This window comes from Archocentrus centrarchus, chromosome 8, assembly GCF_007364275.1.
Source record: "Archocentrus centrarchus isolate MPI-CPG fArcCen1 chromosome 8, fArcCen1, whole genome shotgun sequence".
Classification (NCBI taxonomy): Eukaryota; Metazoa; Chordata; class Actinopteri; order Cichliformes; family Cichlidae; genus Archocentrus; species Archocentrus centrarchus.
In genome coordinates this window covers 28,517,142-28,661,320 of record NC_044353.1, presented here as the reverse complement: position 1 = coordinate 28,661,320, position 144,179 = coordinate 28,517,142, and the positions used below count along the sequence as shown (strand labels likewise).

Here is a 144,179-nt window from a genome sequence, read left to right as displayed (position 1 = left end):
TCATACAAGGAATTATTTTTTGCCCATCGTCATTTAAATTTGAAGACCGCCGTCTTTAAATGTAACAGTTTTAGTGCCTCACTATCATATTAAGATGAAGTAGTGACTTTGCCCTTTAAATCATATACTATATCCTAGCTAGAGTATCAATGTGAAATATGTGTGTGTTAAAACCAGACCTATTAAGTTGGGTCTAACATTTAGGTGTTGCAATAGGGAAATGACTGATTGTTGTTGTTTTTTTTAATAGTTTTTTTCTCTTCATTGTGATTCTGTGATTACAATGATGCAACAATATGAGGCAAGTTTTCTACATCTGATGGTCTTGACAGTTTGAAGCACAACAATACCATATACATCATTTCTGCAGGTCACTGTGTACTAATAGTTTACAGGCTGCATCTCAATTGCTATTGGTCCAAAGCCAACCAATTTTCAACTGATTTCCAAAGCAATTTCTTGTACTGATTGTCCTGAACCTTCATTATACATTATTAACTCTGATTTTTTCCAACAATAAAAAAAAAAAAAAAAAAAAAAAGCTGCATGCATACAAGGTTATTTTTAGTTGTCTGGCTCCATTCAGCTAATTCAATGCAGCATAATTTACATGAAAATACAAAAGGTGGAAATCCCTGCGCCTGTCTGCAGCTTTTTCTTCAGCTCTTCTTTCCTTCTGTGTGAGTCTGCGAGCTGTGAGTCATCCCTGCATCGACCACGATCTCCTCTCACAGTGCACATACAGAGACGACTATAGCCGTGAATCAGATGTGATCATGTCTTGATTGTGCTTATCTGATGCTCTCTGACAGATTAAAGATTAAAATAAAAATTCAATGATGTGATCATGTCTTCATAAAACAAAAGAAACTCTTCTTCCTCCATCCTCTTTCTCTGGGGTTAACAAACATATCCATTTCACCTGGTCCCAGTCTCTGTAATAGCAAGGTTTTGTCATTCATAGTCAAATGAAACACAGAAATCTCTAATGATGATTACTGTAATTGCTGCTCAATTTGTCTGCCTCCACCTCCCCTATCACCTCCAGTCTGCCTTCCCCCTATTCTCAATAATCTGCCATCAGCAGACTTTCCCTGAGTTTTCTCATGTAATTAGGCAGAGCAGTGTGTTATTGGTTTCCATGGTGAGTCTCTAAGATAAACATCAAAGTATGTGATAGGAGAGCAGCTTATTGATTTAGGAGATTTCAGGGTTGCTCTCATAATGTGTCCACATTTGACCTTTGACTTGTCTTTATGTTCTTTGACAACACAGCAGATTTTTGTTGAACTGAGGAGACGGTGGGTTTTTCCCCACTGCTTACTGATGATCCTGTCATCCTTCCACCCCCTCACTTCACTCGAGTCTCGAACTGCTCGAAACCTCAAAGACATGAAACACGTCCAGATTTTAAGCAGTTCCAATGTGCATTTATGGTGATGACATACACATTTCTCTCCAGATGAGGAGAAGATTGTAGGAAATGTTTGAAAATTCACGGCTGAGGTTGAAAGATTTATAGTTACAAATTGTATTTTATTTCAGTGATTCAGAATATACTGTCTAATCAAATGCAGGTCTGAGTCCGTAACAACTTTGCTTTAATCATCATTTTCTGTATGTGTGTACAATTTTATTTAGATAGAAAGATAGAACTATATATATATATATATATATATATATATATATATATATATATATATATATATATATATATATATATATATATATATATATATATATATATATATATATATATATAAAGTGCAGATATTTGGCAACATTGCTTAAATCTTGATCTAGAAACAGGAGCAGTCAGACGTCAGGCTGGCTGTAAACAGTTTGTCCAGATAAATCTCTTTATTCAGCTTGAATGTGAGCGCCCTTAAAATTCTACTGATAAACACAGACGGTGCACAAGAAAAGTTATTTAAACTGCAGAAACCACAGTTGGTCAAATCAGGAAGTTGCTTTGTAAATCGAGATGAATGTTTAGCTAATAAATTTCACTGTTCACCTTCATTTTTTTTGTTTTTTTTGTTCAAATAAGTTTGATTACACCATATCCCTCATGTTTGACTGTTATGGTTAGTGCAAGAACAGATCCTCTGTGTGCTGCTGTGATTGACTGATTCTCTTTCAGGCAGCTGATGATGCTGTGGGTTTGACAGGCACAGCAAAACCCTACAGCTGTGGATTGCGAAGTTGTCTGCCTTTTCAAACTGCTTTGCTGCTGATTAAATTAATTTTAAAATCCTTTAATTATGATTTTACACCTCTGATTGAAACCATGAATGGTCTCAGAAGCTCTGTTCACTCATCTCAAAGGAACAGTTTGTAAAAGTTCAAAAACTTAACAACTTCAAGCGCCGCCATCACAATTCTTGTTTCAGCCACCAGTGTTTACACAATTAAAATGCTGAAAAGTTCAGTGGTTGATATTTTTCAGCTCTACTTCTGCATTTAATTTGATCTATACTAAATACTGCACAATATCTCATAAGGTCTGCTTATAACTCTACCCCCTAACCCTCATAATTTAAGTTGCTATTTTTAAGCTGCTAGTAACTAAAGCAGTCAGTTAAAAGTAGTAAAGTAAAAACTCCTCAAAAATGTGGTGGGATCTAAGAATGTCTTGGTTAGTGTACAATACTCTGATCAGAGAGGATTTATTAAACAGCTGTAAACCACATCATCCTGAATACAAGAGTACAAAAGTATCTTCATTTCTCTGCGTAAATTCTCTCTTTTCTTAATGGAATTAACTTTATGAGCAGTGACAGTGTGACCGTCTCTTCGCCCAGTCTGTCAGATGTCAGATACACTTTGCAATGGAACCAGTAACAGCAGAGCTGCCACCACCTTGTCTCACAGCAAATCTCAATCGAATCATCTTCTTCTTCAGACTAGAGCTTAAAGCAGCACTTACACTATTTGAAAATTTGGGGTCCGACTCTCAGTTCATGCTAGCTTTGGCTCATCCATATTCCTGTGCAACTTGTGGCAGTTGTGAAATAGTCAAGACCTCCATTCTAGATATTATTTTTAAATCTTTTTTTCATGTTCTTGAATGTGAAGAACATTATTTTACTGTCCCTGAAGACAACTTTTCATCTTTCTATTTTGTACTGATTTATGCCCATGTACACAAAATTGATAGTTTCCACTTTAAAAAGACAAATCAATAAAGTGCATTAGGAAAACCTAATGCACTTTATTAGGAAAATACTTTCGAGTAAAATACATTGCATACAAATTTGTCATCACTAACACACACACACACACACACACACACACACACACACACACACACACACACACACACACACACACACACACACACACACACACAAAGTGACAATGTGTGTCCATGTGTTTCATGAATATTTTACATTTTGTTATGAGACTTGACCATGCTATGAATATGATAGATAATTACAGGAACTGTGTACACTGTATATATATATATATTTGTGATGAGCTAAGACATGTGGTCTGAAAATGCCACTTCATGGCATCTGTGGTTAAGTAGGAAAAGAAAGAAAAGAGAAGAAAAAAAGGATCTGTAAACATATCCATGTCTTCCATAATGTAACTGAGTGACATCTCTGTAAAGTATAGAGGATTACCGCAATCCTCAGAGAGGCCACTCTGCACTTGTTCATTGCAGCAATACGCTGCAGTCTGGTTTTCTCAAACTGATCTCTCCATGCTGCACCTCCTCTCTCTCACGCTGTCATGATGCCTTTTCATCACTTTGCCTTTGCGATTACCACCACTCTGTGGCAGGCTCATGTGGTTTCAGCCCCCTGAGAGTCCCAGGGCCTGAAGGCCCTCTCTTGTCATGTGATTTCCTGTTCTGTCTGGAGGCAATGTGGGCGTTAGGCAGAGGAATGGAAGGAAAGGGTGCAACTAGGTTAAGGCATGCAACCTGTGAGTCAGCTGTGGTTTAGGCATTGTGAAGAAAGGCTGTTAAATTGGCTGCTTCAGCTGTCTTTTTTCACACTTGTCCGCAAAACACCACCAATTCATGCCTGACCTCCACTCCCGTTGGTGCTCCCTCTCTCTACCTTTAACTCTAATGATGGGGAAACATAACTTTTGTGTAATTACCCTGACTGCATCTCCCTCATTAGACTCCTGCGGTGGAGCCTATAAACAGCTGCAGCGTGTAGCCCCCAGAGCTGCACAGTATTCACCCTGGACCTCACCCACGCATAACCTGAATACACACCACATAGCACTAAGCAAAACCAACTAAAATCCAGTCATGAAGGCAGTTTTGCAAAAACAACAAATCATACTTTAATGTTAGATTTTTAATGGGTAGTGAACCATGTTTTTTTTTTTATTACATCCAATACTCCTGACAGTACGACAGTAAGCACTTTTTCTTTCACACCACTGACAAACACGACCTTTGGTCTCAAATCAGGAAAATCTGCAGCATTTTACACAAACAGTCTAAAAATCCTTACCCATATGTGCACATCCTATTCTCTTCAAATGCTACTCACAAATAACAATGCAGAGGCATCACAAAAATCCTTGTTCATGTTCATCTAGTGATGCTCACGATTCAAGCTGTTTGTGCCATGTGACCTGCAGGCTTAGTCGGCGAGTCTTTTTGAAATCCAGCTTTGTTCAAAGCCCCTGCAGGTTCATGATCCCTTTTTTCATAATCACTTGGCATTTTGATAGTGGGGAGTCAGTGCCTTTGACCATAAGTGCAACAGACTGAATCCATTAATAAAAAGTCAATGAGCATGGTCAATAAGGCAATTTAGCCAAATACATGAATCAACAATAGCGTATTAAAGCTCTTGCCAGTAAGTGGGTCCAAGGGGATGGTGTTTTGCTGCGCTCTGTGAAAAATCTAATGCAATTATTATCAAAATAATGCCCAGTATTGACTGGTGTGAGAGGCCATGAGGTACATGGGTGGGGGTGCTCTGGGGATGACCCCTTTTCCACTTCAAGATTGATTGGGTGTGTCTGAGCAATTCCAGGCCCAGTGATTCAGTGTAGGTCTGTGTGTCAAGCTGCATCCAGGCTGGGCTCACATTATTAACTTAACCAGGATGAGGGCACTGGAAATAGCCTGCAGTGGAGTTTCATTTGGGGGACACTGCAGAAGTAAAGAGGGAAAAAAGCAGCCCTGCTAAACTCAATTTGTAATTTAATCCAGGGTGCTGCCATCGATTGAGATCAGCTTCTGCAACAGCAGCCAACCTGCAGTTGGGCAGTAGATTAAAGCATGTACCAACGTACTGTCCTCACTGTAATCATGCCCTCGCAAATAGGATTGTGAGTGAGCTTTGTCATTTTTTTTGTCTTTATATATGTCATGCAAATAATGCCCAGAATGCACACATAATTCTGGAGATTTTACACAAGAATGCAGAAAGTAAGGAAGCCTGGCATTCCCTGAAAACAGCCAACAGTCGAGGATTCTCCTAGAACAACTGCTCTATGAAAAAAATAGTTTAAAAAATGTATAATTCTTTAAACTAATTTAAACTGATGGCTGTCTTCACACATGTACTGCCTTTCTAGACAATTGATCATGTGCAAGTCTCTGACTCAGTCAGCTCAGACAATAAATGGTCTTTAAAGTCTGTGTGATATTTGATTGTACCCCTGTGAGAATAGAGGAAGTCCATATTTTATGTACTGTCCTTGCCAAAAAACCAGTAGTAAGTATTTCCATGAAAGCGTGTCTGAAAAGAACTGTCTCTCTGTATTACATACCGTGGACAACATACTGGCATTATTCTCCAAACTTTGTCTGAAGTTAATATGTGAAAACAGTTTATGTGAAGGAAGAGTGAGCCCACATAAAAAAAACAAAACAAAAAAAAACACATTTTTCTACTTACCAGTAATGTATCTAGCCATGCAGATGGTTTTGTTTGCCCACTTTAAGATATCCATCTCTAAGTCTTCTGTCGCCTCCCTGCTCAAGTGGGTGTGAATGGAATTTTTATTTATTTTTACGCAACATGAAATATACTTTATACAAAATTTTATTGTATTGTGAGTCAGAGAAGTCATAGATTTGGAATGTAAAAAAACAAATATTTGCATGGCTGGGTGTCACTAAATATATCATTTTGTCTTCTTCTTCTTCTTCTTTGCATAGGTTAATTGACTCTTTAAATTTGGAAGATATACCTGTACATCTTTTAATTTTGGTACAAAGAGTTGTCTTACCAGCTGTGTAAAAATGATGTGATCGCTATGACCTGGAGGCCTTTGTTTCTTTAAACCCCTCTAGAATGTGGTCTCTTCGGCTATACAGTACAATGTCAATGCAGGGAGGCGCTCCCCATTCACCGCGGTTGTGTTTGATCTTGGCTCAGTGTTTGAGAGACGATACCTGTGTTAACTATCAGCTGTCAACTCCAACCAGTAGCTCCCTCCACACCAGGGAGGAGGTTTACATCAGTCATGGATAAGCATTGCAGCTCCTGTGATTCCAGAAAAGCTGAGAACAGTGTTGCAAATTAGTGTAAGAGGTGGATTTGATGGATGCGTCTGTCTTGTTAGATGGGTGGTAGAAACCACTCCTTATAAAATAAACTTCACATCTGTTCTTTCTCTCACAGCATTAAGACACGCTTTTTGACAAACACAATTTGTCCAAGCAGAGTAAGTTGAACCATACGTCGGGCTGATTAGACTCACCCAAAGCACACTTTGGTTGAACTATTTGCCATATGGAGCAATGAAAGGCTTTTATATCTATTCATTCTACCACAGTTGTAAGGGTGAGAGGCAACAGGGGAAACGCACGGCGGCCTTTTTGTGGAGTAATATGCTGAATTCCCCTGCAGAACTTTTATTGGTTGCGTATTTTGCTTGGTAAATCCTATATAACGCTTGAAGTACACGGTGCTTTTGCTTTTATTATGGCACCCTCTAATCGGTTACTTAGATTTCTTTTTTCCCCCTCTTAAATTCAATGTTCTTCTCATGGGTTACATTTCATATTTCATTGCTTGGCTGGTGTGTAAATGGTACTGGATTACTGCCCGACTTACTGGAAGCTGATGCTGTCACTGACTCACACAAATGTCTTCATTTTATAAAGAAAAGTGAGATATCGAGGAAATTCTCTCATTCTGAGCACATTCTAACGGGCTTCTTCTCCCTCTCCCATGATCTTTCTCATGTCCCCACATGTAGTCCATGTATTTGGTTCAGCAGTAACACATGACTCCCAGGTTTTTATCAGTTCCATGTGTTTCATTTGTGGTTGGGGACTAGGAGGGAAAGAATTGATCCCTATAGAAACAGCTCACTTCACTTCTCTCAGACACTGCAGCCAATCAGCCTCCCTGCTGCTCCCACTCACTCCAATGATAGTATTACAAGGCTTTCAGTAATATCTCCAGGAATGCTTGAAAACACACATCCACAATACACTATTCCCCAATCTTTCCGTCACTCATGTGCAGAAGGTCATGTATGGACTAACATGAAACGGAATTTGGAAGCAGGATGATTTGCAACTTACTATCGCAATTTATTAGGATTCAATAACTTTGCATCAGGGAAAGAAAAAAAAAAAGCCATATGAGGAGCTAATGTTTTGTGAGGAGATGGCAATATTTATGGAAAAAGGCTAAATAGCCAGTGAATCCATGCATTACTGTGGTGATGTAATGGTGACCTTTGGCCTGATTTTATATGTAATTTTTATGATTATAAGCATCGTGAATTAACAGCTGCAAAAAGCAGCTTTGCTGGTAATTTACAGCATGCTGGTGATTTTTTTCCCTCCTTTTTCTAAACCTGAAAATCTGCTTCATTTCATCAGGGATCGGTGTTATTAAAGCACACATCGTCTTTTTTAAACTAGACATTTTCCTTGTGTCACCATTATATTTCCAGACAATTTAAAAAAAAATTTTGTTATATGATTTATGCTCTAGCTAATCCATCACAATCAAAAGCTGGGAAAGATGTTTTCAGCACCATCGCACGCTGTCAAGGGCAGGGGGTTGTGATTTAGAGCTTGTGGATCTGTTGCCTCTGTGAAGGGAGGAAAGGATTCGAATCGGGCCCAGTTTCGCTTTGACACGGGTCAGTGGAGAATGTGAAGGCCCTGTAGGAAGTGGAAAGATTTTGCGTTTTTTTCAAGGTTTATTTTTCTACTAGTTGGAGGGCGCGGGGGTGCTGGTTTGCAGGTTTCAATTGAACATGATGGATCAAACATCTTGGAAAATAAACATGCACTCACAGAAAGTCGCACTTTGTCATTCTCTTTTGCTTAGACTTATTCACTCCATCAGTTGTGCACATGTGAGCAAGGACACACAGAGAAACACACATTCAATTACCACCATTGCTCACCGTGCAGTAACACTTCAGTTCCTCTGACACCGACTATACTCTAAATAAACAGCCAGATGAAAGCTCAGGTCCTCGTCAGAGTTAGCCCTGCTCTAATGAGCTGACCAAAGGTAATGGGCTGCTAATGACTGCAACTTCAGTAAGTATTGGATTATTTTAAAAGGAGAAAGTTCATTTTATATGGTGTCTGATTTCTATTATAACTTATAGATAAGTTGGGTGAGAGAAGACACAAAAGATGAAGATAAACTACAACACTGCAAGAGGCAGAGATGGAATACAAAAGATGAGTTTTAAGATACTAGAAATGCTTATTTATAATAGAAAGGTACAATTATAAAGTTTCATAAAAGTCAAAACCATATCTGATTAAAATTTGGCTGATCTCCCCTTCAAGGTTCCAGGGCTGGAAGCAGGAATGCCCATCGGGGGATCATTTTGGCCTGCCCTGTATAGTCAACTTCCACAGATAACAGAGGCACACGGAAGTGCGTCTACCTGCTTCTTTACTAATAATGTTTAAATCAGAAGAAAGGCAAAGATGGTGGATGCAGTGAGTTTAAAGAAAAAAGGGCAGCTTAGTGCTAATAAATAATGCCAGTGAGGGAAAGGGCCAGTAATATACTAGCTAAACCACACTGCTTAAAATCAGGCTTTTATTACTAGTGGTGATGGTTTACATAAATGTTAGAGTAGATTTGTGTGCAGGTTTGAAGTCAGTGGCAGACACACAGGTGGGTAGTCCAGAGTTTCACAAAGAAGCAACGTTGAAGGGGAGATCAGCCAAATTTAAATCATATGTTGCTTTTTATTTTTGTGGGCTGAGCTGCAGACTTTAAATCCACATCTTGAAGGAGGAGGAGAAATAAGGGTTAAGGTCTGACTGATAAGAAATGCAATGAAATCAGACAGAGATATATTAGGTGAGATATGATATGAGGCAGGAGAGAACATTAAAGGCCATATCAGAGATGAGGGGTAAGATATGAGACACATGAGAGTGCCAGTATTTAAAAAGGTTCTGCAATTAGTATTAAGATCATAATTTTTAAAAGTAAAATCAAATTTAAAAAAAAATTCAAAGCAATCAGGCAACATTATTCATACCAACACTCAAGGTGCATCTGTCCAAAAAATGAATAAAATCGAAAACTGGAAAATGCAGTATGAGGTTAATTTCTATGTGAAGCAAACTTAAAAATCCAAACAATAAACTTAATCATTTTGATGCTAACTAACAGGGACATGACAAACGGCATTGATGTTTGAGTTTGTTAGTTTAGAATGAAATTTAATAATGTGCTAAAATGTATTCTGTAAAAGTGAGGAGGTAAAACATCAGAGACATCTTTCAGTAATGTGCTGGAATTCATTATACTCTACAGCTGCGCTTAATAAAGTGATGAATCATTGTGTATATGAAGTTTAAAGACAGTTTACATTCTGATTTGCTTGAAGTCTAATAATAACCAACCTAGTTGCAGTGTTTGGTTCTACAAAGCCTTTTATCCTTTAGTCCTTTTATTTTTCAAACGTTGTTTACCCATAAAGGTTCTGGTAAACGTGGATATATGAATATAATCACTTGTGGATTCCACTGTTGTCACTAATAGATCTCACCAGTAATAACATTGGACATAATTAGAGTCAGCTGAACTTACCCACCTTCTTTACAGGCAGATGCTCAGTGTGACAGACAGGACAAATGTGTCATTCAGTTGACACCAGCAAAATGAGAAATTCCTTATCTTGACCCCGGCAGCCTGCAAAGCCTCCACTCTAACACCTTTTCAACAATGAAAGGTACAACAAAAGATGAAGGTCATGAAACGAACCAAAACCTGCTGATGCTCTTTGATGTGTGTGTGAGGTGGTTGGACATGTGCCCATGTGCAGAGTGTCATGACTGTAATGACAGCTTGAATGATGCCGGTCTGGTCTGAATTCTTGTCAGGTGTTAGATATTACAGTTCCTCGGCTTCCCCTCAATTTTACATCTCATCTTTCTGACACGTTCAGCTAAGTCTCCAAAGTGCAGAAGACAAACTAGTGCCCACTACCCTTCCTTTCTCTTATAAAGCGAGGCCGTCGCGGCTGACACCTGCCCAGGAAGCGCTTAAAACAATTAGAACTCCCTGGAAAGCTGAAAACGCTGCCTGCCAAGAAGGGAAAGAGATATAAAAGCATAGCTCCCTTTCTTAGATTAAAAACCTTAAATTAAATCAAGTGTGCCATCACTGCGTGATGGGGAGGGCTCCTAATGGCAGGCTTCTCATTCTTTTATTTTATTAATTCCCTCTCCTTGCTCCTTGCCTCCATCTCATACTGTAACAGCCTCTCTGACTCATCTGCTGCAGTAGAGGAGGGATGGGAGGGAAAAGCACCCAAGAGTGGAGGAGAGGGGGTGGGCACAGTGCCCGCCTGAGGCGGAGTGAGTCACGACGCACCGCAGGACCTATTCATCACAGTATGGCTCTGGCACTGCCTGCACCTTGGCACTGTCTATCACAGCCAACCTGGGCAGCCATGAAAATTAGGCTGCTTTATCTCTGGGCTCTTATGCTATTGTTGCCACTCGGCTCCCACGCCTGCAGTTGAGGATGAAAGGACACAAGCACAAAACCCTAGTCAGCTGACTATTTAATATCGGGATGATGGCAGTGGCTGTCTACTCCCTGCACCGAAAGAGGATGTGTTCTTACACCTTAAATTACTCTGTCAGTGTAAATTACTTGGTCTCCAACATAATAAGACTCTTTCTTTTACCATCCTGCCAGCCATCTACTATTACTGTTTTGATCCAATTTGATATCAGGTATGGTTGTTGCACATGGACGAGTTCTTTCTGTCTTCAGCCTCACATTTGTTATTGGCAACAAAGGTGCCAACAAGCAGGTGTTTACTGTGTATTTCTCATACATACAAATGTATAGTTTTAAAATTTGATGCCATTGCATATACTTTGCCTAAAACATACAGTAGCGTTGGCTTGGTTGACAAGAATAAATGCCTCCGGATTCAACTGTGAGAGCGACACATTTTTATCTGATGCCGATGTGCCTTTTCGTGTCGAGATAGAAGTCGGAGTTAAGGGTGAAAAAAACACCTTAAATTAGCTTCGGGCATGTGGCATCAAATAATTTCTCAGAGAGGAGTCAGACCTTTTATCTTTAAAACTTTAAAAGCTTCAGTTTCACACAGTTAATCGTCTCCACCATTTGGAAATGTTGTCTAGTATGATTTCATCTTTCATGTTGAATCATTAAAACTGCATGTAATCCACAAATCAGACAAAGATCAAACAAAACAGCATACCAAGCCAGAACAAAGGGGCGTGTAGTGTGCTGTCAATCTAGATGAAATGATGGAAATTGATGAGAGAAAATACAACATGTTGCTGCACAATGAGGGTTTTAAAAAGTAAATACAAAAAAAAAATGCATTGTAAATAAATCAAAGCAGCTGTTTTATATGAAAATGGAATGTACATGTGGATTTACAGTAAATACAGCATTTGTGTATGTAGCTAACTGCTTCTGAACATTTCGTACCCACAGAGGATCTAAGAGCGCTTTAAAGAGGCTTGGGAAGCAGATGGGTCTGCTCTAAACAGCGTCCTCTAAAGCCTCAAACCCATTGGATATCAGATACTGAAGAAGAGATAGAGCTGAATGATGAGACACCAAAGGCTTGCTGTATATTTTCTTTGCACCTCAGTGTGTGAGTGCTACTCGTTAGTTAGTGAAACCACATCTGTGTTTCCATCTAAATAATGTTCTTGTAAAGAATTACGAGGAATAGTCATGAGGAATTGTTGGAAAATCAATGCTTTTTACATTTTTTTTTTCCTTTTTTCACTCCTGAGCTGGTTTGTGGGGCACTTTTCTGACTGCTGAGGGAAAATCGGCCGAGGCATGTTGACTTAATCTTACCCCTTCACCTGACGTTGGTCGTTTTGTTTATTCAAATCACATGTCGACCATATGATGTTACATTTATGTATCTGCTTTCTGTTGTCTTTGATCAAGTTGTCACCGTCAATTTTCTCAGTTTATGTCAGATGAATAATGCATCACTTTTCAATCATCGTCATTTGTTTCAGTCATCGATGCTAATTCAAGCGGGACTGGATTTGTTTCAAGACTCGTCCCTTTTTTAGCCATCAGATATCCATATTCCTGAGATATACTTTGCTCTCATTTTCTTCTTTAATGATCATTTCATGTCGGCTCAGAAATATGCTGACCATATGCTTCAACTAACTTTCAGTTTTACCCTCCCCAAAGTTTTTTACTAATCCACTCGTCACAGAAGCACACTGGGTCTCACATTGTTCGATGAACAGCGAAGCCCTCGGGCAGTTTCACTCATATAAAATTATGGACAAGACATCACACATCTCTAGGGGACTCATCACAACCCTCATAAAGATTCCCTTTACAGTTGCTGAAAAACCCTTCTGTCTTGCTTGTTTTTTCCATCATTCTTCATCTCTTTCACTGTACCGCTGCCTACACGCTCATTGTAGATGACAGGGCTGCCTACCCAATGCCACTGCATTACTCATCGCTGAAAAAATGTTAGGACCATGTTGCTTCGAGCCCCCCTCTCAGAGGAGCTCCCCTGTCTCTGAACTTAACATCCTTGAATACTACATCCTCCTTTTCACCCAGATCTCCTCTATCCTGGTGTCTGGTCCACCTCCCTCACTTTAATCTTATAAAAGTGGATTTCTGATATAGAGAGTGAGAGGGCTTTTAAGTGGATGGTATTGAGGTTGGTATAGAGTGTGTATGATGGGTGAGAGGCAGGGGGCAAACTAATGTGATGGGTAGAAGGCAGGTGGTTCCTGTAATGGCTTCTCCCTCCCCACCTCCTGCTAGCACACACCCTCCCTCCCCATCGGCCACTAATGAGTCTATATAGACACGCAGTTGTGGTGAAAATGAGAGCTGCACACAGAGAGAAGAGGTAGAGACTGCAGGTCTATTGTGTGCCACGGCACAGCCGGTCACTTACTGATATTGATTCGCATTCCAATTCATCTCAATTTGGCTCATGTGTAGTCACATCCAATTATGTTTGGTCCATCTTGAAAGCAGTTTCTTTCAGCACAGGCATCCAAAAGCAACAGTATGATAAGCTATGCAGCGCACACAGAAAAAGAAAAAAAAAACACTATGCTTGGGGACTCAAGGCTGGACACAGTGCAGAAGTGTTCGCCTTTAAATGTGTACAATCCACTTTTCTCTGTCCAAATGCCTGAAATCCCTGGGGTGAGTGTGCTATACTGTCTTTGTTATAACATCTCCATTTGAGGAGAAGATGAATGCATTCCCTTCTTAACCCCCCCAACACACACACACACACACACACTTGCTTCTATATCCCACCAGCTGAAAGCTGCTTTCTGGGTGGTAAAATAGTAAAATCTGATGCACAAACCCAGGAGACTCTGTCAGAAGGCTGTCATTTACATGTGGTTTTTACATGCTTGATGAATCATGTATACATACCGAACAGTAGTTCTGCAGATCTAGCTGCTGTTTCTTATTATGCCCAAGGATACACAGAGAAGGAGTCTCTCTATCTTAATGACAAAGCCTCTTGGAGGAAAAAAAAAGATGTGCAATGATGGAAGTCCTCCATACAATTTCACGGGTATTAAACTGGGAATAAAATAAAATAAAATAAAATAAAATAAAATAAAATAAAGCTAATAAGAGTTTTACTTTTTATTGCAGGGACTACTCTGTCTGAATACTTGACACAGCCTTTTTTGCCACTTCTTGTGTCCATATTTTGTTAATATTTTTCCTTATTTATGCAATGGAAGCATTCGTATTAGCCTTTCAACAATGCAATCTTTCTATCATAATTTTTTGCAATGAATTTTAGCCCCTTTCACCTGACCATATAATACTCTGCCAGCCTTCCAAAGAGGCTTATAATGGAAATAAGATGGGCAGAATAATGCATTTGAATACATTACTCTGTCAGTCTTGTTTTGGCTTTCACTGCAAATTTGAATTTATTGAAAGGATACCCCTAGAGATGTAACATCTTTTCTTTTTCACAAATTCACATCTATGACATGGTAAAGTGTGCAAAAACAAAAGCCAGTGTGTTGTTTGAGCTACGTTTTTCTTCTCTTGGTATATACATAATCAGCACTTAGATTATTCCAGTAATTTTTTTTTAACACTGAATTATCATTCAGACCTGCATTTTGTATTTTTCATTTTGAGGGATTTGTTCACATTTGAGATTATACCTGTCCCTGATGTAGCCTAAAGAAAACCATAAAGAATTCCTCTAGTCCATCTCAGTACTGGTTTTCACCTGCATGAAAGGGCCCGTTCCCCAACGCCTCGTTACGATTAATTTTCTTTTGTATTAAAATGTAATACAGAATGCACAAACATGTCCTTGTTAGTATTGATGTTTTGCTTTTTTCCCACATATACAGTAATGGTGTTTTTGAGCTACGTGGCATTCGATACCTTTAGGCATAAACAACATTTTGTCCTGCGCCGCTCCGGTGAGCATTCATATTGAGAACAAAGAGGTTTTGATTCAAATAATGAAAAAACCCCAACAACAAACTTAGAAATTTGGATCGACTTGAAACAACGGAAACCCTGTTCTAAATAAGCTTTTTGTCTTCTTTCTCACTTTCTCTCTCTTTTTTTCCCCATGATTTCAAAGAATGGGTGCATTCTAGTGTCTCGCTTTAGATTATTGCCAAGCAAATGTATCATTCTAAACTGTTTCAGAATACAAACCAGGGTTTAGCTCCATAATCTAATATCAGCCCTTCACGTTGGGAAATGTTGCTTCATAATTCATAGGACTGTAATTCAAAAATACAAATAAGCTCATCCTCTCCAATGGCATTAAAGAGTAAGGGGGAGACTTAAAGTCCTGACTTCAACCATATTTTATGTTTAACCTTATCAGTTTTGCATAAGTGTGGCGAATGCGCCAAGTCAGCTTCAAACTACTTCTGTATAAAACATTTTTATGATGTTAGGTTGGGAAAACTTCACAAATTATTGTACTTTTCCTGTTCAAGAAAGTCTGGGATGAATATTTCATAATTTATCTTAATCATCTGGGAGTAATATATGACACAGTTTAGAGGACCTTAGTTACTATGAACACAATGAAGGCTCCACTATCTGACAGTCTATAAAGGTTCAGTCTGAAGTCTTGTAAAGGGTGTTTTCAGAACACCTTAACATATGTGGGTCCTCTTAGAGACATGACATTCACAGGTACTTCCAGACTAACTGTAGAGGCCATTTCCAGCTTGAAGTTATGCCTGGACAGGATGATGGTGATGGGATTCTGGGAAGGGTACAGAGGTGGTAATGGACTGAACTTGCAGCTGGAACTTTGCTAAGAATTTTCCTAAGTTTAGTTTATCAAATCATAACAAGTATGAAGACGCTAACTGAAGATTAAGGAATGTTGGGACTTGCTGACGTTATTGACATATGAAGTGCAATGCAAACGTTTCTGGGCCTTCGCCTTTGAAAAAGCAAAAACCAAACTTGATTTTGGGTCTTTAAGACAGACTTCCAGCACTGCTGCTATGTTAAAACTGCTCCAGGAAGTTCCGTTTTGGTCACTTCCAAGCACACATCTGGATTGCACTCTTGGTCAATTCTGCCAAAAGTGACAAGCCTCCAACTAGAATAACATTTTGGAAGAAGACAAAGTGAGGAGCAGACCAGTGATTGATACAAGCTTTAAATAATCAACATGATGACTTTCACACTGTTCTTTAAACCAAAATCTAGTTCACATTCTACGTCACTGCATTTATATTTTTTAAATCAGTTTCTTGCTTACATATAAAAGGTTCCCCTTAATACAGTTATGCTGAATTAAAGAACATGGTGGCTTATTTTATTGCAGGTCAACATAGCAGGAAGTATGTGACATGCACTTGTGAATAGTTAAAAAAAACAAACAAAAGCATATTGATTAGATGTTGATTATTCATTTTACATCAGATCATTTTATTTTCTTAATCTAATATCTTACATATGGGTGAACTTGTTTGCTCCTCTCATTATTATTTATGTCCCCTCCATGGACTCCAGCGGACTAATGCTGCTGTTTCATCGCTCTGGATTAGTCCAATTCATCTCTACGTGAATCTACATTTGACACTGACAAATGTGTCCACGTAGACCAAACTGTATGAATCTAAGCTCTGAAGCCTGTCTTCTCTTGATGACCCTGACCCTTGACTCTTTCCTAAAAGCAATTAGCAGAAGAGTGATCTCCCTCCATGTATCAATTATGTCTTCATTAATGCACATTAAAGATATACTTCTGCATTACAGCTTTTTTTTTTTTTTAATTTTTGCTTTGTATGTGTTTGGCTCTAATAAATGATCAGAAAATCTTGTTGTTTACTTAAGCACTGTTTTTATAGAAAACATTCAGAACTGTAAATCATGACAGTGTGGCACTCTGGGAGACATTTGTTCACATTTCTAAGCATTGATTAAACTGTCGCAGGCAACATTTGCTCCTTTCAGCTTTATACTTCTGCCATTTAACAGATGACAGAACTGCAGCAGATACAGATCATAAATGAGGAACAGCAGTGTAGCACATGTGTGTCTCTCTTTATTTCTATCTCTGTATACACACGTGCAGAAGTCGATCCGGGTGTGTTTATGTGCAAATGAGACTTTTGTGTAATTTGCTTAGTCAGTACTATCATTGCTACCTCTGTCCAAACTCCATAAACATGCATGCATTGCAGAGGGATACCCACAGCGTTGATGAAATAAACATCCTACACACTAACCATCACCTTTGATTTCAGCTGCAAACACACACACAAAAGATGTTTGACACTGTTGATATGATGCTTCACCAACATTAACATGAGTGGGGGCCAGTTCAAGTGGTTCGTGGAGCATTTGCTCTCATAGATGTGACAAAGTCAAACTTCATAAACGCCCACACACACAGAGACATAAAAAAAACTGACTTACAAACACGTACAGCTCCACTGACAGCCATTCTTTACAGCCGGCTAGAGAAAAGAGGGGTATGTCATTCTGGATGGCGTCCAGGTGTGCCTCTCCCTCTTCTGTCATTACAAGCCAGGCCTGTGGGGAGGACACTTTACTAGGCTCCACTGAGTGAGCTGACCCCAAGATGAAACCGCCTCAGATCACTGCAAACAGCACACTGCTATAACTCAAAAACAGCCAGATGCACCAAACGTAACAAAGAATACATTTATTACTCTTATTGTGCTACAATATCAGGCGTTACACTACGTGCATGTACCAGTGATGACATGTTTATTTCGTCTGGCAACTTTCTTACTTTGAATGATGAATTCTGGACTATACTTTTCAACAGCTGAAGGAACAAAACTTCGGTTTGAACCACATTTTATCCAAGTACTGGTCAATATATTAAATAGTTATGCAGTTATATGAACCATGTAGAACTTCTGATCATTAATAAGAAGCTTAGTTCCCATTAAAAGAAATACACACAAACAGTATACTGCAACAGTAACAATACCTAAGAACAGAAAAACCTCTGTGTGAGCACCTTGCCCTCGCTTACATCTAGATACTGTTACTCTGTTTGCTGGTCAGGCCAGCAATCTTTGACCCATACCTGCATTTTGGTCAGCCACACTCCTATAAATCTACATGACTGAATCTTGCACAGTTGTGACACTGTCATGTTGGCTAAATCTGTGCTGCCATTCCCACTGAAAATCAGCACCTGCTCTTTGGATCGGTGCAGTTTATCCATACTGTTTTGATTTTCCAGAATCCAGTTTCTTCAACTCCCAATTACCCTTTATGGAAACTATCCAGATGTAGTTGTAAGAGTCCATGAAATTGTAAAGCTCAGTTTTCAAGCTTGCATATTTGTGGAATCCAAACATCCTTAGTGCAATTGAGACTGAAAATTCACAATCCTGTGACACTCACGCCAAGTCTATTGAAGAAGACAATTTGATATACAGTAGTCAATAGCTGCGAAATAAGTGATCCCAGAATAAAGCAAGTGGGAGCTTCTGGGATACCTGGCACTAATAAACAGGCTCCAATAAACCCAAGATGGCATCTTTGGGATGAACTGTTGGAATGAATCTCCTTTTCTGCCCTTTTATGATGTTTTGATTATGGTATAGTCAAAATGTCGTAGTCATAGCAGTAGTATTTCTCTGGATATGCGCTTGCTCGCAGGCGATGCATCAGAAAACCAAGTCGAGAAACCATTAAGCAGGCTCGAGGAAGTGGACGGGGGCCCGTCCCATGCCTATCAGACATGCTGGATGTATAATCCACTCTGATAGCCTGCGGTCCAGTCTAAATCAGTTTTCTCACTCCACCAGCAGACAGGTAAGGTTTGATTGCTTCTGGGTCCCAGGAAACAGTGTTATAACCCACAGAGTGAGCAGCAATGCAGCCCAGTAAACATAAACACTGCAGCTGGCTGGTGCTGGACTTTGTGTCTTCAAGCAATGTGATGAACTGTGAGTTTTGACTGATATCCTATTGTGCAGTTTGAGAGATAAGTACAGTGTGTAAGCCATGCAACATGTGTTCAGCCTCATATCACCTGTAATTGATTTGCAACAGCTTTGTGAGCTTTTAAGCTTATTGACAGTGAAGGATGACTTCTCCTACACACACACACACACACACACACACACACACACACACACACACACACACACACACACACACACACCATATAGTCGGTGAAGCCATATAGCAAAATTACTTGCAGCTTTTTCCTGCCCTGTTAAGTCCTCATGTGAGCAATGACATATTTCATATGAAGTGCCTCACTTACTATGTCAGCTAAGCAGTGCTTTATTAAAGGAGTTTTATTGTTCTAGTTCTGGTGAGGGAGCTGATGTTGTATAATCACGCCACAATTGCTTGGAGGAAAGCAAACAAGGCTAATGGTAATGTTGCATTCCTGCTTTGGTGACAGATACATGCATGATTAACCCTCATCATTCAGATTGCTGCTCCTGGGTGTGTTTGAAGACTAAACAGCAAGTGAATTGTGAAAGAAGTGAAATTAAACTCAAATCAAAAAGAATTCTGAGAGTAAGTGAAAATGTCATCTTCCTGCATGGGAGTCAAACCTGTTCATGCAGACTTCTCCAGCTTTTTAAATGTGAGCCCTTTTGTTGGCAAGAAATTATCCTTGAAGAGTAACTGACAAGGCACTTCAGCAGTATTAGAATGTAATCTTTAAGAGAGACCAGTGGCTCACTGAATGGGTCATCTCAGAGTAAGAAAGGAAATGCTGTCACTGATAGCTCTAAGGGCCTTGCTTAATTTCCTTGGGGGGCAGCAATACCTCAGAGCTGCTTATTTGTGTATCTGTGGCTTCAGGAGAGTTATTGTTTGTAGCCACGATCTCCTCCTTTGGGGGCTAGGCATCACTTCTACCTCCTCTTACTCATCATTTTTCATTATTATTTTTCTTGCGTATTTTAGTAGGTGTCATGGGAATAATACCAGTGATTGGTTTATTTTAAAGTTTATCTTTCTGTATATGCCTTCAGGCTATGCCATGATTAGAAACAAGCCCTAGTGACACTGACATATGGGAAGCATCAGTTCTCCAAGTTTTCACTTCCTTCCTCTGTATTTTCTCTACCATGATGAAGAACCACTGGCTATGTCTATTCTTCACTGCCCTTGCCCATTTAAAAGGTCACCTCAGGTCATTACGGGGACTGCTTCAGGCCCAGAGGCAGACATCGGACCAGTGGTAACGTAACAGGATATGGCTTACAAATGTAAAAAAGGAGCTCTACCTGTATTTGTTCTTCATCTTTACAAGGAAGGAAAGGCTCAGCGGTAATGACTTGTTTACACTGTTTGGATAGCGCTGATCCTTTGAGTCATGTAATTGGTTTCCAACTCAGTCAATCAAGGTATCAATCAGAGCACTGTGGTTAACGTAAACATATTAATTATTTTAGATTTCTGTTGTTCCGATGCCCAAAGAAAAGAGAGACAGCAACTTTGAGTGAAAAGCCATGAAGACCCTGACTGAAGGGAATGTTACTGTCATTAAAGAAGAAGTGATTAAGTTAATAAGTAGAGTAAATATCATTAACGGCAATATTGCAATGCAGAGAACAATGACTGGGCTTGGTCCTTCTTCCATGAAGGCGAGAAAAGGCAAGTTATACTAGCGTTGCTCCCAGGAGACGCTCAGTAGCGAGGTATCTGTTTCAATGAACCAGAAGACCATTTTCCCTGCTCTTTATGTGCATTTTGAATTTTTGATGCAGAGGCTGCCTCTGTTCTCTGTTGTTCGTAAAAGTAGACAGAAATTAAGTTCACATTCTTGGCTGAAAGTATCACTTGATCATTAATCAGAAAATGGATAAAGTTCTTTATTCCACTTTGAAACGATCACATCAAGGCTGCAGATTGTAGAGCCATGTCAGGGGACATAAACCATCAAAAATGTAAAGCCAAAGAACAGGCAGTGGAAATCTGTGAGCCACTTGGTGCAGACTGCAATGTCTCAACAGAAGTCAGTTGGACTGCTTTGAAACTAGAGGATGAACCCCGCTGACTTTGGTGAGCCACAGATTTTTCTTCTGAATGCAGACATTTCCATTTGTGGTTTAAACTGGCGCATCTTTACAATTTGGACTGATCTACAGGGACATTTGGTACAAAAAAAAAAGAAACAGAAACAGTAAATAGAACAGCGTGAAAAAGTTCTTTCTGTTCTGTGAGCTATTTAATGACAGAATCACAGTTTGTTTGCTATATTACAGCCACCATCCTGTCCCCTTCTCTCCATCCACTGAGGTTTAACTCAAACTCTAGCGTGCGCATATAAAAATATTAGTGTGCCTTAAATTGCACTCTGCCTCTTGCTCATTGTCACTGTTGGTGCTGCTTTTTATTTGTTTTTTGTTTATTTGTTTGTTTCACATGAGTGACAGCTGAGAGTTCATGCTGCAGCTGCCCTGGTGGTCTTTAATCCTCTAATTGCACCTTGCGCAGCCCTACTGTGCCGTTCCTCCAATTGTTAGTGGATTTGCATCCCAGTCACTGTTGCCATAGATGATAACATGTTGTGCAACAATAAAGCAAGCACTTTTCAAGCACTTTGATCTAACAAGCCGAGCTGAATGTTGCATGTCAGCGAGCTGTCAGCCCTGCTCAGTCAAAATGCTGTTCTTTATAAGGATTTTTTTTCTGAAGTGTTACACTTATCCCAGCTCCATTGGAGTTGAAAGGACACCTTATAAAGTCAGGCTAAAGATTAAGTAGCTCTTGCTTCATTACAGTGCAGAGACAGACCACTTCAGTCATTAGACAGAGTCCTGCACTACTGTAACCGCACAAAGGCTGGCTCAGCTCACACACACCTCCTAATGGCTTTCCCAGAGTGGCCCCTGGCTGGCCCAAAATCTTGTAATAAGAGGTTTAGATTTTAAAATAAAACAGACATGCCATACCTGCAGGTGGGCATATTGTTGTACAGTATCGCAGAAAAAAAAAAAATCTTAATCCCTTAGATTTAATAAGCATGTAATGTAGTACAGTGACACTAAAAGCACTGCATGGGAGTATTGGGGTAGGTCTCAAATGCTGCCCGTGAGAACATAATCCTGGTATCTATCCAGCAAACCCCTCCTGTTTTTTCACTCCCACATCCATGTCTTTCACTCCCTTCTTCTTGGTTTCCTAGATCCCAAGCATGTTCAGTTGGAAGGTTAAGAGTTCGATCTGATCCATCCACAGGGGTAGTGACATGGACGGCAGGCCTGTGCCACAGAGTGGGATTAAACTCTGTCATCACCCCTTCCTCCCCCCTAGCTTAACATACTCTATCACATTGACAGCAGGTCCCAGTCTTCCCAAACTAAAGCCAAACACATGGCAGACAGCAGAGAGACAGACAGGTAACCCCTCTTTGAAACGCAGCACATGTTCTTTTGGTTCCAAGCTGCAGAGTTCAGCTGTCTGCATCCCTACCTAAATATATTGGATTTTACTTTATTGGACTCTTTTCTAAGTCTGTGCATGGAAAGCATTGACCTCCGATCAAACTACCTCATAAATTAAATTATTCCCATCTAGATCACAAGGACATTTAAAGACCATACTAGTGTTTGACAAAGGAACTTATTAAAATCACTTATATAAAAAAGCGAAATCAAAATGTACCACAACAATGGCACGGGTCTTTTCATGTGACCCACTGGATACAAACATTTGAAAATAGGCAGCCATACTGTTCTAATCTCTTATGCCTCATGTCAGTAATTCTGTCTTTAACATATTTTCAGATGGTTCAGGATTACTGTACAGTAACTGTAGTGTGGCGCCAAAATACTGACATTTACCATGTGTACATATTGCTATTTGGATCAAAGAGACCTGAAGGTACCAAACAGCCACATGGAAATGGACTTCCATCTAAAATGAAAGCACAATGACCTGTGAAGGGTAAATTCTTTGTGCAAAATTATGCAGAAAATTACCTTTTATCTTCTTTCAGTGGGTCTTTACACAGCAGTATTTTCTGCTGTGCATCTGAAACATAGCGAGCCAACAACAAGAGTTCACCCACTAAATTTCTCCAAAGATTATTTTAGTGAAACGAGAGGCTGTTTTTGGAAAGGGTTACAGTGGAGGTGTAGGGGAAGGGAGAGGGGGTTCTGGCTGACAGCTGATTTCTCAATCACTCTTACTTCACCTCTATATTTGGTTCATAAAGTTCTTCAGTGTTTTCTTATCCCAGCCTCTAATTTTCCCACACTAAATCCAGGAAATATTCCCATTCAAAGAGGCTAAATGACTAAAAAAGATATGAGACTCAAGTCAAAGAGACTTTGGATCTAAACTGTCATAACTTCAAATCTTGAGAGAGTAGGAAAAAAATGGAAGGTTTGTTTTGGCTAGAGATCCAGCATTATAATGAGTACAGTGTGTTCAATCAGTATTGAGCCATCATGTCAATAAGTTCAGGATGGCGGGGGAAAAAAGGAGGAGAACAGAGAGAAATATTAATGTGGGAAAGAGTGGAGAGGAAAATAAAAACCAGTGCTGCTCCTTCATGCCCAAAGCTTTTACCCTACTGTTTAAATGCCATAGTGCCTTCAAAAAGCATCCACCCACAGCCTGAGCAAAGGCAATATTAGCTGTAGCCAAACATAAATGATTATCATGTGAAACACCTTGGATAAAACATTCCACTGTGAAGCGAGGCAACAACCCCATCCTGTGTGACTGGTTTTAATGAAAGTTAAAGGCCCACAGAGTTTATTCCCCAACTCTTAAAAATCTGAATCTTCAGGCCAGCAAGCATCTTGTAGCACCTTTTAAACACTGTTCAGGGTCACAAGAAAAATCAGATCCTGAAGGGAAGGGTCTCCTCTGCGGGGGTGAAGGTATGAATTTGACATGAAGCAGGTTTGGCCCTTAGCCGAGGTTTAACACAGTTGTAACCATTGGCTGCGTGTTGGTCTGTCTGCCACTTTTATAAGGCAATTATATAAACTTAGCATTTAAAAGGGAAAACAGTTGGTTTCTGCTCTGTGTTGGGCGTCTGGAAATTTCTGTGGCTTTCATAAAGTGGCTAAATGCTGAAATATTTCTCAGAAGATAGATGCTTCTGACATCATGAAATCCAATGCAGCATGCATTTTTCATTATTCATGCTGCAGAGGTGGTAGTCTTTTTTTATATGCAGCATTTGGTAACACTTTACCTGAGTAAAGACGGTAAATATCGTCTTTGTTTGACACTGATCACTTTAATGCAATAATTGGAATTAGCATCTTTACCCAAATTTTACCGAAGAGGATTTTGTTTCCTAACTTCACTTAACTCCGGATCTTGAGTGTCAAAATTTGGAGCTTTTCCTGAGAGTTCTACCATGGCCATGCCATCCAACTTGTGTGGTACACCGACTGCACACTTCCTTTGAAAAACAACCAGCAAATACATTCAGTATTACAGATCCAAAGCTGGGCAAAATGTCAAAACCAATTAGCAGTGCATAAATGCATCTGCTGAGAAATAATTGTGATTCAAACCACAACTAGAAACAAAAACAAGCCATTATTTTCTCTATAAATCCAGTGCAATATATATATATATATATATATATATATATATATATATATATATATATAGTGATTTTATTGATTGTTTTTAAGATTTTATCTGGGCAGGCACCTCTGTACTTGTCTGATCTCATTCATGTTCATACTCCTGTCAGAACATTAAGGTCTGCTAATCAGATGATCCTAAAAATTCCAAGGTCTAGACTTAAAAACAGAGGTGATCGAGCTTTTTCAGTTGTGGCGCCAAGTCTCTGGAATGCCTTGCCATCTCATATTAGATCAGCTCGGACTATTGCTACATTTAAATCTTTGCTAAAGACGTATTTTTATGGTCTGGCTTTTAATTCGAGCAAATCTTGACGTTTTGTATCTATTTAGTTATTATATTTTTGTCTGAATTTTTTGTTTGTGTGTTGATGTTTTGTATTTTATGTATTGCCTGTGAAGCACTTTGGTCCATTCTGGTTTTTAAATGTGCTATATAAATAAATTTGACATTGACATTGACATTGACATATATATATATATATATATATATATATATATATATATATATATATATATATATATATATATATATATATATATATATATATATAGACTTTCTGCTCTGACTCCTCTCCTGCTATCACTGAAATGTAACCGATTTTCACTTGCTGATACTGGCTCTGTTAGGGCAGCGTGCTCCCCTTCTCCTCCCTGCTGGAAGCACTGCTCCTATTGATCTCATTCTTTAAGTGTTACCATAAATTCCCTCCACATTAGTTTAAACTGGATAGCCTTTCGTCCACCCCATGATTCATCCAGACAGTTATCAACAAAGAACGAAGCATCCTCTGCATGCTGTCTTCTGAAACTGCTGTTCAACCCTACACTCTTGTGTTCCCCCTCCTCTTACATTACCCTCCATCAGCCACCTATACTCCTCTCACTTTCCTCTGCTTAAGTGTTATCCTTCCTGGATTCCTGCAATACAAAGAGCCTCTACAGGCAATATTGAATTTACCCCTAATATGGTTTTGATCCTTTTTATCTGCATCATTTGCTTGTTAGACAGTGGCCACACATCTAACAAACACATCTAACACTGAAATGTATTCAGTGTACTTAAAAAAAATAATTCTTCAAGAGAAACAGAACATTTATAGCAAACAAGCTCTGACAGACAAGTTTTCCATGGACCCAAAGTACCCCTCTTGGACAGGCTGTATAATGGACTACAGATGAGCTTCAGTAATCCACACACATACACAAGCTGGGTGACACTGAAGATATATTTTGCACTGTTTGTTTGTTTTTGTTTTTTTTTAACCTAGCTTGGATGCTGCATACATGTTGAACAAATGTCAATTAAGTTTTTTTCTTGTTTCCTTTCCCCCAAATCTCTCCTATTTAAACAAACACAAAATAGATTTACATTTCTGTTTGACAACACAAAGAGCAGCAAAGTCAGCAACAAACATCAGCCAAACACAGCAATCCAAATGGTGTCAGGTATCATTTCGTGCTCCTATCACATAACTGATGATTACGTAGCCCTTTGCCAGTTCTAGAGCTTCTCGGGTGTCAGTGGATCACAGAGCCCTGGTTTTAATTCCCCAGATCAGCATTTCTGAAAATTTCCTTGAATTATTTTCCTTAAGTGTTCAGAGTTCTTGAAGTGTGAAACACTGGATTCACAAATCATTCCTGGGTGAAGCCATATGTGATGGTTTAAATGTAAAGACGGGCAATACTAACGTTGGTCTGGAGCCAGGTTCTGCAGCAGAGGAGCTGTTAAAGGGATTTCTGTACTAGGCACCTGAGTGAGGGTTTCAGTCAGTATTTTTCCCAGCAGGGATTTCAGTGCCAAACTCTGGGAAGAACAATCCTTGCGGTCCGATGTTTAAAAATAAATAAATAAATAAAAAAGTCTTTGTACAGACGTCATTGTGAGACGATGTGCTTGCATGCAGCTTGTAGGTATGTTTGTTTGCATATGCAACTCGATTTTAGAGCTCAAAGCAGTAATTTAATCTTAGCCTTTCAAACACACTCCAATTTGTGCAGGACGTTTTGATTAAAAAGCTTGTGCATCAGTATGAGGAGCGTTGCCCACCTCCATGGCAGACAGTTAGCTGATTAATACCCCAGAGGCCCATTAGGTCTTCTGCACTACTTTTGGAGAGGGTGAGGAGCGAGCGGGTCAGAAATGAAAGAGGGGACGTGAACAGTGTGCTACAGTGAATCACCTCCATCCAATACACACATAAACAATAAAATGTATTGCAACACTTCTTTGTACATAAATGTAATAACAGACTTGAACACTAATGCACCTTTGTTTTTGACATTCTTGCATCACACTTCCAACATCATCACCTCCAAACGACAGTATGTAACTGCAGAGGAAGAACAGAGTCTAATCAGTATGTTTTTACCATGTCAGGTCATGGTCTACTTGACACCACACAAACCTTATCGCCAGTTAAAAACAACTCAGAGAATTGTCTGTAAGTATACTTGCAAGACACTCAAACACGAGACAATATTATATCATGTGGAATTAATTGTCTGTTTGTGTTACATGAGCTATTAGAGCAACAACAAAAGCATTCTTCTTCTTCTTCTTTTGGCTGCTCCCTTTAGGGGTCACCACAGCAGATCGTCTGCCTCCATGTCCCTAATATCCTCTTATGTCACACTAACCTTTGGCATATACTCATTCACTACATCCATGAATCTTCTCTGTGGACGTCTCCTGCCTGGCAGCTCCATATTCAGCACCCTTTGTCCAGTATATCCACTATCCCTCCTCTGCACATGTCCAAACTATTACTTTCATTATACTGGATCATTTGGAGTCGGTATGGAGTGTGGAAACTGGGGAAAGGCAGGAGTTTGGTGGTAAGAGTAGGAACTATAAATGTAGGGACTATGACTGGCAAAGAGAGAGACCTAGCTGACATGATGGGGAGAAGGAAGTATACTGTGTGTGCAGTAGATCATGTGGCTGGTTTGGACATATGCAGAGGAGGGAGTGGATATACTGGACAAAGGATTTTGAATATGGAATTGCCAGGCAGGAGGAAAAGAAGATTTGTGGGTGAAGTGAAGGAGGACACGCAGAGGGTTGGTGTGACAGAGGAGGATCTTAGGGATAGGGTGAAAAGGAGGCAGATGATCCACTGTGGCGATCCTTAAAGGGAGCAGCCAAAGGAGAAAAGAAGACAGCAAACGAATCCATTTCATTTAAACTGTTTTTTTCATGAGGTGATTTCTTTCTGTAAGACTGAAAAACAGAACAACATTCATCCAAATAAACATTCAACTGTTGGCTTCTACTAAAAATAACTTCATGAGGGTGTAACACGGGGATGGTTGTAGGTTTTTATGGAGAGTGCAACACACCAGATGACCTTGTGTCTCTAAGGCAGAGCCAGCAGCCCAGTGCTGCTGTGCCACATATCCATCTCATTTGGTCAATTAATCCAGTCTTCTGCCACTGCTTCTGCTTGCATGTATCTTTTTCATTATCTGGTTGATTTGCTTTTCAGGATCAGTGCTCAAGAGCTACTTGAATATCCTCTGAGATGGAAGAAGGAGTTTGATTCCCACTTCCAAAGTGTTGCATGTGAGGGCTTGACATCTACAGTATGGAGGATAATGAGACAGCAGGTTGACTCATGCTGCACTAATCGAGGGTTACCAGCTTCCTATGATGTGATCCAGGAATTAAATGTCAATGAGTTTTTAATCTATTTGATTCTGCATTGAGGTGTTGCTGGTTGAGGTCGCGCTGGGTGTAATGATGTGTTAAGTTCAGCGTAATGAGTTTTTAGTGGGCTGTTCTTGTACTGTTTTTCTTAGAACTACTTTTATTATTCTTCACACACACTGGAGACATTATTTCTGTCTTTATTAAGAACGCTGGAATAACTGTTTAATATGTTAGCTGCCATTCTTGGCATCATGCAAGGAGGTCAAGAAATAATCACTTCACTTGTTCCATCAAGCAGACTAAACACTCCACCATTTTTATGAACTTAATCAAGAATATGCGTCACAGAGCCGCTCCAATCCCCGTTATATCATCTAGAAGGAAGATTTTTATAGTATTTTATACACTTGGACTAAATTAAAGTTGTCGGTCTTCAGTCTGTAATTTGTAGGCGGTTTTATTGAGAAAGGCAAGGTTGGTGGTCCATTTGAAAACATAAAAGAAAGGTCTGACAGCTGCCTCAATCCACTCTGCACGCACGCGCGCACACACACACACTCAGAGTCCAGTGTCTGACCCCATTCACCAGTATCTCCATTAACCAGAGCAGCGTGATTTCATTACATGGGGTTTAATTGTATTCTCTGCATCCCAACATGGTCCAGTAGAAACTGTGGCGTGAGGGCGACTGGAGGAAACAGAAGAAGGGAATGGCTGTAGGGATACGGGGCAGGGAGGATGTCAAAGCTTTTATTCACAAGCTTTTAAAAAGCTCTCTATTCCACTCCACTGCATTTCCCCCTCCGCCGGGCTGAGAGCACGTCTGCACTGAGAAAATAACCTCCAGCCTCTGCTCCGCTTCGCAAACAGCCCACAATAACAACATGTGGATAGGTTTCTGCACTACAGGCCCAATGAGATACACCCTATTTTCCAATTTAGTGACAAAGGAGAGAGAGGTGATGGTGTTCATCAGCTCGTACTGCTTTGTGCTTTTTATTCTAATGGAGTGGAGTTAAAGATGGCTCTATGAATGTAGAGACACTTACCAAGAGCACAAGTACAAGGTATGAGAAACTGAACAAGTGAAAGTAAGGAGTTGAAAATAAAGATAAGAGGTGCAAAGGTTCTCCAAAGTTTTTTTTTAAAGGTTGTGGGCATTGTCAGCTGTTCATACAACTTCCTTTAAAAAGCTTCATCGTGTACTGTTTCTCCTGACAGCTGGTGCCTATTTACAACTACTGTGTAATGACTTTTGGCAGTTTCAAAATAAAAGCAGTGGGAGCAGGACATGGGAGAGACTTTCCATTTTGATAGAGAAGGAACAGGCCCCTCTGGGAATAAAAATTAAGGGATTCCTGGACTGGTTTGTGGTTGAATATTGACATGGTTCACTTTCTTTTTCCTCCAACTGGAGCTGAAACACCTGCTGTGACTTTCTAGAGTTCTGTTCTCATGTCAGTTCTTCCAGACACCTACTGCTGTTTCAGCTATCACAACACAGCAGAAAGTCAGGTCATGTCTGCTAATTTCATGTCAAATAAGTTTCACAAAGCACGACTTTACATCTGTGTGTGCTCATATCTATGATACCACATATTTACCCAGCGTGGGACTGCGTGTGTGCAGCAACATCTCTTAAAAGGGAAGTGTTCCATCTGTGCACATGGTATAGAGGTAAGCTAAACATCCACATGGTACTCTGCTAACTTTCCCCACTTAGCTCCTAGAGACCAGCTAGTGTCACTGTAGATACTTTTTCTTGTTTAAAATTCAGACCGCTAACCTTTGCAAAGATATGCAAAAATAGTAGTATTGCTCCAGGTCCCTGTTAAACTCCCTACCTTTGGCACGCTAATCTGTGGCACCTGGAAAACACTTTGAGACAATGTTGAACTACCTCACAAGTTAAATGATTCACACCCCTGTAAGAGGAAGAAAAAGATGAGAAACAGGTGTGACCGATAAAAAAGATTTCAAAACAGCGAGGTATGAAGGAGAGGAAAAAAGAAATAATCAAAGACTTCTTTGCAAAGTGGCAACAAATAAAGCTAATATCTGTACATCCTACAGAAACTGTTCTTTCAATTAGGCTGCTACAGTAAATACTTCTCTGTGCAGCTGTTTGTGGTATCACAAACTGTTCCCTGATCTGCGGTAAGACACGACTCTACCTCCAAACCAGTTGAAAGGCTTGTGGTTAGCCGATGGCTTTGAGTGCACCTAATACTAACCTAATGCTGTAAATGTTTTGAACCAGACTTTATGATTCGGAAACTATTCCACTGAAATTGCATCCAGGCAGGTTCAAAGTATTTTACCTTTGAAGAGCCGTGTTAGGGCTTTTACTGCACCTAATACGGTGTTAAACTAAGGCAATAATGAAACCCTTACAGATGACCATCTATTTTCACATTTCTTTTAAATACGTTATCGCTTGTAACCATAGTTGGATTAAAGACCTCCATGGGTGTAAGGAATCTACCAAACTTTTCCCAGAAGTGAAATTTATATCTGGTTTTGTGGACAGAAAGACCAAATGAGTTTGCTTTCACTTTGTTTCCACATTAGATACATAATTCAAAGTGGATGAAGTATAATTGCATCTAGACTGAGATACAGTTCTATTGCAGCCCTGTTCATTTTTAGCCCATCTTACTTTTTATTAAAAACAAAATTTTTCTACTAAGGATCCACACTACTTGTGGAAACTGCGTCACATCATAACCACTCATATGATAAAGCTGCTCCCCGTAATATAATCCTCACTGCTTAATTTACAAGTGGCTGTGACTTGATGAACAGTGTCAGTGGATGGATGAAGGTGAAGATGAGCTTGCCAAAGGCACCACGCAGAGGAGAGCATCTGCTGTCTGTAAGTTGTGAAATCCATCAGCCATAATGACAGCAGTGGACACAGAAACTTCTGAACCATGAATATTGCACGCGAGCACAACGAATGCTACGTGAACGATTGCAAAAATAACATACAGCCAACCTCTGACAACTGAGACAACAGAGGCGCCTTGAATTTTTTTTTATGAGGAGTTTATTTTAACTTTGGATTTAGACGGATTTAGACTTTGGCTTTCGATGGTTAAAATTTACTACTTCAAATCCTCAGTGACCTTTTACTGTTTTAAAACTAATGCCTGAAGCATTCTAATTATAGGCCCACAGAAATGCAAACAACTGAATGACGCCAAATTGAAAGTGCAGTTTAAATAAGTAACATTCTTAACTTTGCTATCACCAAGCTCATTACAGACAGAAATAGAGAACTCTATGCTCTACAGATGCTTTTATCCAAACCCATTAATGCACTGTTTGCATTTATATGTAATCTCACTGCAGAGAGGGCAAGCTATCTAACATTGTGATCTATCTGAGTGATGTCTTTAGGGTGGCGTTCATAATGAATGTCCACTCTCCAGGACGGCCCTGCAGGCACGAACTCAGGTCTTTGTTTTTGATCTTCCCCCGGCTGTCTGATGCATTAACTCGCTTCTTTCAGCAGATGCACTCATAGATGAGTCGCATCATTTTTCATGTTGAGCAGCAGCTCTGTGAGGCTTATTGTAAAATCTGGCCCTCCAGCTCTTGCTGCCCAATGTGACTCTTTAGTACATTAAGTCACCCATCTCCACACACATTTAATGCCAGTCAGTAACATATTACTGTTATCATGATGTTGTGCATTAGTGGGGCATTATTTTACCCTTAGCACATAATGTTGCTGTTGTTGGTGCTGAATACAAATTAAGTTTAAATGGTTGGCAGTATGAGGTGGATGGCTTTTTATTTTTTAGGCTGCTATTAAAAAGCCTCCTTGATTAAAGGTTCCTTGTTGCAGTAAGGGTGCTGTCACAGTCTGCTAGTTGGGACCAATAAAATCTATGTCAGACTGTATGTCATTGGTTTATTGCATGTCAGAATGTGTGATCAGCCTTCAGTCATTCCATGCTATGAAAAAGCAGCGAAACAAATAACAGGCTTTGGCTATAATGCTACTTCTCTGTTGTTGTGTGCATAACTGCACACACATAACTTGTGAGAATTTGATCCTCAACTTCTGATGTTTCAAAAATTTTGATGGATCATTTCATTTTGAATGAAATGTGTTCATTGGAAGTGAAGGAAGAGCACAGTGTGGCTGCATGTGTTTACTTCTGCTTGACTTCAATCCTGCTCTCACCTACAGAGCTTTTTAAAATTGTGTCTTTCTTATTCATCCGGATTTAAAAGTAAATACTCTGCTGATACTGATTTCTGCTTAACCCTACTAGAATGACTTCTTTCTGACCTTGATGACCTTGTTTGATGTAAATTCCTGCTGTGGCCCATGAAACCTATATTATTGTAGGTTTCATACTGTGTGCCAATACCACTAGTGCCATAAAGCTAACAAGCGCTCATTTAGTTACTCTCCTCACAGCACTTAGTGCAATAATTCAGTTTTAATGACTCTCACTAAGCACAATTTAACTGTACATCCCATGTACTGTGAAGAGGACCTCTGGGTATTTTAGCCGTGTACAAGGGAGAGCATCCATTTTGTCCCCACGAATCCCCACAACCACTGATTAGACACAGACACTCAGTTTGTCCAGTAGCCCTGCTTCCCTACCATCACTAAAGACAAGAACTTTCTCACAGCAATGAAGCAGTCGCTCTGCTCTGACTGTTCAGTATCCAACCAATGCTGCTTGGAGAGAGAGCATGTGAGACCAGAGAAGAAGGCAGAGGAGCAACACTGAAGTCTAATATAATACAATTTAGTAGGAGCATTTCCATAAAGAGGATAAGCGGAGCCACGTGGGCTGGCTAATGACAAGCACAGTTGGATCTGCAAATTTGCCCAATCCCTCAGCTCAGTAGAAAATGATTGTCTGGCCATCAGTTAATGCTGGTTAGGTCTGAGATGTGCCTGGATCTGTGTTTCTCCTTTAAGGTAAAAAAAAAAAAAAAGAAGAAAAAAAGAAAAACACTGAGTCTATTTATAGGTGATATTTGGTATTAAGGTATCAAAGTAACATATCCATCCAGTGCATGGTATGAGGAATGGAATTTCCAAGGAAAACACACGTCAAACACATCTGTGTTTCTGATATCATTTGCTGATAAGTTCACTGACACAAGAGTTTACCAGTTCAGTTCTAAAGTAGATTATGTGATGGCGTCATTCCATTTGGAAACCATTAGCTTTCCATCTGTTACACAGAGTTTATGTGTAAGAGGTCCCACCAAGAGTGACAAACTTTAACAGGGAATTGTAACCTAACAGATGTTCACTGACTTTGTTTATAGATCAACCTGTTCATGCAAAGCCAGCTATGCTACAGTGGAATCCATTGCACCATGTCCCTTCTTCATTAGTTCTCAAAGTGTAACAACACAAGGTTTGCCTGATCAGACCAGTTAGAGGGTCAGTGACTCTCTGCAGGTTAATATTAGGCAGTGGTTAGTCAGGGGGTCTTTAGTTTCACACAGTTTTTTCTCAAAAGTGCCTGAAGGGAAACTGAGAATGAACGGCGCTGTTTGGGGATCTGGTGACGCTTTAGGAAAACAGGGTGTAAAAATGGATGGGAAAACTAACTTGCACAGACAGATGTGTTGATAAGACCTCTGAAGGAAAGGCAATGAAGGAAACAGTAGATGAGGCAAGTGGAGTTAGAAAAAAATAATACTAGAAAAACCAGATATTAAAAATATTCTTTCTTTTGCCGTCTGCTCAGCTGCAGCTGAGTCATATTCTTTTTCATACTATCCCTTCATCCTTCCCTCTAAATTAGCAGCTGTCAGGCCCCCTTGCACTCCAGCTCTGATTGATGAACTCATCTGGGAGTTAACATGACACACTTTGTGTCAACTTTCCAGACTGCTGCACTCACACTTTTTATTGTCCTTTTTACCCAGTACCTTGAAACAGTTATTATCTTTCTGCCAAACACTGCTCATTGTTACCTGATCTGCCAAAGCCTTGACCTTTTGCCACACAGCATGTGGTGAGCAGACAAAGCCACTTAATTCTTTTGGCCAACAAGTTATAAATATTGCCAATTGTAGAAAAAAAAATCCTTTGCTAGGTTCGGTAAAGGAGGAGCCGGGACTGTGAGTCCCATTGTATCTCGACACACACACATCCTTATGGTGTTGATGAAACTGCAGAGCTCTGATTGATGACTGCACCTTCACTTTAGTGGTCTGGGGTTCATTTACAGTATGTGGGTGTCCTCTCAGTGGAACCTCCAAAGACAGAGGGGTGTGAGTGTTTTCTTTTTTGTGAAATGTTTCCACCCAGACATTTTTTTATTCTGTATATTTTCCCCCAGCAATGGATCGTGTAGCCTCCCTTTGTTTTAATCACCACTTTACCTCTCATTAAGAAGAGTCAGAAATCAGCGGTTGGGTGGCAGAGGATTTTAGGGGGAAAATAAAGCTTTTCTTTATTTTTGGCATTTTGGCATTTTGCTGACATGCCAAGTGAATTGAGAAATCCAGGATTGTTTTAGTATGGCTTTTTGGAACAATAAAAATCACTGTGGTTTGTGTGTGGGTTTTTTTTCTTTTACAGGAGTAGCAAAAGTGGGTGGATGGATGGATGGATGGATGGATGGATGGATGGATGGATGGATGGATGGATGGATGGATGGGCGGACTTTCTTTGTCATGTCAGGTGGTGTATGGCCTATGTGACTGTGAAGTAACAAACACACCAATACATATACATACACCTCAGGCTCATGGTCTACAGAAAGTGGCACCATAATTCATATGCACTTCATTTGATCTACTTCAACAAAAATAATTGTGTTTTGCCAGCTCAAGCTATTGTGATTTTTATTTCCATTCGTATGTTTGATGTATTGAGTTCTGCAATTGTTTAATGTTTACTGCTGTATTAAATATTCTGTCATGCATTCTTAATAAGCAGCAGGAGGGGCTGTTTTATTCCCCGGCTAATTAAAAAGCCACAAATATTGGTAACATACACTTTGATACTCCACATGTGGAGTTGGTCACGTGTAATTTATAGGCATCAGAAGTGTGCAAATTTTACAAGAATTTTAGAAAAAGAAAAGTCATTACAGAAATCTCTGAGAACAACGAAGCAGATGTTTAAAACTGTTACTGAAAAACATGGGGAAAAAAAGAAATTAGTGATCAATCACTTTAAAGAGCAAGCTTGTTATGACAGCTGTGAAAGCTGAAAGATTTATATTGACTTTTATTCTGAAAAGCATATTTGTTAAGTTTGATTCCACTCAGAGAAAACTGTTAGAAAATGGTCAAAGTAAGAGCCAATTATTATTTAACATAGTGAATGTATGGATAGAGATATGTGTTCTACGGTGACCGAAATTAATCAGAAAAAACTTAACAATCATTAAAATTTGGTTCAAGATTTTTCTACAGGAATCATAAAAGTCCTCTCTGCGAATCTCCACCTTGTCATGCTGAAGGAGGCAAGCTAATCCTGAGTGGGGGTTCAGACTAAGAGCAATTCAGAATTCCCTGACAATGATGATGATGATGATGATGATGATGATGATGATGAGTGAGGGACCAAGTTACTTTGCTCGGGACAGAGTTACCAGGGCCTCAACCTGGTGCCAGTCATTGGGTAGGAGCTTCAGGGCAAACACCTGGTAGCTGGGTCCAACCAAAAAGAGCTATAGGGGCCCTTCCTCATATGAGCTCATCACCTGCAGAAAGAGGTACGGTCCATTGTAGACTGGGTGGAGGTTGACAGTGGACCATGCAGCCAGATCCCCAGCTGTCAAAACTGTCCACAGGTACATGGAATGTCACCACTCTGGTGGGGGAAGAGCCTAAGCTAGTCTGTGAGGGCGAGAGATACCGGTTAGATATGGTTGGGCCGATTTAACTCATGGCTCATGCTCTTGATTCAGTCTCCTATAGAGGTGCTGGGTGTCATTCCACTCTGGAGCTGCCCTGTTGAGATGGGTGGGTATACACGTATCCCCACAGCTCAGTGCCTGTATGCTAGGGGGTTTCCCTGGTGGATGAGAGGGTCATTTTCCTGCACCTTTAGGTCAGGTGCTGGAGATTCCATTGTCTTCTGGTGGACTTCATCACTCATGTGGACAATGACAGTGAGACCTGCACAGTTTCAATTGGGGGGAACAACCTCCCCAGTCTGAACCTGCCTGGTATTCTCTTATTTCTAATCACCATTTGTCTATAACAAACACCATGTTTCAGGTTAAAGATGTTCAAAAGTGCACTTGGCATGTAGGTTGATGATGGACTTTGCTATCATCATATGTCTTGATCATTTAGATCAGGGGTCTCAAACTCCAGGCCTCCAAGGTCGGTGTCCTGCAGGTTTTAGATGTGTCTCTGCTTCAACACACCTGAGTCAAATATAGAAGTCATTAGCAGGACTCTGGAGAACTTGACTGCATACTGAGGAGGTAATCCAGCCATTTGATTCAGGTGTGTTGGATCAGGGACACATCTAAAACCTGCAGGACACTGGCCCTCGAGGCCTGGAGTTTGAAACCCCTGATTTAGACGAAGAGAGGAACTGAACTGTCAACTGATCACCACAGATGGCAGGAAAGAACACTGGACAGGCTTAACTTACTCAAATGTATAGAGTGCACCTGGAGTGTCTGGCTCACCCAAGTAGAGAAGTTCAAGACTCTCAGGGTCTTGAGGGGAGTGCAGACTTAACATTCTGGGTGAAGGGAGAGCAGAGAGCTGGGTGGGGAGTGGGGAGTGGGGAGTGTGGCGTCAATGATGTGAATGTGATGTAGATGCTGCAGTGGTCTGTCATTGTGAAGAGAGAGCTGAGCATGAAAGTGAAGATTTACCAGTCGATTTCCATTCCTATCCTCTATTGCCACCACCTGAGGGTAGTCACTGAAGAATGAGACTGTGGACACACCCAAAAATGAGCTTCCTCCACTGGGTGTCTCTGTCATAACCTAGGGAGGTTTCTGTGTTCGTCTGTGTACATGTGTGTTTGTCCTGCGGACCAAGGCGAAGGTTTCCGGTGTCTCCGCCTCTCTGGGGCTGAGACGCCGGGCGTTGCGTCACCACACTTGCAGCTGATCAAGCCATCAGGAGGTCCTTTTAAGCTGCCAGCAGACCTTCACTCCTCGCTGGATCATTGACTACCTCTAAGTTAGTGTCGGCTCCTTCCTGTGACTCTATCATGTATATTTTGTGACTTACCTGCTCTCCGTTTTCATCTCCCTCAGATCCCCGTGTTGAATCCTGCTCTCTGTTCACCACGCCATTCCACGCCGTACCCGCTGCTGGTTTTTGGACTCACCTGCTCGCTCACTCACCTGCCTGGCCCCCCCTTCTCCTTGGATTTCCTCCAGCACCTCGATCCACTCCAACCGCTCCCACCTGCCGTTTCACCCCTGTTTCCCTGGGCCTCCTTAGTTTCGCACATTTCACATTTGCACTGTAAATAAACTGCACCTTGTTATCATCAGCCACCGCCTGTGTGTCCTCTCCTTCCCTGGGTCGTGACACTCTCAGAGATAGGGTGAGGAGCTCAGTCATTCAAGAAGGCTTCAGAATAGAATTCCCACTCCTTTACATTGAAAGAAGCTAGTTGAAATAGCTTGGGCATTTAGCCCAGATGCCTCCTGGTGTTCCAGGGGAGATGTGTCAGTTATGTCCTCCTGGAAGGAGGCCCTAGGGCAGGCCCAGGACATGCTGGTGAGATTGCATCTCTTCACTGGCTTGGGACTGGCTCAATGTCACCCTGAAAGAGCTGGAGGTGGTGACAGGGGAGAGAAAAGTCCAGGCATCTCTCATAGTACTACCCCTGGAAACTGGACCTGGCAGAAAATGGATGAATGGAAATCACAAAAGCAGCAATTTACACAAAGCAAATTTCAGTATTGTTATTGTCAAACACATGCTATGAATATCCAATATATCTGTAAAGCTTTATGACACTGTGAATAATCTAACTTTTATTCTCTGCATTACACCTTTGTTTTTTTCAACAAGATCTTCTCATACTTGGCAAACAAGAAGCAGGTGTTGTTGGGTTCTTTATTATTTCATTTGTATGGTAATGATCTCCCTTTTGCTGCTTCTGGTATTTCCTGTTATGCTCAGAATGCTAATGATACTGTCATTTTCCTTCCTTATGTTGGTATTTATTAACTGATTAAAAAATCCTTTTGATCCTTCATTTTAATAAGTGAGCGCATCTTTTCATTGTCAGTAATCATAATGTTTGTTTCATCATTTATGTCAAACGGACTTCAACCACCAGTATTTTCATACACATTACAAGCTAATACTGTGACTATTCGTGATACCCCCCCGCCCCCAAAGCAACTAAATAATGAAACATACCAGTGCTGTATGTAAGTGGCAGGTTGTTCCAAAAACAACTTAACATTTCAGTTGTTTTGTTCATTTGAATGGTTCTCTTTATTAAATGCCACTAGCACTGTAAATGTCTTTATTATTTGATGTAGATGTATGAGGTTTTAGTTGTTCGGCCACTCTTTCCTGTCACACTGATCTTGACTGTTTTTGTGTTCTCTATTAATCAGTTGGTTCATGTGGTGGCATGTCTGTATTTAACTGTTCTCTCCATTCTTCTCTGTGTCAGTTACTGTAGATGTACCTGCTGGGTCCTGCTCTGTCAACAAATGAAGTATAAAATTGGATTTCTGTTAACACCTCAAAGGCCACTGAGCACCCTGCTGTTTTCATACCTGCATGGGTTTATTCCCCCCAGGCCAAAGACTTACAGTTTGGATGAAATGGAAACTCTAAGTGTTTGATTGTCAAAATGTTTGTGTGTGTGTGTGTGTGTGTGTGTGTGTGTGTGTGTGTGTGTGTGTGTGTGTGTGTGTGTGTGTGTGTGTGTGTGTAAGCTCTGTACACAGCATCAATTAATCAATGCATGCTGGGATAGGCGCTATAGCCCCCACAATTCTGAACAGGAGGGATAGAAATAATAAAAGGCTCTGTGGTGCTGGTTTCATGTCAACTGTTAGCAATTTGAGCTCTAAACACAAATTACACATAAAGCTGATGGGAACGCCATTGTTTGTGTGAGTTTTGTTCTTATCCCAGGGCGTTAACACTGCCGGTCAATATCCTCATTAGGAAGCCGGAAGGACGGCAGGTGGCCTGAGTCATTTGTTTTCAGACAAGAGACAACATTTTATATCCCCTTTGGGACTTCTGTGGTTTTTTGCTTTGTTTTGCTTTGATTTCACTTGCTGATCAGTTTCATTTTTACTTGCTTTTAATATTCACTTTTTGTCACTGCTCGGTTATAGACAAAGGCACCAAAACGGAAAAGAGTCATCCCAACACTGAAGCCAAACGGGCACCTTGTGTATATCTCCTAGACATCAGTAGTTTGTGCAAAGTGCAAGTATTTGACACCCTTGGAATGAAAATGTGCTTAGTATTTAGTGTTAAATCACAGTACTGAGCTAATTTACCAGATGGCAGAACAAGATGAAAAGTAAAGAGACCACCAGCTTGGATGCAAATAACCTTGACGAGGATGCAAACGTGTGCACCAAATAATCCATCTAATAGCTTTTTTACACATTTTAATCACAAATATCAGCCTCTCAGTGGTGTTAGAGGAAAAATAACAGGATTACCAAAATATATCTATATAAAAAAATAAATAAATAAAATGAGGTGAGACATTTCAATCTGCCATAACCATCAGACATTGCCATCTCTAAGACCATGTTGCTCAAATGGCTATAAAGTAGTTACAAGAGAAAAAAATATTATATAGTATTATATATTTCATGGAAAAACAATGTTATCATATTTGAATATATTTTACAATCAAGCTAAACAAAGTGTTGTCTTGATGCATGAATGTGAGTTGAATATGGAGGAATGAGAAAAAAAAGCGTCATTAAATGAGAACCAGAAAAAGCCCAAAGTTCTTGTTGATGAGTCAGCTTCCTCTCTGTGGCCCCCTCACTGCACAACAGAAGGAGGCCAAAGGAAGCACTTGATGAGGTTTACAAGAAGTGATCAGAAAACATCAGCCTCCCCTGTTACCATCTGTAATTATACGAGAATGAGGTGTGTCTTTTGGTCCTAACCCATAGAGCTCTTTTGATTAACCAGCAATGCTGTGTTCTTATAGAAAGGAAGCTTTAGAAAAGCAGGCATTGTTTGTTTATTTTAACTATTGCATATTTTATTCAGAGAAAAGCAGGGGGAAATGAAAATTCCTTTCACCGTGAGACAGCAGTGGTTTTTTGTGATAGTCTCGGCCCTAACACATGCAGAAGATAATACTTTATCATAAATTTGATTTCCAAGCCCAGTCACTGCACCGAGGTGTGCTGTGGAGCAGAGTGAGCTATCTGCTCCCTGTCACCTGCGCACGCTGCTGTATGCAGATGCAGCAAGATGTGCTGCGAGCACCCAGCATCTCCAGTCATCTCCAGAGCCACAGCAGCCCAGCTCCATCTTTTTTTTAATCTCCAAAACATGCTTTTCTTTCTCTCTCGTATCACACATTTCTGTATATTTACAACTCTGCAGTCATCACAAATATGGCTGCTCACTAGTACACGCCGTTTCTTCGCGCACCTCCTGAGAAAACACTCGGGGGATTCCAGCCATTCAGTTTTTACGTAAGCACTACATACTCAGTATTCAAGTGGGATAGAGCTGAAAGCATCTGAGCACTGTAGCTGCAGCCAGAGCAGGAAACAACAACAACTCTGTGTGCATTGTTGCTGACAGGCAGTCCATTACAAGGTGAGAATGACAGAGTAATGAGAAAAACCTGATTGTTAGATTTGCTTAACTTCAGCGTCAAATCCTGAAGTCGAGGTTGTTGAGGGGAGTTTTGAAAAGCAAAACACGCAGCTTGCAGCATTTCGCTTCATGTAATGGATATCAACAGTGTTCTGTGAAGCTGAGTTCAGTGTAATGATCTAAGATCACTTTACCTTGACCCTTTGTGCTAGATATCACTACGAATGGCAAAAAAGGATGCTGTAATGCCTCTGATCAGCCTCAGTACCCCCTGAGGTAGTTTACTCGTCAGTGTGGGCGACTGAACTGTTTGTTTGTTGAAGAGAAACTTCATTTGTGCTACTAAATGCTTAAATATATGTTTGTATATATGTGAACTGTTTATCCTTTTGTCGAACACAGAGTCCAGGATGGAAAGCCAAGATGATTAGAGTGGAAAAATCACTCCTTGTCCTGTAATCAGAGTGAGGAGAAGGTGTGTCACAAAAATTAACACAGTCTGTGTGTTCTGTCTGCTGGCTATTAAAATTGAATCCAGAGAATCTGAAACCAGGTGTCCAATCTAAGCACGGCATCAGAGAATAGTGGGAATATAAATTGTTCCTGAACTTTACCTTCTGCACTTAGTGTTACATAAATATTTACAAATCTTGTGGTTTTACAGCAGATTCCTTTTTTTGAGGGGGGCTGTGGGTGTCACAGATGAACATGTGGTATAGTGATGTTCTTGTTTAGGTAAATACTTTTTAACAAGCAGAGTTTTAGTGTAGTTGTGTCTGCTGTCAGGTTAATGTTTATTTGCTTTGCTCAGTATCGCTTGCAACGTTTCAGCGAATTTTACAGGTTCTCCGACAGCAAAGAAACCGAACCTGACTCAGAGAAACACGAAACACAGGGTTGTAAATATTGATAGAATTCCAAAATCCCCAAATTAATTCATTAAAATGGTGACTCAAGGGGAAGTGTGAAATTCAGAAGAAGAGAAAAAAAATAAAGGATTGAAATAAGTCAAATGGAAAGTTGTGCCTGTCTGCCCGCAGAGATGTCACACAGTTTCTCAGGGTAATATTTAAATTCCTCACTTGTTAGGTGTCTGCTCCAGTGCACAGTATGTCATTTATTGCAAGCAATGCAATGCCCCATTTGAACAGGTAAAGTGAGTATAACAAATACTTGTCTAGTACAAGTATCTGTGAGGAAAGGTTTTTTTTTTTGTTTTGTTTTTTTAAACTTTTCAAAACGTCTGCAAACCTTTTCAGCACTTTTTTCAGAGGCCCTGAGACGTCAGACTCAGCGCAACTTAAGAAAAAACCAGCAAATAGAAAAATGCTGCAAAAGCACACAAAACACAACGGAAGTGGCATAAAACACAGTGGAAGTAGGAGTCTACATTTTCTATGACGTGATATTTCTGTTGTCAAAAGGTGCTTTTTGCTATTTGCAGCGGTGTCACTGCACTGTCTCCTCCACACGGGAGTAACCAAGTTAACGTTCGTTGCCTTTGCAGCCGCGTGTTGAATTGCGGTCGTTCACCGAGGCCAATTCTTTTGTGATTCGGTTATTTCTGTTTGTGTTGCGAGAATGACCCAATTTCTGTCACTTTCTGCCCTCTTAACTTGTGTGTAACAAAGTATTGTTCTGCATCCCACAAGACGAATTGTACCAGGCGCTGAAGGTGCATACATTACAATATTGGTCACACGCTTTCATTTTTCTCTCTCTCTCTGAGGCTCAACTTGGAGAAGAAAAATTAAATCTAACTCTGCCCTAAAATTATTCATCTCTATCTTGATGGGAAGCGACAGTCAAGTTATGGATGTGGGCAAACTGAATCCCACTGAGTCTCACTCTAACGTTCCATTAGTCAACTTTGTTGTCCACACTACTTTGTGGCAGAGCAGGAAATAAGCAAACCACATCTGTGCATGAAAATCCAATGATCTCTGCATCAGAAATGAGCAGAGGAATTTTTTTTTTTTGGGGGGGGGGGGTTCCTTGGTCACCCTATAAATAAAGTTAACTCTGCAAGCAGCATCATAGATGATCAGTTAAGAAGTTAAAAAAAAGAAAACTTTTTTTTTTTTTTAGTGTACAGGTGTAAATAGGGGTCCATAAACATATGGACTTGGTTCATAGATTTAAGCAGGGCATTAGATACTTATTTCTAGGCAAACATTAGAAGTTCTTCTTTTTCTTTTTCCATCTTTTTCTTTCCAGATGACACACATTAGAAACCCCAGAGCAACAAGTGCAATGTGATAAATTAAAAGAAGTCTGCCTGCTGAGGGTCTGAAGCGGGGAGTGTTTAACTTTGGTATCCACCAAAGTGAGGTGTTACAGGATGGGGCTCCTACAGCTGGTCGTCATCAAGTCTATTTATCCCCCTTTTTTTTCTGCCTCCAAGTCAGTCTTTTTCAATATTTTCTCTTTCAATTCTTCTGTATTTCTACTTAAGTGAATTGGAACAGGGCGGTCTTCTACTTTCTATGTAGGATGCAGTCAAATGGGAGAGGCTGGGGATGATTGAGTTGTTTATTTGTTAACTGTTGCTTGGATGGATGGTTTCCTCATGTGCCCTACACATGATGCAGAGCTGGTATTCAGACCTGCAGCCGGCTCTCCCACGTAGACTTCTGACCCTACAGAGACATGTATGAAAACACTGATAAAGAGGAAACACAAACAGTAACATAGCATAAAAATCTGAAAATAGACGCATGTTTCCTTTTTTCTGCAGCTGCATGCTGCATGCGTGCATGCTGTTTGTTTATTCTTGTGTCTCGCATGTTTATCTGTCAGGTGACTCGGTATAAGAGCTGGGAGTTCAACCGCTGGGATCCTGTTGGAAGACCTTCACAGATTTACTCCTTCCTCCAATTTGTGGAAAAAAAAAAAGAAACGCTGTTCTCTAAAAATACCCTCCTTCACAGTGTCGGCTCACATTGTTTGCAGATGTAGGTTGTCTGACTGAAGCAGCAGTCCAAAACGTTTCCAAGCAGATGTGTTTCGGTGTTTGCTGAATTTTGATTTCAGTCCATCCTGCTCTGCTGCGGTGAGGAACTGAGTCAGAGGTGTGACTTGTAGCACTCAATGTTTAAAGAAAGGAAAGTAACATTTCGCATGAATCCTGGTTTTTCTCTCTCAGGGGAAGCAGTGATTGTTGCCACTAGTCTTGAGCCATTTTCAAATGTAAAAGGAAGGACAAGAACTGAAAGTGAAGATTCATCTAGAATATGAGAATTGGAATAAAACTGAATGTGAAGGAATAATACAGTAAGAATCTGTCATTATCCAACCAGCTTCTTAACCTCTTATTGAGTTCAGGCTCTGTGCTGGTGTGTGTTTGCTTCATCTGAGTTTAGGCTGGTTTCTCCTCCCCGTGCTGCTGCCAGACGCACCTGTGCTTCATCAAGCCTAATCAGAGCTCCAGTATTTGAGGACCTATGGGCGCCTCCAGTCTTTGCCAGAGAGTCAGCAACAACCCAGTAGAAACTGGGCTTATCTTGTGAAAACTTTAGAAAAATTACTTTGTGCTTTGTCCATCTCTGCTTACCTGTTTCCAGCTACTTTCTGCCCTCTCTGGCCTCTCTCTTGTTTGCCAGCACTCTCCTGCCTGCCTTTGTGGAAGCCATTTTGCACCCCAAACACAAACCTGCAGCTTCTTTCCCTCCTTGGATGGATTCACTCACCCCTGCAAGTAAGCCTAAAAACTGCCAGTGCCCACCCCTCCCCCTAAATACTGGCTTGGACTGACTTACCTGGATCTTGGATATTAACTATTAACCTACCTCCCCTTTTCTGTAGTGACCCGTCCTGTGAACCCAGACCCCCTGTTCCAGCATTCCTAGTGAAAGTAGATCCTCCCTGGTGTTTAGTTCCTGTTGTCAAGTTAGGTCCTCTAGTGTTTCGGCTTAGTTGTTTTGTTTCCATGATTGTAAATGAAGACTTAGTCTAAATCTGAGAAACAGGCCTCCTCTGAGTCTGTTCTTCAGTCGACATTTTGGGTTTTGGCCTAGATGGCATATGACAGGAGTCACCAGTCCATCGCATGCTCTGTCAATATTTGTAGAAAAAATATACACAGAATTGTGTTAAACTCCTTAAGTGACACTTTATCAATAGCATAACCATGTGTGTCACACTATTTCGACCACAGTCCCCTGCCCAAAGTCTGAGAGGCAAATCTCGCCACTCAGCAGCCATCTAAATAATGCCTCCAGGCAGTTATTTAAGGTTTACAATGCCAGTCTATCTAAATTAATGGGAGAAAGAGAGATAACTTACATCCCTGTTTAGGGGAAACCAGAGCACAGTACAAACGGGACTCCTGTGTTCCTCACGCCAAAGGAATGACCAGCACCACAGTGAAAATTGCAGTCCAAGACAGGTCAGTTTATTTCTCTTTTTCAGGAAGAACAACATCAGACTGGGCATGACCAAAACAACAAACAAAAATACCATTAACTTACCTACCACCACAGAAAACAAAAGAAAACATTTACCGGTTGTTAAAAAGAAAAAGGTTTTCCACCACTGCAGCTACCAGGACTGCTTAAATATGTACAAACTTGCTCGCACAGCAGTACTCTCTCTAGAACACATCCAGCACAGTCTGGTTGGGAGTCGGGAAATAGACGGAGCCAAGCTGGTCTTGTTCTCCAAGCAATGGCCAGCTGGCATCTAGAGCTTACATAACTGATGAATGAACACCACCACCACCCCCAGGCAGGAAGGAGGAAAAACAATAATACACAATACAAAATTAAGACCTGGGTTATAACACTCTTGTTTTAGTGGTCATCTGGACACACACTCAAAGTCTCGCAACATTACGGCTTTATTTAACACCTAATTCTGACTACGACATGATCAGTGAGTCTGGCTCGTCCCACCAGAACACTGAACAACTTCCACGTTATTTCATGTCACGCTTGCCAGCCACCCCACTCCACAGAGGTGGCTGAGGAGAGGGAGGTGTGGGCTTCTCTGCTTAGGCTGCTGCCCCGCAACCCAGCCCAGGATAAGCGGAATAAAATGGATGAGTGGGATGGATGGCTTGCCTGCCACGACACACACGAAAGCATTGCGGATCTCAACTTTTGTGCTTGTGTCAGTTCGATAACATGACTGGCTCATGATTTGGGGGAAGGATCCAGACAGCCTACAGTACTTGTGCATTAAGGAAGTCTCATGTAGCTTTGCATTCACTGAGCAGTATGCCCTTATTAAGATGTTTGACCTCCTGCATGTTTATTGAAATGCTCATAAAGCAATGAGCCATTGATTTAAATTTAAAACAAAATAATAGAAGAACTCGTGAACAAATGGGAGCCAAGCTGAGGCATTCTTCTTATAGCTGCTTGTTTCTTTTTTGATTTTAGTCACAGAGACGCGTTTCAGTCGTATCGCTTTAAGCATGTTTCAAGTTGGCGTATCTCTTTCATTTAATCTCTTTATGGGCTTTTTTGTCATTTCAGCTGAGTTGGAGTCTTGATTAATCTTGATAGAAGGAAAAACTTCTGTTGATTGGTGTCTCCATGTAAATGTTCCCTGCTGATCAAATTAAAATTTATCTGTCAACCCCATCTTGCTGTGCTTTGCTGCGTTCAGTAGAAACCAGTCACGGAGGGCGGGGGGAAGCTGTAACAACATTTCACCACTTTTGTGTTGTATTCTTGTAGTTTGTTTGTGTTGTTTTGTTTTGTGAAACAGAACAGACTTCAGTACTGTACTTGATGATTTTCTTTGTATTATGCCATTTCTCTGTCAATGAAGGTCTTGTTGTTGGGGATTAATCTGTGACATGTAGCAGGAAAAATAATTCCAGCTGGAACCTGAAATGTTTAAGTTATGATAAGACTGTAGAGAACCGCACTCTGGGTCCAGTGGACTTTCACATGTGGTCTTGCTTTTAACTGTGGTTTGGCAGCGTGTCCAATCCTCCATTCTTTCTGGTTTAAGCATTTTATTTTCATTTGCTTGAGGTCATTTTCACAGTGCCATTGGGTGTTTTTTGAAAAGAAGGAGAAAAAAAACAACAGAAACTGGCTTTCAGCCAAACTTTAAGTCTGTGATATTTGAAATGCGGATGGCTCCTTGAGATTCTGACACCTATGTTCAGTTCTTGAAATATTTTGAATAAGTTAATATATTTCTTCAAACAACTACAATCTTGCTGGGGTTTTCCCACCATCTGTGTATAATAACTTCACCTGTTGATTTAAAGAAATTGTTCAAAATCTTTAAAATGATGAATTCATTTTTTAAAATACAAGCCCCGCTCCTGTTAGAGGTAAGGATGAAATGTGTAGACCTATGGCAGTGACCTGGGTAGGATTGAATGGGATTACTTTGTAGGGAATATTTTTCCAAATGTATTTATTTATTTTGTTTTTTTCCTCTTATTTATCTTTCTTTCTTGGGTTATGTTTGAATGGTAGTATTATTATATATTTGGTTCTTTTTTACCTACTGCTTTTTATTTTTTATTTTTTGTTGTTTTTTTTTATTTGTATGTATAAAGGAAAACAAACTTTAATAAAAAGACAGTGATTAAAAAAAATCTTTAAAATTACTTCCCTTTTGGAGATATTCAAAGATAAACACCATTGTCATTTGTAGTGTGGAACTGCCAGTTAGCTTAGCTTAGCATGAGGAGGAAATAGAGTTGTTGTCACGAGTTTACATAAACTCATCATGATTATTAATTTCATGGTAATTTTGGGGCTTTTAATGATTTCTTTGAACCTTTATTTTTCCAGGGTAGAATGATTGTACACAACACATTTCAAATTCCTTAAAAAAATTGGGGCTCTAGTTTGACTTGGGAAGGTCATTCCTGAAGCTTGATGTTGGCCTGCTTTATCCATTCCAAAGCCAGTTTTGATGTGTGTTTGGGATCATTGTCCTATTGGAACACACAGTTGTTGGAGGTTGTCTTTCTTCTTCGTTATTGCATCCACTTTGTTCAGCACACCAGTACCACTGCCAAAAACAGCCCCAGAGTACGATAGCTGGTGCAGTGTTCTTGGATTTGAAAGCCTCGCCTTTACTCCTCCAAACATGTCTTTTGTCTTTGTGGCCAAATAGTTCAATCTTTGTCTCATCTGACCATAAAACGTTTCTCTAGAAGGTATTTGGCTTGTCTGTGTGGGCTGCTGCAAATTTCAGTTGGGTTTCAAGGTGTCCGTTTTGGAACAGGAGCTTCTTTCTTGGTTAGCAAACTCTCAGCTCATGATGATGTAAAACTGGCTTCAATGTGGACGGTGACGCCGGTGTTCAAGCAGTTTCCAGTTCATGGCAGGCTTGAGTCTTGGTGATCCCTGGGTTGTTCCTGAACATCCTAACCAATTTCCCCTCATCTGAGGGTTACAATTTAGGTCTTCTTCCAGACTTTGGCAATGTAGTGACACATCTGAATAACGTGTACTTGCATACAGTTGTTTGAACTGATGATCTTGGAATTTGCAGTTGTTTTGAAATGGCTCCAAGAGACCATCCCAACTTGTGTAAATCTACAGTTTTCCTTATTAGATCTTCACTGATGTCCTTTTCCCATTGTTCTGAATATTGGTCCTGAGTACCTTTTTTATACTGGCAAAGAGAAACCAATTCTACCCGTTGTCATCAATCATGATCACCAACAAGAAGTTAATAGGCTCTAGCCTTATTGAGTTAAAAGACATTGTAGGCCCTTCAACGCCACTTATTAAAATATTTATGTCAGTGTATGTATATATTTGAGCCTGTATGTATAATTTTGAGCCTGTGTGGATTAGAGAAAATCAAAAATAATTCAAACATGTGGGCCCAATTCTTTTCATTAAAGATGGGTGTTGTACAATAATTCCACTGTGGAAAAAGAACAGTTCAAAGAAATCATTAAAAGACCCAAATTACCATGAGATTCATGCCCATGCGGAGTGTATGTAAACTTTTGACCACAGCTGTAGCTGGTCTGGTTGTGTCCCCAGCTAACAAATCGGTCTACAAGTGCCTCTAAATTTCACCAGTTACAATATGATGGGCTGAAAATATACCAACATTTTATGTAGTGCTGTTCTGGTCTTACTTAGCTCTACAAGCTCTTTGGGCTACAAGCCACACTTTGAAATTTGCATTTAATTTCGCCAATTTAGAATCGCCAACTAATCTAACATGCCAGTTTGGACAGTGGGAGGATGGAAAACCACACTGACATAGGGAGAACATTTAAATTCCACACAGAAAGACTCCAGTAAACATGAAGGTTCCAACCTAAAACCTTACTGCCATCAGGGAACAGTGCTACCCACTGCACTACTGTTCCACCTATATGCAAATGTTTAGACGCTCTATAACTCCTGGGATTCACTCATTTTGATGTGAAGCCGAGTAAATAAAAGCCATGCAGCAAAAATGCATTAAACGGAAAAGGGAAAGAGGAAATAATGTATTTCAGGAAATAAAAGAAAATGATGCAAAGGTCATGCAGTCAGTCAAGAAGCTTAAAATGAAAGATTATTTCAGAGGGTGGATTCAAACTGACTGAAAACCTGCACGCTACAGCTTTTGGAGTCTGCTGATTTGAACATCATCTGAAATGGAAGTGTACAATTAAAACAGCCTAAAAATATCTCAGAGCCTGAAAAGTGATCTGCAATTCCAAAACTAGGAAGACACAGATTTCCACCAGGCTATAAAAGCATTTACATTTACCAAACAGGCTTATTAAGCCTCAATCGCATAATTCTTCTCATGTTTTTAAGTTTGGCAATAAAAAAATGTAACAGCGTAATTAAATTTGGCAAGTGTTCCTTTTGCACAAAATATTAAACATAGAATATCTTTATCGTAGGGATACATTTGTTACCTTTGGATGGAGCTTGGCTAGTTGTTTCCCCTGTTTTCTTTGAGCTACACTAAGCTAATAGGCAGCTGGCTTAAACTTCATATTTGCTAAACAGTTATGAGACTGTCAGTCTTTTTATTATCCCTGTTCAACAAGCAGGTTTGGCAACAAGCTCTTCCTTAAACTAATAATGCTAGCATTAAATTTAACTGTGTATGTGAACGTAACCAGTCTCAGTCTCGCTACAATGACAAACTAGACAAATAATGCAATGACATCTCTGTTTATTTTAATATGGATGTTCATTACACTTGCACACATTTTTGTTTTTATACATTTTATAGTGTATTTTTGTATCTTGTATCAACTCTAAGAAATTCACATTTACACAATGCATTTTACATTAGTAGGTTACTGCAGATGACATTCAGCTTTTCTGGGACCGGGTCCTGATCTGTCTGTATCAAGTAATAATATCATAGAGAATCACAGTGAACCTCCCCATAGACTTCATGTTACTGTAGATTACATGTCTTGCTGCCTCTGAGATGGAGGTATGTGATAAACTTAGTGTACATGCAAAAACTCTGTACTGTAGAGCTGATTTCTATTGGCAAATAGCATATGTGAGTTTTAGAGTAGAAGTCCTGGGTGGCATATTTATACAATGCTACATGATCCTGTTAGTTGCCAGTATTTATAGCATGTTAACATACAGTATGTGTTCACCGGCAACCTATTTGTACTGTAAGTCTCTTTATATTGGTGCCACGTTTATACAGTTTGCTTGCGTCTCCAAGGTTCATCTATAGTGCTGACTTCGATTTACTAAAAACTTTCATTAGCTCTGAAAATATTTTTTAAAATGCAACGAAAAGAATAAAATAAAATAAAATAAAAATAAGTGGAAAACTGCAAAATAAAAACTAGTCAAACATCTGAACTCAAAGACACTGGACACTGTACACAGGCACTTGAACTGTGGTACACTCTTTGAGTGCATTCATATTATGTCTAATAAGTGCTACAAAATAACATCAGTTAGAAAAAGTACTGATTCCAAAAGTGTAATATTATTCATACAAACAAAGACACAGAAAAACCAAAACAATTTACAACAAAAACTTAGGGCTACTCAAACCTTATCCTTGAATTTGTCTTGCATATTTTTCTGTTTATATTCAGGTTGTACATTCTTGCAGTGTGTCTCACTTTACAAGCTGTTGGAGAAACAGAATAAGTCAGTTCAGGGTATATGAGCTCACTGCTGGAGGGCTGATTGGGCCTCGGGGTGGGGGTGCAGGGGTGCAGTCGAGGACTGTTTTTTTTTTTTCCTTTTAAATCAACACCCTGGTCACTCATACTGTAGCAGATTCTGCTTTAATGTCACTGCCAGAGCTGGGATCAGGATGACTCATACCAGCTCTTACAATAGAGGAGAGAATCATACACTGTGTGTGTGTGTGTGTGTGTGTGTGTGTGTGTGTGTGTGTGTGTGTGTGTGTGTGTGTGTGTGTGTGTGTGTGTGTGTGTGTGTGTGTGTGGTCACATGTCCGCACCGCAGCAGCTTGAGGAGGTGTGAGAAAAGGACAGCAGCATTTTATTTGCTTCCATTCATTATGCTGCAGTGATTCATGAATCACAAGTGAAGAGAAAGTTTAATTGTCTTGAGCTGTTGGTGACCGTGTGATTGATGCATGCGGGGTATAATGACTCACTTTCTCTGTCTTCTTCTCTCTATGTGACATTTCCTATCTAGTGTTCATTAAATTCTACAAGCTCTGCTAACAAGAAAACACATCAGCTTGTCGATAGATAACGGTGTAACAAATAATCCCCATTCTAAAACAACAGGTGTCTTTTACATGTGAGGTTTTGCATGAAACTAAAGAGAAGTGTTGTGTTTATTAGGGAACTTTAAGGTGCGGGTAGGTGGATTTCTGACCATGAGGCAGAGTCAGGCAAAACCTATCCCCCTTTTTACTGTATTTATTCAGAGCTAAGCTAACCAGCTTCAGAGAGCATTATATTTAATGTACAGATTTGAGGACTGTATCAATCTTCTCATCAACACATTAGTAAAAAAAAAAAAAAAAGTACATAAGTATTTTCAGAAAATACCCAGCTATTCCTTTAAATTATTCTGTTTTTAAATCCTGTAGGAATTTTGTATCTATATCAACCCATGTTGTCCTATGCTGCTTTATATCTGTATTTGTCTACTTAGCAGCTCTATTACACAACTACAGATGTTTTACACAAATTTTCCACAGAGCTATTCATAAATTTATCCACACAGAGGGGGACCCTGAGAAGGTATGTGCCCCTGAAGGAATGAATGCTCAAGCAGTGCAGTTGAGCTCAGCTACAGTCTTTTTCAGGGTATCTATGTCGATTGCTTTTACAGTTATTTTAGGCAGCAGGAAGGGGGCAGCATAAAAGTGGTCCTCCTTGATAAAAGGTGTTGCCACGTCTTAGATGTGAGCCTGGACTAAGTGCTTTTATATCACCAGGGCAATGTAATAAATGTCAGCAGCCTCAGAGTGGGATAAAGGATTTGTAATGTCACATCGAGGCTTCAGTGAGGGCCTCTCTGTTGTCCACAGCATTAATCCCAATGAGAGTGGAGCAGAGGGTAAATGAAGCTGAAACCCTGAGGTAATTACTACCTGCCTGTCAGGATGTCTCTCTAATGGGTCCTGTGTTGATGTGAGCATTAGCACCTCCACACTGTTTATCAGGCTGAGACAAAGCTGCATGAGAGACTGCAATAGTGAGTATGTGGAGATGGAGTTGCTTGCGAGGATTGTGAAATGAAAGTGTGCCTCTGAGGGTTGTCCCAATTTTCCACTCAGTAAGCGTAAATTGTTATAGATGGGATTCCTTGTTGCTGATTTTGTGTCCCAGATTCATTTAAGCACCAGTTTAATGAGCACTGATGACGTAGTTTTTTTGTTGTTTTTTTTTTTTTTGCTCATTAGATGGTTTCCCCTTCCCATCAGACAAGTTAACTCATTGCAGTGAGTCAGCAGACCTCCACACTGCAGATATGTTCCCCCTCATTTTTCATATCCAGGCTCCATGGAGGACTGTGGAGGACCACTGCTGAATCAGCCATGTAGCTCAAGCCACAAAATTAAAGTACCGCACCATAAACAGAAGATAAACATTTGCGCATGTTAAATTATAAGCATGAAATTACTGAAACACAATCCTTCCAGGTGCTGTGAAGGGGGTTAGATTAGTGACAGAGTCTCAGAAAGAAGCATCTCACTGAGGTAAAAAAAAAAAAAAGTTCACCTCTTTCTCCAAATATGAGTCACTTGCATCAGTCGCTGTACCTAATCGCAAACAATGACGCAGACATTTTATAAAACAACATGACATGAAACACATCTATGGTTAAATGATACAAGAGAAAGAAATTTCAGAAGAAGTTGGGAGTGACTCACAACTCCCCTGTTGCTTTTTGTATCGCTGATGACAGTGGGGGTCTAATAGAGTGAATCTTGTGGAGAGAGGCAGAGGATTATCCAAGAGTGGGACACCACAGAGGAAGATGTGAGCGGAACCAGCTCCCTTTCTCTCTTTGATGCACGGAGGGGGGGGGCAATAATGAAGTGTCTTTCTGCCTATTTACCTATCAGGCATAGATGTTTCATTGCAAGTGATCATTAAATTTAAAAGAAAATGAAAAGCTCAGAGAGGAATAGAAGGTTCTAAACCGGCAGCTAGTGAGAATTATGTCATAAGTCATACTGGAATAGTCAGGTAATACAAGATGCATTGGCATATATCTACCTATCTGTGAAACACAGGTGCAGATTTTGGTTGATATTGCCAAAGAGATTATGTCCAGGCACACTGAATGACAGACTCTATATGCAGGGATGAAGAGTCAAAGTGTGGCCCAAAAGTGCTGGGAGGTCCGTATCAGTCAAGTTGTCACTCTGTGGCAGCTTCAGATATAAATCAGAGTCTGTGTTTACATCCTGTGGCTGCCTGCTTTCCTTTTGGTCCACTGTTTAAGTCCCCACTGTCTTCTTCTTGTCTTAGGCCTCCACTTTCTCAGACTTTAGGGGGAGGCGAGTCAGGCTGGGGACCCCCATCCACCCTAACCACTGCAGAGAAGAAAAAAAAAATGCATGTCAGCCTGTGAATGGAAGACACTGGTGGTTTTTGGTTTGAAGAGCTCTTTTTTTTTAATCTTGAAATTTAATTCATACCTGTTTACCTGTTAATTCAACACTGTTTCTTGTGTCTCTGACTGAAAAGCTCCTTCTTCTATCTTCTTCTCCTTGTATCTTAAAAACTTTCTCAATCATGAACAAATGTTTTCAATTAAATTTCCCCCAAATTATAACTATCCATTCACCAAAATAGAAACTGCTAACTGTAAGTCATGTAAAACATCTAAAACTCTGGATAATCACACTCTACCCTGTAGAGGGCCCTATGGTGTCACCCACAAAGTTAAACTGGATCATTAGCTGGATGAGGATGAGAAACAAATGCTCGCTTTTCCCACAAACCTCTAAACCTGGTGTCAATTGAAGGAAGCCATGGAAACACCATTGGACTGAAGAGGCATTTCTGAGAGGACCCTGAAGTCTGGTGGGTCACTTTTGTGTCTGTTAATGCATTCTGTGGAAGTGAAGTGTAATACAACAGTTTATCTTAAACCTTTAGAAGAGGGGACTACCTATAGTGTCGCTCCCTCCCTCTTTCTCCGGTCTGCTCTCTCTACAAAATATTTTTTCCCAAACATCTTAGCACAGATTGCTACACCCAACTTCTCTGCTTCCTTTCCCCATGTACTCTGATTATGTCCAGTGACAGTCCATAACACTCCTCTCTTCCTTCCTACTTAAACAGACACTCTACAGGCATCCTCAGTGACACAGAACAGAGAGACTCTGACACTGGCCAGTGCCCAGCCATCTGTATCACACACACAAGTTCAGGCGCACACACAAACACACACAGTGGCTTGCACCTGTACTTCTGCTTCAGTCCGACTGTTTCTGAACTGGCAATGCACCTCATTTAGGAGGCAGCATTGATAATAATCGCCATATGGCTACCCGATGTTTTATAGAGTCCGATCTCATTCCGAGAATCAATACAAGCTGCCTTTCACTGAACAAGTTCAATCAGGTCTACTCTGAACTCACCATCAGAGCAAAGCCTTGTTACTGACCATTTTTTTCCTTTTTCCAATCAGAACATTCAGGGAATCCTGACTGAATCCAAAGGCACTGTAAAGCTTTGAAATTAGCCAATTGAGATTATGTTTTTACGGCCTCATGATTGTCACAAGAACTCCAAGGAAAAGTTAAAGAGGCAATGTTTTACTAATTTCAAATATGTACTTGTTTCTCATTTTGATATTTTACTTATCACTCTTGATATTCATTTCAGAGCTTATCTTATTACTCTTTCCTTTCACTTACAGCCATTTTGCATCTTTTTAGGGCAGTTTGACAGGTAACATATTATTGTATTTACTTGATGAACTGTATCCTACGTGAATACTGTATTTTCTTCCTAAATTAGAAACTTCTTGGCTAAATTTGTCTATTTCCTCGTCTGCATTTCTCTTTGTCATCAGACAAACTGCTCCACAATCTCTTTTAACAGCTATCTGCATATGCACATGTGCAACCTCTAAGAAAGGGTCAACATTTGTGTATCCAATCATGCAGTCCATTTATAGTTCACGTTCTATTTACGAATCATATCTGAGGCTTGGGTTCAATGCCAATAAACAGTCCATGGTGAGAGCAAAAGAGTGAACTCACAAGCTTGGCTCTGACGATAACTTTTTTTTTTTAGCTTTTTAAAATCTGTCTTTGTAAAGAATGAACAGGAAGTCTTGGACCAGATGTCTGCTCTCTACACTGGAAGCCCGAGCTACTGGTTGTCCCCAGAGGCTAATTTAAAAGAGTAGTCAGCAGAACTACAGGAATTTGTTGCTGCATTCTGATGATAAAGGGAAGCTGAATATTAATCAGGACTGAGCATGGGTGGACTTTAATATTAATTTAGTTGTGAGTTTAGGTCCTGAGGCCTGTTTGCTCCTAGAAAGTGGATTTGACTCCAGCTTTGGAGGGAAAAAAAAAATTCCCCAAATCCTTGTTGACATCACCAGGTGTGTTGATTTGTTGAACCAACAGTCTGATGGTAATCAAACCATTTAACTCATTATTAAAATAGCTGCCAATTAAATTAATCAGTTAGTCGACTCATTGCAGCTCTACTGTCCATCAAATATATACTCAGTTATTTCACACAGGGTATTTATTGTCTACTACTATCCTCATTGCTCAGATAATAATAGCAGTGAGAATACTTCCACCCAGAGAAGTTTTTGCAAACTTGCTAATGTGGGAGGATGACAACCAGTTATGAGTCATCCCTCTTGTGTTGCAGAAATCGCATTAGTGATTTGTAACATGACTCAGCTGCATTATTACTGTAACTTGCAGCTGTATGATGTTACAGACTAAAGAATGTACTGCTTGAGATTCTGCAGGTACCATAGGCTCTCAAACACAATCCCACATGTAACATGAAACATAACTACAACCCCGTGAGGGAGGTTGACTGTAGTGCTGCAATAAAGACTGATCTTCCTCAGGGTTTTCAGCAAGGTTTCTTTTAGTGGCTTTCCGAGGAATACCAAGCAACAGATTTTCTCCTGTATGTGTATATATACATATATCTAGGACTGGACATTTGCCAGTTTTGACGCTCTAACATCAAATTTGTACCCTTTAATCATCAGGATTGTTTTTAATAACCCTGACAATCCTTCAGTTGGTTTTTGACTGACAGCTGCATTGACTCCATTTGGTGTGAACTGTGAGGTCAAAATCAGGACAAGAATGAATGGGTGGGCAATAGGGTCTTATTTAAATTTTAATCACATACAATCTGCACAATTCAGAGGGAGAAGAGGCAATGAGGTTATGAGGATGAAGGGAGGGGCACTGCAGAGATGAGATGGTTCTTTTCAATGGAGATGAGCAGACAGAAATAAGACTGAGCACTCTTCATCTTGGAGGTCTCACCCCTCACCAGTGATTCATGCAGGGAATACCCTCTCTGAGTATGTCAGTCAAAGCAAGGGGACATTTTCATTGCTCGGTTTCTGTTTTTAAAAGCCTTTGTTGAGTTGTTTTGACTGAAGCTGTTCCCATTACTTTAGCTACCAGTTAAAAATGGTTCAGTGGAAACAGGAAACCCCCTGCGATTATCATGGATTTATGGTGCATATTCTCACCCCCTTGCTTTTTTACAGTCCCAGTTGGTTGTGTAAGAGCGCACAACCCCCTGCACAGGCACATTTGCTGCCTTTTTAATGGCTTCCGCACCGACAGACGGTGGTAATGCCAATTAGCACGTGCTAAACACTGATACTACATCAGATTTGGAGCCCAGGCCTGGATCCCATCTCGTAACACCTGCTAATGAGCCAATCCGTTAAAGAGGTGACAGTGTTAAGCAGGCAGTCATCCTCTCAATGAACCAATGCCAAGCTGTGCCTCCAAAAGAAATTCCTTCTCTTCTTTGACATACAGTGGGCTTCGCATTTGTTGAGTGGAAGAATGAAAAGAGGTACTCAAACAAAACACGAGAACAAAATAAGCTTTTTCCAGGCCTCATTAGAATGTAATGGGTATCCTAGACAAGACACAGTGGTGTGGATTGTAAAAGCAAGGATTTGTCAGTTGTTTGTCTGAGCATGCCATTATCCCTGTATAACCATTTCTTAATCTTTACACAATATGCCTTGGAAGGGAAAAATGAAATCCTAAGAAGGAACAGGATGAGCGACAATACTGAAAACAGGATCACGACTGAACTTAAGACGTCTTCAGATTCGAAAAAAATGATAATAAAACTCACATTTATGCGGATAAATCAAATAGAAAGGCTGGTTTCATTTTGTAAGTGCCATTTGAGAACTGAAGGACGATGGATTGTTCAGTATTGCGCAGAGGCCACTTCTCATTCCTGCAGCACTTACTGTTATTCTCCCATCTTCTGTTTAAAGGTTATGCTCTTTTGTTCCAGACATTCAGTGACAATTATCTACAGTGCACAGAGCTACATTCTTTGTGTTTATATAGTCAGTGCTATGCAGTGAATGGAATCACCTGATCGTATATTGATACAAAAGTATAATTAGATGGTCATAAAAGATGGGTAGAGTTTGACATAATTGGGCTCATATGTGTCAAGTACAGAGGCTCTGGTGGACCAAACACCAGCTATCCTTGGGACATGGAACATCACCTCTCTGGTGGGGAAGGAACCTGAGCTAGTGACTGAGATTGTGAGATACTGGCTAGATATAGTCAGGCTCACCTTAATGCACAGCCTGGGCTCTGGAACCAGTCTCCTGGAGAGGGGCTGGACTTTGGTCCAGTCTGGAGTTGCCCTCGGTGAGAGACGGTGGGCTGGGGTGGGTATTTTTGTATCCCCTCAGCTTACTGCCTGTATGTCAGAGTTTTCACCGGTGGACGAGAGGGTTGTTTCCCTCCGCCTTCAAGCCAGGGAATGTATCCTGACTGCTGTTTGCAATTATGCACCAAATGACAGTTCAGAGTACCTAGTTTTCTTGGAGTTACTGGATGGGGTGCTTGGGCGTGCTCCATCATGTGACTCTGTCATCCTACTGGGTAACTTCAGCACTCCTGACAGTGAGACCTGGAGGGCTGCTATTGGGAGGAACGGCCTCCCTGATTGGAGCCCAAGTGGTGTTATTACTGGACTTCTGTGCAAACCACAGTTTGTCCATAACAAACACCATGTTCGAACATAAGCATGTCCATAAGTGCACGTGGCACCAGGACACCCTAGAACACAGGTCAATGATCAATTTTGTAGTCACATCATCAGATCTGTGACAGTATGTTCTGGACACTTGGGTGAAAAGAGGAGCTCAGCTGTCAACTGATCATCACCTGGTGATGGGGGACAGACTTGGTGCACTTAAACATGTGCAGGTGCACTGGGAATGCCTGGCAGAGGCCCCTATCCATGAGTTCTTCAACTCCCACTTCTGGCAGAACTTTGATAGAATTGCAAGAGAGGCTGAGGACCCAAATGCATCTCCATTGTTGAGGCTGCTGCAAGGAGCAGCAGCTGCAATGCGGTGCCTGCCATGGTGGTAATCCCCAAACCAGATGGTGGATACCAGAGGTGAAGGGAGCCATCAAGCTGAAGAAAGAGTAATTTGAGGCTTGGTTAGCCTGTGGTACTTCGGAGGCAGCTGATGGGTACCAGCAAGTCAAGTGAAACCCGGCTTGGGTGGTAGCTGATACAAAAACTCAGGTGTGGGAGGAGTTCGGTGAGGCTATGGAAAAGACTTTTGGACCTCCTCAAAGTGATTCTGGCAAACCGTCAGACAAGTCAGGAGGGGAAGTGGAAGGAATACTTTGAGGACCTCTATAATCCCACTGGCACAAAAGCAGAGTCAAAGAACGACAGGGGTGACTCGCCCATTACCGGGGGCAAGGCCACTGAGGTAGTTAAACAACTCCTTGGTGGCAGGGCCCCTGGGGTGGATGAGATTTGCCCTGAGTTGCTGTAGACTCTGGATGTTATAGGGCTGTCTTGGTTGATCTGGAGCAGTGCCACTGGATTGGCAGACTGGGTTGGTGGTTGCCATCTTCAAGGCAGACCAGAGGGTGTGCTCCAACTATTGGGAATCATAGTTTGTCACCAATACTGTTTATAATTTTTATGTAGGAATTTCTGTACATAAAAATTATATGTGGCAGAAGGCTTCCACCTTGGCTATGCCTAGAATCTCGTCTCTGCTTTTTGTGGATGACGTGGTCCTGTTGGCTTCATCAGATGGTGGCCTGCAACTCGCACTGGAGCAGTTCGCAGCTGAGTGTGAAGCAGAAGGTATGAGAATTAGGACCTCTAAGTCTGAGGCCATGGTTCTGAGCCAGAAAAGGGTGGATGTCTCACTTTGGGTCAGGGACAAGTTACTACCCCAAGTGGAGGAGTTTAAGTATGTTGGGGTCTTGTTCATGAGTGAAGGGAGAGGGGAGCAGGAGATTGACAGACGGATCGGGGCTGAGGCTGCAGTGATGTGGACACTGCCTCAGTCTGTTGTGGTAAAGAGAGAGCTGAGCATTAAAGCAAAGCTGTCGATTTACTAGTCAATCTATGACCCTACCCTCACCTATGGTCACAAACTTTGGGTAGTGACCAAAAGAACAAGACTGTGGATACAAGCGACAAATGAGCTTCCTCCAAAGGGTGAGTGGCCTCTCCTTTGGAGATAGGGTGAAGAGTGTAGACATTCAAGAGGTAGAGCTGCTACTCCTCCATATCAAAAAGATCAAGTTGAGGGGGTTCAGGCATCTGATTAGGATGCCTCCTGGGTGCCTCTTGGGTGAGGTGTTCTGGGCATGTCCTAGCGGGAGGAGACCCTGGGGCAGACCCTGGGGCAGACCCAGGACACACTGTAGAGATTATATGTCTCAGCTGGCCTGGGAATGCCTTGGTGTTCCCCAGGATAACCTGGAGGGGGTGGATGGGGAGAGGGAAGTCTGAGCTTCTCTGCTTAGGCCCAGACAAGCAGAAGAAGATGGATGGATGGATGGATGGATGGATGGGCTCAAATATAATAATCATTTATTGTTTTTATTTATTTATTTTTGTTGATAGTATTGAAAAGATGATACTGGTGAATTATTTTTCTTTTATACTTTATTTGTTATTGTGAGCAAATCCCATTACTATGCTGATCCTAATAAACAAAGCAAAGCTTGATCATACCAACAGTACTACTGTCGTCCAAACTATTAAAACACATTTGTAAAAGATAATCCAACATGTACCATTGTGCTGCTCTAACCCCCACTTGTGGACTAATATTTATAAATCTGTTACTGAAATTAGTCCCGAAAATGCCCAAATTTCCCCTGATCCTACTGTCTATAAAGAACAGTTCCCAGCTTATTTTTAAAATGCTTCATATTAAAAAATAAACCATATATTCTTGATTTTTTTTTTTTTTTGAAGGACTTGTGCTTTTAGTAGGAAGCACAGAACTTAGGGATTGGAGCCAAAAATTGCAAAGTACCATAAATAAAAACATATTCTCTAAGTTATCTTAATATAATATAGCTATATTAAGAGAGTAGTAGCAGATGACTTTAACAAACAAAAACAAAAAACTTCATCTTTGTCTTTCTCTCTCTCTTAATGCACTGCATTACAAGAAGTAAATTAAGTACATGGTAAATTGCTTTATAATAGATCAGTAAAGTGCATAATGTTGGTTCTAAGCCAGAAGTCATTTATTGAGTTCATCTTACAAACAAACCTTTTAGATGTTGTCTGGCTTTTGAGCCTGCATTACAAAATCTGTCCTAAAGATCTACATTCAAAACACTTCCCAAGTCCCCAGAGACAAATATATGGAGGAGTAGTGGTAAAGACAAATACCGATCATACATATACAGTTACATACGTAGTCTATACATTTCTCCAATATACTGGCTAAGATTGAATCTGTGTCAAACTTCTGTCAACACTGAAATTTTTAACCTTATTTTGACAGAGCGTTCCCCACAGTCATAGCCTGTACATTCCTTGCATCTAATACAGCATGCATACCTGTAAGACTTGGCATCACCTATCTGCTTTTGGCAGCTACATATAGATTTTAGTCCTGCTGCTAGGTGATATATTGCTTTTGATCTCAAATCTCAGAGAAATGTCTCTTCCCTCTGAGAGAAAAGCTTGCACAATGCTGAAAAACCACTATACACATTCACAAAATCTGAGTAGGATATTTTGATTTAATTGAAGTTGACTTTTCTTGGCACCTAAAATACAACCACGTGAACGCAAAACGAATTCAGTCTGGGATGAGTCTAAGTTTCTCTGATGAGAGGCCAGGTTTTTATGAAGTGAAGCTCCTCAGCTCCCATCAAGCTTATCATTTTATTGGAACACGGTCACGCAATTTCCACACTGTGCGTTCATGGAACTGTGAAATTGAATTGTAATAAGCAAGGGAGGACCCTGGATCTATTGCTGTTGAAAGATGAAGAATTTTTGATACTTAATTACACATTCACCACAGGGTGAAGAGCTAGGATTACGGTTTGAGCTTACCTATCTGTTCCTGTGTGTGAGAGTGTGAAGGCTGAGCCTGGACTTCAGCCTGGGCCTGCTGCTGCTGCTGTTGCTGCTGCTGCTCCTGCAGACTCTGACTGTCCACCGAGATCCCACTGTCACTGTGCAACTTCTCCCCCTCCGGTGTCACCATCTGGTTGTTTGTAGCTGCTCGGTTATTAGCTGCCTGCTTGTTCTGTTTGCAGCTATTCCACCTGTGGAGAAGTAGCACATTAGATAAGATCCAGTGTGATAAAGAAACTGTCATGGTTTTCAACAAAATCAAATTTTCTATCCCTAAAGTCTTGCTTCACTTTTTTTTCCTTAACCTGTATTTTTTTAGCTTGTCCAAACCCAACAACCCAAAAACATAAAAAGTAATAAATGTACAAAATGGTGTATTTTCTGCTCTAATAGATGATCACATTCTTAACCATAAAGGAACCTCATCGTATTATGAGCCACATATATTGTGTTACATCGCAAATGACCCTTTCAAGTCACTATCTAAAGTGTGGTATCTGTTGTCCCCATGTTGGTGTTGTTTCTGCAACATCATAATTAACAATCATCACTGAAACTGAGCAAACATGTAGTAACCAAATAGTTTGGATGCCTAAGCCAAAGCAAAACAAGTACATTTAAAAAATAAGTAAATCTAATATGACACCAAACCCAGTCTCGCAGGTGAAATGGATCCATTAATCCATCACAACCTGCTCTGCTCTTTATATTACCTCAGCTGGTTTTTAAAGCCTTTCTGCTTTAAAGTGTTTCTGTCTGGAAGCCTTTCTGGCAGAAAGAACTGCAGGCAAACTTCTCCCACTACCATCTCATTAACATGATTAGTCAGTTGCAATGAAACTTGGGACAACATTGCTTATTGTGTTGTAGGAACTACAACAGCACAGACCCTAACAACCTAACAATATCAGATATACCCTAACTCATCTGCTCTGCTCTTTACTGGATATATTTGCTAAATGCAATTAATGTTCAGGTTCCTCCTGAATCAAAACCTAAAATAGCAAAATGGGAAAATGTCACACCATCATTCATATTCTTCATTATCCTCATATTAAAGGGAAATAACCACTTCTACAGTCCTGTGCAAAAATAATATTCTCTCTATTTCCATTTTTTTCTGTGCAGATTACACAATGCTTTTTTACAATTCATGGAGATGCATAAGTTAGCTAAACAGCCACAGCTTATAAAATCCTGCTGAAATCCAGTGACAGCTGTCTACTAGAATCGAGGAACTTGCATTTGTATTTCTTCAGAAAATACTATGGTTTTCAATGGTTAATCTGTCATCATTATAAACTGCATTGCTATATGTGGCACTAGAATCTTAGAAATCAGGAATATTGTTAGTACCACAAATACATGTAAAACTGTAAAAAAAAAAATAAATAACAGCAAAGTATAAAATTTTTATTTTCTTGTAGAAGATAAAGGGCAGTAAATCTGTGATTAAAGTATTCATGAGGTATTGAGAGGTACAGTACAATAAACACCTCTACTTATAAAATACTGAGTGCTGAAGAAAGTCACATCATTTACAGACTGTCTATGCATGACAGTAAGTACATGGGGAGTATTAGCCAGATGTGTGCGTGACTGTGCTGATAAATCTGGCACTCAAATTTCCTCTGGTCGGCACTTTTCAAACAATCAATGCCTCTAATGAGCTTGTTTACTTGCTTCAAATGTGTTATAGCCTGGTTTTGTATCTGTCTGAGTGCTTGCATGTGTGGTTGCACGTCCTCATTAATTTGTCTGTCTGTGTGTGTGTGCGTGTGTGTGTGTGTGCTTTGTTTATTTTTTGTTTTTAAAATTGTGTGTTTTAGCAGAAATGGCTTAAAGCCTCTTCAGCCACAACTAGAATTAATACTTCACCATTTTTAGACTAGATGTTGCCTGGGGCAGATGTTGCTTCCAGCAGCATCCACGCCACTATCTCCATCACTCTTCACTCATTCTACACCAAACTATATTCTGGATGAGGACCAACTTCCAAATGAGCAAATGTCCTTGACCATAGAGCAATTTTAATCATTTCTTTTTACAAACTGACCTCTTAAAGACGATATAAGCCACTAGGCCCACCACCACAGCGGCCAGGATAGAGCAGTAGATAGGGATGAGGTTTTCATTGAGGCCATGACCGAGGAATCGAGGAGAACCAGCGCTGGACGTAGTTGTTTCTCCTCCTGGCAGTGGGCTGTAAGAGGCATCAGGAAGGACGATACTGGGGAAGGAGGATGAAGACAGATCCATGTCGGAGGTAGGAGTGTCATAGGTAGGAATGTTAGGATCTATATGGAAAAATACGAAGAACACAATTAAATTGTGTCCACACTGGAAGGCAAAACAATTTATGTCTCTCCACTGACTTGACCTGTGTGGATCAGAGAAAATTGCGATAAATTCAAACTTATGCACCCAATTCTTGTTTTTTAAAGTCATTAAAAATGTGTGCTGTGCAATCATCCCACCCTGGAAAAAGAACAGGTCAAAGAAATTACTGAAAGCCCAAAATTACCACGACATTCATGCCCGTGATGAGTGTATGTAAACTTCAACCCACAGGTTTACTTTTTCTTTTTTTTTCCCCGATCTCACTCCTCAAGGTTGGTGCTGGCATGTTTTCAGAATACAGCATGATGCATTCTGCCTCTGTGCTCACTTTTTGAGAAGGCTGTACTGTACAATGCCAGTATGGTGATTTTTACCAGCTATCTGCAACATTTACTATTTTAGTTGTAATAATAATAATAATATTTGATGTAGCTGCATATAAGTTGTCATAAACAAAAGCACTGGCAAAATTTTGACCTGCTTGCAGTGTTAAGGGGAGTGCTGTATCAAATTTCAGGGGACTCCATCCAGTACTTTGATATCTAACTGAAAAAGATACATTTCTATTTCATTATTGTGTGAAAAATGACAAATCCACACATTACAAAAATAGGGATAAATTCTCTGAGCACCAAGTAATTATGTGCAAAGTTGTATGGCAGTCAGTGTTGTAGCTGTATATAGTATAAAATATAGACAAACACACCTAAACCATTAATTCCAGTGTGTAAATCAAACCCTTAACATATTAATTCCAGTGTATATTCCCACGTATATATCACAATCATTCCTAACAAGTCACCAAGTCCCCAAGCAGATGCCTGGTGTGCTGCACTCATATAGCAGCTGTTTCTGATAGAGAGATGGGTTCTGCCTGAGTTGCTATGTGCAGAAAGAAGGAATGTTCCTCAACTAAGGGGGTAAATATCCACCACCCACCCCACACTCAGCCTACCCCACACCAGGTTCGGGCCCTCTCACCACATCTCCATCTGTGTGATCTTTGTGCATTGCACAACATTGAGGCCATATGGATTCTTGCTGAACAAAGTCTGGGGTTTTAGCGAGGTCATCATTTTGAGTTTAGCCTTTGCTGAGGCCAGAGAAGTGAGAAGAGCACTGTGCTACTGGACGGGTCTGGTTTCTATCATAGCAATGTCTGTAAAGAAGTAATTTTCCTAAATTGTCCTATTTCCTCTTTCATCGTGAGCTCCATTAATGATTCAATATAATTTCCCATTTTGCAGCAGCACCATGCCCACTCTGATGGGCATGGGCTGTTCTGAAAAAACAATGCATCCATCATATCTCTCCTACACTCCTGTCATATTACACATTTGTTTTGAAAAGCTAGTAACACTGCAGCATTTCCATCAAATGGCGGGAAGGTTTGCAGAAGGTTACAGATTATGGCCTTCATCAGCGTATGGTGGAGCAGAAGGGGGCTGTCCAGTCAAATTGAAGACTCCTCTGAGCACAATAGCCTAGTAGGGAAGGAGTTGTGCAGCCCAGTTCAGATCTGAGCCAGTAATTCCCACCAGAACCTCAGGCTGCTCCTCATTAGCTTTGTGCTGCGCTCGCAGGGATTAACCCTGTGGAGACCCCTGGGGCTTCCTTCAAGGCCAAACACTGGGACACTCTATCCCAGATACTTTAGGTGTCACAGATGTTATGACTTTTTAGGGCTGCTATCTGGTTGCCATGTATTGTAATCCTGTATTCTAAGTATTTATGCGCCCCTATTCGGCATTAATAAGCACAGTATAACCTTTAAAAATGGTTTATAAATTATTATAATGTATTTGTAAGCACATTTAAGACCATTTAAAATAATAATCTAAAATATCATATATGTTTATGTAAAAATTCCATCATGTTTCAGCACACAAGCCTTCATCAGGGAGTGAAACAGTTCGTGAAAACAATTCTAGCTTATTCTAAGGAGACATATCTTATTACAAAGTTGTTTTTGTGCTGTTGTTGCTGTTGTTTATACATCAGCCCTCACTGCAATGAACTGTAGAGGCTTTTACAAATGCATAATTATGTGTTAAAAATTGTTTATATGGATATTTCACTGTCCAGTGTTTGAGATATTCCATGCTGAAATTTGTATCTCCAGCCTTGCTCACTGGAGGCAAATAGACTTGTGTTTGTCATGCTCACAACACTGAAAAATTGCATTTCAATAATTTAATAGCAGTGTGCCTTTCCAGAAACTATAACTCTGCATAATCCTCACACCTGAAGTGAATTCTAGGATAGAGACAACAATTTTAAAAACACTTATAGATGCATTTTTCCGATTCTATTTTCATTACTTTTAACACCACACATTGAGCAGTGTTCAGGATTTTAGGCAGTCCACAGAGTCAAGCTCAGTCTGTTATCCTGGCACATCTGCTGAGAGCACCTAATCTCAGTGATACCCTTTCTACACATCTCCTTGGCAAATCTCTCATATATCGAATCCGCTACTAAAGCTGCTTTAGCCTGCGTAAAGCAGCTTTAGTACAGTGTTCTATACTCTGGAATTATTGGCTCAGAAATTCCAGTTACATCTTTCAAAGCCTGAATAATTATATCAAAGAATTCCACCAAAGAGTTATCATCAATAAATGTAACACCTGTAACATGATTTTTCTAAATGAAGTTTTTTGACTATTACTAAACCTCACTCATCACAACTGATTGTACAAGTGCAGCATGTTTCAACTAGGCAGGGAAACAAGGATCCTATCACTATTTGCCAGTTATATGCATGTTGGATGTTGACCAAGGGGACAATCTTCCAAAAAAGACTAGTAATGGAAAGAAAACCACACCACTGATATATGAAAAAAGACATTCAGTGGACCGTGACAGCCAATGACTGTCTTTCTTCTGACATGGCAAATAATTGGGTTTCTTCACCGTGATTGGTTGCATAATTCACCTATGGATGATTCCTTTAATAGTTCATTTGGATCTTGATGGGCAATTTGTCTGGACTTATTGCTGTTTGTGATTAAGTCCTAGCTGGTCTGTCTCTCTGCATGATGGTGCCAGGGCCATTCTATCATGAGGGGATTGGTTTACAGAACAAGTAGAAAATATCTTTCATGGGACAGAAAAACAATGCACGAGTGCATGCCATATTTAGAAACAGAAATAATGCAGAGACCTATTTAAAGCTGCACTATTGATTTGGCTCTGTCTAAAAGGAGGGAGTGGAACATGGGTGTCTGTATTACATGCATTTCTTGACCTTTCCTGGGATGTAGTCAGGTTTCCTAGGCTCTGCCATACATCATCCAGCTAATGCAGAGCTGGCTAATGGTATTAGCAATGCAACCTGAGCTCACAAATAGAACAGATTTTGAATGGAAGGTGTGAAAGTGAGTGAAAGTGTGCAGATAGTCTAGCCGTATACACAGTTTGTCAAATAAGTTACAGTCCTTACAGCCTTGTCTTTACACTGGCCTTTCAATGATCTTATTCTTCTATAAGTGCTCTTTGGTGCAATGAATCTTCCCTCCATGCAGACATATACTTACATGAGCCTCACCTAGGAGTTGTTGTAAATTGTCTTTCTTATTCTGAGCCAAGATGACAGCTCTCCTGGGAGCAATCCTTTGCATAACACTGACTCAACACATTTGGTTAAAGTACAGTGTGTTCCATCTTTATTGTAACTCCTTCATGCTCTCGATTTCTCTTGGATGAAGAACAAACACAGGCTAAAGACCAAAGGACAAATATAAGCCTACAGAGGCTGCATACACTAGCTGGAACAGAATAGGTGCTTAGAAGCAGCAGTGCAACTTTAACAATTTAATTTTCAGTGCAGCTGGTTTAAAACAATAAAACTAGCCTTAGATTTTATGAGCATGGGTCTGTGTGTGCACGGAGATGTGTTTATTAACGGGGTGTGGACCAAAAGGGGAGAAAAAAAGATTGAATTTTTATGAGCCACTGAGGTCTTTATGATGAAGTTAACCCCAGGGTCTTGAGCAGAGGTTGATGTCTTGACTGCTGCCAGTTCATGGTGGAGATGAGCAACTATCAGGCGTAGCACATGCACAATGACCTCTTTATCAGCCACTAAACACTCTCCCTCTGTCTCAGCTCAGCCGCTATCTCAATTGCCTGCTGTGCACACATCCATCATACGCACACGTACTACAAACTATTCAAGTGAGCGCTCTGCCTTCTGTGAGGGAGGGTTAATAGGAAGAGTGGAGGGAAGGATAGACAGAGAGGCAGCGTGTTAGGAGAGAGTGAGGAGGGGGTACAGATGAACAGAGGAGCTGCTGTAAAGTGCTCTGATTAGCCGGAGTAATTATACTGCAGCAGTGAAGGCACTGAATGCATACTGGCCAACTTCCACCATTCCGCTTACCCAGCCACTTGAGGGCCACTGTGGGAAGAGTTAGAAAGAGGGGGAGGAGAGAAGGTGATGAGCGTGGCGTGATGAGAGTGTGGTAATAAATAGCAAAGAAGTCTGCTTTATCTGTGTTTTTAATCTTTCGCTCTCCTTCTTTTGGAAAAACCCTCAAACAGATGCTCAGCATCTCACGTTTAACGCAAACCCGCTCAACGGGTCACCAGACAGCACCTTTTGGAAAAGGTGTTTACAGTTTCAGATCAAAAAGATTCACATGCATGCAGCATCCAGAGTTTAATGAAAAACATAGATATAAAATTGCACTTGGCAGGGGAAGTACGTGCATGTGTCATGTTGGCTATATCAGTTGCATTGATTTTGGATGCTCATATAAAGTGTTTGTGTCTGAAGTTGGAGAGGACTAAGCTTGTAAGTGTGTGTGTGTGTGTGTGTGTGTGTGTGTGTGTGTGTGTGTGCGTGTGTGTGTGTGTGTGTGTGTGTGTGTGTGTGTGTGTGTGTGTGTCCTGTAGTCAAGTGTGGGTGTTCATAGAGGTCACTCAGCGAAACCTGAGCACAAGTAGAAGAAATCCCTGCACTGATATCGACCCTTCTGCATAGAATACCAGCACAGCACATATGCTGCATCTCTCTCTCTCTGTCTCTGTCATTGTATCATGTAATTGACACTTGGTGACAGCTGGATATGAGGATGAAAATACCCCAGCCATATCATCTTTACAGTATATGCAGTATACAAGTGAGAAGCACATCAGGATAAGACATTTTTTAAAAATTCCTCACATAAAAAAAAAAATAGGATGAGATTTCCAATAAAGCAGTTTCTCCTTTGCTGTACAAAACTTACTGTATGCACAGTATCAAAGACCACCATGGGAGGCCGGCAAACATCATCATGACCATGTGTCTGCAACCATTACCCGCAGGCCCACTGGTGCTATTTGACAGTCACATATCATGCCATCTCCAGTCCCCACCGTTACTGCTGCTGCAGTACCATCACTCAGGACAAGGCGGGTCACAGTTGATCTGCTTGGGTGGGCGCTGAATGGGCTGCAAAAGGCTGCATTGTGGCCTACGGGATAGCAGATATTTCTGGACAGCCCAGTCTAATAGTGAGCATGACTTTGAAATTCCCAGCGGAAGTAAGTTATCTGCCTGGATCGTGTGTGTTTTTGAGATCATATTAGTGGAATATAGTCTACATTCTTTTATCTTTTAATTAGTCTCTGCACTGTATATTTTGTAATTTTGTAATATTGTGCTATAGTTATAGCTCTAATATCTCTGTATATTTGCAATTGTATACTTGTATATTGTCTTATAGTTTTTATACTTATTTGTTTTTTTTCTGTAAGCACGAAGTACCGCAGCAATTTCCTAATGCTGTGAACCTGTTCACCCATATGGCAATAAAAACCTTCTGATTCTGATTCTGATTCTGATCCAGGCAACCAAAACTGAACTTTGAAAAGTGGTGATTTTTGAATTTTAATCCCAAAAGTGATAGTTTTCCTAACGCTAAACAATTAGTTTTGAAATTAACACTGAAATCTGGAATGGCTACGTTTTTCCTTGAAAGGAATATTCTCTTTCCTTTAATTCTGTCCCTTAATAGATCTGGAATTTTTTTTTTCCATCTTTTTTCACACTTTGACATAATCTGAGTTGACGAGCATGCAAACATAATGATTTCCTCACCATCTTAGCTGAGCATGTTAGCATACTAACATTTGCTAATTAGCTGCAGAGGCTGATGAAAATGTACTGGACACATTCAGAATCTGACCAGATATGCTCCCAGTGGAAAAGTCCAGGGATAACCAAAGTAATTACTATTCATCCTGGTGAATGTGTATCATAGCAAGCAATCAAATAATTGTTCACTAGCATGGCTTAAACTGCTCCTTATTTTTCCCCATTCCATTTTTCCATCTGCCTTTTGTGTGACTAAAGTCTATTATGAGAGGAATTTAAATCATCCATTCTACTACAACGTGGTGTTGACAGATTTTTGAGGCTCATTAACTTGGCAGATCCACCAAGTCAAGGAGAGGATTATTGCAGCTCATTGCTAAGTACCAGAATGCCCATAAAAATGTTCAATGAAATTTTAATTTGAGAATGATAATGTGTACAAGGGATTAATAGGCCATTAGCCAGTGCTCCATCTATTAAGACAATTCTTTGAAGCATTTATTCAAAAGTGCATCACTGGTCAAAGCATGCATTTCCATAACGTAATGCAGAAGAGCATTTTTCATAGAGAAAATCAAGAGCAATACCAACGAAGGCATTTTACCCCACAGATTTGAACTTTGTGGCCCCCCCGATGAGGTCAATTTCACGCCTTGTCTAACCCAAGCGAATTTATAGCTTCCTTTGGTACGAGGCGCTCGACTTTGCTCCTCCATTCTGGGCTTCTGTTTTGTGGTAGAGCCGATTATTCATTATCTCTTTGTTGACACTGCAGCAATCTTTGACCTTTTAATGCTAAAACTTTCAAAATCCTGCTATTTGAAAATCTGACCAGAGCTAACCTCTGACCACGTCTGTTCCCACACATGTGGAAGTTACCCCTGGTGATTTGTGCTAAATGTGATTGAGACATATATGACACTGCTAAGTTTTTAAATGGACTTTCACGCCTGATAGAAACCAGCTCAGTTTTTGTTCTTACGTTAAGTTCTCCGGTGGGTAGTAATAATATGACTATCTCTTGGTTTGTTTATATAATAAACTGAAATGGTAAATGGACTAGTTCTTATATAGCGCTTTTCTACTCAGTATGAGCACTCAAAGCGCTTATACAACCTGTGCATTCACCCATGCACTCCCATTCATACAAGCACTTCCATTTTTACGAAGCTAAGTGCTTTTTAATTAACTAACATTCACACGCATTCATACTCCGACAGAACGGTCTGAGAGCAACTTGGGGTTAAGTATCTTGCCCAAGGATACATTGGCATGTAGCCTGGAGTAGCCAGGATTTGAACCGCTGACCTTCCGATCAGTAGGTGACCTGCTCTACCTACTGAGCTACAGCCACCCCAAATAATAAATAAAACCTGAAAAGTGACAACATATCCTTTCTGGGTTTTTTTCAACTCAACTCTATGAAAGCAGCTTGAAAATGTGGCAGACTTACTGTAGCAGACAGTATCACTGATCGCCGTGCAAGCAGCCTGCTGTGTTTCAGTTTCCTCCTCACAGATGGTGCAGGGCAGGCAGGGTTCGAGGGAGCTTTCCTGGTCAGAGAAGGTGTCATCGACACATTCCTCACACACCGTGTCATGATTGTGATCACAATGGGAGTACACGCCCTGTCCGACAGGGCACACCGTACACGGCTCACAACTGCCAGTTACAGAACTCAAGAAGTAGTTATAGCCACAGATGCATTTGGCATCGTTGGAGTCAGTGCATGGCGTCTCCATCCGCATCAAGCCGGTACACTGAGTGCATGGCTTGCACTGCTCTGTATGGCTGTAGTTCTCTGAGAAGGTCTCACCTACACATTGGAGGACAGGTCAAAGGGGACAAGACAGAAAAGTGAGGAGGAAATAGAAGATGAGGCAAAAAGTAAGAGAGATTAGAAGATGAAGAGAGAAGGAAATGTGAGGAGATAAACAGGGAAAAAAACTGTGAGTATAATGACATTAATCATGTTTACTGCACATTCATTAAAAGGAAGGACACATTGATCCACTGGGCTCTTTAGTGATTTGTGCTTCGGGACAAGAAAGGTGCTCTTGTTGGGGAGTGAGTCAAAACCCTGCTGCGCTCATTACGATATCGATCCCAGAGTGTTTGTGCTGCGCTGAGTAAACTGCTTTAATCTTAGTCATACACGGGGAGTGAAATGCAGGTGCATCTACATCCTTCCACTGAAGGCCTGTCTTTAAAAGTCACGATCACTGACTTAAGTAAATTAAGATGCTTTTGGTTAACTGATCTTGGGCAATTTTTTTTTCCAATTGTTTAGTCATAATATGAACTGATTTAAAAAGTAGAATTTTGAATTGCCGTTAATAAAATATATCATCATGTAGGGCTGTGCTCATAGAGTTCATAGTCACTATCCCTTGACTTCAGCGGAATGAAAGATATGGATAAGGAATATAGAACTCCAGTTTTCAGAGAATTCCACTGCACTCTGCTGAAAACTGCTATATTCAAAGTACTCAGTGATTGACTATAAAAAGCGCACTGAGTTCTTACCAACTGAGGAGAACCCAGTGATAACCCCAACCTTTAATTAGGATTTCTGTGACTAAAGTCAAATGAATTATTAATCATCATCACAAATGCTGATAATACAGCAATGCACAAACTTCTTCTCACAAGGCAACAACTTCATAGGAAGCAGATTTCATAACAACAGTGCACTGTTCATAGTTTACCTTTGGGTTTAACACAGGCTGTTATTAGCTAAACTTCACTCTTTGGTCTGCCTAAAGTAACACTGAGCTCATGTAAGAGTCAGGGCCAAATGGGTGGACTAACTGGCAGCGGCATCCCTATAAAACAAGTGTTGGTTCTGGTTTGTGTCACATGTTTGCTAAGTCCTCACAGGGTTTGATGTTGCTGGGATAAATGAATGTAATCTAAAAAAAAAACTTTGATTATGAGTCACATTTCACTGAATAATATGTTGTTGTGAGTTGAGTGCAAAATGAGCAAAAAAGATAGTTATGATGAGCAGTGTTGAGATGAATGAGGTAAAAGCTGTGGTGACTTATTACTGGCTGCCTCTCAATTACTTCAGTCTCTTCCGATTTGTTCTTCAATAATATTTGGAGTCGGGAGGATTTGGAAGAGTTCATGACTTAGGAAGTGATGACCTCAAATTAGCTTATTCTTACACTGAGAGTTCCTCAGGACAGAAACTAATCTATTAATATTGCATTTTCATATAGACTTATTTTCAGATATAATTGGATGCCTGCTGAATTATGCATACAATATGAAAGCCAGAGTGTTTGCGTGCCCTATGAGTGTGCTTTAGCGGTTGAATGAGATGCGAGTATAGTAGAAAGGCTGACGGGAGTGTGGGGTGAGGCGGGGGGGGGTCGCGCTCAGATTCATTACAGAAGCAGCGTCGCTGTTCTTCAAATGCCATTTTAGTTTTTCTGTGCATAACATGAGAGCGGTCACCGTGCAAGAGCTGCAAAAACAACACAAAGACTTTTTAATCCTTGCATACACACACATACACACACACACCATTCAATGGGTGGCAAAGTACAGCTGTTTAGAATAAACGTTTCACAACGTGAGATTTTGCGACAAACTGTTTAATTAACACCAGAGTCTGCCTGTTTTACTATTGATTTCACAAAATGAAGCATGTAGCAAGTTTACACCGTTCAAAATCTCCTCAGTGGCTTAGCGCCGTTTGTCTTAAAGTGAAGTAAATCATTGGGACCGGCGGAACTATAAATAAAGCCACATGTCCGTGTGGATGTGTGGGACTCGCAGAACTCTTATCTGCATATCCATATGCTTCAGAGTGTGTGTTTTTCACAAGAATTGCTTAGCGGGTGTCGTGTTGAGCAACAACATATTGTCAGTGTGAAAAACCCCACAGCAATGTCCCAGTGCTTGCTTTTGCGTTGTAAGCGGCTCTGGCAAGTAAACACTGACACCAATTGAAGCTCTAAACACCTTGTAAACAGCAGCACTGCTAAGAGGCCGACTATGAGACCTGTCACATTATACAAGCAGACTGAGTGGGGCAGATGGAAGTAATGATATAGACACAGGTAGATGGATCAACAAGCTCTGCGCAAGCAGCCGCTCAATTCACTTGAATGGTTCTTGAGACTGTTTGACGCAGTATAACAATAAGCAGTCTTTGAGGGTGGTCCGCCAAACCAAAAAACATAGCATAGTGTTGAGGAAGAGCTGATGTACAACTAGAAGGAGAAAAGGTCACGGGAAATGAGGCAAGAAGGCCAGTTTCCTTCTTAGAGAGACACCATCAAATCCTGTGTTTTTTCTCTGAGTCTGTCATCACCCCGTGCTCTTATTACTGTCTGGAGGCAGAAGTGATAGAGGAGAGTGACACCGGCTGAACAATCCAGAGCCAGACAAACACCAGACCTCCAAGGTCAATAATTATTTGAATTTGTGAGGTTGAAACCTTTGTTTTGGTTGCAGTCAGGCTCAACCGGTAAACCTCTCCTCCTCATTCATTTCAATTATCCCACTGTGCGCAGGCTTCCTCGCTAATTTTAACTCGCATGCATGAGTCCCTTTGCAGTTCTTGTGTGTAAACATGCCTAAATGTGACCATATGCAGCGGGTGCTCAGCAGGAACTGTCAGAAGAGGTGTGTGTGTGTGTGTGTGTGTGTGTGTGTGTGTGTGTTTGTGTGTGTGTGTGTGTGTGTGTGTGTGTGTGTGTGTGTGTGTGTGCGCACGTGTGAGTCAGTGTGTGTCTGTGGTTTTTGCGTCAGCGCTTTCAAGTGGAAAGAAGAAAAAAGAGAGGCCATCAAGAATTAGGTGAGGAGTGCATTCTTTAATAAAATATGACCTTCTTTCTAATTGTCCCCAGCTGATCTCTGATCAGCACAGCTTTAGTGTCATCATGTTTGGCTATAAAGGTGGTTGTTGTTAAAGGGAGATGTGGCTGTGAATGGGGACATGATGCACCTAAATTGTGCCACTTCAGCCCATAAGGACCCCCCCCAACACTGATGTGTTTTGGTCCCATTAGTGTCATAAATAATGTAACTCTGAATGGCCTTGAAGCTGACTGATGATGTTCACAATCAGCACTTCAGGTGTAAGCTTTTTAGCAACGCTGTGCTCCTCTTACCCTTCACAGAAAATCAGGGGCCGTGTTTCAGCTCAGACACCATTTTCTTCCCACTCAAACCGCTGACCCTTTGCTGACTGGGGATAAATTATCAACATTTGTAAAGTTGCATGACGGCTTTATTTGTCTTTTTAAACACAAATTATCGCCGTGCTTCATTGGACCACTTAGCCTCCCTCCAGATTTGAAACAGGTGTTTTAGGATAAGAACCAAAGTTATTCTTGGGGAAACCAAGATGTGATTTAACAATCAACGTTTACCCTCGCATCCTATACTAATAACTTTACGAATAACAAGCTTCCTCCAGTACAGCCAGTGAAGACCTGCCAGGAGAAAATCTCCATTTCCCCTTTCTTAATCCCTCATGAACTAAAGTTGGCAGCAACTTGATGTTCTGCTTCAGCGATCCCAAGACATTCTGTGATACTACTTTCCTCCCTCCTTTAATTCCAAGTGAGCCTCAGTCCAGTTGGCCAGCAGGACTCGCTGACATTGACTCTTGAGGTTTTGCCCTGCATACTGCGTTCATGCTTCTCTCAATGGTTCACTAAGTGAGGCAAGTCTGGTTGTCTTATCTCCCATGACAGCAGTGAAAGTGAAGGAGACTGATAAATATTTTATTGCTGCTGATGCTGGCACTCGTCCTGAGCTGGGACTGGGGAGGCCATTGGTGGGTGGACGGGTGGAGATGGGGGGGGTGTTACTCTCACAGGAAGTGGGATATTAAGGGAGGTCGAGGTGAATACAGATTTGCCCATATTTACCATGAAACAGGAAATGGATGTGTTGGATTTTACTCTTCAATTATTCATTTCTGCACTTTAGAAAATGTATTTATAGCATTCGTTTTTTGAGTAAGGCCACCGTTTTAGCCTCTAACCTTTACTTGTATATAAACGTCACTAAGCCTTTTTTTTTTTTAGACAGTGTGCTCCTGTGGGCTTCAGGTGCATTAATATTTTATCTGCTGAAACAAAAACAATACTGAAAAGTAAAAAAATGCATTTGCACCGGAAATTGAATTTAATCTCCTGGGCATTTGAGCTTAATTGTTGAGTGTTTATCAGTGGTGAATACTGTTCCTGTACTGCAAAGCAAGATAATTGTACACTGTTAGAAGCACAATAGTCTTTTCAATATGGTTTAATTAGCTGGATCAAATGGGTAAAGATGCACTGATGTAACAGTATGCATGATAAATGAGCAGATCGTGCCCTTTGGTGCCTGGCTCTCTAATACCATTTTATCCGCTAATACAGACGATGAGTCATAGCAACGGGGGTGGGGGGGTGCTGGCTGAGAAAAGTGAGAACAGGAGATGAAGGGAGACACGACAAGAATTGGTGAGATTTGCTAGCGTAGAGGAATAGGGGATGAGGGAGAAAATGACAAAACTTCTATTCAGTCCAGAGAGGCAGCCCACATTATAGGAAAGTGGAGCATCGTCTGCCGCTGTATGCAGCAGCAATATGAAAAGGAATATAGTATGCAAGATGAAGTTCTCGTGACGTCAAAGCAGTGATAAAGTCCAGATGCCCGTGAAATAGCAAAGTGTTTCTCCACAGACTCCAGACACCATTTAATGTGAATTAATATTTATAATATGCATTCCTAATCTGGATTTTCTGCAGCACTGCTGCAAACTCTGAAGAATTTCTTTTTTTTCTTTTATTTTTTGTCATATTTGTCAAATTCATACCTCTTCGTTTTTGCACTGGATTGCTTTGACAGGGTGGGTTTATGTGAAATTGAGTCATTGTATCTCGTGCTTTTTTTTTTTTTTTTTTAACCTGCCCTGTGGCACTGTTGTGCTCTACATATAGAGAAGTGACTCTACAGCTCTTCAGCTACTCAGGGCAAAAAAAAAAAACTTCAAAGGGGTGAAATTAGCCAGGCTTGAGAGGCTTAATAACATAACTCAGAGATTTGCATTTGTTGTGCAAACAACTTCACAAGACCAAGACTTCAATTCTCTGTGGAGAAAAAGGATTCCTGCCAGTCCACAATCATTCCTCCAGAATGTGTTCACTTCCCTCATAATGGCATCCAGTTGATATTTTTGGGGTTCTGTTGAGCACATGGGAAGATTTTGATGTTAAAAGACTTTTACTCAGCATTTCTTGTTTACGGAAGGATGTTTTTCAGCACATGTTGCCATGATGGATTCGTGCCACCAGTCAGTGTTGAACAATTTTGCAGCTTTTGCTGAACTATGCAGTGAAAGTCCTTTGTTTTTGCATGCTGCAGAACAATAACTTAAAGGGCAAAGAGAACTGCTCGGACAAAATGCTAAATTTATTTTCTTCTTTGTGTTGTTGTGATGTTGGAACCTTTCCCAGCTCTGGGAAAGCGTAGCCCGAGTCCCTAATGGTTCACAGCCTCAGACGAACCTTTAAATGAACACATTTGGACCCACTTACAAGCATCCAACTGATGAATTCCTACATTCATTTTTGGGTCACTTGATACAATTTATACAAATTGAGCAACAGCAGTGTTTTTGGCTTTGAAAATCTTTGTTTAGAGTTTGGACCCCCCAAAAATGAATGGCATGTATAAATAAAGATTATGTCATTGTTGAAAGTGTGTATTAATCAGATGCAGTTTTTGCAGCTGGTGCATCAGTTTACATATGTGTGTGTATATATATATATCTTTCGATTTGTTTCCGGATTTATTTTAATCTGCTTACATTTGGCTTACAAGCAGCAGAGTCAAGTTTTTGCATGTTGGTGTTTCATAATGTAAAAATTCAAGAGTTGGTTCCTAAATCACTGTAATAAAAAACATGTTTGACCCACTTTATTAAAACCACTCTGCACTTGTTTGAAAACTCTTTGTGTGGTTTGTGGTTGTATTTTGGTTGTGGAGAGACATGTTGGTGCTGAGCTTTGTTTTCAGTGCCACAAACAGGAATGGCAGCACAAACTTCTGTAAAGGTCACAATATGTTTTTAAAAGTATTATCTTTTATTAAAATGCTTAATTTTTTAACACTTGATCTGTAAAAAAAAAAAACTTGTTTTTCTTGTGGAAATCTATTTTTACAGTTAGGCGTTTGCTTTTGGCTTGTGGAAATGTGAAAAATTCCCTTGGCTCTTGAGTGTTTTGCAGCTATAAATAATAGCAAGGCATTAATAGAGAGTTTTCACAGTATTTAATCAAGTTGAAAAGCTGTAAATGTTAACAAACTGTTAATTAGTGGATTTGGATCCACACTCTCCACACTCCCCATAATGATTTATTACCCAACATCATAATAGCTTGCTTTGTAATTTTGATTATAATACTGACAGAAAACGTCAAACTTCTTAAAAATTGCATGCACAACAAACAACAGTAATAAAGTACTCACTGTCCAAACACTGAGCGCAGACGGTCTGAGTGAGGCCACATTTCTTCACCACTCCCTCTCCAGGTGGACACTCATTGCAGCATTCTCCATTCCTGGTGTACCTGCCAGAAGCGCAGGGGAGAAGCACAGCCCGCTCCGTCTTGGACGCCAGCACTGCTGCCACCTGGCACACCGGGACAGCGGCGCAGTAAATCAAAGCAACGCAGAGAGAGCAAACTTTCACACGGATGCAAACGCGCTGCGCAGGACCGCCGTGACACGCAGGGCAAAACAAATTGATGGAAATTACTGCCAGGTGTCCAACCTGTTCCGTAACTCTAACCGCTATCAGGATTCATCATAAATCATGTTGTCTCCGCCTACATTAGACACACTTTAGACAAGGCAGTCGTCTCAAATGCTCTAATAGCTCCCCTAAAGGCACATCAGCTCTAATAGTAAACTTATGACACGCTCCAGCCGAGACACTAAGCATAAAATCATGGATGCGCGACATTATACGCATGCCCGTCCTAATTATTGTCTAAAGGTGAAAGTTGCTGTGAATGTCAGTCTCTGCTTCCGATCTCCGCTGGTACACGGCCTACACTCTCACACACACACACACACACACACACGCTTGTACTTCTACACTTGTGAGGACTTTTTAAAATTGAAAAAGTGCATTTCCTCTCACCACCCTCCCCACATCACACGCATGTTTTCATGATAGCACTTTTTTTTTTTTAAGTTTGAAGATGTAAGACGTTGTACTAAATCCAAGTTTACAATGTGGGGATTTAGGTTTTAAACAGTTCCCACATTGTGATTTTTGTCTCACAGGGGGAAAAAAGTTAACTCTTACTGAATCCACAGCTGAGGGGATGAAGTTCTTTCTAAAGTCGAGTGTTTTTTGTATCCATGTCCTGCTTTGCATATGTAAGTGCCACAGTTAGTCATGTGATCGTCGTGCTAAATGCTTTTGTATGTTTTTTTCTTTCTGACACATATCTTGCCTCTACAATGGGGTTCATGCATGCACAAATTATTTGTCACCAATATCCTGTCTGATAATGCCCCATCCACTCCAGTTATCACCTTCTCTGTTTTGCATTCCCTCTGTCCTCTCTGATATAAATTCCGTGCAGCTTTACTGGCAAAAGAACTGAGGCTTGTTCCACTGGTGTGTGTACAACAGTGCAAAATGAAAAGAATTCATACCCAGACGTTTGAGAACAAAGAAAATCGTTATACTGAATCACTTTCATGTCCTGTGGCTTTTATTATGTAATGAGCAAAAGCTCATTTCCACTTAATTCACATTTGCTGAGACATCAATTCGGTCTTTTTTCTGTCTTTCTTTCTGTCACCCCCCACCCCACCCCACCCACTGCCCCTGCTTTCATTCAGAAACAGATGTACTGAGCAGCCAGCAGCTCTCTCGCTCTCATTCCCACTTCTCTTGCTCAATGTTTCCCCCTATCTGTCACTCCACTTTTTGCTCTCAAGGTGCATTTCTCTTCCTAATCATTTCTCCTGATTTTAACAGCCTGTTATCTCAACCTTTTGCACAAATTTCTGTTGTTGTATGAGCACATTATCAGACTTTAAGTCTGCAAAAATGAACCTTGGATGGAGCCCAAAACCATAAACGACATTCCATCTTTCAGGGGGATGTCTCTGACTACTCTCCCCTTCCTTTTATGTCTCGCAGGAATTTTACTCAGCTAAAAGACAGATTAATGACAAATGCAGTGAAACTGGCGACAGGAATATGCATACACATGCTAATAAAAACGTACAGTGGCGCAGCTGTGCTATGCTTGATTTGCTCCCTCTTCAATTTCATGGTCAATTTCAGAGTTTATTTCTAAATTTAATTCTACCAAAGTGCATCCGACCGTCACCACCCTTTAAACCAGCTGTCATAACAGAGTGTCCCCTCACATCCAGGGCTGTTCACATGATGACTGAGCCACACAGCCCAATTAGACCAGCTGCTGTGCACTCAGAGTGCTGGGAGGATGTGACCTCTGTTCTGTACTTTATTACCACCATCTCCTATAATCAGCTTTCTCATATGATCAGAAGAGTCTCGTGATTTTAGGCAAAAAAACAAAACAAAAATAAATAAATTCAACAAAATGATAAATAAATAAATCCAACTTGCTGGATACATATTTAATGAGTTTAACGTGAGCTGCAGTATCTTTATCTAGCCTTCGTTCAAGGCCAAATTACCCTAAAAAGTTTTTGTTAAAAAAAATATTTCTTCTCATTAATGGCATTAAAGTCTGGGCCAAAGCTACTGATGTCTGGATGTGACCCAGTGCGAAGATGATATATCAATTTTCCAGAAACACAATCCCAGCAGTGCTGTTGAACTTTTTTCTCCCATGGGTGAAAACCAAAAGGGCGGCACAAGTGTGCATAAAAGGGGGTGTATATGCGCGCGCGCGTGTGTGTGCACAGCTGAATATAATTTAGTCTGTCCACGAAGTCATAAGCAAATCAGCTGACATGTTGCCACTTGCAGCACCCGCATGTCACGCTTAACCAGAAAAACGGCATTGCTCCTTTAATTGGACTTTTTTTTTTTTTTTTTTTTTTAAAGGGAAACATCACAAAAGCAATACAGTACATATTTAATAAACTGCTTTCAAAATATCACGGAAATGTCTCAGAATGGATCATAAATGCCACACAGTGGTCAAGAAAAAGTCACCACAAAAGTCCCTGCAGGGGGTATTATATTTATATTGTTGCAGTAACATAGAATTCCAAAGTGGCAAACAATCTCTGCTCCAGTTGGCATATTATGGGGAGCAGTTAGTATAGAACAGGAAATCTTAAAATTAAAAAAAATGAAAAAGTGAAATGAAAAAGTCCGTAAGGTCACTAAAATCCCATTTCAAGAATTACAGCATTAAAGAAACAAGCTACTGCTGCAATCACTTACTGCACAGACTCACCAAAGCGCACGAAATGACCAGCGATAAGGTAGAAGTCATCCTGATTCGTCTGCCGGAGTCACATAAAGAGATGTTGTGCAGAGAAAGCAGCGCTATGTGGAGGCGGAGAGCCGCTCAGCAGGAGTGCTCATTTTAATTCCAGCAGCACGGATTTTATCAATGAGCCCGCACCATCGCGCGTGTCTCCGGGACCTCTGGACTGGAGTCAGATGCGAGTGTAGGTGCACCTCCTCAGAAGCGCCACTATTTACACACTACTGCACCACCACACAGAGTGAAGAAGAAGCGGAGGAGGAGGTGCGGGAGACCGTCCTGTCAGGAGTACTGCAAGTGCACTGCGGAGGAGGCAGGCGAAAAGAGGAGAGGGCCACGTTCACCCTCCACTTTATTACTCCCGATATTCCTGCAGTGCAACCTGCTCCTCTCTCTCTCTCTCTCTCTCTCTCTCTCTCTCTCTCTCTCTCTCTCTCGTTTTAATCTCACGTGAGGTCTGATTCGTTGAAAAATTCTTAAAATGATTTAGTTTTATTATTAAAGTCTGACATTAATGTTTTGCACATTCAGCAATAATCCCCTCTACACACGTCTTTTTATTGCCGTGTAGCCAAAAGTATGTGGACACCAATGTCCACATACTTTTGGCCCATTGGCAGCAATTTCTTCTCACTTTTTTACGTACTTTTGATCTCAGATCTTCGTCCATATTACAGAAACTGTTGAAGCTGCATCTTTATATCTTAGGCAAGACTACATACAATGCAAATATATATATATTTATTTCCCATCCAGGACCTGGGATGAAACTGAACACCGAGTATTAGCCACGTCTTATCAGCATCTTCTGCTCTTGGAGCTGAATGGGAGTAAATATCAGTCCACATATCTTTAAGTCTTCAATTTTTTTTTTTTTTATTGGTGGAGTCGTTGATGTTGTGTCGAATGCTTGATTGTACTTTGTGGCATTGTTGAGCTGGACTGCATATTAGGAACACCAAGACCACCGCAGATTCTAGTCTAGTCTAGATAATACTCTAAAATATTAGGTCCAAAATTAGGTCAACACAAAAACAACTGCACAAAAACAGCGCAGGAATGTTTTTTTTTTTTTATTTTATGTTCAACGGTCATATAATTTTACTGCTCCATCTTTTATTATTCTTATTTTGAAAATTTCATGAATATATTGCACAAAATGTAATATCCAAATCCATGAGTGACTCCAAGGGACATTATTGTCATGAACCACAAGAGGGCGACTCAGTTGAGCACAGAGCAGCAGCTCAGTCTCATTTGATGATCTTGAGCCCAACAATGAAAGATGAATACTGATACTACAGCACAATTCAGTGTGTATTTGACTCCCTCGAAAGAGATTTAGACTATAAATGTGTTTTTGATGCTCAGTCCTGAATTTTATCATGCTGGCTTAAAAGTCTCTTTTGTTCATGACTCATTTTTATGGTGCAGTATTTAGCAGTTTACCACTTCAATTACAGATTGAAATAATGTATTTTGAGACACTTGTTTGGAAACCTGCCAAACACGTTGAGGTTTATTGAGGTTTGGATCACATTAATGCCATTAAGCAGCATCTGCTTCATCCTTCTTCTTTTTTTTTTTTTTTGTCAAGTTCATACTAAATTTTGGTGAGACCACTCCAAAACCACTAATGCACATATAAGGACTGTAATTGTGTTTGATGCTCATTGAGGTACTTTGCCTTTACGTTTAAGGAAAGCCAGTGTTGATGGATATTGATCCAAGAAAAAGTGGCAATGAAGCAGTCGCAGTTACCCAAAATTGGACCACTTTATCTGCTCCAAACCTCTCCCAACCTTTTCTTTTGCAATGCCCCTGACGACAGCATTTCCAACTCCTCCACTATGATCATCAGCTCAGGGGAAGCAGAGGCCGATGTCCCTGAAACAGCTCAGCAGCCACAGGGCGATTTAGTTACATTGTTGAGATCCGAATGCTCTTCAGTATTGATCTTGGGACACATCAATTTTCCCACTTCCTACATCCTCCTTTAAGATCACCCCTGCAATGCCCATATCTAACCCCCCTTCTTACAACTTTGACAGCACTGTTCTCCATCAATAGCCGCTTCTTTGGCATTGTATTCATGTGCTGAGTTTGCTTGATACAGGATTTACCACATGCAATCACTACAGTGTGAGAAGAGCCACCATAGGAGTACTTATCATGGGCCCTGTGGTTCCAACTCATCTTAAATAAATGTTAATAATTAGCACACTTCAAGCTTGTCACTGATGCTGTCATCTATGTTACACTGTTCTAACTCTGTTAGTGCTGTTGATGATATATGTGCTCACAGGGCCTTTGCTGGGATCCATGTATTTTTTTTGTATATATCACATTTCAGTCATATTTCTGGTCAGCAAAAGGAAATGTCATGTCAGCCTGCAAGGTCACAATTATAATACAGTCTTGATGAAGGCGGCGTGCTGCATGACAAAAGGCATTACTCGGAGACAGCAGCCCAACTCTTCTTCAGAAGACTCTTCATTTAGCTGCACATTTAGCTGGGTTCGATTCCACCCTGGCCCAGGCCCCTCCCTCTCTGTCTGTGTGGAGTTTGCATGTTCTCCCCGTGTCTGCGTGGGTTTTCTCCGGGTACTCCAGTTTCCTCCCACAGTCCAAAGACATGCACTTACTGGGCTTAGGTTAATTGGAAACTCTAAATTGCCCATAGGCATGAATGAGAGCATGAATGTGATGTTGTCTGTCTTTCCGTGTTGGCCCTGGCGACCTGTACAGGGTGTATGTTGCCTCTCGCCGTATGTCAGCTGGGATAGGCTCCAAACCTTTTAGTGCAACCAGTTCTGTCACTGACAGCAGTGAAATGAAAAATCTAAACATTAATACAAATTAAATATGTGAGTAATAGTAACATTAATATATAATGAAGAGGAAAATTGGTTCTAGGGTCAAAGTATTTTTTTCTCTGTAGGATGAAAAATGCTCAGTTGTACTAAAGTTGGTCAGTTTTAAGAGTCTGTTATGATTGCTTTTGGACCCACCCGCCGAGTGGCCATTCAGAGCGCTGAAGTTTGTCTTCAAGCAGTAACATTAAAACACTGCAGGGTATATCATTGCAATGCTCTATGATTTTGTCATTTACAAAAAAATAGATAAATAAATAAGTCTACCAGCTTCTGTACATCCCAGTTGTGCATTTGCCAATTAGCCTGCCTTTTTAAGCTGTGGGTGCAGTACCAGCATTACTGACACGCACACTGGATGTGAAGAGCTGCTCGTGGCCTGTAAACTGTGCTGGGAAGAAACTTTGCATTTTTGTGGCGAAGCTTTGTGAAGTGCTAAGCAATGAGTCTGTGCAGAGTGTGCAATTAAAGTCAGGTGTTTGTGAAGCAAAGACAACAGCAATGGACACATAACTAAAGTGCAAGATGATTTATTCAGGTTAACTCCTCTCCTAATTGGATTAATGATTAATGACTTCCTCTGTATTTTCTATCCACTGAACAGGATGAACTTCATTTTCTCCTTTTTATTTTCATAAGGTTTAATCTTGTCTGACTTTGTGTGAAAAAAAAAAAAGATCTGCCGCAGTTGGCTGAGCACTGTTATAACTGAATACTGAACAAGACAAAACAGCACCCAACTGTCACTGAAGGCAGTCACACCCTGAACTGTGAATAACTTTAGGCTTTTATACAGTTTAAATGTATTTAGCTTTGGTTATGGGTTAGTTATATAAAAGTTTAACTGTACAGTTATCATGGGAAATTGCATTTGGGACCAAAACATTTGTATATGTGGACTGACTTTCTTTTTAAGGAAATGTTTTGGCAATTTTCTTTTGCTCCAAAGTGACTGGTATCCATCCACTCACCATCTTAAACACAGAAATATACACCATTGTTCTCTATGATTATATTACTGGGTGCAATCACCCATCTCTGGTCACCATCTTTGCACATGTATAGCCACAGCGGCTCACCTTTACTGGTAAATGCATTCTTAGAAAAGCCCCCTTGTATGTTTGAAATGATGAAGTGGTTTGAGCTTCAGTCAGTCTTTCATGCAGCTGCCTGTTAGCCTGATATTCACATGTACAGGCCTTATTCTGGTCAAAGGTTTTTAGACTTCCATAGATCTACATAATTGATCAATACTTGGATCAATACTTAATTGCAGAAATGTGGAGTAAAAAAGTGTTGAGGTTAATACTGCTTTGATAAAAACATGGGTTAAGATCTAAAGGAAAGAGGTAAACTGAATGAATGGATTTAGTTTCTTGCATATTGGTGGATATGAAATACAGATGTTGTGCTGTTTAGACAACGATAAGTCTAGTCAAGACAAGAGGTCTCTCCCGTTGAGTCTAAAGACAGGATGACCCTGCTATGATGTTTAACCACACTGATTTCTTATCTGTTTGCTGTTGAAGTGACACATTGGGGCTGATGTGAGAGCCAGAGGGCCACTGTATAAAGTTATGTCTCAGCATGCACTGGGAAACCTGCTGGGGGAGGCTGAGTCACTGAGGTACTGAGAGAGAGTGGACACCACATGTTTTTAACTGGCTGCCAAGTAGGGGATAGTACATCACCTGTGACTGGTTACAGATCTAAAAACAAGAATTATAGATGCAATTCAACGCAGAGGAGGAGACGCTTTCACCCTTCACAAATCGTTTGCAAATATAAAACCACAAAAAGTACATGCTGGAGGCTGGAGCTGAGCCAAAGCTGTAGGAGAGCACACACTTTCCTCCTGACAGGCTGTCTTTAGGCTGTCATGGATGGTGGGGGGGCTTTTTATCCTTGGTTAACTTAATATCAGTGGTTCAAAGTGAAGAATAAAAACAGATCCTTTAGCGGACGATCCCATCAGAGTCATTTAACGGCCCATGTTGCAGCATTATTTCATGAAATAGAGGGGTTTTATTACAAAAGTGCCCCCATATTTCAAATATATTTATGTAAAACAGATACTGTAAATGTCAACTGAATATTTCATCTCACAATTTGTGGTTTGTTTTTGACCCATGTCTGTTAAAAGCAGGAATAAATGTTTTTGAATATAAGGGTTCCTCTTCCCTGTCAGTTCTAAGATTTTACACATCAGGAGATAATTCAAATCACCCGGTGCTTAACAGGTCTAAAAATGTGCTGTGTTTGGCAAAGACTGAACACAACATATCAGCAGATCAGCAAACACCTCATACCAAAAGTAAAGCACAGTGGTGGAGGGGTGATGAATTGGCTTGTTTTGCAGCCACAGGACCTGCACCCCTTGCAGTCATTGAGTCAACCCTGAATTCCTCTGTATGCCGTTATTCTGGAATCAAATGTGAGGCCATCAGTCTGACTGCCAAAGCTCGGCCAAATTTGAGTCATCCAACAGGGCAAATCAACAACAGAACAGCTGAAAAAGAAACAAATCAAAGTGGTGCAACGGCCCAGTCAAAGTCCAGACTTCAACCTGAGTGAAATGCTGTGGCAGGACCTTAAGAGAGCTGTACATAAAAATATGACTGAAGTAATGCTGCACAGAAGAGCGAGACTAAAATTTCTTCACAACAATGTGAGAGACTAGTAACGTCATACAGAAAACAAGTACTTCAAAACATTGCTGCTAAAGGTGGTTGTACAGGAAGAATCATGGGATGCGTCTGGCTTATTTTTATATTAAATACTAACACGGTGTAATGTATCATGGGTTGTCATTCATCTCAGGTCGTATTTCCCTCATTTTAAGATTTAAAACATGTCATTATGTCCTGATGTGTAAAACCTTAGAACTGACAGACAGGGTGTATATGAATGTATATGTTTTTAAAAATAAGAGTACAGATCCTGAACTCATTTTCAGGCTGTTTTATGCATTTTAAGACACAAGATTGAGGTTTTTAATAGTTATTTTCCTCTAAGCAGCGCTAAGTGCTTTACAAAAGCATAAATTTGCTCCTCTTCTAATTACAGTGAGTGTGTGATTAATGACTTCAACTGCATTTTTATCCACTGAACAAGATGAACCCCTCCTTCCTCCTGTTACTGTCTTCTTATCTGAAAGTGTGTTTGTGAAAGAAACTGTACCCCTGGGTAATGTGCTTCAATGACTCATGTTTACAATGCATTTTTACAAAGGCGGATTTTTCTTTCTGATCTCAAGGGCAATTTATTGGAAACACACCAGCTTTGCACGAAATCAAAGCAGAGAGTCAAAATTCAAGACTTTTCGTCTCGCAGTTTCCTGCTCATCTGTTGTGCTCGGATGTTCAAAGCCGTGTTTTCAGCCGCATACGTCCACGTACATTCCACAGCGATGGAGCAGGCGAGATGACCTGCAGCCAACAACTCACGCGGGATGCCAAGTTTTAGGGAGATGCAAGAAAAGCTGAACTTTATTTAGCAGCAAACATGTTTACAATGATTTACACAAATTCCCGAGCAGTTTCCAAGAAACACATAAGAAGGAAACCAGGATGTAAAGGCTCATTAACAGACTAGCTCCTGATTAACTTGTTGATGATTAACTGCTAAATTACATGAAAACACATTACAAAACACTGAACAAGTATCAGCTGCTACTCTGAGCTAATCTTCTGTTCTCATAATGACTAATGCATATGAATGTAATTGTGCTTCTGACTAAATAACCATGCAAGAGTTAGCACAAATGGACTGGCATAAAGTTGGATGCAGACATTGACTCAGCGGTTCACCCGTCAGGATGAACTTAACGTCTGATCTACAGCCAGGTCGACGTGATGAAATACCTGCAAAACTAAGAACATCTCCATCACCTTAGCGACAGGTGATTAATCAAACTGTGGGGCTCAGTAGAATGAACGTGACTTTTGCAGGGAAACTAAACAAACAAGGGTTTGCTCAGGGTCTGAACTGGGGAATGCCAGGAAACAAGCCTTTGTCTTAATCATGACGGAGTAGTTTTGGTGGCTAGCGGATGAAAGTGACACTGAAAAGCAGTCCCACGGAAAGCTCACCGTGATAGAGACATTATATTATTTTAAATAATGGGAAAACATCTCTAAAAGCATGTTTTCAGATGATTACTCGTAGAAAGAATTCGTACTGTGGCAGAGTTCCGAGTATAGAAACAGCCACATAACAAGTTAGAAAGGTAAAAAGAGAAGGTCAAAGCCTGGCTTTTTTCCTCACCCCCACACTGCTGTCCAATCACGCCATGTGGTGAGTGTAAATGTCAGATTGTAGCATACAGAAGGCTGCAGAAATTGTCAGATCCCCTAATGCAGCATTGGGAATGTGTGTGGGGAAGGTCGGGTTATGTCTTCTTCTGTTGTAGCATTACAGTGTAAGTGTTTGTTGTTCTTTGTCGTACATTGCTAATAAAAAGCATGAAAGTCTTTCTCGTCCACGATATGTTTAAGATCTTCTATTTTTTCCAGCTTGATACAATAAAACTGCGGAGCTGGTCGACCTTATTATAAATCCGCTTTTATGGGAAACAGTATTTATCTATGTTTATGTGTTTTCTCAAGAATTGTTTTATAAGAGTTTTTTTTTCAAACCCTAATACTAATGTGGAACAGATTACAAAATATATAATACAACTGCATGCCAGGTCTCCAGAGGTTAATCCTTTTACTGCATGTGATAAGCTGGTGTTCTGAAGTGAGCAACACCACTGTTGCTTGTACAAAAAAAACTAAACTCAAACACAAACAGGTACTTTCATCATGAAAAAAGCAGAAGGACATCGTGTGGTTACGCATACTGTTCTACTAAATAGTCTCTGGAGCTTGAAAAAAAGGGCGACTGGACTTCTTTAAGTTTCTTGAAGACGTTTCACCTCTCGTCCGAAAGGCTTCTTCAGTTCTAAAACCAAGAAGTGGAGAGACCCACATATTTAAACCCCAGTGGGGTTTGTCCCCTGGAGGTGTTTGTGACCCACTATTGTTCATGTGCATAATCACATTGGCCAAGGTATCAAAGAAGGCGTGGCTCACCAACCAGAAGAGAATGTGCTAGCTAAATGGATCAATGTATCCCCACAACAGCTGCCCACCAGTGGATCTCATCACATCCACAGAAACTGCAACAAAAAACCAGCACAACCTGAATCAGAGCAAATCAGGAGGAAAGTTTCAGCTACCCTCCATCCAACCTCACAGTTCAAGAAAAGAAAGCCATCACAGTCCTGAGTAAGGATCAGCTGATTCAATTTTTTTTTTGGGGGGGGGTGGATGCTGCTTTTTTCAGCAGTTCCCAGAATGAGGGCCCCAGTGGTGCCTATGAGCCTGATACACATGTGCAGGATGACCATATCTTGCCAGAAAACCCCTATTTTTGTGACAGAGTGGATGGCTTTCCAGGCAGCTAGAGGATGCAGCAGAGGTATAGTAAAACATCTGAGTGAGTGTCATATTGCTCCTGAGATGGTTCACTGTGTTTACAGTGACCCAAAGCCACCAAACACCAGTCATTTCATACGTGATAAAACACACAGACATAGTGTACAGAGAATAGCGTTATTGAGAAAGGGCAGCATTCCTGGACTTTCATTACAAAAAAAAGTGCCCTTCCTGCACCCTTTGCCTTCACGTGGCTGGTGGTCGGATGTATTCACATTCAAATTCACCTGCAGATCCCCTGCTGTCACTGTGTGGGGAGGCAGTAGCATGAAAGCAGCAAGCTGTAAAACACATGACCTCTAAGTACAGATGACCCCCCAATGTAACAGGATCCAGACGATGAGAGGTGCAGGATCACAGAGCCGCTTGGAAAACTGGCACATCCCTGCAAAAGATGTCCAGCTTAACAAGTTATTTCATCTCATGTTTAGGTTTTAATCTTTTTGTCTCAGCGGCACTGGCGACATGGTGGTGCAGTGGTTAGCACTGTTGCCTCACAGAAGGACCTGGGTTCAAATCCCAGGTTGGGGCCTTTCTATGTGAAGATGTCATGTTCTCCCTGTGTCTGCATGTGTTCTCTCCATATACTTCGGCTTCCTCCCACAGTCCAAAAGTGTGAATGGTAGGTTAAACTGGTGATTCTGAATTGGCTGTTAGTGTGAATGGTTGTGTGTGTCTCTGTGTTAGCCCTGTGACAGACTGGTGAGCTATCCAGGCTGTACTCCACCTTTCACCCCATGACAACGGGGATAAGCTCAGGCCCAACTGTGACCCTGAATTGGATAAGCAAAAGAAAACAGATGGAAGGATGGATAGATGTTGAACTTTGTGCCTATACCCTTCTTTACTGCTGGGAAAAAAAACCTTTCTGTGAAGCTCTTTTCATGTCCAGTGACATCACTAATTAACCTAAATGTAGTGAGATTGATTCCCGGATTTTTAGATATGTGGCATAAATATTCAAAATAAGCTCATATATTTCAAACCACAATAACATTTTTCAATTTTAACATTTAATATCTTTACTGTCTTAAAACAAAGAGAGGCTTTAAAACCTTTCAGGAAACTAGGTTGCACATTAAGCCCTCTCCACCAATAATAATAATTCAGTGTAATGTCAAGCAGCCTTTAGGACTTTAACCACTCTAGAACTTGAAGAAGAGAAAAGGAACACTGAGATGAATTTAGTGAGAAGGGTGATGCTGGCACATTTATTTTATTATACTCATCTGCTGAGCTTGTTTTTTTCTTCTTATTAACTTTTTATGTTTTTTTCTTTCCTTTTATCACCCCACATGGGTACTTAAAATTTAATTGTCATATTTTATTGTTTATGAGATACAGCCTTTATCATTTTGTCAGTGTTGAAAATGACACGAAAGACAAGTTTTCTTAAACACTTTTGAATGGCTCTTTGCCAAGATTGTTCTCTGATCCACTGTAAAAAGAGAAGTAGTTCTTCTCTGCGTTTCTCCATCCTCTTCATGGTGACACTTCAGCTAACCACCATTATCCTCCAAATGGATGAGCTGCTTCACTCAAGGTGATGGTGATGGAATATTGATGTCATCTTTAAACCTTCTCTCCATCTCGAGATTGCATCGAGCACCGCCGTAAGTAAACCCGCTGTTTCCTCCGAATCGATCAGAAATTAAGATTCAAATTTATTCAAATTCGAGAATTGCAATTATATTCATTCTGTTTGCACAAGTGAAAGCAACACAGCATCTGCATAATCTCCCCTCAGGTGTATTTCTTGCTGTGCAGTCTGCACAAGTTTTGTCTTCATCGTGGGATAACAGGAGTTTGATGTCTATGAATGCAGGAGGATGATGCCTTTTTTTGTGTGTCTTTATGTGCAACCTGGGATCATAAAGGCCACTGATGTTCTTATGATTTCTTAGGCATCTGGAAGAAAGAAGACGTCAAATGAAAGGAGACAGAAGAGGTCAAGAGAAATTTAAGTGCTAGGAGCAAAGTGGAGAATAGATTTAAAAAAAATGTGTGTGTGTGTGTGTGTGTGTGTGTGTGTGGGGTGATTTGTTGACTGAGAACAACCCAAGGATGTGTATTGACAGCAGGGCACCAAAAGGAGACTAATGTGATTAGCTGGGTGGAAGATACTGAAAAGCAATGATACATAACCTGATCCTCTTCTTCTACCTTCCTCCAAGCATCCTTTCCATCCTGAATGTGATCTTCCAGAACAGCTCAATACTATGAATAATACTGAGTAATGAAAGTTTTAATTACTTAATCATTTTTTGTGCACGTGGATTCGGGTGTGCATTTTGTTTGCATTTCAGAGTTATTTCATTCAACAACTGCATGCAAGGCTCGCAGAGGCATTTGTGTTTCTGCGCATGCGTTTGTTAGGTGTGTAGTCATCTTGTGTGTAGCCCCATCATGCTTTCTGTTCCACTGGCGGTGATCAAAGGCCCCGTGTGCTCGTTCAAACGGCATACATGGCTGGCTGCTAATGTGCTGGAATTCCTCAGTGCAGAGACAAAATAAACTCGTGCGTGCGTGTGTGCGCGCACACGCGTTTTACTGCATGTACTCATACACCAGTCTTTGTAATATATATGTCCATTTATCATACTTCAGGGCTCTAAACATTAAATCTGTATTCATTGGCATGGTTTTCTTTCCTGTTCTTTTTTTTTTCCCCGTTATTTCATTTTTCCTGCATATCTCTTTTCACATTACGCATTACAATAACCTCCTTACATTCCTGTATGTTTTTTGTTATTCAAGCCATAAAGCTCAGGCTTCCTCCACTCCAGCCATTCATTTTATTCCCCAGGAAAAAGGCCAGCGGCTGCATTGTCACACGGCTGCAGATGACTGAATACTTTTAAAAGTCAGACTAAATTCATGGATCCTGCCATGTATAAAATAACCTCTATTAATGCGTTCATGTGTCACAGCAAATAAGCTCATAAATGGTTTCTAATTTTTGTTTCTAAAATGATGTAAATTTGATGTAACTTATCGTGACTCACATGCATATTCATTCATGATAGCTGCAGGCCGGGCCATACAATACCAACCACAGCATTTTTTCTGAATGAAATACTTTCACTTTGTTTCGTTCCAACAGAATCAAGAAAAGATTAAAGATCAGAAGAAAACATCCACTAACAAAATACTTGTTTTTAACTCATGAAATCTGGAGCATCTGGTCGTGAAGTTTTTTTCACACACATTTTTTACACAGCAGGAAACAGTGTGTGTCAGATATTACACTGTGTCATTATTTATCTAACAAAGCCTAAGCCAAAATGCAGAGGCTGGGTGTGGGAAACTAAGTACTATTAGTCCTACTATTACTAGTGTGAGTACCTTTATACTAGCAGAAGTTTTGGCAGTTTGCTGGACTGGAGCATTCAGGTAAGTGTTAGCACAATGCCAGGGAGAAAAGACATCCGTAATTCTTGTTCCCCATCAAACTGGGAAGGCTTTAAAGGCCACTTCCAAAACAATTTGAAGTCATTGCAGAGTCAAACGTGAGTCCGTCTGTCTGACAGCAAAAGCTTGGCTGAAATTAAATCATGCAACAGGACAATGATCCCAGCACACCAACAGAATAGTGGGAAAGGAAAAGTATCAAGGTGTTTCAATGGCCGAGTCAAAGTCCAGACCTCAACCTGATTGAAATGCTGTTGCAGGACCTTAAGAGAGCTGTGCATAAATTACTGCGCACAAAGCTCAATGAACTGAATCAATGCGAGAGACAAAGTCATACAGAAAACAATCTCTTCAAGTTAGTGCTGCTAAAGGTGGTTCTGCAAAGTGTTGAATAATGGCACGTCCATAGTTGTTCACCCACTGTTTCTGCATTTTGTTTAGTTTTTGCTAAATAAATAATGACACTGTATAATATGTCATGTGTTGTTTCTGTGAGCTTGCATTTACTTAATATCAAGACCAAAATTTTAAGACAAAATTATTTTTTATTATTTTTTATTATGTTTTACTATGTACAGCACCTGCACTATTGCACTGGGAGCCGGTGAAATACGGAATTCAAAATCATAACTTTGAAAGTAAAAATTAGGTACAAATGAGTCAAACTGGGGTGTCATCATTTAAAGCTGAAGTAACAATACAAAGAGAAACATGTGGCTTTGTAAGCATCAGCTAAATATAATTTACATTACGCTAAATTGTGTTAACGTGAGCATAATGATAACAGCAATGTTGTGGTGTTTGATGGGCAGTGTTTACATTTTTAGCATCTTAGGTTCACCTCTTGCTAATATTTGTATTTAAAGCTGAGAATGATGGAAATGTTAAGCAGGCATTTGTTCATAAATAAAAGGTTTTGGAGAAACTGAAGTTTTGATCTGATGATGGTGTTAGAGGGAAAAAGTTAAAGGATCAACCAAGTGTTATTAGAGTTCATAGTTTGTGGAAAGTTACAAAACACTTGTGCTAAAAAATAAAATAAAATTAAAAAAATGGTGTATTTAAAAGAAAAGACAAAGTATCACCAAAGATGTCGGGGTATTTAGTCTGTGATTTGTGAGCATCTGTACAATATTTCATGATAATTTATCATTCATTAAAAAAAGCGGTTGTTCAAGTTGAAAAAAGCCTTTGGCCTGAACACACACTGAAAGCTCAAAAGCCATTAAATGAAAAACATTTTCACATGTGTTTGCAACAGCAGTCAAGCTCGGCTGTTACACTGCAACCCTGCATGCAGATAGTGGTTAAATTGTATGACATGTTTGGATTATCTATGATATATATCTTATTTAAGTCCTACTGACATGTTGCACTAATAACATGCTGTGGAAGCATTTTGCCCAGCCATCGTTGGAAGCTAATGTCTAAAGGTGAAATCCACTTCAGGGTCAAACCGCAAACCCAGTATGCCACTGACGATTGATTTACAGGGAGCTATTCTCTCATTTCACTCTCTGTAATAGGTCCTGTAATAGCCACTTGCAAAGCAGTTCTAATTTTTTTTAACATATAATTGTGTTACTTTATTGGTCTCCAGTCACGAGGTTAATGATTTAACTAGTGAGACTTTGTGAGAAACAGACACAGATTCAAATGGAGCTGGGATTTAGTCAACTGGTGTGCAGTTATTTTCCTTAATTGTTTCCTGAACTTTGCCCTTGAGATTTTCCCTGACCCGGCATATCCTGATGAGGCAAAATGACAGACATGAATTTAGGAAGATGGAATACGGGAGACCTGGGTGTGAGTGTGAGTGGATGTGTGTAAATGTGGTTGTTCTGGTACGAACCAGGTGGCAGCAAAGCCAATAGTGCCTCATTTACTTCTGACACAAACCCCTCCATCACCTCCATGCTTGAAGCCTGGGTTTATTCCTGAACCTTCTCAGTGAAATTGTTCCCACAAGCTAAATGATGTTTTAAAGGGAACTTAATGACTACAAAAGTTCTCACATTAATGTCCTTTGTTTTCTTGGCTAAAATAGTTTTGAATGAGAGATGAAGATCTGAGACTTCTGAGAAATGTTGGCCAGCTTCTGTCACAAAAACAAAAACAGCACTTGATTTTCATCCTTCTATTTAATCTCCATCACATGTCAACTGAGAACTTTCCACCCTGCCTCCACCAAAACCTTTTCACCAAAGCTTGAGTGGATTAACCATTACAGAAATATAAAAAGTGATTCTGGTGATTATCAGTAGTGTTAACTGAGGGCAGCTACACTGGGTGGTGGTCTAATAAATTTAAAGTACTGTATATAATGAGAATAAAATGAATAGGAAAGCAGTTATTTCCCTTTTATACTTGTTGAGGGTTCAGAGCCACGACAGCACTTATGAAGCAAACTGAATATTTAGATATTAGTTGTTCTGAGATGTTGGGTATGAAAGAGTTGTGCACTTGAGATTTGAACCCGTGTCAAACAAATCTCAACACAGAGGACATAAACTTAGTAAGTTTCTATCCTTTTTATTCAAACAAAGCATCAACTGGACTATCCAAAGTCCAGTTTTTATAGCTGCTCTGAATGGTCACTCCTTATGTGAAAAGTCTGAAAGTGTCATGACCCTGCCCATGAAAAAATCAGAAACAATACCTTTAAATTTGGCTGATCTTGCCCTCGAGGTCACTTCTCTGAGCTGCTCTGCTTCCAGCATTCCAACCACTTGTGCTTCTTGGATATGTACTGAATCTCCTCCAGTGGGAATTCAATTCGAAGGTAATTTTGGTAAGGGTGAGAGGTTGCACAGGCACAAACTTGGCAAATAGTGTGTGTGAATACTGCCTTTTCAGTGCATTGAGAGTTAGGGCACAATGAAGCACTGACACATGCCACAGCTGGAGGTTCCTCTTTACACACCTCAGCACATTACGGTACAACTTCACACTGACAGTCTGACCCCAGTGAATGAATTTACAATGCATAACCCTATGAATGTTGGGGGTGGGGGGGGGGGGGGGGGGGGGGGGGGGGCACGTTCTTCAGCCTTGGAGACTTCTAGCTCTCATGACAAGTGATGATCCGCAACACGAAGGCTGAATCATCCCAGACCTGCTGACAAAGATCCTCACAGACTCTGAGATGGTACTATTTCTGCTCTGTGGTGCAAATTGCAAATATACACCTGCAAGTGGTCACAAAAGCCTCAGAGTAGTTACTGCTGACACTTGATGCATGTATATGACCGTGCTGTGCTCAGTTTCTGAGTGCTAGTCTCTGCCTGTATGTATGCCTCCTTAGGCCCACTGTATTCTGATCTAAGCACGCTAATGCTACAATCACACCAGGGAAAACAGTGGTTAGAGACAGCAGCATAGCCAAAATTATTGCAATAAACAGTAAACTTTCAATCTTGCTTGCCTTTGAAATGGTTGCTTCGAAGACGGGAACCAGGTTTAACTCCAGTGCAGCTGAGGATAATGGGAATGCCATTTGTTTGGCGGGGGGGGAGTCAAAGTTTTGACTAGATTAATAATTTTACTTGAATCTGCCATGGCATAAAAAGTGAACTGTCAAATGTTTCAAAATAAAAAATAAAAAATTAGAAAAATTAGAAAAGCATTTCAGGGGTGACAAAAATGTATGCAACATAATCATGATTAAGGACTGATATTAGCCACATTCACCCCCCCCCCCCCCCCAAAAAAAAGTACATAAATAAATAAAATGACATAAAAATGATAATGTAGTGATATAATTGTGAAATTTAAACAGCAGAAATAGAATCTTCATATTTAAAATAATCCATTAAATGCCTTGTGTGCCTCTGTGGCAAACCCTCTCTCTCCATTGTTAATCACAGCCGTGACAGAATTAAGTCTCATCCTGTGGGATTAACACTGAACTTGCTATTTAGCTGTAGCACACACAGCCATGACCTGGCCTAATCATCTGATGCAGCTGTTTCTGTGCTGCACTAGCTGTGTAAGCCTAAAGTACTTGTGAGGTCACGATGCAGACTTTCTTTATGAGCTGGATGAGGTAGAAAGTTTCAGTACTCCCGCTGAGGTGCACTGGTCAACGCTGTACCATGTCCCAGACATCAACCCCGGGGGACGTCAGCGTATCAGAGCATGAAGAGAAGTAGAGGATGGATGATTTCTTTACTCCAGGTCTAAATCATTCCTCTCTTCCTTCTTCTCTAGACCAGTTCCCAGCATCCCTGCCTGGCTTTCTCCTTCCACCTGGAAAAATAGCAGGCAGTGAAACGTGACACGGGGCAGCGGCTTTTGGGGGGTTGGTTGCCGGTCGCTGTTCTGTCGCACTAATGGAGATGGATGTGGGCTCAGAATTGTCTCCTGAACAGCCTCCACAACGGAGAGAGAGAGAGCGATGGGGGTTGGGGGGGGTTGATTTCTCCTCTGCTTCCTCCTGGGGTACAGAACTCCCTTAACGAGAGGGAAGGGCTGAGCGCTCACGACATGATTTGAGTGAAGCAAGGGGAAACCATGAGATGGAGACCTGCAGAGAGAATGGGATGGCTGAGAGAAAAGACATGTGGAGAGATAGGAAAGGGAGAATAGGCTGAGAGAAAATGGGCAGCGGGAGAATAGAGTAGAGGAATGACATGTTGACAACAGAGGAAGATAGATGATAAGACAGGAGGGAGAGAGGATTGAAGGACTAATGATATTCAAAGAGGTATAATGCAAAGAGAGAAAATGCCAAGATGAAGACTGACAGAGATAAATAGACCATGATTGCTGACAAATCACTTCTTTGCTATTATGCCTCCAGTAACTCCATCCTCGAAAAGTCTCCATCCCTGTCCTGCATCCCAAGATTTAGATTTCCTTTGTCTTTTTTCATAGCTATCACAATAACTAAGCATTTTAGGACTGAACTGAGGTTGGCAGAGGAAAATCATGCCCCAATCAGACAACACAATGTCAGCTCAGTAACATGCTGACGTGTAAGACACAATTGTGCAGTGCAGCATTGTGGACAAAAACCTTTACATGACCAGACAGCCAGGATCATACACACAACTCTAGAGGCCATTGTGTGTTTACATCCTTGTTTCCAGAGGCTGATCCATGACATCGTCCTCGAGAATGTCTCTCAAACAAGTCATTGCAAGAATTTTTTTTTTTCTCAAACAGAGTCATGATAAATATTCTCTATTCTGAACCCCGTTACTACACTGAATGCTCTGTATATGTGGCCCATTTGTGGATATACTGGGCATGAGTGCAACTCATGAGCCAAGGAGATCCACAAAAGTTAAAACAGACCTGTCATCTGTTTTTTTTACAATTTTTACACAAGGTGTGTGCAGCCTCATGCAGACAGTGTGCTGCAGTTGTAGCCAATAAAAGATCCATTTTGCTGCACATCTGCTCCAGGAATGCTCCACATTCAGTGTAGCTGGGTTGATATAAGGCTGGTCCATCTTTCCTTTTTTACAAAGTGGATCTCTCCGGTACATATGCACCACTTATGCCCTGTTCTCAGTGGCTCTGGTTACAGAGTTGCACCATCTGTCGCCAAATCATGGTTACACAGCTTTAGTCCATTTTAGTTTGTAAGTCAGTTGATAATTCCACTGCTTTCATACTGGCTGAGGTATCTCAACAACTGAAGACATTTTTCATCCCCAAAGGATAAATCTCAAATTCTTTGGTCATCCTTTAATTCTTCTTCTAGGGCCACTATGAGGTTAATATGTGCAGCTGGCTACTTTACTAGTTTATGATCAAATACCATCTTCCCATCAACTTTAGGTGTACTTGGTGCTTAGTGCAAACCTTAGCATCTTAATGATAAATTCAGAGGACCAATGTAAAATTCAACATGTTTAATATAATGTTAACATTCTGGTATTTAGCCCAAACCACCACTGTGTGTGTCTAATATCAACTCACATATTAGTTGATATGGCTGTAGATTTTGCTTTTTTTTACTTTCAGAGTCAAGTTTTTTTCTTCTTGTCACTCAAAATGGGACAATTGAGATTTTTTATCGCTTCACAAAAAAGACAGCAGAAGTAGGGGTTTACATGCCCTTGGCTCCTAGTGGGCAGAAAGCAGCTAAATAAAACTCAAACAGCAAAATCCAAACACCTTTACTGTAATAAAGCAAAAGTATAAAACATTGCCATGCAGCCAGTTGGTGTGTTTTCTCCCACTACCATGTGGAGACCTCCAATTGCAAAATTGCATAATGCAGGTTTAATAAAGGGGAATGGAAACACAGTGATGTTGCTTGGGAGGAATGAACACACCAGACTTTGATGCTTCAGATGTCAGATACATCGCTGTTTCATATTTGCATCTAGGAATGGAATACACATCAGACAACTTTACCAACATCAAAAATTGCTACCTGCCTCCTGGTATTGCCATCCATGTATATTTGGAAAGATCTGAGAGTCAGCCTTGAAAGCAGTGGACTTTCACAGCATTACTTTGCCAGAGCCCTATTAGCCTCTGCATTCTGTCTATGTGTGACTCACTTGAAAGGCTTTGATAAAGTCTGGAGGGAAAAAGACTTTGAATGAAAGCTTTTGCAGTTTCTCTATTTCCTCTACAAAGAAAATAAGCAGGATCAACTTCCTGTTTTTAGCCACCGTTAGATTCTTGGGTTTTGCAGTGTTTGAATTTAAACTGGGTGAAGCAGACAGACTCACCTGCATAGACTAACACAATAAATCTTTTTTTTTTAAGGTTTTAATGATTTTGCAAGAAGCTGTCTGCTCTTATCTAGTATTTGCTCTGCTTTCTTCTACAATGCTACAGAGATTCCTTCCTAAATCTGTGCTCTTATAGCATTATGATAGAAGGCAAAAAGTATTTGGACAGTGCTTATTTTAGGTTGTGACCATCAAGATCTAAAACAGTGCTTTTCTTTCTATATCTTTCTATATTCTATATTTTAATTATTTTTTTAAAATGTGTGGCATTGTCTACTAGGCAACATTTTAAACATGCCTGACAGTTTCATGAGGCTACAATCTAAATACTGTTACTTTATTATATACAAGTGGTAATATTGTATGAAGTATGCCACATACTAAACCTATACTTGAGAAACAACATCTTAATATGTGGTTTGATTTTCAACAATTTTCAACATTTTCTAACAATCTTTAACCTCTTCTTCTTCTTCTTCTTCTTCTTCTTCTTCTTCTTCTTCTTCTTCTTCTTCTTCTTCTTCTACTTCCTCTGGTGTAGTCTGTCATCAGTGTGCTACATCAGCTTCCATGACTAACCACAGAAACTGCTTGTATAATGGTTTCCAACAATTCTAATATTTTTCAATAAAAAATGTTTGATGAACAGAAACAGATGCAGGGCCTTCTCTTATACAATAGCCCCATCTTGTGGAGACATATCATAATACAACTGTTAGTTTTCTTTTTGTTATTTACATAAACCTGACAAAAAAATATTTATAGACTATTTTTTGAGTGGGTAAAATACTCTCTGTTTTTATTGTTGTTCTCTGTTGTTGTTATTATTGAGACCCCAGTATCAGCATGTATTATTAGGGCCCTGTTTGCTTTCAGCTTTGAGTTCCTGTATGGCCCTCCAGCTGCTCTCCAAACTCTCTCTCAGTTCTGCCAGATCCCTTCTTATCTCCTCAAGTAGCTCCAGCTTTGAAAGTTTCCTGTCAATGGATGAGAGCACCTCCTCCTGTCCAGCTCCCCCAACAGCATTATCCTGCTCTGCCATGGATTGGTTCAGTTCAGGGGGCTGACATGAGCCCATGGTTTCTACCCAGACCATCTCAAAGTAAAAGTCGATGAAGGCTTCCAGCTCCTCCAGACTGCTTTTTCCCCACTGGTCAATGAGTGGCTGCAGGCCTCCAGACTCAGAGAGCCTCCTGAGAGTCCGCTCTCTCAGTGCAGGATGGCAGAGTGATCGCACACTGATCAAATCTTGTTCTACACATGCAGCGTTCTGTGTCTGAGATGAAACCAGACGCATTGTTTCAAGTCTGTGTGAGACTGGATGCACGAGGCCTTCACTGTCCAGTCTCACGTGGTTGTGAGGAGCAGGGACCGGAGCACGCAGAGTCACTTTTGGCAACCTCAGTTCTTGTTTTCCAGAAAGCAGAGAGAATACGTAGGACATGAAGTATTCTCTGTCCATGAAAGTGCATCCAATCCGTTCTCTGGCTCTTCCTGCTGGTAATGCCACTATCTGAGTAGAATCTTCTTTGAAATTCAGTGACTGAGATGGCATGGATTCACGCACTGCGAAGGAAAAAAACAACACTTGACTTCACATGAGCTAAAAAAAAGTCAAGTCTGTCCTTGTTAACTTTTAACTGTATAAATCACAAACTAGACTGATCTAGTGTTATGAAGGGTAGGATACTGTTTTACATTTACTCTCTGTGATATTTACTCTGTGTATTTATTTATTGCACTATTTAAATTATCTCGTAATATTTTCTAATTTTCATTTCGTTGATAGTCGTTAAACCTCTTTGTGGAATTGAAAAAATAATTGAGGAAAAATAAAATATCATTCCATTAGGTTTACTCACAGTCATTGGACTGCTCAGGTCTGCTGCTCACAAGCTCCTCTGAAGCGTTCTTACACCGTGGCTCTGCTCCTAGCGGCTGCTCTTGTGCTGGAGAAACACCTTTCCACATGTGATCACCTCTGTGAGGAAGAGCCAGCCTTTCTTCAACCAGCACCTCCTCCATCAGTTCAATAAGCTCTTTAACCTGAGCTCCATCTCCCCAGAGTTTATTGTCTAAAACATGATATCTGTTCCCGCACTTCTCAACAAGCCTTTGCAGAGGCTCTCCTTCGCTTTCAATGCGCTGCTCGATGCTCGTGTCACCCAGCCAGTCGCCATAGCTGAACAGGACCATAGTTCTGCACCAAAGCCGGTCTCCTATTGCCTCTAGCTCTTTTTGCAAGGTTTCCCTGTAGGTTTTTTTGAATGACGAGCTTACATTGACAACCAGAAGTATAACACAGGATGCCTTCGAGAAGTCATACGTCACAGAGGAGCAGCCTGGTGTGTCCATCACCGTCACCATTTTCCCCCAGATGCTTTCCTGCTTTTCAGTGCAGGAAGTAGTTTGGGTGTCTGTGTCAAAGCTCTCTCTGCTGAGGATGGTGTTTCCACATGAGCTTTTGCCTGTTTTCCGGCCACCAACAAGCACCACTCTCAGCTGTGTCAAAGGGTCGAGGTTCTCTGGCAGAGAGAAGATTTATATATTTGTTTGAAAAAATCTAAACAGAATGCAACATTTTCACAGCTAAATTAAACATTATTAAATTAGTAAAACAAGATCTTGTTGATTTTGCTAATTAGCCAGCTCACCCAGCTGAGATCTTGCCATCTGCCTTCGTTTCTCTTTCTTCATGAGCCGCTCTCTGGCTCTCTCTCGCTCTCTGCGCTTCATCCCTTCCAGCTGCTCCAACTCTTTTCTCTCTAGTTCATAATGCCAGTCAGTGTTGCAGCTAGTCACGATTTCCTCAATCTTTGCAATGAGCTCTCTCACCTGAAATCCCTCTCCTTTAGTTCTGCTGTTCAGAACATGGTACCTGTTGCCACATCTTTCGACAATCCAGCACAGAGCCTCTCCCTCGCTCTCAATGTACTGCTCGATTGGCGTGCCTCCCAGCCGGTCCCCAAAGCTAAACAACAGAATAACACGACTCCAGATGTGTTCACTAATCAGCTCTAGGTGCTCCTGTGTTGCTCTCCTGTACGTCTCGGTGAAGGCTCTGTCCACACGGATCACCAGCAGAAAGACGTGAGGCCCCGGAGGACAGAGAGACAAACTCAACACCTGTTCCCTCTGATCAAAGATGGAGCTCTCATCACAGAAGAAGTTCATCCACCAGCCTGGTGTGTCCACCAATGTCAGCTGTCTCCCAAACACCACTCCTTTTCTAGCCTGGCACTGAGCCGTCCTGATGAGGTTAGGCCTGTTCTCTCTGCCCAGGATCGCGTTGATTGCTGAAGTCTTCCCAGAACCCTTTGCTCCAAGCATCACAATCCTGATGTCGGTAACTGGCCTCGGCCTCTCTGGCAGAAGGAAAGCAGAGGGAGGGTTGGTTAAGTAGATTATGTGTTTATTCACACGTTTAAGTATGTTTTCCAGCTAACATTTGAGTTGGTGATTGTCAGCCAAGAAGCAGTCAAAGTAAGCTTTTAGATATGTATTTTATAACCAATGACTATTACAGTATTACAGTTTGGTTTTTTTTTCTGAATTGCCAAAATACTTACTCCCATCCTCTAAACCAAAATCTCAACGTACTATGACACATTGGGCACAGCCATTCACTCATGATGCATAACGCTCACCGCAGCAGGCAGAAGGTACACACAGCTGCCACTAAAAGAAAATTGTACACGCTCGCTTCTGATACAGTTTAACTGACACAAGCCAGCTGAGAGTGTGAGGACCACGAGGGGAAGCTGACAGCTGATACCAACAATGGATTTAGGCCATCTGAGAGTTAGAGAGGAAAGATGCGGAATCAAGATCAAAAACAGTAACTTCAGATGAAATTTGAGAGCCGTGACAGACCAAGTTTTTGCACAACTCAAATACAAAGTAACAGAGAAGTGAACAACTCAGCTCAGCAGATCCTCTTTTGCAATAATGAGCTTTGGTTTCTACTGTATACTGTGGGGAGCAGCGGTGCAGTGGTTCGCACTGTGGCATCAGAGCAAAGTGGTTACAGGTTTCGAGTGGTCGGCTGGGGCTTTTTTTGTGTGGAGGTTGCATGTTCTGGGTGCCCTGACTTCTTCCCACAGTCGAAAGTATGTTAGGTTAACTGGTGATTTGCTGTAGGTGTGTTTTTACTTCATATTTTGTCATTTTTGTAGTGTAAGCCAGCCGCGTGATTTTCAAAAGACTTCAGTTGGATGTCCTGAACACTGTGTTCTCTTCTTTTGATGTATTGTGTAATGAATTCTCAGTAGTGTTATCATTTTGGCTGGTTGTGTGCATGATCTGACCATAGAAAAATAAAGATGAGTCCAGAGTCTGGAAATGGCTCCTGAACAGCTTTGAGGTACAGTACATGATCTGATTACAGTGTGTGGTCAGTAGTAAATATGCTGTGAAAATATATATTTAATTCCCTTTAATTCTGTTATTGTATGTTCCAAGTGTTTTGGCTCTGTAGCATGAATGTGGACGAGTCCGGTGGAGCATGAACGTCACCATTATATTTTCACTCAAGCTTTTTGGAGTTCTCCCTTTGTTACAGTTTTACAGTAAAAATGGGTCTCAGTAAAGAACAGAAGACAACGTCACAGAGTCTCATCATTGCTGAATCCATTAATGTTTAGCTCGCTGTCTAGGTTAATTACATAACAGTTAACTAAGGGCAGAAGAAAGGATATGTGAGTATTTTTGAACTATATATCTTTACAAATGTTTGTAATAATAGAGAGGATCTTTTAATCATCTTTTCATTCAAAAACATCAATTATACACTATGTCCAATCTTTCCTAAGCAAAACTGCTGTTTCAGTGTCATTCTCCCCCAGGCTGTAGAGAGCCCTATTTGAATTCATGGAAAGAGCCGGCAGTCCCCACAAGGGACCTTTTCATCTCATGCTTTTCCAATAATATGGTCTTAAGCATTTTAAATTGTGGTTTCCACATGTTTGTGAGACAAAGAGACCAATGTGCCTACACTCAGATCAGTTTATTAAGGGAAAAAAAGAGTTTTCCAGGAGCTGTTACAGCTCTCTTATTAACAAAGTCCAAATTCTCCCCCATCACACGCAGAAAAACATGTTTAAACATATATAGTTCAAAAATACTCATATCCTTTATTCTCCATAGTTGCTGGATAAAACAATTTAAATAATAAATTCATGCAGGAAACTCCAAAAAGCCTGAGTGAAAAAATGGTGACACTCATGCTCCTACTGTGGTCAGAGGTTTTGTGATTGTAGTTCGAGTACAGTTTTGAGAAAAAGGTGGACATCTGCAAGAATCATGTCTTGGAAATCATGAAAAATATCACTACATGGTCTATCACAGTGACTCAAACTACATCTGAAGTTTCCATTCCTGATTTTGCTCTTCTTCGTCTTCCTCCTCCCTCTCAGATTGTTTCTATGCATTGCTGTTATCACCCATCATCTCACCCTTACTGGCTATAAATTATGGACCAGCCCATACGGGTTTTATCATATTAGTAGCAACAACTGAGAACAATTTGGAGTCATTCAGTTGACAAAAAGACATTTGCGCAATAATGGTTTTTAACTTCTGCTTCCTGTGGTCAGCCTTATGCATCACAAGTGAATTGTGCAAACTGGGTTTTTGTAAGTGAGAATGTTTTGAGTTATGCAAAATGGTCACATGAAATTTGTTAATTTTGCCTGGGTGAAAACGCTCAGGTTTTTCCACACTGCTTCAATAAACCGGCTCAGCCCTGTTATGTCAGGGTGCCGGGGTTTGTTTGTGTGTTTGACTTCTACATTCTTGCTTAATATGTGTGAGTTTGGGTTTCTGTTTGAGTTTTTTTTGTTATTCTACTGTTTGCAATTTAGATTTTATCCACTCCTCTTTTGATTTCTTTGTTATTCTGTTGCATTAGGAGTTTTAGTCTTTCTAAATTTAGTTCCTGTTTTGATTTTATTATAACAGTGTTCCTTCCTTTTCCCACCTGTGTTCCCTTTTCTCTGCCGTCTGATGTAATGAGTCTCCTTGCCGCCATGTTAAGTCATTTGTCTTGCGATAACTTCCTGTTTCTCTGAAGGTTAGTCAGTTTTACTTTCTGTTTCCCTCCTTTGTGATTGTCAGCCTCATTGTGGGTTTTTTTCCAACAGCATTGATTACTTTGAGCTGTGTCTGTCTCCTGTTGCCCATCAGCCCTTTGCATATGTCTCTCTCAGTAGATACATAAATATCCCCATGTTGTTTTTGCCTTTGTTGAGTTGTCTATGTTGTTCTCTTGTGTCATTGTATTCTGTTATTTTTTCATCACCTCCTGTTTTATCTTCACTCCCTGTAACAGGGTATATTTTTTGTGTGTGTGTGTGTGTGTGTGTGTGTGTTAATATTTTTATTATGGGGTAAGGAGGACAATGAGGCAAAAAAAAAAATGGTATTGCTTATACAGCATAAATCAGAACATAAAAGCACAGCACCTCTGTGTCAAAAAAAAAAAAAAGAGGTGCTGTGTAAAATAAGGCCAATGTGTGTATGCATACACATACACGCATACATACATATCCATATACATACACGACACGACACGTAACACGGTATACTGTTTGAGATTTCTCTTTTAACAGCCTCACAGAAAGGAAAGCATTTTATAGTTTTACCACTGACTCACCTCGCATCAGAGATCTGTGTTGCTTCATTCTGATAAACCTCTGCCAAGCCCTCACTTCCACCCCTCTCTTCTCCTCTGCAGTTGCCCGTAAAATGTTTTCCTGCATTTCAAACACTCGGTTTTCATTTTCTGTGGCAAGTTTCTGTATCTTTGCCAGCAGCTCTGTGACTTCAGCATTATCACTCAGGACAACACTGTGACACCTCCGGCTGCACTTCTCACTGAGCCAGCGGAGGGTTTTTCCCCCTCTTTCCACATACTCCTCTGGATTTGTGTCTGTGAACTTCTCATCAAAGGTGAAGACGACCATGCAGTGACTCCACACCGTGTCACCCAGCAGGGCCACGTGCTCCTCCACAGCCCTCCGACGCCTCTCGGAGAAGGCTGAACTCGCCTTGATTATTATAAGGAATGCATGTGGGCCTGGTGAGCACAGAGCAACGCTGGTTATGATCTCCCTCTTCACCAGCTCACATGTGTCCCGAACACTGAAGTCACACCACCAACCAGGAGCGTCCACTACTGTGAGCCACTGTCCGGCCACTACGCCGAGCCTCCGGGAGCACAAAGTCCTATCTTTGGTGAGAAACTCGTCTTTACCCAGGATTAAGTTTCCCACAGAGGTTTTCCCAGAGTTTCTGCCACCAAGAAGTACAATCTTTAACTGTGAGGTACACCAGCCTTCCCCTAACAAAGAAAGAAATGCACAATCAGAACAAGAGGCAAGGAGATGAAGAAAAATATTAAAGCTAATTCCAACATCTTCTTTTTAACTTATAACTAAAATAAAGTATCAAACAAATTCAGAATATGAGCAATGTATATATCTGAAACAATCAGAAGAAAGCAGATTCATTTAAATAAAATCCCCAAACAGAGCAGCACATTAATATATCTTATATCTTAATCCTATAAACAGAATGAAATTTTTGGATTTTATACCGTTAGAGGAAGGGCAAGCAACAACCTGCAGGGTTAAAAAAAATGATGCCAGCACAAAGGAGCCAAAAACTGCAGGCGTTTGAGGCTAAAGCAAAACAACCTGCAGGTAGCCTTGATCTCAAATGCTCAGTTTCACTACATAAATAAACATAATAAAAAGATTAATAATAAAAATAAACCGTTTTAGACTCTCCAGTTAATTTCTCCCTTCTGGATAACTGTACAGAGATAAATTGTGATATCACTTATCTATTTTCAAAGCATTAAGACTTAAAGTTAAGCTTAATTAGGGGTGTGGCTGCCATGAATCACATATGGGTGCAGTTTCCCCCCATTCAGCATTCATTGCGGTAAAAGACGCTTTAAGGACTTTTGTTATAAGTCTCCCATTTATTATCACATAATTATGCGGACATTTTGCTAAACAAATTAGCTACTCAGCACTATTATTAGCAAATATTTTTGTTGACTGCCACAATGGCAACTTGAGGCTTTGAAGCAGCTGTTCACAAACCAATGGGTGGCCACCTCTGTCTTCTATATGTAGCCCATGGACTAGAGCAACAAGGACTTCTAATATTTCTCTGAAATTATAATCAGTGGTGTAAACATATGCTGTTTTACTTAATTAGCAATACTGCAATATAAATATGCTATTAGAAGTAAGTCATAAACACTGGGCCAGTTTAGCCACTTTATAAACTACTTTGCCTCTACAATATAATTAATATATACCACATTGTAGTATGTGAGCAAATGTACTTACAAAGTCAAAGTCAACATTTTTGTCAATTCTGTCTTATGTACACAAGATCAAAATATTGTTCTCCCAAGCCACAGTGTGCAAACAAGTAATGAATCAAGGATAAATGAGATGTTTTTTAACTATAAGAATATAAAGTACAGAAATTTAAAAAAACATGAGGTATCAACATCTAAATATGAAGCATCCCAGATTTATTCAAGCCTATATGCATTATTGCTGTCAAAGTATAAGAAAAATAATAGATTACAATAGTTATTGTTCTTTTAGAGACTTTCCCTTTTTAAGTATTAAGAAGTCATTGAATGTATGACACTAATAGTTGAAAATCAGACATATGTCTGAGTTTCAGATATAATCATGAATGTTATGTGGTGAATGAGAGGAGTCAGATATTAAAACTTACATGCTGACAGATTTCTGGTTGCCATCTCAAAATCTGTACGGTCTATAAGCCTGTAGTGTATAAAATAATCATCATTCGCTCACATGTCCAGTCCATGTCTCCGGGTTCTTTGTGAAAAATGCAGACACTGACGGAGTTTTAGTAGAAGTCTGTGTTTTATGAGTCTGAAGGTCATCAGCAATAACTTATTAAAGTACATAAGTAATCAGACACATTTGCAGTGAACACTAACAACCGCACCTCTCAGCAGCAGGTTAACCATCTACTCAAAAGGAGAATCATTTATCACACACAAAGACTTTATCTTTTTCATAACACTGTCTAATTTGTTGTGACTTTTTCCAGGCAATCAATTCAGCAGGGACAAGACACACAGAACTCGGCATTATAGCTCATAGGAAAAACAAGGAAGTGCCACGCCCCTTTGTAGTATGTATTACATGCTCAGATTTAAGGTACATGTACTTTAATTACACTTCCTTTGAGGCGGTGCTTTAATCCATTCATAATTTACAGTAAATACCAACATTAGGAGGTTTATTTTTATATTTAACAACTGCAAATACAAGTTACCTATATAACAAAAGTTTTATATAGAAAAGATATGATAATTTAATAAGATTTTCACCAGTGTAATTAAAATAAAAATGCTGAAAGCAACATGGATCATTTACAATTATATAAAATACCGTGTAACTTTGATAGAAACGACACTGCACGATAAGTTATTTTATTTTGACACTTTGAGTGGATTTTGAAAATTCTGCTAGGTAAATTTTGTTTTCAGAACATAATTTAACTTTTGTTAAGATTACGTGATTCACGATGAATGAGAGAATAAAAGTACTTCCGGTTAGTCCAGTGAAATAAATGCATCTACATACCTGTCAAGTCTCCCGTTTTGGCTGGGAAATTCCCGTATTTTACCCCTCTGTCCCGGCGTCATCCCGTATTTTTATTTTCCCGTATATTTCCCGTATTTTCAGTTTTCAATTTAAATTTTTTTTTAAAGCATTCCTGTGCCGCTTCAAACTAAATTGTCACAGAGTTACATAATTCACAGAGTTCGGTGACGTGTTTCCGGTTTAGTTTAGCAGGGCTCAGCGTTTTTTGTTTTTGTTTTTTTGCCCCATAAAGCGACAGGAAAACCCTACAGTGTTTTCCTTAAATTTGATATTCTAACATTAAACAATACGGGACAAAATTGATCTATGTAATGTGGGTCTAGGCAAAGCATTAAAGTTATTAAGTTATTTCATAAAGTTTATTTGTAGTTCTAAACATATTTATGGTGTTTTTTTTCTTCACGTTTTGTCTCTCCAAAGATGTTTTTCCTCTCTTCTGCAGCCTCGATTGCAACTACAGTACATCCAAAAGAACAATTATACAAATTAGGTAATGACGCCATATAGGGACCTCTATTTTCAGCAGCGGAAAATTTCCCGTATTTTTAAATACAAAACTTGTTTGGCTTTGAGGTTGATGACAGGTATGTCATCTACTATGACCTGTTTCTACGCTTCACATTCAAGTGCTTTATTTTCGGAATGAGGAAAAACAACGAACTATGCTTCTTCTCTTTTTTTTTCGCTTTTGCTTTGTGTTTTACAGCTATGGAAGTTGCTTCCATACACATCTTTTTTGACCATACCCTGTAGATATGACACAGAATCGATATTAAAAAAAAAGACTTTAATGTTTGAAAATAAAATTCAATCTAAATTGTAATCTCTATTTTTTTTGTTTGTTTGTTTGTTTGCTTTTTCATATATATATATAAAACCTCTGTTTCTCAGTATCAAGGCTTCTTTAGAGACCAGACTTTCCTGTTTTGCCGGTTATAAACTCCGCCCCTCTTCCGGACTAGTATTACACAAACCGGTGGTTACCGAAAGCACGCAGACGCAGCCCTGCGGACACTACAGGATCGGAGACGATGGGGGTTACAGTCAGAGTGGAATATTGGTAATTCTTTTTCCACATTATGTCTTTTCTGTATATTTTCAGCTAAAGTGTTGTCTACTGTCTTCGCATAATTCTCAGATTAAACACGGTTACGTTGTTGATTAGCTCCTAGCTAAGCTAGTTGCCTGCGCAGGCAGCAGCTCGAGTTACAGTAAGGTGCGCCGCTGTTTGTGTTATCCCGCAGGCTTTTCTTACATATTTGTGTTTTTATTTCATCTAGTGGTGCATGACGATACGAGCCCCGCTATCGTGAACTCGCCCGTGTTGTCAAGGGTGAGTTTACCGATGCGGATGTCACAGGCTTCGTGGGAAGATCCAGTAAGTCATCGTTGATTGCTAAAGAGCTCGTGATTTTTTGCATCTGATAATTACACTGCACCTCTACAATTAATGTGAGCTATGTAAAAGAGAAAAATCATCAAAGTGCTATTCTCATGCCCTTCCTTCTTTCTTTGTTTCTCTTTGGCTGTTGTTTGTATTATAGGCAGCTTTGAGGTTGAAATCAATGGGCAGCTGGTCTTCTCCAAGCTTGAGACTGGTGGTTTCCCATATGAGGATGACGTAAGTACCATACAAACTATTTTCCTATCAGCTGTCAATTACAGCAGAGATAATGTTATTTATGCTGTTGATTTCCTGGCACAGGTCATGAGCGCAATTCAGGATGCCTACGATGGCAAACCTTTGCAGAAGATCACCAAAAGCCGTGCTCCGTGCGTCATCATGTAAACCTCGCTACCATGACAAGCCCCTGCAGCTGTGCCACTCCAGGTTTACATACCCAAAAGAAAAGCACTAGCTAAACACCAAACTCTGCCTCCTGGCTCCTCCCTTTGTTCCCATAGTGGTCCTCCAGGGTGTTAATGATTACCGTAGCTTCAATTATTAAAGGTTATGGTATGATGAATCCATCCCTGGAGTTCCCTCCTCATAGGAATGAAGTCAAGGAGAAGATGTTGCAGATGATTTGGAGGGGGCTTACCTTTTTTTCCTATAGCCTGATTGCCTGGCAATTTCTACCAGACTAATTATCGGTTTCTACAACTTTTTTATTTTATTTTTTATTAATTGCTTGCACATGCGGTTTAAAAACTTTTAGTGAATGCAAGAACAGTACAAAGCAGTTGCACTTCTTTTTTTTTTTTTTTTATTTTTTTTTTAAAGCACAAAATGGAGATATTTGTTATCTTTGCAACACACTATGCTTAATGATCTGCCACTAAAGCATTTTCAAAACATTCCATGGCGATATCATAACTCACTCTGGTGGCTTTGATTAGTAATGCAGTCATGTTTGTGCTTTAGTGGCTGCAAAGGGAATATTAACACTTTATAATGCATATCAAATTTGAAAGGTGTACAACGTTAAAATGATTGGATGTAATGCAGCAACTGAGCTCTGCCAAGTTTCTGGTTTTAATTAGTTTTCGAAGGTTTTTTTTTTTTTTGTTTTTTTTGGTGATGTTTTGCTTTACTCTCATTTAAACTGGTAAAGTACAGCAGCATACAGTATGTGTTTCTGAAGACCATCGCCAGCTGGTCTGTTAGGCTCACGCACTAGATGTCTGCCCACATCCCATAAATCCTCTCACATTGTTTTCTCTGTTAAAGCTGTAGTGTATGAATAAAGGCAATGGTTCTTTAAGCACTGGGAGTGTCACGTTTTCATGATTAAAGGTGTCTTCTTACCTTGAACAGGCTTTCTAAAGAGTGTGTGTGTGTGTGTGTGTGTGTGTGTGTGTGTGTGTGTGTGTGTGTGTGTGTGTGTAAAACCACTTTTCCTGTGTGGGTCTTGGGTGTCAACACTGTGCAGCAACTGCAGATTATTTTACGGTACACTCAACAGGCTTTTTTTTTTTTTTTTTTGTCTGTCCTCCATGATGGCAGTAGTGATAGAGTATACTTATTGCAGGCTTAAGATTCCTCACTGCACTTGCATAGTCACTGACCATATTTTCCAGGTGTCTGCTTCCTGTTGCTGTTTACACAAATCAGTTTCACATTCTTTAAGGGGAAATAAAATAATTCCTCTCCCATAGTATTGGACAGAACAGATGGGACCTGCTTTTTTTGTTAGTTTTTTTCCCTGCAGAGTGTGCTGCACAGAGCTTTATCCTAAAGTAACTGAAGCAGAGAGAGAAAAGAAGTTAGTTCTACAGTACTCACACAGTTTACACTAAGGGGCGCCAAACTCAACAAAGACTGCATTCTCGTGTGTTTTGCCTCTAGCATGCTCTGTCAAAGACAGTGTCACCCTGAAGTCAAATGCAGAGAAAGTAAATAAGGCAACTGCTTGTCTGAAAATGTATTGCAGCCTTTGAGGGTGTTCGTTTAAACTGTTTTTATACATCAAGGTCCAGTTTCCCGTACAGGGATTATGTCTAATCCTGGAGTAAATACTTTTTCCTATTTTGGTCTTCACTGACTTTTTCCTTTTAGTCTAGGACCATGCTTAATCCATGACTGGGAACCTGGCTGAAAAAGTTAAAACAATTCAATAGTGAGCAGCTCTGAAATCATTTTAAGGGTATAACTATGTGTTAAAGGCATTATAGGCTTTTGAACACTTAACACATAATAAAAAGTGCTGAAAGTTAATGTGGCGCCTCATTATTTGTGGAGAGATAGCTAGTGGCCAGTGCACACTAAAATTTGAATTAGCAGCGATGAAAAAGTCGCTAATGTAATTATGAATTGAATCATACAATATAAATGTGATCATTCTATAAATAGATTTTTTTTAATTGAAATACATTTTCAATAATTCAAAATTATTTTACTGCTTGATAAGCAATGGTATGTTGTGTATGTGAGTGTTACATAGTTTGTCTAGGTGTGTCTTTGGTGTTTGGCTCTGGCATGTAGTGATAACTCACATTAGCCTGCTTGTTGTAATGCTGATAGAGTTCATCTGTGCTGCCTTAGTGCTCCAATAAGGGCTTTGAAAAGGTACATTTCCTATAAAAAGTAGACAGTGTCACCTTCCACATACTTTAGTCCTTTGACTGCACTCAGGTGATGCCCATTTAGCCAATTATGTGACTGCAAAGACCAGGTGACATGCCAAATGAAGATTTGTAATATTTGCTGTAGACATATGAATGCAGTGTGTGACAGCTCACCCACACATAACTACAAACACGTTTTTCAACATTGTATGATATGTTTCAGCATACTAGCATACCTTCTCATTTTATTTTCTGGTTTAGACAGACACTAACTAGGCTAAAAGTCTGCTCAGGGTTATGACTATATGACGCCTGGGAGTGTCTGTATACTGTATGTGAAGATACATGGACACTGCAGATAGCTTCACAATTGCTGATAACAGTGCCACAGTGTCTTTAGCTGGGGCCCACTTCCCTCACTGTGGAGTGTATTTATGTATTTACTCTCCTTGACAAATATTATTTCTTCCATGCCAGGTGATCACCCAGGAATCCACAACTCATGACCAAGGTCACTAGTACAACTGTAAAATCATAATTATGTACAATCATATTTGCATATATGCAGATGAAGACATTTAAGCAGGTAAAACAGACATATTGTTGCCAACACATCTGTACTCGGTTCTCACAGGGTTCAAAAAATGTTCCTGCTACTGCTTAAATTATGTTGCTGGTGAACATGAAACATATAAATCAGCCCGCACTGTCAGCATGTTTCATTTTAGAGACAACACTGTCTACAATTTACATGTAATTAGCGCCAATGGCCACAAGCAATATAAAGTGCTGAATGATATTTGTTAAGCACATACCAACATTTACAGTTGATCCAAATTTCAGATTTATGGCAGTAACAGAAGGATTTATGTAATGAGACAAATGAGAGAGAAATGTATCCCAGTGTATCAGCCAGTGAAACGAGGGCACCAAAGTGTTTTACCAACACCGCAGTTGGGCACGTGTACCTAAGCAACTCCACCCTGACCAAGAAAGCACTGTACTCCATTCTTCAGAGACATGCTCCCACATTATAAGAGACAAACATGCTACTCACATAACTCTGAACTGAACTACATGAGAGAATCCTGTAACAGCAAAGATGGTAGTACAAGAAATTTATAACTTCCTTGAAGAAAGTTGGCAAACAAAGCAGTAATTGTAATTCTGGTAATTCTAACCAATTATCACTGGTGATTGTTGAAGTTAAGGTTCACTGAGATAACGCTTTAAAATAATTACCTGGTGGAGGTTCTGTTTGGGGGCTGCATTTCAGCCAGTGGTGTTGGGGATCTTGTTAAAAAAATAATAGATTTATGAATGGAAAAAAGTACCATCAGATTTTTAACCACTGTGCAATGCCATCTGGAAAGCATCTAATAAACAATGGCCTCATTTTTCAGCATGACGATGATCCCAAACACACTGCCAGAGCGGTAAAGGCATACCTGGATAGAGAGAGAGTTCGGGCTGTGTTGAAGGATAAAGGTGGCCATGCGAAATACTGTCTTTCAAGCTTGTCAGTGTTGTATAAACTCTTACATATTGTAGTTCCATGTATGTTTGCATGTTTCAATAAATTGCTATAAAGTACATATTTCCAATTTTCCTAAAATACATAAAGAAATGAGGTGTGCCTCAAGTATTTTACACAGTATTGTATACTTCAGCAGGACAGTGAACACACCACAGCTTTGAAGAACTACTTAAGGTCTACAGAGGAAAACGGACTGCTGATTGTCATGTTTTTCGCTGCATCCATAAATATTTGACAGGTTAAATGTTTATGAGGACACCTGGAGACTCAGAAAGCTGAGGCTTCTACAGAAAGTTCTGTGGAACATTGTCACATCTTGCGCAAAATTTGGGGTCCTCTGAAGCTCAGATGGCGCTGTCGTTGAAGCCAAAGGAGACCAAACAGGAAGTTCTTTATTTTTATTTTGCAGAATAAACTTTTCACTCAATTGTTTAAGCTGAAACATTTTTAATGAAATGTGTTGTCTTTAGATAATCCTTCTTTTCTTTTGGATGCTCACTTTAGGGGTCACCACAGTGGATCATCTGCCTCCAGCTTACCATATACTTAGCATCCTCCTCTGTCACACCAACCCTCTGCACTCCCAGTCAAAAATCTTAACATCGTCAACTCTGCCACCTCCAGCTCCACCTCTTGTCTTTTTGTTAGTGCCACCATGTCCAATCCATTCATCACAGCAGGTCTCACTACCAACTTGTAAACCTTCCCTTTCAATCTTACTATCCTTCTGTCACAAATCACCCCTGACACTCCACCCGCTCCATCCCGCTTGCACACTCTTCTTCACCTCTCTTCTGCACTGTCTGTTTCTTTGGATGCTTGGCCCGAGATATTTAAACTCATCCACTTTCACCTTCACCTTTATCTCTGCTCTATGCAGCTTTGCTGTTACACCTGTCTCCCCCTCACTCACACGTGTTCCTCCCCACCTGCTGTATGAGAACATGTACATCAACCTGAAGATAAACACATAAAACCAAATGAGACACATTCACAAAATCCTGAATAAAGATAATGCTGTGCGTTTGCTATGCTTGCAGTTTTAGCTGTCAAACAGGTGAACAACACAGAGCAACCATTGGCAATGTCACCATATCAGTATGGAAACAATTTCCTGTTCTGAGAAACAGGAACTTAACAACATCTGATTCAAAATTACCTTTGGTATAGATGTGTGTGATACATTCTCACTTCTTTTACACACAGTTCTCAAATCTTTTTGAGCCAGCAGTTTTCTACTTAGTTCCAAAACAGGACTGTTTTTTTTTTTTTCAATTGTATTCTGTGTTCATTGTTGTTATACTGTATGTCTTGGCAAATATGAAAAAAATCCAGGTAAAGAATGATCTCAGCTCCACAACCATCTTTCCCAGATACCAATAATAAATGGTAAATGGACTAGTTTTTATATAGCGCTTTTCTACTCAGTATGAGCACTCAAAGCACTTATACAACCTGTTTGCATTCACCCATGCACTCCCATTCATACAAGCACTTCCATTTTTACAAAGCTAAGTGCTTTTAATTACCTAACATTCACACGCATTCATACTCCGACAGAACGGTCGGAGAGCAACTTGGGGTTAAGTATCTTGCCCAAGGATACATTGGCATGTAGCCCGGAGTAGCCAGGATTCGAACCGCTGACCTTCCGATCAGTAGGTGACCTGCTCTACCTACTGAGCTACAGCCAATATTACTACATATGAAAACATATTATTGAGTTTTAAGATATTGTTCCTTATTACTATACACAAGCTGGTAAATTGCTCTGAAGCGCACAATCAGCTTATTATCTTCATCACAAGTTATACGCATGGCTCTTTACCTCAGAGGGTTTGGAAAACTCTGGTTAATAGTGTAACATGCTACACCAAAATCAGATCAGTGAGATTTGCAACTAGAAGCACAATCTCCACCAGCCACAGTGGCAGTCCTATCACCATGACACGATGATCCTGATCCTCCACAAAATTTGGTATAGTAGTTTTAGTGTAATCTTGCTGACAGACAAACAGTACCAACTGCGTACCTCTCTGAAGGCGAGAGCTAAACCAGAGGTGTATGTGATACCTTCCAATATGAGCTATTCACTGCAACAGTTTTGGATTGTTTAAAAAAAATAAATCTTAGAAAGGTTCAAAAAGACACTGATTATGTTAAGTCAACTTCCTTTTCAGGTTTTAAAGACACCAAAATCCTTACAATGTGAATTATTCCATTTTGCTAATAATTAGCCAAAGCATACCTCCAGGCTCCATCAGGGCTTTTTGATGGAGTGCTACATGAAGTGGCTTGGTCTTAGTCACCTGACTTAAACCCAGCTGAGATGGTTTGGGCTGTGTCAGACCACCAAGCAGCCAATGTTCAGCACATGTGAGGAATCACTTCAAGACTGTTGGAAAAATAATTTCAGGTAAGAAAATACATGGAGCTGGTTTAGAGTATTTGTTGATATAAAGGGAAATATTTTTTTTTTCTTTAATATGTATGTGTCATTTCATAGTTTGATGTGTTTAATCCTGAACTAATATTGAAGTTCTAAAAAGTTTATCAGCGATGCCACTCATGTGCTGTGGGGCTTTAATTGAAAGCTGACAGGAGGGTTTTTAAGATTGCCTGTGACTTTAGACTTGTGAACAGAAAAATGGTCAGTTTACTTTGTGTATCGACTGCGTTGGATTTGATGAGTCGTCCTTATGTTGGGTCGCCTCTTTTCAGTAATTCTGAATTGCACTGAAGTAAACTGTCATCAGTGTGTGTGTGTGTGTGTGTGTGTGTATCTCAGTCTGCCCCACATCCATGTGTCACTATCTCTCCCCAGCTACCAGCCTCCACCTCTAGTCAGCTGCTGAGGATGTCTCACTCCATTGATACCATGTGATATATTCCAGAGACAAACCAAGTGAGCTCGAAGGCTGTAATGGAAAAAACAAGTTTAGTTTAATGTGTTCACATCACAGCACATCACGCACCCAACCCCCATTATGAGGGAATCCCCAGTACGTAAACAAAATGACGTAGTAAGATGCTCTAGTCTTGATACTGTACATTGCCCCCTTCTCTACCCTCTTCGGCCCATGTGCACCCTCCGACAACTATCTGGGCTCAGACTTGTTTCATACTGAGAGGGCGGATCAGCCAAATTAGGGCTGGGATATCCCTGTGTCAAGGTGTCTCAGGCTGATAGCAATGTTTGTCTCTATCGCCCTCCACCCACCCCCCCGCCAGGTTGCCCACCAACCAACCAGAGGACCAGTAGGGTATTGCACCTCTTGTGGTCGACGTAGTTTCATATGGGTGTTCCCACTACTCAAGTTTTCTTGCTGTGTTTGTCTTTTCATTTTTTCTGGGTCATTTTGTCACCCGGGCTTGTCAAAGCTGACAGAACAGCTCGGCCTGTGATCGGCCCATTTCCTCTGCCGGAGACCAGGTAGGAGCACCTGTATGCAGGTAGGGGTGATCTCACCTCTGGGAGGGTTTAGGTACACATTTTGGCATTAATGTTCCAGATGGAAGGGGTCAGACAGGATGATACCTGAATGTACCCCAACAGAAAAGTAAAATCAAGCTATTTATATCTCTGCCATGTTTTTAAGATAAAAAAAAAATTTAGAATGAATTTTTTTTGTTTGGGTAACTTTCTAGGAAAGGAATGGTAACCTTTTTGAACTATACATTTGCTGTGCATATTTGTTGCCATATATCAAACATTTTTCTTGCTAATTTCAAGGCATGATAAAAATATACATCATATTTGGATTTCCATCATTTCTTTTGGCATTGTTTGAACTATATCAACTTTATATTCTGACTTTGTGTTAAAGAATCTGCATATTCTCAGTAAAATATCTTTATCAGAAAATGACAGCGCCTTCCTAACACTAATCATTCTAATGTTTGTTCCAAGAATTACAAAATCATTAATCTAACCAGTTATAAAGTGGATGTGTAATAAGAAGGCTATATTTTTCTATTATTTTAACTGTTATTTAAGCTGCCATTTACAACAAAAGTGCAAGACTTGCTCATCTGTTTGAAAAATGGAAATACAATACACTAAAAAAAATTACAGTTAGAAATTATAACAACTATATTGTCTAATACTTTACGGTTCAGTGTCAAATTGTCAGTAATTTCAAAATTTTTACTGTAACGTTGTTGCGGATAACAGACGTGTCTCGTTGAAGGGTGTAACCCAGAGATAAGACTCTGTACGGCCTCCTATTTCAGCTGTAATGTAGTTCATATTCTTAACGGCTGATTGATTATCTGCCCTCAGCTGTGACTCTGCTGACAAACTGTGATGGTAGATTGTGGATTCTTCATTAAAATTGCCCCAGAAAGTTCAAAGCGGGTTTTACTGTGAAACATTAGTGGATAAAAAATGTTCCTCTGTAGCAAAAATACCAACCAAACAGACTACAGAACAGTATATTGTAATTGTTACCAGAGTGTATAGCATATATTTATTGTAAATCCAGTGCTGTGGGTACACCTGTCTGAAATAAGGTATGCCAAAAATCCTAGCAGATAAAACAGTTGTCTTGTACTTGGTCCACAGTGAGATGACATCTCTTATTGTTATTATGTGTATGTTCATTCATATTATACCTTAGGGAATGCACAAAAGTAGCTGAAAGCTGGGAGGACAGATAAGTCAACATCCATGGAAAACAACTTCACTTTTAAGGAGGTTGGTTTTTTGGTGATCTGACACCTTCATTTTAATGCTGTGCACACCATCCATCCAAGGATCCATTTCACTTAGTTTTTATCCATTTCCACCCTCTTTCAATTACTTCTTTTACAACTTTGCTTATATCTAGGGCAGTGACATGTCATATGAAGACAGTGACTCGGCCTTTCCTTCTCCACTGAGACTGTGAGTTCCTCCTGTCGTCTGTTAACAGAACTGCACTCCATGTTTACACTGAAATTTTGCGCCCTATTTCTGATAATATTTAGTTCTAGGTAAAACTGTTAGTATTTAACTAGTGTGTCTGTTAAGTTTGCGTCACAAAGGCAGTCGATAGAGGATTTTTGTTTTGATAATTTGTTTTGCTAATTGTATGGGTTTTACCATATAGCACCGAGTTACAGCTATATATATATATATATATATATATATATATATATATATATATATATATATATATATATATATATATATATATATATATATATATATATATATATATATATATATATATATATATATATATAAAATCAACTCGGGGCCTGATGTAACCCAGAAAGTAAGCTAACAAATTAGTTGAGCAACCCTGCCATCTTGTGGCCATTTTCAGAATAGCACTAAAGACAGACTGTTTTGATTAGTCTGATTGATTTAGTCAAGGAGACTGAGATGTTTATATTGCCAAAAGCAGTCTCAGGCTTCAAAGTCAATTTACCTACAAAAAAAAAAAATTGCAAGTAGTTGGTCTTACAGGTTGTAAGACCAACTACTTGCACATTGTCTTTAGGATTTGGTGAGATGTTGGAAGTTAATTTTGAGCAGAGTTCATGATGATCCCTGATCTTAATTTGTGTTTTCCTTTCTTGCTACCACCAGGACTATACCAGGTCAGAGTGACATTATTGACCTTGAAAGGGGGAGGGAGGAAGGGGAAGATGATGAGCCATCGCCGGAGCCCATCGTCATTCCCTGCAATCCAGACGGTAAACTCTTCTGAAAGTCTGTGCTGGTGTTTGCGGTTTGATTTTCATATATCTGTGCACAAATCACACCTCTGTCTCTTCATTTCAGCTTTTCTGAACCTGAATACCAATGCCACTACAAGAGGGGATGCTCAAGTTGGTCTACATTTTTTTAACCCTTCAAATCAAATATTAAAATTCATGAATACAGTCCATCATTTATTCTCATGTTTTTAACTAATCACACTGAATTATTGTAGGCCTATGTGGAGCTGAATGAGCTCCAGGGCAACATCTGGCAGGAGACTAGCCGCTGGGTGGGCTATGAGGAGAACCTTAACCCTGCCACAGGAACATGGGCTCCTTCTCATATCTCCTATCTCACCTTCAACAGCCTGCTCCAGGTCCGCAAAATCATGAGTACAGGTGAGTTTGGAGGTTTACATGTACCCAAATTAGTGTCTCCCCTTTGAATAAATTCAAACTTTAATGTGACTTGTTAACCAGAAAAACTGGTTGACAAGTCTAAAAGCCTAAAAATAAAACATCTGTCTAACATTTTCCCAGGTGCGGTCATCTTTGACCTGAATGCCAGCAGTCTGGCTTCTGTGGCTGAGAAAGTGGTTGATGAGCTGGTGAGCAAAAATGAGATCCGTTCCAGTGATCGAGATGACCTCCTGAGAGCTCTCCTGATGAAACGCAGGTAACCCATGGGATACATATTTCCTTTGCAAGATGCTAATGCCTTAAACATGATTGCTCATTTTATTTTTCTCCTTCCAGTCAGTCTGAGGGACCTGTGGCTTTTTCCTCTGGAGACATTCAAATGCAGACCTTTTCTGTCACAAAGAAGGTACAAATGTGGGAGAATTTTATACAAATTAATGCATTTGTTTTTCTAAATCACATTTATTTGTCAACATAGCAGAGCTGACATGTTGTACTGCTTTACGTCTTCTCTTTGCAGAGAGACACTTCTGATAACATAGAGGCTTCAATTGTCCTCTCAGGTATGACTAGATTTTTCTGACCCATTAAGTTATCTCTAGTTTTTTGCACGTTGCTCTGGAGCAGACCTAAATGAGCCTGTTTCCCACAGGTGCTCTGGATCTCCTGCATAAACCAGTGTTGGCCTTCGTCAGACTGAGTCACTCTGTGGTGATAGAGTCCATCCTGGAGTCTTCTGTCCCCATTCGCTTCGTCTTTGTCTTGGTGGGCCCCAGCAGCAGTGGATTAAACTTCAGTGAATGCGGCCGCACCATGGGTGCCCTGATGGCCGACTGGGTGAGGGAGAACAGGAAGAGTGAAAATAATGGCAAAGCAGCACGATGCTTTAGAAGTCACACAATTTAGTCAAAGGAAAGACACCACATTTGTTTGGTTTGCAGGTGAGTCCAAACTTATATCTCTCTCTGTGTCTGTCAGGTGTTCTGTCTGGAAGCTTACTTGGCTCAGACTCCAAAAGATCTCACCGATGCCATCGCTGACTTCATGGACTGCAGTATTGTGATTCCTCCCACTGAGATCCAAGATAAGGCGATGTTGGAGCCAGTGATTGACTTCCAGAAAAAACTGTTGTGTGACAGGCTTCGTTCTACTGACCCCCGTCTTGCCTTTGGAGATATGGCTAAAGGTCAGCATACGACTGAGATAAGAAGTTCCTCGACTCTTTTTTCCAATAGCAGCAGCCAGTAAAGTTTTGGGCCAAATGCAGCCTTAAGTTTTAAAAGCTGAACTCCAGCATAATCATATGTAACACCTTTAGATCAAAGGTATAATAGAAGAAGAAAAGTTCTATAAAAGATCTCATACTTAAGGAATAGAAGATTTATAGTAATAAGTAAGGCAAATTGATCTGTTTGATTTTTCTAGCTGTGAAATCTGAAGGCCCAAAGGAGGACCCTCTGGCCCGAACAGGCTATCCTTTTGGTGGGATGGTGAAGGACATAAAGCGCCGTTACCGCCACTACATCAGCGACTTCACAGACGCTCTGAACCCTCAGGTGCTTGCTGCCATCATCTTCATCTACTTCGCTGCCCTGTCTCCAGCCATCACCTTCGGAGGTCTTCTAGGTAAAAGAGAGAGTCATTTGATTTTGTGGGTGTAATTCATCTTGTTCATTTTTTAGTTTGTTTTATTAATATTTATCTTTAATGTCTGAACCCAGCTGACAAAACAGAAAAAATGATGGGCGTGTCAGAGCTTATGATCTCCACTGCCGTCAGGGGGTCATCTTCTGTTTGATTGCTGCCCAGCCTGTCCTTATCATAGGCTTCTCCGGACCGCTGCTGGTGTTTGAGGAGGCTTTTTTGCTGTATGTGAAAAGTTGTCAAATGCTAAAACTCCAGAACTCAGTCTGTTGAAAGCTACTTTTAAAATTCCTTCCCTTTGTTCCTTTCTTAACAGTTCTGCAAGATGCAGGGCATTGAGTACATCGTAGGCCGCATATGGGTGGGTATGTGGCTGATACTGATCGTGGTTCTCATCGTAGCGATGGAGGGCAGCTTCCTGGTCCGATACATTTCTCGCTTCACCCAAGAAATCTTCTCCATTCTCATCTCGCTCATCTTCATCTATGAGACCTTCAATAAGCTCTTTAAGGTTTCCTCATCTCATTCCTCCATCCATTTTACAGCATCGTTTCCATTTGCCTTTGTTTTTATCTCCTTCTTCTTTCTTATACCTTCTCAGATCTTTAAAACGCACCCTTTGATCCTGAACTACGAACATCTGAATGATACACTAGACAACCCCTTCCACCCAATCATCAAGGAGCACATTGAGACCCATCCAGATGGCAATGAAACCATTCGTGTGGAGGAGTATGAACGGCCATACCCCAACACTGCCCTACTCTCTATGTGCCTGATGTTTGGCTGCTTCTTCATTGCATACTTCCTCCGTCAATTTAAGAGTGGCCATTTCCTCCCTGGCCCTGTAAGATCAACTATTGAACAGACTCTAAAGTATTTTAAATGAACACTTTATTTATTCTAGGATTCTGAGCCTCTTGTATCCTTTGCTCTCTTTCTCACTAGATCCGTCATTTGATTGGAGATTTCGGAGTCCCCATTGCTATTTTCTTCATGATTGCGGTGGATATCAGTATTGAAGACGCTTACACTCAGGTGAGCATTAAATAGTGTGAAAATGCACATGTATTTGTGAGCTCTTGAAGAAAGACCGAATCAATCCAATGCTCAGAAATTTATGTTAGATTAGAAAAAAAAAAAAAAAAAAAGCCAAACAATCGAATCTTTAACTGTGTCTTTCTATTTGGCATCATCATCCTGTCTTCTCATAGAAACTGGTTGTGCCGAAAGGTGTCGAAGTGTCAAACCCCATGGTCAGAGGCTGGTTTATCAACCCCCTGGGAGAAAAGAAGCCTTTCCCCATCTGGATGATGGGTGCTAGCTGTATACCTGCAGTGCTTGTCTTCATCCTCATCTTCCTTGAGTCCCAAATTACCACGTGAGTAACGCTTTTAAACAATTTCTTGATGTGACTCTAACTAATTTTGAGAAAATATTTAAGAAATTGCTTTCTTGTCTTCTCTGTGGATCCCAGGCTGATTGTGAGCAAACCGGAAAGGAAAATGGTGAAAGGATCGGGTTTCCATTGGGACCTCCTCATCCTGGTCACAATGGGAGGAATCTCATCTCTCTTTGGGGTCCCTTGGCTGAGTGCTGCAACTGTGCGATCTGTGACCCACGCCAGCGCACTCACTGTCATGTCCAAAGGCCCCAAACCAGAGATCGAGAAAGTCGTTGAGCAGAGGGTCAGCGGCACAATTGTGGCCATCATGATTGGTAGGTGGTGCCATCTACAGCAATGATGGATTCACAGCGGGGGCTGAATAAATAACCATATTGCCTCTCATGCCCGTACTTTTTATGTGGTTTTCAGGAGTTTCTATTTACATGGAGCCTATACTGAAGATGATTCCAATGACGGCCTTGTTTGGCATCTTCCTCTATATGGGTATCACTTCTCTAAATGGAATCCAGATGTGGGACAGGATGCTTCTCTTCATTACTCCCAAGAAATACCATCCCTCTGATGCCTATGCCACCAGGGTATCTATTCAGCACAAATATAGTTTATTTTATGCTAATCATAATACATTTGTAATGTGGTACACCTTCGTGTCTGGAAGATAACTCGCTATGCTTCAAATAGTTGTCTTAGATGATTTGGCCCACAGCACAGATAAGAACCTCAGCACTAAAGCCCATGGGGTTTTGCATCTGTTTACTCTTTCTTGTATTTGTTTTTTTTGCATGTCTTTGTAGCTCTATGCCTCACATTTGTGTCTTTGGTTGTGTATCTTAGTGATATTTTTTTACCTTGTTGTCATTTTCACTGAGTTTCCAAAAACTGATATTAATACTTTCATATAAAGGTTATAGCTCATGGCCCCTTCCATTTAGACTATGCATGCCAGCCAAGTCCAATAGCCTAATAATTGCTATATAAACTGATAATTAGTGTATTTATCACCCTCTCATGTTGTCATTTGGCAGGTGAGTACCATGCGAATGCATTTGTTCACTGCGATCCAGGTCATGTGCCTGGCTATCCTCTGGATAGTGAAGATAAGTCCCTTCTCTTTGGCTCTGCCTTTTGTTCTCATTCTGACCGTCCCTCTGCGCATGTTCATGACCGGCAGGCTCTTCTCTGTCATGGAAATGAAATGTGTAAGTACTTGTCTATATATATTTTGTTTTTCACATTTACCTCTACACATTATTCCATATGCAGTTTTCCTTGCGGTAACCTGAGGTGCTTGTGTTGCAGCTGGATGCTGATGATGCCAAGGTGACATTTGATGAGGACGAGTAGGATGGGTCCCTACAGCCATAAACATCACCATACCACTCAGATTTAATTCACAACTTTGATGCCAGTTCTTTGTAGTTTCAAACTGTTCCATTGTTATATTTAAAGGACATTACCTGACATTTTTTAAGTAATACATGAGTTCTACATCTAAATCTTTGTTTGTGACAAACCAGAATATAGTCCATTTTGTCATCACGATGCAGTAGGTATTACTACCTATTATTTTCATGTTTGAGTTCTTTTTTTTAAGGTATTAGTGGCTGTTTATCTACTTAGATACAGAGTGATATTTTCTCTCAGGAAAAAAAAAAAAAGGTGAATTTTGCAAATAAGAGGCATTTTTTCTCCTGAGATAGATCCATTTATATTATTTTCTTTCAGTGCTCAGTCCCAGTTTGGCTTAAATGTTACAAAAGTGCAGTTACATTGTAGTTCTGCCCATGTTATAATAATGTAATTTTATCTTACTTTAAAGGAAATTTGATTATCAGCTCTTTAGATGTGCATGAATAATGTGCCTTTTGTCCATACAGTATCAGATGATTCCAAAAAAAAAAAAAAAAAAAAAAAAAAAGTTTGAAGTTGTTTCTTGAGTTTTCCTCATTTATTTTGTGTATTGTTTATGCAACAGTTTAGTCTTTTCTGTTCATCTGGCTTATGTAGAATGTGAATGTGCTGATTTTAAGTGTTTAATTGCTTTGTGATTCTAGAATGGGATGTGCAGTGTTAGGTAGATAGTTGATGATGAGATCTTATTGTTTGAATTGATTGGTATACTGATGACATAATCAGGTAAAACTATGTACATTTTTCTTGTGCTTTTTATGCTGCCCATCACATTTGTGTGCAAAACACTGTACATGCTATGAATTTCACTTTATTAAAAAAAAAATAAAGACAACCTTAAAGTGCATGTTTTCAGAAGTGCATTAATAAACACAATATGTCACATGTCGACATTTTATTCTTAATTTATTCTGCAAGTAAGAGGAGAGGTTGTGAGCATATCTCCCACTCAGCTGCATGCTGCCTTCAAAGATTTCAAGTAAAGTTCAAAGTCCTTTTGCTATCTGAAGGATCCGGTTGATGTACTCACCACACTTAGTCTTGAATATAATAATTATCTAGAGGGTCCCCATTAAACAGCATACTGCTTTCTTTCTGAGACTGGTAATGTCTGTTTAGATTAGATGACTCAGTAATACAAAGACGTTACACAAAAACCAGTGACATGTCACATCATACATAGAGATACAACACAAAATACAAAACCATGAAGTTGCAAAATACATACTTAATGTAATTTTATTTCATGATGCCACTTTTACCATCAATTGACAACAGAGTGCATTTCTCAATGCACTGAGAAACAAAGACTTTGGGGAACTGAACACTGCAGGAAAGGAGTAAATTACTAATTGTAAGTTTTAACAACTTTGCACACAACACTGTGTAACTGCCTAAATGCCCTGGTCTCTTTACAAGCAGCTCTGCGTGTTTGTTTACTGTGACATCTTGTGACGTTAGATCAATTCTATATAAGAACATCTTTATTTGTCTGAACTCGAGTCTCTTGCAAAGATACCCGTTTTTCCCACACTAAGAAAACGCAACACGGTTTAACTAGGCCGAGGGCCTGAAAGTCATTTGTTTTCCCTGAATCGGACTGCCTGGATTGGATGGCCGGGGGTTCCGCCCACAAACACACAAGGTGGAGTTGAAAAGCAAAACATGCGGGACCAAAATGAAGCTGTCATACAGCCGCTTACAATTTATAAAAAGAGGTTAGGAGCAGTGAGAAACGGGGCGGATTCTGCTTTATAAATATTTTACTTAGTTATAGTTTATGTAGAAGTCTAACATTCATAAGTAAAAAAATTAAAGTTTTGTTTGCTTTCGATATAAACACTGAAAGGAGAACGTGAAATTATCCGGTTGCATACATTTTTACAATCACCTGCATAACGCTGGCTTTCATTGCACTCTCGGTGACTTGATAAAGTACTCGGAGGTGCAAACTTCGGCTGCAAATGTGACAGGGTCGGCCTGCGGGAGTAAAACTAATCGCCCTCGGTTGCATTCAAACTGAACGGTGCTAGATCGGAAAAAAAATGTCGAGGTATCGGCGTAGCGAAATGGTTGGATGGAGAGAGACGAGCTGCTGCGCGCTGAGTGGAGGGAGACGGCGAGTGAGATGGAGGCGGGGGGGAAGGACCATCTCTGCGGGGACTGGAGCCCAGGACCGACGGCGCAGTGCTGGCTATCGTTCAACCCTCCCCTTCTTCCTCCACAGCGACGCCGAGGCTCACGCTGAGAGACAGGTAAGCCAACACAACAGCCGCTCGGTTTCATTATACACTACGCGGACGCGATAAACAACCTTCAAAAAATACACCAAAACGCGATAAATATAGATTTAACATTTGCTTTTGTGTTCTCGTAACGCGCCTCGGTCGGTAGCCTCTTTGTAGTGGCGAAATAAACCGACGGTGGCAGGGTACAGACGAGGTCGGCCATACCCGAATTTCTTGTCCCAAACAGCGGGGAAGAAACTGGATGTAAGACCCGGAGGTAAAACGTGTTATTTTTCTAAAATAACACACAAAACCCACTCTTTTGAGCTGATTCTTTCATCGAAACTCGACTGTTTATGATGTAAAGGGGGTATTTGCGTAGGAGAATAAACGGTGGTTTCCGCGCCGAGACCTCCATGCGGCTGTTGGCGGAACAGCCAGCCGCCTCTCTCGGTTAGCCATCAGGGATCTCAGTTTAATATCTCACCGTGCAGAGACTCGCCCTCTCTCTCCCCCCTCTCTCTCACTGGCTAGCCCAGAACCTCCGACGACCGAGCTCGGAGAACCCGCCTTTTTGCCCTCGCTTATGCGCTTTTGGATCGAGGGAAGCGAGTCTGAGACGCCCTGGCTTTAGTTTTAAGCTCCGTTTCTCTGTGTGTGCAGTGCGCCATTGGACCTTGTCACGGTAGGTTTCCTTGTAGAGCAGAGCTGAAGCATGGCGGACCTGGAGCTGTTTGTCGCGCCAGAGAAGCTACTCAGCCGCGGTTGTTAACATGTTTCCTCGGAGCTTTAGCTAACGATTTTAGATGCAGTTTAACGCTACAATCCTGCGACCGGAACTGTAAGCAGGTACCGTTAAAACTGATTATAAAATCTGGTCGATGCGATAATGTTTGGCTGTTAAAAAATATTTTCCATTTTCTTCTTTCTTCCTGCGCCTCCGCAAGTCTTTCCAGCCAACCACCACGTTATTTCACTTACGTCGGGCATTTTTACGATTTGTTAAAACTTGTTATTAATCCCTCTGCGGTGCCCACTGTAAAACTAGCTGCCTTTAATTTAATGCTAGCTAAATAAAAACCATTATGTGATTTTAAATTATTTGTTGTAAACAGCAGCTAACGTTAATGTAGTCCAGGTCTACTCTCCTGGACACGAAATTGCTCTTAGATGCCAACAAGCTTGTAGCCTCGTATTAAATAACATTTATAAAACGGTATAGCTAATAATATTTAAAGAAATTGTCTAATTTAAGCCGCATTTTTGATGTCAAATCGTCTTTGCTCGTGTTAAAACCTCGGCACCCCGATTTATCACCCATATTGTAATTATTTAATATCAAATTTTATGTTCTAACAGTTTTTGTGGCGGTTCTTTAGTTACATAAATGGTGAAATCGATCTTTTCAGTGTAGCTAGGTCACACGGTGGGCATCACAGTGAGCTGGGGCCATCAAGGACAAGATGAACAACGAGCAGCCGCCATCATTGGAGCGCCTCTCGGTTACGCCTCGCTAAAGAATGCTCTGGATTTTGCTGGCAAATCCCACGTTAAACGCCTAAACCACGAATAAAATGGCCTGCAGATAACCTTAAAACACATTTATTTGCTATAAACCAATCTTATTTCCATTTCCTCGCTCCTGTCTCAGTAAACGTTAGAGCAGAAGATTATAGGTTTGCGTGGCGGAGCTAGACGGTGATGAGGCGCCTTTGCCGAGTGGCGTATTTGGCTGCAGTGCTTCCAAGCTACCATTCCCCTTTCTCGGAGACCGAAAGCAGATCCCTCGTCCGTGGTCAGCTGGTCGCCTACAGCTGCCTGTTCCGTCCACGTCCATTCGTTTCCTCCTTCCGTGGATCCTCCCCAACCTCCGCTCCGACAGAAAATCCTCCATTACCGAGCGGACCAAGCGAGAAAATGGTCGCTCCTGTGTGTCCACGATACTTTTGTTGTGGAATAAGGACAGTACTAATACGCCAAATTCCGGTTGGCAAAATTTGCTCGACGGAGACTCCTGTTGTCGTAGCTAGATGTGCTAGTTGAAGCCCTCCGCAGTGTTATTTGAGATTTGAAGCCGTCACAAGCAATAGCCTATGTCTCACCATGTAGCGTAAACGTTAAGGGGCGGTGTAATGAACATAAACCATTATGTCGAGCCAAATTTAAATTTAACGACTTTGAATCATCAGTATTACCTTTTATTTTACGGACTAACCACTTTATTTAGTAATTAACCTTAGTTATATAAATAAGAGAGAATAACATTAATTACTGTTTTAACGAATGCGACTCTTTCTGATTAAAGGTAATAAACATGAATCTGTATATTATAGATTGCTGTTTGGTTCTTGATTGAAGTTAATATATAAGATAGGTTTAATGATGTGATTTTTGTTTCTATTGCAGATCCAAGACAGAACAACCACAAATGAATGGTGAAATGGAGGCAGCAACACAAGACCAAGGTGGGATTTGCAACAGCTGTTTTCATAACCTCATATATTAAGTCAATATTTTTACATTTGATTAATAGTTGTTCCTGTAAGAATTCTGGCAATGAAAATACAATATATGATTTAGACACTTAAAGTTGCCATATGGATAGATTCGTTTTTTGGGGTATTTTTTTTTTTTTGTCAGAATACTCTAAGATACACAAAAGGCCACTTATTACTTGGCAGACATTTGGATGGATCTTTTTTTTTTTTTTTTTTATTTTTCCCTTTTGTGATTTTTTTTTTTTTTTTTTTACGTCTCTTTTTACATTGTCACAGTGTTGGGCGCAGGATGACCTTTTAAAACTGCTGGAGGCCATGAAAGTGGCCCTTCCACCGAAAGACCTGACTAAATACAAAACATCAGAGTCCCACCTCGACTGGCAGAAAGTTGCCTTCAATTCCTACACAGCAGAGATGTGCAAGCAGAAATGGCAGGAGGTCTCTAAAGAGGTGAGTTCATGTGTATTGATTTCCTCCCAAGTCAGTTTTCTCTGTTAAGTCAAATTTAGTCATCTGCTGAGTTTCTGTATGCTTTGTTTCCTGCCAAATGCAGATTCGTAAATTCAGGACCCTGACAGAATTGATATTTGATGCTCAAGACTACATAAAGAACCCCTACAAGGGCAAGAAAATAAAGGTGAGTCAAAATCAGTATTTTACTAAATTTATGGACAGCCAGGTGTGTTGGTGAAGTTTAAGGTTTAAGTAATTTCACCCACTTTTCCTCCCACAGAAACACCCAGATTTCCCCAAGAAGCCTTTGACTCCATACTTCCGTTTCTTTATGGAGAAGAGAGCCAAGTACGCAAAGCTGCATCCTGAGATGAGCAACCTAGACCTTACTAAAATCCTCTCCAAGAAGTACAGGGAGCTGCCTGATAAAAGAAGGTTAGTCAGAGACAAACAAAACAGTTTTGACTTATACTTTTTTTTTTTTTTAAGCTTTAAATATTCTAAGAACAATAATGTTTTCTTACAGAAAAAATATGTTGACGACTTCTTAAGAGACAAGGAAGTATTTGTGCAAAGCATGATGAAATTCAGGTAAGTTGATGACTTTTTGAAAAGTAGCACACAAGGTAAAATAAGCCTTCCCATGCATTATCATAAAGCAAAATACCTGTGTTTAAATATTTTTCTTATGATGCGGAAACAGGGAAGAACATCCAGACCTGGTGGAGAGCATGACCAAGAAAGGATCAAATGTACCAGAGAAGCCCAAGACACCCCAGCAGTTGTGGTACAACCATGAGAAGAAGGCCTTCCTCAAGCTGCACCCTGATGTGAGCTTAGTCATTCTCAACATACAGAACGCAACCTCTTAGCCTCTTTCAGAGATGTTAACTTTTTTGTGTGTGTGTGTGTGTGTCTGACTCCAGGCAACCACCAAAGACATTAAAGATAATCTTAGCAAACAGTGGACACAGCTTCCCGACAAAAAGAGGCTCAAATGGATCGGCAAGTCCCTGGAACAGCAGAAGCAGTATGAGGTGAGATGAGATTGAGTGTGCGATTGTTTTTATAGCAATGATAAAATGTAAGGGCTTTTAAATGTGGGTTGTTTTTTTTTTTTTTGTTTTTGCAATCTTCCAGGAGACAATGCGGGAATACATCCAACAGCACCCAGAGTTAAACATGACCCAGGAGGACATTGTTAAGTCCACCCTGACTAAGGCAGAGCGACACCTGAAGGACAAATCTGACGGCCGACCTGACAAACCGCCTCCGTGAGTCCCGGCTACACACCTGAAGTGTCTGATTGTGTAGGTCACTGCCCTGTGAGATATTCAGGTGTAACACGTGGTGTTTGAATGCTTTCAGAAACGGTTACTCGATGTTCTGTGCGGAGCTCATGTCGAGCATGAAGGACGTTCCCAGCACAGAGCGCATGGTGATGTGTAGCCAGCCGATGGAAGCTGCTGAAGCAGCACGAGAAGGACGCCTACCAAAAACGCTGCGAGCAGGTGACTTGATAATCATGAAGTCACATAGTTTTGAAAATCAAATTTAAAGCCTTTAAGTTTGTCTAAACTGTCATATTTGTGTCTTTTCAGAGAAAAAAAAGAGTATGAAATTGAGATGAACAGATTTCTCAGTGTAAGTCTTACATTGTTTATATGTTGTAGCCATCCCTCTGCCTTTTTATGAGTTATACTTTTTACTGGAAGTGTTTTTATGTGTGATTTATTTGCTATGCTGACACCTGTAGAGTATATCGGAGGAAGAGCAGCAGCGGGTCTTGGTGAGGATAAGGTCGGTTTTAAGAAGGGTGGCGGAGCCAATAGTCCCGCGTCTAAAAAGAAAAGCTCTAAAGCAAAGGTAAGCGTGAGAATACAGAAGCTTTGATAATATGATGCAGTTTATAAGAACAACATGACTTGCAAGCGTAGTAATGCAAGATATGCTTGAGTCAGATTTTCCATGTTATTTTCTGATATATGGTGGTTAACATATTCACGTAACACGCAAAGATCCCTGGTTGAGACCAGGGAACGACACAGATCCATGGGAGGGTTGCACCAGGAAGGGCATCCGGTGTCACAATCTGTGCCAAAGCAAATATGCAAATTCATCTGCTCTGGCACCCCCTCGTGAATAAGGGAACATCTGAAAGAAGCTTTTTAATATTAAATGCATCTGCTGTTTTTTTTTTTTTTGTTGTTGTTTTTTAAGGCAGTGCAGATTTCTTTGTGCATAATTATTCAGACAGAAGCTATTACATCTGTTTACTTTGATACTTTGTATGCTTTACTGAGATTCTCTTGTACATTGCGCAGGGCCAATCCAGAGAAACCCAAAAAGACCCATTTCAGCCATGTTCATATTTGCTGAGGAGAAACGTCCCAAACTGCAGCAGGAGCGGCCAGACCTTTCTGACAGTGAGCTCACAAGACTCCTTGCACGCATGTGGAATGAGCTGCCGGATAAGAAGAAGGTAATGTTGGTTTATGTAGCAGAGAGATGCCACATCAGTAGACTGGATCAAAGTGACAGAGTTTTCTGAAAGCTGGATTTTTGAACATGTCTCATGATGTTCTGGTTGTCTTTTAGGAGAAATATAAACGCTTAGAAACAGTACTGAAGGCCGAGTCCGAGAAGAAGGAAAAGGAGGATCGCAGTCGTCTTCCAGATCCGCCCAAAACTGCACAAGACATCTGGCAGCAGAGTGTTATAGGAGACTACCTGGCCAGATTTAAGGTATGCACCACTCCTAGAAGTTCTCCTGAATAGGAGGCTGTGCAGTGCTGTAGCTGGCAAAGTGAAGTGGATTTAATGCAAGTGTGTGCTTTGCAGAAACGACCGGCCAAAGGCACAGAAGCAATGGAAGGAACCTGGAGCACCATGGGAGAAAAAAGAGAAAATTATGTGGATCAAAAAAGCAGCAGAGGGACCAGAAAAGATACGAGGTCAGAGGGGCAATCTCAGTAAAATCTGCCATATTTCTATACGACACCAGTGAGAGCTAATGTTGACTTACCTGTCCTTAACAGAGGGAAGTGAGTGAGATGCGCTCACCTGCTGCTGCCATTGCCTCAGGGAAGAAAATGAAGTTTGAGGGTGAACCCAAGAAACCACCGTCGTAAGTTTGTGACCTCCGGCTCATCTGCGCCGTCTGATTTAACCAGTGAGAACCGTGACATTTTCCTCATCTGATTTTTGACTCTCTAGAAATGGATATCAGAAATTCTCCCAGAGATGCTGTCCAACGGAGAGCTGAATCACCTCCCGATGAAAGAGCGGATGGCTGAGATCGGCAGCCGCTGGCAGAGGTTACCACTGAAGGAAAAGGACCGCTACAAGAAGATTGCTGAGGAGAAGCAGAGGCAGTACAAAGTCCAGCTGGAACAGTGGCTCGCTGTAAGAAGGCCTTGACAGATGTTTCCGGGATGCAAGATGTTTCTGACACCTTGGAGAAATCTAACATGCGTTTCCATCTTTCCACAGAGTTTATCTTCACAAGAGAGAAACACTTACAAAGAATACAATTCACAAGTAAGGAGTACTTTTGCGTTGTTACAGCTAACCATTCACAACAGGAGAAATGTACTGAAGCGCTTTAAAATTGTAGTATGTCTTTGGCATTTTGAATGATTGATTATTTCCAATAATCCTTCAGAAAAGAAGAAGTACAGCAAAACCAGGAGGCCCCAAAGCAAAGTCCAAGAAATCTGTGAGTACTGACTTTGGTTGTTTTACTGTAATGGAACTCATCCGTCTGCTGGGTGTAACCTTTACATTTATATACTCATGTTAGCAGCCTTATCTGAAGGGAGACAAAAATAACTTCTTGCAGGATACGGAGGAGGACGATGATGACGATGATGATGATGATGAGCAGGAGAAGGCTTCCTCCGAGGGTGACTCTTCCAGTGAGGAGGATGACGACGACGAGGACGATGAAGATGTGAGTGACATCTTTGCTGATATGCAGGGGAGAGCGACAGCAAATGGTTTGAGCTCGTGCTGAATCTGTTTTCTTTTGTTCTGGTTTAAAGAAGGAGGCCGAGGACGACGATGAAGACGACGAAGATGGCGATGAGGCAGACGACAAGGAGAACAAGTCGGAGGACAGCAGCAGTGAGTCGAACTCGCAGGGGTCATCAGACTCTGATTCAGACTGAAACGGGCCATCGTTGACAAACTGAGCAGCGCTGAGCTGAGCCAAGAGTCCAGGGAGCTCTGCCACTGTGCCAACCCTGTTCTCCTCCCGCCACCAGAGGGAGCCCCTGCATTGCTTCATCCATTTCACACACTCACCCACTTCATGTTGCTGCGTTGATGATCTGTACTCAAGGAGAGATCCTGCCCCTATCTCCGAAATCAGTTTAATTCCATCCCCAGTGTGATCGTCATCTCACAGCAGGGGCCGCTGACAGAATGCCAAAAACAGCATCCCACTGGTTTGGTGATGTCGTGAACATTTCTGCACTGGTTTCAATCTTGATTTGCAGCTTCAGTGGTTTAAGGTTAGAGTTTTAATGTGCTGGGTAACTGATTACCCCCTACGTCTTTTATTTTTGTTATTTTGATGATTAGTTAAGGACAGGTGGCATGAGTTGTGAACCGGCTGAGCCAAAGAACACAGTACGGTGGGTCACCTGGGGGGTGGGCAGGGGGTATGCGGGGTACTGGAAAATTGCACTCAACAAAACATTTCCTTTAAAAAAATTTTTTTTTCCCCCCACAACGTTGTTGTATTGTCCTCAACTTATGATGTAGATTTTATGATTTTGTTCTTAAAGAAGTGGTATTTTTTCAGGAAAAAAAAAAATTAAGCCATTATGAATGTCTTTCTGTTGCTGGAGAATTTAAGAGTTTGTTACATACCCATGTTTTTCATTTGAAATATACATTGCCTATAAAGTATTCAATCCTTGGACTTTTCATGTTTTATTGCTTTACATCATTTAAAAAAATTGTTATTGGACCTTTTCACACTCAGCAGGGTATAAGGAAACACCGCAACATTTAATGGAAATGAACTGACTGCACCCAGCAGTGATTTATTTTTATTTTTTGGGGGGGGGGGGTTGTAAAGCTTTTCAACACAGAAGTGTGATGGATCTCATCTAAACCTGTGTGAGGGAATGTTTGATCTAAACTAAGCACAGATCTAAAAAACAAGACTGTTTTTTGTTGTTTGGGCTTCCAGATACAAGAACATGATGTTAATATAATACATGTACTTAGTTAAATAGGTTTCTGCTGGTTTAACTTGGACATAAAAGTCATTCGTGTCATAAAACCTGATTAGCCACGATGGTTCCGGTATAAAATATCAAAGTCCGGGTTGAGGGGGGATTGAATACTTTGCAGGACACTACACATTGTCGTGTGTGTGTTATTGAGAAATATAGTTTATCAAAACTGACGTGTTTTAGCTGATCAGTCTTAACAGTTCTTACTGACTCAGTTAATTGAGCCGTTCATAATTAACATTTGGAATAACGTGTCCATGTTTAAAGCTCAGTCTGACTTTTTTTTTTTTTAAAGAACACGTCGTACATGCTTACTTTTTTCTCAGAACTGTTTTCTTTCATTTACAGTTCAACTGTAATTTGCTACTAGTTTTTTTTAATTGTGAGCAGTTGTGTTTTGATCTATCTGGACCCGTTGTGGGTGTTGAGCTGAATGGATCGGTCCATTTTTATTTCCAAGTTTTAATGTTATTGACTGTAATCCACATGGGTTCTGTTCTGATGCTTATCCCAAAAAAAAAAAAAAAAAAGTGTGCACTTAATGTAAATCAGTCCCTCTGTGTGAGTTTGTGTGCATGTGTGCACAGAACTTTGTATATATGAGGGTGTTTGCGTGTTTCTTTGCTTTAATGTGTGCTGTTTTTTTTTTTGCATACCACGATGTGACAGCAGTGTACATGTATGTGCCTGTGCGGGGACATCATACCAACACCATGAATGTAGATATTGTTAAATCTTTTTTTTATTTTTTTTTTTCTCCAAAGGTCTTTGCGGTTGAATACCTGAAAATGGTTATACATGACTGTCATTTTGGGTCTCCAGACAAAGTACATGGCAACTATTAATGATCTGTTAGTAATGGGTTTATTTTGATCATTATGAATCTCATCAAAGACTGAAATAAAACCAGCGTGGACTATTTAAATAACTGGGGGAGGGAAACGCAAAGGAAAGCGATTGCTTCTGTTGAATGATGGAAGTTTGTAAAAGGGATTTAGGGAACTGAGTTGCCGGTGGACTTGGGGTTAAGAAAGAAAAAAAAAACTGTAATTTTCTGTAAATACTGTTTTTGTATCAAGTGCTTATTGTTTTGTTAGTACTTTTATTTGGCAAGCCCTCATCTGTGGTTTCTAAGGCCAGTGAGTCTTTCACTCACGGGGAGAATTTTTGGTTAAATTCGCCTGTTTTAGTTGTTTCTTCTCTCCCTTATGTCGGTTTATAGAGATATCTAAGACAGCAAAGCTTTACAAGTTTGTACTGCTGACAAATTGACAGAGTTTGATGTTTTTATAGCTGAGGGTGTTCTTATGTCCTTGTAGTTCAAGTATTTGGGCAAATAAATGATCTTTAACAGTTTAAAGCATGTTTTGTTTTGTTTTTTTATAAGCTGAGAGCACACGGATCACAAAAAATCAATCGATCAAGAAATTTTTGGTAATGTCTACGCAGTAAAAAGGTCCTGTAGGACATCTGATGCATGTGACCAAATCCTGACCTTGATACAACATGGTAAAAGCAGGATCCCCCACAAGACCTCATCATGTCAGATGATGCATTGCTTTGGTGAATGGAAAAATGGCCTGCAGAGAACCCGTGACTTGAACCAACACCTATGAGATAAACTCTTCACCCAACATAGTTGGAATGGGGAAAATCCCTTTTGGCATCTTCCAAAATCTTGTTGGTTTTTAAATAGCTGGAATTAGAGTTGAGCAATTCCATGCTGCTGTAATGTTCAGCTTGTCCCAAACTTTCGGTCATTTAGCATACCTCGTGGTAGTGGTGACCTCATTCAGCCGCTCAGGCTATACAAACTGATTGTAGATAAAGAGCGAAAATCTAGCGTTCATTATTGATGTCTGAACTAAAAGGTAGATGTCAAATTCCCCTGTAACAGCGGAAACACCAAAACTTTACCTTCAAAATAAAAGTATCAGAATGGCCTTAAATACGTCACAAATTTCCAAGCAGTGATTTATTTATTTATTATTATTTTAATGCAGGATGGTTTTGGTTTTCAAAACAAATTATAATAAAATGCCAGGAGGCTCCTTTAAAATAACAAGTCAGAGTTTCCTCTGCACTCATCTGTGTTTCAAAGTTATGTCATGTTTAGGGGTAAACTCATATTTCCTTTGGTTTATAAAATGTGCTTACAGACCTAAATATATACATATTTGCAATTATATTTAGTGTTTACATGTTTGGATGTTCCTATATGCGCTTTTCAGTACAGTTATACTAACGTGATGAACCTACCTCTGGTTTCCCCACTTTTAGGCCTACTGTTTTTATTTTATTTTAGATGCATTCAAGGTGATTATTTGTAGCTGGTCTATGTGGAGATAATTTTGTCTACTGTTTAGTATTTTAATGATCTTCTAAAAAAAAATCAGTCTAATAAGTAACTAGTCTTTAGCTGTTGAAGAAATGTTGAACAAAATGGTATTTCTTTCAGATGGTTAGTTTTTCTTAGAGATTTAGAAGTGTCAAAAAAAATCGTGTTTTTAACCTATGGAATATGATGCACTTTTCTAATATGCACATTGATACACTAAATGCTGACAAAACCTTAAGCATTTGAATGACAGAATGATCTTCTTGCACGCCTCCACGATGTGGACATCCAGTGTGTTGGTTCACTTTCAGGCGAGTTCCACCAACTCACTTGACACGCGACAGGTGAAGCTTTTATTTTTAACGCTTAAACCGGAAGTCCGCTGCTTTACATTTCTGTCGCGCTTTGTCGGCCTCCTCGTTCGTAACGTCAGTGTTGCTAACCGACACCTGCGACAGCAGACACTTTTAGCGAGCTTTTTGTTTTACCAGGGATATTACGATGGCTGTAGCTGAAGACCGGGCCTCCTGCTAACGTGTTTTATGTGGATGGACTCGGTCATGTCGCCTCCCGCAGAGAAACTGCCCGGTTCAGGCTGAGTTTTCGGCATGACAGGGTAAGAGGAAACAGTTTGAAATTAAAACACACCTAACGTCGCTACATTGTTTCTTAGTATTCGAACGCTACAAAGGCCTTTCCTTCAGCCCAAATTAGGAGAGAAGTAGAGGCAGCAAATATAAACCATAAAAGGTGATACTAGCCGGAGTTAATTTTCTTAGGCAACTGTCATCACCCGCGTTTAGTTTCTAATAACGTTAGCTAGTCGTTGGTGAGGTTGTTTAAACGAACGTTTTATGTAAAATGTAGCTATTCTTTGAGCTTTCTTGTTGGACACACAATCATCATCAATTAAACACGTGCAGGTTTAACGCTGGTGAGGGTGTATTCATAAAAACAAGTATCTCAATAACATGCAGTGTGTGTGATGTGCAGCAATATGAAAATCAGGATGTTGCTGTAGTTGATGTCTTCACTTCAGGCATGGGGGGAGTCACAGTTGTCAGATTGTACCACTAATTATTACATGTGACGAGCTAATATTTCTTCTCTTTCTTTTCAATAGGATGAAGATAGATCTGGATCAAGTGCTAATACATATTTTTAAAGTAAGTTATCTGCGACTGGTCCCTTGTTTGTGCATTTGGATTGAATTTGTTACCTGTCACCCGTATTGTTGTTTGAATTCCATCCCGTCTCTTTTAAGTTCTTAGATCACAATCTTATTACCTTGCGGTCAAGATTTCCATTACAGATTTTCAAATGAAAATGGAGGATATGCCCCTCTCAGGCCTAGACAACACCAGGCTGGAGGTGAGGCATTACCTGTGCATACAGGTGCAAATCATATGTGTTTACCAAACATTGGGTTTGTTTTTGGTGTTATGTTATAATTTTTGATTTTGTAGGCCTTGGCCCATGACATCTATTCTGAGCTGGTGGAAGATGCCTGTTTGGGCCTGTGTTTTGAGGTGCATCGTGCTGTGAAACAGGGCTATTTCTTCTTGGATGAAACAGACCAAGAGAGCATGAAGGAGTTTGGTTGGTGTCATGGCTACTACTTCTATTCTGTTCTGTTTGTTTTTGATGTGTTTGCTTACCTTTTTTTTTCTTTTTTTTTTTTGTTCCTCCAGAAATTGTGGATCAGCCAGGAGTGGACATATTTGGGCAGGTGTACAATCAGTGGAAGAACAAAGAGTGCGAGTGTCCCAACTGTAAAAGATTAATAGCTGCTTCTCGCTTTGCTCCGCATTTGGAGAAATGTCTCGGCATGGGACGCAACAGCAGCCGCATCGCCAACCGCAGGTCGGTCAGTGAAGGTTGTACTGCAGAAATTTCTCCGTTGATCACAAGTTTTACATAAAAGTCTGCTTTTAACAGGCTAGCCAGCAGTAATAACATGAGCAAATCAGAGAGCGATCAGGAAGACAATGATGATCTTAATGACAATGACTGGTCATATGGGGCAGAAAAAAAAGGTGAGCGCTTGAATCATTGTACTGTGTTGAGAGATTAAAGAGATCTCCGGGTGGTGACATTAATAAACAAAATTCTTACGTCCTTTTTTTGCAGCCAAGAAGAGAAAGTCAGAGAAGGTATCTTTTTTTTTTTTTTTTTTTTTAAATCACACAGTGTTAGAATAAATGTATTTTTCATGTGTATTGTAAGGTTATTTTAATTTAAAATTTTTTTGTTTGTGCAGAGTCAGAATTCCCCAAGAAGATCCAAATCTCTGAAACATAAAAACGGTGAGTCTATCAGGTAGTTTTCAGAGTAGCAAAAAGGTTTTGATCAATACAGGTTATTAACTCCCAGCATTTCTTAGACTTGAACTTGAGCAGCTCTGATTTTTCTCAGTGTGCACAAGTGCTAATATTCCTGCTTGGCAGCAAGCTAGTGTCCAAGTTCATAGCTTGAAATGGAAGGAAACTCTTCTAACTATGAAATGGGAATATTTTTTTAGTTTTGATGATGTTTTTAAAGTTCAATTTTGATGTGCTCTTAGTGGTGTCAATCAGTTACATGAACAGTGCGTTTGTGTGTGTGCGTTTGTTCTCTCCAGGTGAGCTTGGGAGTAGCGTCGGTGCCGAGTCTTACAAGGTGACAAATCCTCCTTTTTTCATATTGACTGTTAGGCTGTAAAGTATTGCAAATTTTATACTCATAAAGGTTCTCATCCTGTCTTTAATTTCAGTATAACTATAATACTGGCATCAGTTATGAAACCTTAGGCCCTGATGAAGTCAGGTCCCTTCTTACAACGGTGAGCAACTTTCATGAATGTGCCAAGGCACAAAGTTTTTATTGTAATTGTTGATTTTAATTGCATTAATATAAATCATTAAAACACTGTTTCTACAGCAATGTGGGGTGATCTCTGAGCACACCAAGAATGTGTACCAGGTAATTACTGCCTACGCCTGTGACACGAAGATGAACTTGTAATTAAACCTTTTCACTTTGAGAAAACACCTAGCTGCTTTTGTGGAGCTCCCTGCAGGATAGTTTGTGGTACTGTAACACCTGGATTCATGTTGCTTTCACCATCTGATTTAGTCCAAATTCTGAGGTCAGTATCGTTATACCTTGTACCTGTGGGAAATATTGATTGTTTAGAAATGTTGAAAATAAAATCTAGAAACAGGATCTTGATCACGCATGTTGGGACAAACTCAGGGGTACACAAGTGGCAACTCATTTTTCACTTTGCTTAACTTCTTCTGGACCAGTGATTGACTTGTTGTTTTTTTGTTTTTGTTTTTTTTTCTCTCCAAGATGAACAGTCAAATCTTTAAAGGTCCTAAAAACAGCAGTTATTAGAGATACTTATACCTTAATGAGGACCTCGTCAGTGACCAGGCCTCTAATATTTATAATTCATAGCAACCCATTATTGTTCTGCCCCACCTGATTGGTTTGATTGACTGACTATGTCAGTCAATGTGTCCCAGCAGTCCATCCCACCTCCCCCTGCAGGCAGGGAGATGTGCGACGCTGATGTGGTGGTGGGTGTGGGCCGGCCATCAGTCAGGGATGTATATGCCACCTTGTGTCCCACCAGGTCTCAGCGATGTCCCCAACACACGGACGAGCAGAGGAGGGCCGTCAGGGTGTTCCTCCTGGGGCCGTCCGCGTGAGTGTACCCTGTCCCCTTTCTCACCTCGACCACTACCCACAGTGTACTTAACAAACGTTATGCTTGAGTTGTTGTTGTTACTCTCATGATGCAGGTCTTTGCTCATACAGTTCACTGTTTGCCAATATGGTTGCCTTGGCTGGAGACAGTGACAGAGCAATGCTGCTGGTCAGTGCTGTGAATGCTCTGGTACAGGGGCACCTTTCTTTAGACGAAAGCACTGCATGAGTTTTTACGACTGGTAAAGATCGGCAGACTACCACAGGAAGTTTTTCTGGTCGTGTGAAAAACACCTGTGTGAGTCGGCACGTGACACCAGAATCTGTGGTTGTAGCTTCATGCAGACAGTTAAACCACCTATACTTGTAACTGTCTCTTTTATCACGAACACCACAACATACTGATTAGTGTTTATTTATTGTTCTAGATCTTTTCATGGTGGAATTTATACCATATATAGAAAATTACAAAACTGTTAGCACGTTGTTGTTGACGGCCTCTCGGGGTTATCCTGAACGTGTCACATTGTGATGATATTTACCCATGTTTAAAAAAACAACACAAGTCAAACTTATTTTTATATGCCAGAAATTTAGCATTTATTATAATAAAATAGCATCCTTATTTAAAAGTGATAGTAATCCATACACCTCCATCAGTGAAGGTAAAGTTTAACAGCTGAGCCAAGCAGACTTGCACGTCAGTCATTTTCAAAGAATTGCCTTAAATAGAAATATCATTTTAGTCTGTATTGTCTAAAAGTGTGTTACTGTATCTGTTTGGGGTTCGTTTTGTTTGTTTGTTTGTATTTAAATAGGCCGGCGCTGCCCGATGCGGATGCTGTGGTGGAGACTGACAGCTTTGACATTCCAGAAGGACAGACTTTAATGAGCCGCCTGCAGTGGGAGGACTCCCCTGACATTTCACCCACTGACTCTGCCTCGTCTAAAGCCAGTAAGGAAGGGACACTCATTTAGTAATTTGCTGATAAAACGTTTTATAAATACACTTCTGTCCCTGTTACAGGCACCAACCATTCAGATTCTAGGAAGCCCAAGAAAAAGAAGAAGCCATCTCTTGGTTTGAACAGTGGAGGAGGAGGAAGTGGAAGTCTGGCTGGAGGTGGCAGCAGCAGCTCTCAGAGTAATATCAGTATATCGACCAAAAAAAAGAGGCCCAAACTCTCAGCACCTTCTCTTTCGAGCATCTATGATGACTTAAACTAGCGTAGGCCAATTTGTCAGACCAGCTCTTGCCTCCTCTATGAAGTCCCTTCTTTCATACCAAGCTTTAAAGGTTTGAGCAGAACGGGATGAAACTTGACTTAGCAGTTCCTTAGTAATCATTTGGCCTTGGCAACTGAGGCATCTACATTTTAAAGATTTATCTTCCTCAATTATGAACACAGAGATCTAAGAATTGTGGTCCAAGTATCTGCAGGGAGTTATTGGCCCACTTTCAGTGTAAAACAGAGTTTACTTCTGTTGTTCACATCATTCACGGCTGCTATATTAACACTCATTCGTCGTCTTAAGCCGATACTGAGGATGACTTGATGCATTCAGGTCACACTTTGTGTAGCTGGGTCAATGAAGATCTACACGTGACACTGTGGGAAACCTTTTGAGGCCAAAAACAAAAAACTG

The 144,179-nt window shown here is 40.4% G+C and overlaps 6 protein-coding genes across 7 annotated transcripts; 4 read left to right on the top strand and 2 right to left on the bottom strand.

The window, feature by feature from the left end:
• Positions 1-50,073: 50,073 nt before the first annotated feature.
• On the bottom strand, positions 50,074-82,133 carry LOC115784161 (tumor necrosis factor receptor superfamily member 16-like). The gene is made up of 6 exons (XM_030735276.1): positions 81,802-82,133; positions 78,851-79,013; positions 71,823-72,185; positions 64,004-64,244; positions 61,924-62,138; positions 50,074-53,894 (listed from the first exon to the last, which is right to left on the bottom strand). The coding sequence occupies exons 1-6, from the start codon at positions 81,838-81,840 to the stop codon at positions 53,842-53,844; spliced, it is 1,074 nt and encodes a 357-aa protein (XP_030591136.1). The 5' UTR covers positions 81,841-82,133; the 3' UTR covers positions 50,074-53,841.
• An 18,884-nt stretch (positions 82,134-101,017) lies between these two features.
• On the bottom strand, positions 101,018-109,081 carry LOC115784158 (GTPase IMAP family member 8-like). The gene is made up of 5 exons (XM_030735273.1): positions 109,057-109,081; positions 106,938-107,632; positions 102,948-103,656; positions 102,156-102,818; positions 101,018-101,859 (listed from the first exon to the last, which is right to left on the bottom strand). The coding sequence occupies exons 1-5, from the start codon at positions 109,079-109,081 to the stop codon at positions 101,135-101,137; spliced, it is 2,817 nt and encodes a 938-aa protein (XP_030591133.1). The 3' UTR covers positions 101,018-101,134.
• Positions 109,082-110,912: 1,831 nt separating this feature from the next.
• On the top strand, positions 110,913-112,670 carry LOC115784162 (migration and invasion enhancer 1-like). The gene is made up of 4 exons (XM_030735277.1): positions 110,913-111,021; positions 111,242-111,339; positions 111,506-111,582; positions 111,667-112,670. The coding sequence occupies exons 1-4, from the start codon at positions 110,993-110,995 to the stop codon at positions 111,748-111,750; spliced, it is 288 nt and encodes a 95-aa protein (XP_030591137.1). The 5' UTR covers positions 110,913-110,992; the 3' UTR covers positions 111,751-112,670.
• A 6,133-nt stretch (positions 112,671-118,803) lies between these two features.
• On the top strand, positions 118,804-126,153 carry LOC115784159 (band 3 anion exchange protein-like). 2 transcript variants are annotated; one of them, XM_030735274.1, is made up of 20 exons: positions 118,804-118,939; positions 120,126-120,202; positions 120,336-120,391; positions 121,082-121,188; positions 121,277-121,323; positions 121,428-121,593; positions 121,735-121,870; positions 121,951-122,020; positions 122,135-122,177; positions 122,267-122,451; positions 122,593-122,800; positions 123,040-123,240; positions 123,660-123,769; positions 123,860-124,105; positions 124,207-124,296; positions 124,473-124,639; positions 124,736-124,977; positions 125,075-125,244; positions 125,692-125,865; positions 125,966-126,153. In XM_030735274.1, the coding sequence occupies exons 2-20, from the start codon at positions 120,176-120,178 to the stop codon at positions 126,008-126,010; spliced, it is 2,490 nt and encodes an 829-aa protein (XP_030591134.1). In that variant the 5' UTR covers positions 118,804-118,939; positions 120,126-120,175; the 3' UTR covers positions 126,011-126,153. The 2 variants fall into 2 exon arrangements, with proteins under 2 accessions (XP_030591134.1, XP_030591135.1); XM_030735275.1 differs by having other exon boundaries at positions 118,836-118,959.
• A 4,748-nt stretch (positions 126,154-130,901) lies between these two features.
• LOC115785189 (nucleolar transcription factor 1-like) lies at positions 130,902-135,551 on the top strand. Its single transcript, XM_030736681.1, is given in 24 exon segments — positions 130,902-130,913; positions 131,079-131,252; positions 131,356-131,439; positions 131,536-131,694; positions 131,782-131,846; positions 131,959-132,085; positions 132,182-132,292; positions 132,396-132,529; positions 132,624-132,708; positions 132,710-132,785; positions 132,859-132,899; positions 133,012-133,036; positions 133,039-133,121; positions 133,591-133,737; positions 133,854-134,000; positions 134,083-134,190; positions 134,192-134,209; positions 134,294-134,382; positions 134,472-134,491; positions 134,494-134,660; positions 134,748-134,795; positions 134,920-134,973; positions 135,097-135,207; positions 135,299-135,551. Coding segments are annotated over 24 exon segments (2,211 nt in total). The 3' UTR covers positions 135,425-135,551.
• Positions 135,552-140,104: 4,553 nt separating this feature from the next.
• Positions 140,105-144,111, top strand: LOC115784163 (ataxin-7-like protein 3). The gene is made up of 12 exons (XM_030735279.1): positions 140,105-140,210; positions 140,306-140,438; positions 140,531-140,702; positions 140,778-140,875; positions 140,970-140,992; positions 141,100-141,145; positions 141,460-141,497; positions 141,592-141,660; positions 141,759-141,793; positions 142,429-142,530; positions 143,351-143,487; positions 143,560-144,111. The coding sequence occupies exons 1-12, from the start codon at positions 140,160-140,162 to the stop codon at positions 143,757-143,759; spliced, it is 1,104 nt and encodes a 367-aa protein (XP_030591139.1). The 5' UTR covers positions 140,105-140,159; the 3' UTR covers positions 143,760-144,111.
• The last annotated feature ends 68 nt before the right edge of the window (positions 144,112-144,179 follow it).

What these genes read in the sequence shown, in the direction of transcription:
- LOC115784161 (XM_030735276.1), bottom strand. Translation starts at nt 81,840, where the DNA reads ATGACTTCTACCTTATCGCTGGTCATTTCGTGCGCTTTG. An exon ending in CTGCGCTCAGTGTTTGGACA is followed by an intron (nt 72,186 to 78,850) that starts GTGAGTACTTTA and finishes TCCAATGTGTAG; the next exon opens with GTGAGACCTTCTCAGAGAAC. An exon ending in CAGTGATACTGTCTGCTACA is followed by an intron (nt 64,245 to 71,822) that starts GTAAGTCTGCCA and finishes TTTTCCATATAG; the next exon opens with ATCCTAACATTCCTACCTAT.
- LOC115784158 (XM_030735273.1), bottom strand. Translation starts at nt 109,081, where the DNA reads ATGGCAACCAGAAATCTGTCAGCAT. An exon ending in AACCAGAAATCTGTCAGCAT is followed by an intron (nt 107,633 to 109,056) that starts GTAAGTTTTAAT and finishes TTTCTTTGTTAG; the next exon opens with GGGAAGGCTGGTGTACCTCA. An exon ending in ACCTGAGCAGTCCAATGACT is followed by an intron (nt 101,860 to 102,155) that starts GTGAGTAAACCT and finishes TTTCCTTCGCAG; the next exon opens with TGCGTGAATCCATGCCATCT.
- LOC115784159 (XM_030735274.1), top strand. Translation starts at nt 120,176, where the DNA reads ATGGAAAACAACTTCACTTTTAAGGAG. An exon ending in GCTCTCCTGATGAAACGCAG is followed by an intron (nt 121,871 to 121,950) that starts GTAACCCATGGG and finishes TTCTCCTTCCAG; the next exon opens with TCAGTCTGAGGGACCTGTGG. An exon ending in CTGATGCCTATGCCACCAGG is followed by an intron (nt 125,245 to 125,691) that starts GTATCTATTCAG and finishes GTCATTTGGCAG; the next exon opens with GTGAGTACCATGCGAATGCA.
- LOC115784163 (XM_030735279.1), top strand. Translation starts at nt 140,160, where the DNA reads ATGAAAATGGAGGATATGCCCCTCTCAGGCCTAGACAACACCAGGCTG. An exon ending in TCGGTGCCGAGTCTTACAAG is followed by an intron (nt 141,498 to 141,591) that starts GTGACAAATCCT and finishes CTTTAATTTCAG; the next exon opens with TATAACTATAATACTGGCAT. An exon ending in TCAGGTCCCTTCTTACAACG is followed by an intron (nt 141,661 to 141,758) that starts GTGAGCAACTTT and finishes CTGTTTCTACAG; the next exon opens with CAATGTGGGGTGATCTCTGA.